General features: G+C 33.8%; 22 protein-coding genes, 1 long non-coding RNA gene and 3 other non-coding genes across 56 annotated transcripts in view; 17 read left to right on the top strand and 9 right to left on the bottom strand.

The window, feature by feature from the left end:
- The window catches only part of LOC110814390 (homeobox-leucine zipper protein ATHB-6-like), a 2,141-nt gene extending 1,205 nt beyond the window's left edge, over positions 1-936 (top strand). Inside the window, exon 3 of the mRNA XM_022041836.2 lies at positions 1-936. This exon is cut by the window's left edge and continues 45 nt beyond it. Coding sequence (XP_021897528.1) covers positions 1-510 — 510 coding nt within the window. The 3' untranslated portion in view covers positions 511-936.
- A 10,470-nt stretch (positions 937-11,406) lies between these two features.
- LOC110814333 (linamarin synthase 1-like) lies at positions 11,407-13,809 on the top strand. Its single transcript, XM_088217121.1, has 2 exons — positions 11,407-11,959; positions 12,677-13,809. The coding sequence occupies exons 1-2, from the start codon at positions 11,479-11,481 to the stop codon at positions 13,600-13,602; spliced, it is 1,407 nt and encodes a 468-aa protein (XP_088073247.1). The 5' UTR covers positions 11,407-11,478; the 3' UTR covers positions 13,603-13,809.
- Positions 13,810-14,968: 1,159 nt separating this feature from the next.
- Positions 14,969-15,475, top strand: LOC110814335 (protein SALT UP-REGULATED GENE A). Its single transcript, XM_022041757.2, has one exon. The coding sequence runs from the start codon at positions 14,969-14,971 to the stop codon at positions 15,473-15,475; it is 507 nt and encodes a 168-aa protein (XP_021897449.2).
- Positions 15,476-16,344: 869 nt separating this feature from the next.
- LOC110814336 (LMBR1-like membrane protein) lies at positions 16,345-23,203 on the bottom strand. 3 transcript variants are annotated; one of them, XM_088217119.1, is made up of 15 exons: positions 22,768-22,887; positions 22,600-22,661; positions 22,413-22,501; positions 21,706-21,864; positions 21,173-21,389; positions 20,708-20,794; positions 20,480-20,619; positions 19,820-19,900; positions 19,677-19,741; positions 19,236-19,411; positions 18,723-18,853; positions 18,518-18,599; positions 17,671-17,884; positions 17,432-17,529; positions 16,345-17,133 (listed from the first exon to the last, which is right to left on the bottom strand). In XM_088217119.1, the coding sequence occupies exons 2-15, from the start codon at positions 22,609-22,611 to the stop codon at positions 16,651-16,653; spliced, it is 2,034 nt and encodes a 677-aa protein (XP_088073245.1). In that variant the 5' UTR covers positions 22,612-22,661; positions 22,768-22,887; the 3' UTR covers positions 16,345-16,650. The 3 variants fall into 3 exon arrangements, with proteins under 3 accessions (XP_088073245.1, XP_088073244.1, XP_088073246.1); XM_088217118.1 differs by lacking the exon at positions 22,600-22,661 and having other exon boundaries at positions 22,868-23,203; XM_088217120.1 differs by lacking the exon at positions 22,600-22,661 and having other exon boundaries at positions 21,706-21,842; positions 22,868-22,899.
- A 6,822-nt stretch (positions 23,204-30,025) lies between these two features.
- LOC110814389 (signal transducer, putative (DUF3550/UPF0682)) lies at positions 30,026-35,507 on the top strand. 2 transcript variants are annotated; one of them, XR_002539649.2, is made up of 9 exons: positions 30,026-30,844; positions 31,819-32,025; positions 32,128-32,370; positions 32,812-32,878; positions 32,962-33,153; positions 33,295-33,390; positions 34,097-34,282; positions 34,370-34,506; positions 34,667-35,507. XR_002539649.2 is itself a non-coding variant. In XM_022041835.2 (9 exons), the coding sequence occupies exons 1-9, from the start codon at positions 30,356-30,358 to the stop codon at positions 34,854-34,856; spliced, it is 1,803 nt and encodes a 600-aa protein (XP_021897527.2). In that variant the 5' UTR covers positions 30,027-30,355; the 3' UTR covers positions 34,857-35,507. The 2 variants fall into 2 exon arrangements, 1 of the variants encoding a protein (XP_021897527.2); XM_022041835.2 differs by having other exon boundaries at positions 30,027-30,844; positions 33,295-33,386.
- A 940-nt stretch (positions 35,508-36,447) lies between these two features.
- On the top strand, positions 36,448-38,134 carry LOC110814421 (histone H3.3). Its single transcript, XM_022041890.2, has 5 exons — positions 36,448-36,605; positions 37,104-37,175; positions 37,300-37,376; positions 37,465-37,555; positions 37,648-38,134. Exons 2-5 carry the CDS (start codon positions 37,104-37,106, stop codon positions 37,816-37,818), a joined length of 411 nt encoding a protein of 136 aa, XP_021897582.1. The 5' UTR covers positions 36,448-36,605; the 3' UTR covers positions 37,819-38,134.
- Positions 38,135-38,277: 143 nt separating this feature from the next.
- Positions 38,278-42,487, top strand: LOC110814309 (Myosin heavy chain-related protein). Of its 4 annotated transcripts, none has more exons than XM_088217116.1 (3): positions 38,278-38,922; positions 40,050-40,113; positions 40,334-42,487. In XM_088217116.1, the coding sequence occupies exon 3, from the start codon at positions 40,346-40,348 to the stop codon at positions 42,290-42,292; it is 1,947 nt and encodes a 648-aa protein (XP_088073242.1). In that variant the 5' UTR covers positions 38,278-38,922; positions 40,050-40,113; positions 40,334-40,345; the 3' UTR covers positions 42,293-42,487. The 4 variants fall into 4 exon arrangements, with proteins under 4 accessions (XP_088073242.1, XP_088073241.1, XP_021897421.1 ...); XM_088217115.1 differs by having other exon boundaries at positions 39,006-40,113; positions 40,328-42,487; XM_022041729.2 differs by having other exon boundaries at positions 38,278-39,883.
- A 1,882-nt stretch (positions 42,488-44,369) lies between these two features.
- GCL1 (GCR2-like 1) lies at positions 44,370-47,514 on the top strand. Its single transcript, XM_022041953.2, has 5 exons — positions 44,370-44,655; positions 44,792-45,012; positions 45,654-45,765; positions 46,504-46,974; positions 47,082-47,514. Exons 1-5 carry the CDS (start codon positions 44,494-44,496, stop codon positions 47,424-47,426), a joined length of 1,311 nt encoding a protein of 436 aa, XP_021897645.1. The 5' UTR covers positions 44,370-44,493; the 3' UTR covers positions 47,427-47,514.
- Positions 47,515-49,665: 2,151 nt separating this feature from the next.
- SNRK2.7 (SNF1-related protein kinase 2.7) lies at positions 49,666-52,580 on the top strand. Its single transcript, XM_022041930.2, has 9 exons — positions 49,666-49,928; positions 50,165-50,239; positions 50,638-50,739; positions 51,160-51,213; positions 51,350-51,442; positions 51,579-51,671; positions 51,821-51,925; positions 52,038-52,136; positions 52,201-52,580. The coding sequence occupies exons 1-9, from the start codon at positions 49,809-49,811 to the stop codon at positions 52,498-52,500; spliced, it is 1,041 nt and encodes a 346-aa protein (XP_021897622.1). The 5' UTR covers positions 49,666-49,808; the 3' UTR covers positions 52,501-52,580.
- A 1,097-nt stretch (positions 52,581-53,677) lies between these two features.
- Positions 53,678-56,490, top strand: EMB3010 (Ribosomal protein S6e). The gene is made up of 6 exons (XM_022041923.2): positions 53,678-53,835; positions 53,944-54,008; positions 55,173-55,230; positions 55,314-55,422; positions 55,578-55,850; positions 56,037-56,490. Exons 1-6 carry the CDS (start codon positions 53,830-53,832, stop codon positions 56,273-56,275), a joined length of 750 nt encoding a protein of 249 aa, XP_021897615.2. The 5' UTR covers positions 53,678-53,829; the 3' UTR covers positions 56,276-56,490.
- Positions 56,491-57,886: 1,396 nt separating this feature from the next.
- Positions 57,887-60,294, bottom strand: LOC110814472 (Peroxidase superfamily protein). The gene is made up of 3 exons (XM_022041954.2): positions 59,943-60,294; positions 59,579-59,770; positions 57,887-58,747 (listed from the first exon to the last, which is right to left on the bottom strand). The coding sequence occupies exons 1-3, from the start codon at positions 60,141-60,143 to the stop codon at positions 58,154-58,156; spliced, it is 987 nt and encodes a 328-aa protein (XP_021897646.1). The 5' UTR covers positions 60,144-60,294; the 3' UTR covers positions 57,887-58,153.
- A 1,799-nt stretch (positions 60,295-62,093) lies between these two features.
- Positions 62,094-72,764, top strand: LOC110814304 (S-adenosyl-L-methionine-dependent methyltransferases superfamily protein). Of its 3 annotated transcripts, none has more exons than XR_002539641.2 (17): positions 62,094-62,430; positions 62,580-62,668; positions 63,641-63,707; positions 63,787-63,902; positions 64,981-65,047; positions 65,153-65,201; positions 65,790-65,875; positions 66,058-66,323; positions 66,412-66,467; positions 67,065-67,150; positions 68,102-68,194; positions 68,601-68,916; positions 69,221-69,771; positions 70,099-70,333; positions 70,791-71,137; positions 71,352-71,445; positions 72,009-72,764. XR_002539641.2 is itself a non-coding variant. In XM_022041723.2 (15 exons), the coding sequence occupies exons 1-15, from the start codon at positions 62,251-62,253 to the stop codon at positions 71,033-71,035; spliced, it is 2,502 nt and encodes an 833-aa protein (XP_021897415.2). In that variant the 5' UTR covers positions 62,094-62,250; the 3' UTR covers positions 71,036-71,291. The 3 variants fall into 3 exon arrangements, 1 of the variants encoding a protein (XP_021897415.2); XR_015818223.1 differs by having other exon boundaries at positions 71,344-71,445; XM_022041723.2 differs by lacking the exons at positions 71,352-71,445; positions 72,009-72,764 and having other exon boundaries at positions 70,791-71,291.
- Positions 72,146-74,574, bottom strand: LOC110814305 (ras-related protein Rab11D). Its single transcript, XM_022041724.2, has 2 exons — positions 74,132-74,574; positions 72,146-72,738 (listed from the first exon to the last, which is right to left on the bottom strand). The coding sequence occupies exons 1-2, from the start codon at positions 74,362-74,364 to the stop codon at positions 72,291-72,293; spliced, it is 681 nt and encodes a 226-aa protein (XP_021897416.1). The 5' UTR covers positions 74,365-74,574; the 3' UTR covers positions 72,146-72,290.
- A 415-nt stretch (positions 74,575-74,989) lies between these two features.
- TRNAI-AAU (transfer RNA isoleucine (anticodon AAU)) lies at positions 74,990-75,063 on the bottom strand. Its single transcript has one exon. It is a non-coding gene; the product is annotated as a tRNA-Ile (tRNA).
- Positions 75,064-75,338: 275 nt separating this feature from the next.
- LOC110814431 (RNA-binding (RRM/RBD/RNP motifs) family protein) lies at positions 75,339-83,969 on the top strand. 3 transcript variants are annotated; one of them, XM_022041906.2, is made up of 7 exons: positions 75,339-75,514; positions 75,636-75,738; positions 76,851-76,921; positions 80,897-81,088; positions 81,522-81,649; positions 81,739-81,790; positions 83,497-83,969. In XM_022041906.2, the coding sequence occupies exons 1-6, from the start codon at positions 75,392-75,394 to the stop codon at positions 81,785-81,787; spliced, it is 666 nt and encodes a 221-aa protein (XP_021897598.1). In that variant the 5' UTR covers positions 75,339-75,391; the 3' UTR covers positions 81,788-81,790; positions 83,497-83,969. The 3 variants fall into 3 exon arrangements, with proteins under 3 accessions (XP_021897598.1, XP_088073226.1, XP_021897597.1); XM_088217100.1 differs by lacking the exon at positions 83,497-83,969 and adding an exon at positions 82,081-82,239; XM_022041905.2 differs by lacking the exon at positions 83,497-83,969 and having other exon boundaries at positions 81,739-82,020.
- On the bottom strand, positions 82,501-86,251 carry DHS1 (3-deoxy-D-arabino-heptulosonate 7-phosphate synthase 1). The gene is made up of 5 exons (XM_022041903.2): positions 85,520-86,251; positions 84,800-85,077; positions 84,333-84,609; positions 83,576-83,821; positions 82,501-83,196 (listed from the first exon to the last, which is right to left on the bottom strand). The coding sequence occupies exons 1-5, from the start codon at positions 86,042-86,044 to the stop codon at positions 82,933-82,935; spliced, it is 1,590 nt and encodes a 529-aa protein (XP_021897595.2). The 5' UTR covers positions 86,045-86,251; the 3' UTR covers positions 82,501-82,932.
- A 3,057-nt stretch (positions 86,252-89,308) lies between these two features.
- LOC110814448 (uncharacterized) lies at positions 89,309-92,663 on the top strand. The gene is made up of 3 exons (XM_022041927.2): positions 89,309-90,273; positions 91,505-91,615; positions 92,159-92,663. The coding sequence occupies exons 1-3, from the start codon at positions 89,626-89,628 to the stop codon at positions 92,336-92,338; spliced, it is 939 nt and encodes a 312-aa protein (XP_021897619.2). The 5' UTR covers positions 89,309-89,625; the 3' UTR covers positions 92,339-92,663.
- A 323-nt stretch (positions 92,664-92,986) lies between these two features.
- LOC110814437 (ATP synthase subunit B) lies at positions 92,987-97,800 on the top strand. 4 transcript variants are annotated; one of them, XR_015818224.1, is made up of 14 exons: positions 92,987-93,303; positions 93,379-93,480; positions 93,553-93,625; positions 93,806-93,903; positions 94,442-94,543; positions 94,718-94,789; positions 94,896-95,005; positions 95,093-95,174; positions 95,353-95,445; positions 95,879-95,943; positions 96,278-96,290; positions 96,383-96,463; positions 97,044-97,172; positions 97,267-97,800. XR_015818224.1 is itself a non-coding variant. In XM_088217104.1 (14 exons), the coding sequence occupies exons 1-14, from the start codon at positions 93,172-93,174 to the stop codon at positions 97,359-97,361; spliced, it is 1,227 nt and encodes a 408-aa protein (XP_088073230.1). In that variant the 5' UTR covers positions 93,001-93,171; the 3' UTR covers positions 97,362-97,800. The 4 variants fall into 4 exon arrangements, 3 of the variants coding, with proteins under 3 accessions (XP_088073230.1, XP_088073231.1, XP_021897606.2); XM_088217104.1 differs by having other exon boundaries at positions 93,001-93,303; positions 97,064-97,172; XM_088217105.1 differs by having other exon boundaries at positions 93,006-93,303; positions 94,902-95,005; positions 97,064-97,172.
- Positions 97,801-100,408: 2,608 nt separating this feature from the next.
- On the bottom strand, positions 100,409-103,408 carry LOC110814426 (F-box protein FBW2-like). Of its 2 annotated transcripts, none has more exons than XM_088217113.1 (4): positions 103,000-103,408; positions 102,828-102,909; positions 101,789-102,113; positions 100,409-101,179 (listed from the first exon to the last, which is right to left on the bottom strand). In XM_088217113.1, exons 3-4 carry the CDS (start codon positions 102,094-102,096, stop codon positions 100,576-100,578), a joined length of 912 nt encoding a protein of 303 aa, XP_088073239.1. In that variant the 5' UTR covers positions 102,097-102,113; positions 102,828-102,909; positions 103,000-103,408; the 3' UTR covers positions 100,409-100,575. The 2 variants fall into 2 exon arrangements, with proteins under 2 accessions (XP_088073239.1, XP_021897589.2); XM_022041897.2 differs by having other exon boundaries at positions 103,039-103,408.
- Positions 103,409-104,323: 915 nt separating this feature from the next.
- Positions 104,324-105,378, top strand: LOC110814311 (uncharacterized). Its single transcript, XR_015818228.1, has 2 exons — positions 104,324-104,853; positions 104,980-105,378. It is a non-coding gene; the product is annotated as an uncharacterized LOC110814311 (transcript).
- Positions 105,379-109,015: 3,637 nt separating this feature from the next.
- Positions 109,016-117,217, bottom strand: LOC110814362 (uncharacterized). Of its 6 annotated transcripts, none has more exons than XR_015818227.1 (5): positions 117,033-117,201; positions 112,766-112,882; positions 110,197-110,261; positions 109,648-109,847; positions 109,016-109,537 (listed from the first exon to the last, which is right to left on the bottom strand). It is a non-coding gene; the product is annotated as an uncharacterized LOC110814362 (long non-coding RNA). The 6 variants fall into 6 exon arrangements; XR_002539644.2 differs by having other exon boundaries at positions 109,016-109,545; positions 117,033-117,200; XR_015818225.1 differs by having other exon boundaries at positions 109,016-109,847; positions 111,080-112,882; positions 117,033-117,217.
- LOC110814361 (sulfite exporter TauE/SafE family protein 3-like) lies at positions 111,258-116,671 on the top strand. The gene is made up of 12 exons (XM_088217103.1): positions 111,258-111,476; positions 111,653-111,812; positions 112,174-112,374; positions 112,690-112,754; positions 112,835-112,874; positions 113,762-113,823; positions 113,939-114,025; positions 114,254-114,304; positions 115,113-115,334; positions 115,894-115,987; positions 116,064-116,204; positions 116,297-116,671. Exons 1-12 carry the CDS (start codon positions 111,258-111,260, stop codon positions 116,377-116,379), a joined length of 1,425 nt encoding a protein of 474 aa, XP_088073229.1. The 3' UTR covers positions 116,380-116,671.
- Positions 117,218-118,975: 1,758 nt separating the features above from the next.
- On the top strand, positions 118,976-125,199 carry CHR1 (chromatin remodeling 1). Of its 4 annotated transcripts, none has more exons than XM_022041789.2 (16): positions 118,976-119,098; positions 119,449-119,536; positions 120,133-120,369; positions 120,473-120,562; positions 120,936-121,282; positions 121,365-121,554; positions 121,679-121,854; positions 122,033-122,102; positions 122,183-122,372; positions 122,722-122,817; positions 122,901-122,995; positions 123,077-123,196; positions 123,686-123,805; positions 123,890-123,988; positions 124,423-124,533; positions 124,622-125,199. In XM_022041789.2, exons 2-16 carry the CDS (start codon positions 119,468-119,470, stop codon positions 124,847-124,849), a joined length of 2,238 nt encoding a protein of 745 aa, XP_021897481.2. In that variant the 5' UTR covers positions 118,976-119,098; positions 119,449-119,467; the 3' UTR covers positions 124,850-125,199. The 4 variants fall into 4 exon arrangements, with proteins under 4 accessions (XP_021897481.2, XP_021897480.2, XP_088073227.1 ...); XM_022041788.2 differs by having other exon boundaries at positions 119,038-119,153; XM_088217101.1 differs by having other exon boundaries at positions 119,059-119,153; positions 119,304-119,536.
- A 185-nt stretch (positions 125,200-125,384) lies between these two features.
- TRNAE-UUC (transfer RNA glutamic acid (anticodon UUC)) lies at positions 125,385-125,456 on the bottom strand. The gene has a single exon. It is a non-coding gene; the product is annotated as a tRNA-Glu (tRNA).
- An 841-nt stretch (positions 125,457-126,297) lies between these two features.
- On the top strand, positions 126,298-128,300 carry LOC110814387 (ADP-ribosylation factor 1-like). Of its 3 annotated transcripts, none has more exons than XM_022041832.2 (6): positions 126,298-126,409; positions 126,513-126,662; positions 126,981-127,051; positions 127,160-127,279; positions 127,380-127,498; positions 127,667-127,757. In XM_022041832.2, exons 2-6 carry the CDS (start codon positions 126,515-126,517, stop codon positions 127,755-127,757), a joined length of 549 nt encoding a protein of 182 aa, XP_021897524.1. In that variant the 5' UTR covers positions 126,298-126,409; positions 126,513-126,514. The 3 variants fall into 3 exon arrangements, with proteins under 3 accessions (XP_021897524.1, XP_021897525.1, XP_021897523.1); XM_022041833.2 differs by adding an exon at positions 127,839-128,300 and having other exon boundaries at positions 126,347-126,662; positions 127,667-127,748; XM_022041831.2 differs by having other exon boundaries at positions 126,352-126,662.
- Positions 128,301-129,397: 1,097 nt separating this feature from the next.
- Positions 129,398-133,702, bottom strand: LOC110814429 (cyclin-D3-2). Of its 7 annotated transcripts, none has more exons than XM_088217108.1 (6): positions 132,978-133,701; positions 132,646-132,847; positions 132,322-132,452; positions 131,989-132,235; positions 130,491-130,554; positions 129,398-129,806 (listed from the first exon to the last, which is right to left on the bottom strand). In XM_088217108.1, exons 1-5 carry the CDS (start codon positions 133,482-133,484, stop codon positions 130,529-130,531), a joined length of 1,113 nt encoding a protein of 370 aa, XP_088073234.1. In that variant the 5' UTR covers positions 133,485-133,701; the 3' UTR covers positions 129,398-129,806; positions 130,491-130,528. The 7 variants fall into 7 exon arrangements, with proteins under 7 accessions (XP_088073234.1, XP_088073235.1, XP_088073237.1 ...); XM_088217109.1 differs by having other exon boundaries at positions 129,398-129,803; XM_088217111.1 differs by having other exon boundaries at positions 130,497-130,554.
- Positions 133,703-136,477: the final 2,775 nt, after the last annotated feature.

The raw sequence follows: 136,477 nt of genomic DNA, 5'->3' as shown, positions 1-136,477 counted from the left end.
AATCTTTCAGTGATCAAAGAAGAAATAATCTTGCCGGAGACTGATAATAACAAAACCCTCGAACCACCTCCACCTTCTTTTTCTCCTCCTTCGCCGCCGGCGTCGCCGCTTCTGCCGTCGGCTCCTCTCGCCACGACGTCAGATGCCACGGAGCTCAACGGAGTTTCCGCCGCCTCGCTTTTTCCCACGGCAGACTTCGGCTCATCCGATAGCGACTCCAGCGCGATACTCAACGAAGAAAACAACAACAACAACAACAACAACAACAACAACAGCCCGAACGTCGCGATTTCCTTATCGGCCGCCGGCGAATTTCACCATGGGCTCTTCATCTCCAACTCCTCTTCCTCGCCAAGCTGCTTCCCTTTTTCCTCCAGAAGCACTTACAACCATACACAGTTCGTTAAAATGGAGGAGCACAACTTCTTCACCGGAGAAGAAGCCTGCAACTTCTTCTCCGACGAGCAAGCGCCGACCCTACAGTGGTACTGCGCTGAACAGTGGAACTGAAACCCGAGATGTCTAACACAGCCTTATCTTCATAAATATATGCAGAACGGTATAGGAACGAGCCGGAGACGATGGGATAATGGGTATCTGAAAACAGAGAATGAAAGCACTCCGAGAAGTCTGTAAAATTGGGATCTGTGAAGTATTTTTGGGATCGCCATGGATAATCACTGTGACCCTGCGAGAGTTGGATACTCAGAAGAAGAAGAAGAAGAACCAAAGAGAGAGAGAGAGAGAGAGAGAATTCACATGGGTGGAAGGTGACGCAGTTGGGATTTCACTGAAGCGTGGGGAAATGATTAGATCGTAATTGGTAATCTGCTGTAAAAAAAAAAAGGAGGAGAAAAAAGAAGCAAGCACAAAAATTCCATGGGAGAGAAAAAAGAAGGTTAATGTAATGGAGCAATAATCATAATCATTTAATTAGCTTTTTTCCTTTTCCTTTTTTTTTTTTTTTTTGGTTTTATCGTGGCAAATTCAATATTTATAAATAAATCAATATAAATAATAATAATAATTTAATCCACCAAAGTAATTGACATAAATTTAATTCTCTACATATACTTAATTTATTCAATTTTATTTCAAAATCATAAATTAAAGATAAAGGACATATGCAATTTTAGTACAAATTTATATTAATTCGTTTTAATAATTAATATTAGTTTTTAATAATTAATTAATGATTAATAACCTCTAATTTATCTTATTATTATTAATTATCTGACAAAATCAATGTCGCAAGTGGGTCGTTTTTTTTTTTTTAATTTTAATTAATTTTTTTACATTTAATTTTCAAAAAAAGATTACGTACAGCGGGTGCACATGGTGACGGTGCATCTTCTGCGACGATCTGACGTGTTCCTTTCTTGTTGATTGTGCGTACGTACTCGGTACTCTGCGCACACATGTTTGCTACCGTACACGTGTACCCCGGTGGGACCCTCTTTTTCGGTGCCAGAGATCAGATCTTTTTTTTTTTTTTAATTTTAATTTCTGAATTTGAGGAACCCGCGTAAATTATTTTTAAAATTAAAATTTAAATGTGTATAATATTATAGATTGCCTTTAAAAAAAAAATTAATTATAAGTGTCTGAAGAATTATTCGATAATCACCTTAATTAAACAAAAAAATTATTATTATTAATGGAAATTGTAAAAGGAAATCTTCGTTGAAGCAGGTAGGCAAAATATCATATAAGGACTCGCACTTTTCACTCAGAGGGAGTAAAAGAGGCTTGGAGGAATGGCACGTGGGGTAATAACAATTCACTTTAAGGTCCCATTAGATACGGTTCGAGTCCACTCGAAGGGACTCCATTGGATCCAACGTACTGACAGGGTGTTCCGCGAAACAGGCGATAAATACTCGATTACTGCCAAAAGCTGTGGTCCCCACTTTTCAAACGTGGGTCCCTCCCCGCCCTTTCTCCATCATCAATTTCTCTTTTACGCAGTGCATTGGCGGATGCATGTGACGTGGGTCCCACTTTCGATGAGTGAAAAAAATATATAAATAAATATATATTTATATATTTTACACGTCACACTCATCAATGTCGCAATCACATAGAAATTTGCAAGCGCGAGGAGGATATGCATGTGTACAGTGGCGAAAACCCCTCTGATTGGTGACAGCTCATCTACTTCCTGGACTCTGAAAATTTTGCACCGCAGGGAATTAAAAAATTAATATCCAATCAGTTTTTGCCACGTGTTCGGAACAGAAATCGAATAATAATTTAAAACTTAATATGTAATTATAGTTTTTTAATAACTTATTTATGGAAAAATATTTATTTTTTTTTTAATCATAATAATAATGATAAAAAATGTTGATAATTTCTTTCTTTTTTAATTATTATTTTCTACTCGTGCTATATAATTTATTTATTTTTTGAAATAATATTTATACCCCCAAATTTACAATTACAGTATTTTTAAGAGAATATAATTTATTTTGTTTATTTTCATAATACTATATAATTATCTGTTTAATTATTTAATTACATATATACGTATGTGCGTGTGGTGTGTTTGTGCGGAATCTCTTTAGTTTTTTGGTTTTTTTATGTTCAGGTGATTCATGTTTATTTATTTTAATCGATGTGGGATTTATTTTATAAAGCAGCTCTAATACCACTAACTTTATTGTATTTTATTGCCATCTAATCTTGATTAATTAATCAATTAGACATCTATATATATATATATACACACACACACCATAATTAATTATAATAAATCTTTTAATTTATTAAATAATTTAATGGGTATTTTCGGGCAGCTAACACTTGGGGTGGCATGCTCCACTTTGTTCACACACACAATACTTTGTTTGGCCTCTTCATATATACAATAATTAACATGGGCATCGCAGTTTTGGTTCCTTCCTTTTTTTGCCTTCCTTTTTTTTTTTAATTTTCTTGTACTATTTTTTATTTTTTATTTTTTATTAAAGTATAATTTATTATAATCGGAAATGAAAATTAATTATAGACAAAAATCTTTACAAAATCCCTTAAATAATGTATTATATATCTTTGACTTAGTACACAAATATATTATAACCACACATTTTACTTTTACAAACTTATATAATGAAAAATTTACACTTACTTAGCAGAATAAACATATATACATACATATATATATATTATGTTATATTTAATAAAATTAGGGTTATAATATATTCAACGTGTTAACCGGAGCTTCTAGATCAAATTGTTGTTTGCTTGTACTCTTCAAATTCCAAGCATTTATACACGTATATAATTTATTCACAATGGTGGTCCATATAAGTTATATATATATATATATTATATTTATATACTGACCTAGCTTTATACACCTACATAACTATAACATATTTTATATGGGTTTATATTAATAAATTCTATATGTATTTTAAATTATATTATTTATATGATTAGAAGATTTGAGTATCTCAATTTTTGATCAATAATTCTAATTTTATATTGAGAGTGAACGAGAAAAAAGGACACGTATAATATTAAAAAATATTTTATATTAATGAGATTTATAATTACTAATTTTATAAATATATACATTAATAGACTTTAATTTAATAATTATTTATATTTTTAATCGTACGAATTTATTTTAATTTTTGAAGTTTGTTTAATACAACAATTTTGTATATTATATTAATTTTTAAAATATTAAAAATACGTATTAGCCTAATATTACAAAAAAATTAAAAATTAGGTTAACTCGTAAGAGGTTAAACTTAATATTATAATTTTATTTATGTTCGTAAGTCTTTTAATTTTTTATTTTAAGATATGAGAGGTTTATCATATCTCGTTTTTTTTTTTAAATAATTAAGATAATATTATTTTATTCATCCGATACTTAATTACTATTCGCCTCATCTAGTCTATTGCATATTCTCGAAGATCAAATACAATAATGATTTATTTTTATTAAAATTTATTAAATATGACCCATTTATGAACGTGGTATTATTGTCGATCCAAAAATTAAAATCTCGGTTCAACTCGAGTTATATATTTTTTGTTAAACAATATTTATTATTGGTCAATTAATAATTTATTTTAAGCATAATATAATATATATTTATTTTTTTTTGGAGTAGAGTAAAAAGGTAAAAGAGGAAAATGAAATGAAGTGGGGAGTGAAATAAATTAGGAAGGTAGATGAACGATAGCGATAGTAATTGAATGAGACGTCGCCGTTTAGGACAAAAACCGCGAGAGTGTCTGGCACACAGTCCCTCCGTCTACTCACAGGCGTTCACAAACTTTTAAGAATTAATTACTTCGACGTTTGACCTCCACGCACCTTTTATTTATTTTCCTATTTTATTTTTTATAGTTATATTTTATTTTCAAGAAATTTTATTTAAATTTAATATTTAATAATTTTAAAATAAACGTTTGAAATCAACATTATAAAATTAAGTTTATAATTATCACACATATTTAAAAAATATATATATCACTATAAATATCTACAAAATTTATTTCAAATTACATAATTTTTATACTTAAAAATTTTAAGTTCGAATTTTACTATATTTTATAATTAAAAAAAATATTAATTTAAATATATGATATCTTATAAATGAAAAATATATAATTATTAGGTTAAACACTAGTTAATACAATTTGTTTAGATTAATTACTAATCAAAACTTTCAATTAATTGTGCAAATATATATATATATGTATGTCTAAGTATGTATATATATATATATATTAACATATCTTCTAAAAAGAACTTTCAAAGATGGTATAGAAGTCAATATCATATTTATAACCCACTTTTTTATTATTTATTTATTTTTTTTTTTAAATTAAAATATAATTTAGGTGAAAATAATGCATTACTTTTTTTTTTTTTTCACCATCATCAACTTAAAATGGTTTGAGGACACATGCAATCCATAATATTATCTTATAATAATTAATTAAGTTAATTATTATTTTAATTAAAGACGGAAAGGAAACAATCGAATGCTGATGCATTATACTTAATTATTAATTTCATCACGATTAAAGTTAATTTCAATCATTAAAATTATATTATACGTAAAAATTAAATACATAATTTTATACTGAATTAACGAGAAATGTAAGCATAAACGTACCTGAATCAATCGCATAAAAATTATTTACATCCGATAATAGAATCTTTCAAATCAATACGCTACTTAGAAACTAATTTTTCTGAATCGCAAATTTGTGATTCGATAACTATAATCGTATTTTACATCAATAAATTTTTATAATTTATATTTCATCCGTTGTAAAATGAAAATATTATAAAAATAATATACGAACATTAAAATTCATACTTAAATTCGATATATTAAGATTAAATATTATTTAATTATATTTGAATATTTTTAAACGAACTAATTCAATTGATAGTTTGATACGGATACTAAAATTCACGTTAACTTAACTTAACGTGTCAGAAAAAATCAAATTTTTATAAGGGTACGTTTTCTTATGTTTTAGAGCATTGTTTAAGATAATCTTGATTAATTAATTAATGTATTAGAAACCCATATATAATATATATATATAATTTGAGTGTCCCATACAATATAATATTATATATGTTATATATATATATGTATATAATTTGAGAGCAGAACCCTTAAATGGCGCTGCAGTTTCGTTTCTTCTTCCCGCAAGGAAGAGACAAGACACATACTATAAACACGAAAGATTTGGCGATGGCATTTGTTATTTTTAGAAAAAATTAATCATCCCAATAAAGAAAATCGCAAGAACACTCATATATACATATAATATATATATATATATATTATATTAATCAACCTAATTATCATTAAGCTACAAACCCACCCAAAACTTTATTTTTAATTTATACCACCATATATAAATACATATATATATATATATATGTGTGTGTGTGCACCATACTAAAATTGTCGGACAAAAAATTTTGACATTTACTGATGAAAATTAAATATTACTCTTAATTATTAGATTAATTAATATAATATAATCTTTTAATACATTATTATATATATTGATTTCATTATAGATAAAAGTTAAGACGTAAATCTTTATAGTCTATACATTATGAGAGCTCGTGATCCCAGGTTTATTCTTTGCTTTTCTTTTTTTTTTTTAAATTTTTAACCTACTACGATTATCATAATTAACAAGTTTACTAGTAATTAATTAACTAATTAATATTGAAACACATAATTAATCATAATTCCACTAATTAACTAAATTATGTCTAAATCATAATTCTAAATATGTGCCAGAAACAAGAACATCTTTTGGATTAATTACAATTATAAGCATTTTTAGTATATAATATATATATATATACATACTTATTTTAAATTTATTACAATTAATCTTTAATTATATTTATTTTCTCTTGATTTTAATTGTATATTCATGGCTTTAAATATATATATATATTTAAAAAAATAAATTTGTGTATGTATGTGTGTGTGTATATATAAATATATATATATATATATATATAAATAAGTTGAGGGTGACAAAAATTGTGTGCGAAGTGGTGGTGGGTGGTAATGGAAATGCGAGGAGCGCGGACACGGAGAGGCCCATTGAATAAGACTGAGCACATTGAATAACAAAGTCTTTTTATTTTTTTATTTCACCGCTGGGTCCCACATCGTAGAAGAACGGCTCTCCCGAGTGGGGCCCACGGTCCCAGTACCCTAGGGCTGTCCAGAGCCACGGGTCCCTTGAAAACAACTCCTGCCAGCACTCCCCCTCTCCTCTCTCCCCTCCCCGCATTTGCACCACCACCGCGTGCTTCTCACCCGAAGGCCAAAAAAAAAAAAAAAATACGAAAACAGCAGTTGACGAGAACGCGAGGGGGGTTTTGAGAAGCGAGTGTTGGAAGAGGCGCGTGAGAACAGGTGAGGAGAGAGAAACACGAGGAGCAGGCGGTCACATGGTTGGTGGTAAGCGGGGCCCACAAGTCCACGTATCGAAGTCACATCAGCCTAAAGAAGTAGAAAATGGAAAAGAAAGACAAACAGTGCACTGGCTTTTCAATCTCCCCAATAGTTTTCTTCTTTCTTGGCTGAAACCCGGAAACTCCTGTTCCATATACACACACACACACATATATATATACATATACATATACATACATACACACGACTCTATTTTATTTCACGGTTAAAAATTATTTTCAACGTCGTATCTTCAGAGTAAAAATTTAAATTTTAACATTTACCTGAAGTAATATTATGTATATGTATATATATAAAAGATAGTTTCAATGACATAATGCAATTATTAAACAATTAATTTTTAGTAATATTGTAATTTAATTATTATTATTATTTTTTTTTTCAAAAAAAGAGGAGGGAGAGGATGGCAAACCCGGGGAAGGGGAGACGGCGCGCGGCCCCTGCATCCTTAGCTCCGGGAGGGAAGGTGGGACCCACTTAAGTCTATCACTGTCTCCCGTCGTCGGCAAATTTTGACTCTTTTGGCCACTTCTCCTCCTTTGGATTAAAAATATCCAACTCCAAGCAAACTTGTAGTCTTACACCAATTCTCCATACTTTTCACTTTAATATTATATATTATATATAATAAAATAAATTAAATTAATAATAAAAGTATATTTATGACGTCATTATGGAGCTATCTCAATCGGGGTGGTAGGGTCCACGTAGTCGGGGGATGCACCGGAAAATTTCCCCCCCCTCTTTTTGTTTTTGGGTAGTTTTGTTTAATTGGGTGTACAGATCCCAAGAGCATCTGAGGTAACCCTAGAATTCCGTGTCAAATGTTTGGTTTATGGGGTTCAACCAAGTCGTGCTGGCTCCTCGGTCCTCGGGATTTGAGCGGCTTGGCTTGAGCCGACGAGCCCTTTTAGCCGTCCACTCTCCCACTCCTATTCCGTCGTCTCACTCTTTAATTAAATAATAATAACATTATATTAATATACATATACTAAAATTTCATAAAATTATACAATATGAAATTTATTTATTTTAAATTATTGAGTTAAAATTTTTTTAATTGGCGATAAATTATAGTTATTTAAGCATATAGAATTACCATATCAATTAATTTGAACATGAATGGAGATCCGTGAGCATGTAATTCATGAAAATTATAAAAAATTTATATTATTTGAAATCAATATTTATTTATAAAATAATCTTTCTTTCTTACAAAGCATATTCTAAAATGATCCGCCCAGTATATATATATATAATTTAATTATTAGATCTTATTAGTATAGTTTGATCAAAGTATTTATTATGGAAGTTGAAGAAACAAATATTGATCCATGAAACGTCACACTGGGGTTTGGCCTAGTGTGACGTTTCTCATCATATTCGATTGTAAGAGAGTGGGTTAAAGATCGAGTTTCTCATCACATTCGAATACGACCCACTTTGTAAAAATATGAACTTGTACAAGTTTCGAACTTAAAATTGAGTTAAATTTTCTTTTTAATTGTATCGTATCTTTTAAATTTTTCTTCAACCCTCTTAGGGAAAAGCACCTGCGCAAGCGGGATGAATAAAGTAGAAGTGAGAATGTCGGCTTAAGAATTGTAAATATTTGTGAAAACTTAATATCTTGAAAACCCAAAAGTTTATTCGCAAAAATTATTTATGAACCTGAGTTAAAGTTTAAAATTATGTTAAAAGACACATCGATGAATAATATGTGAATGTTTTTATACTAATACTTATTGGTTCAGAAGAATCGATGAGACTAAGTTAAATGAAAGGTGGTTATTAATTTAAGAGATTGAGTTAAAGAATGAGTTTCGACCCAACTTATAAAATACGAACTTGTATATACTTCGAACTTAAAACTGAATTAATAGAAAATATGATTAGATCATTCGAGAAGTGAAACTAGTTTAAAGGGAAGGAAGTGCTTCACGGGTGTGCTCCATCCGAACAAAATAGAAGTGAGAATGTCGACTTAAATAACGTAAATATTTGTGAGAATTCAATATCTTAAAAATTCAAAAGTTTATTCACAAAGATTATCTATAAATTTGAGTTAAAATCTAAGATCATGCAAAAAAAGTATATCGATGGATACTATATTCTCATAAAAATGCCGATCCACCTTAACTCAATTAAGTCATTTTATTATATTGAAACAAATATATGTATATGTATATATAGTTATGTATTTATATATGTACCCACATTATGTATAAAGTTTTGCATATATGAGGTCGAATTTTGACAAACCAGAAGCAAACCCAAACCCCACATTGTCTCGATACTAAGGAAATTATTTTTAACTTCAACATATATACCAACAATACATACACCTCATAAAATAATTAAATAAATAAATAATATATTTTTTACCAAATTTAAAGAATAATTTTAATATACAAAAACTAATTTTAGAACATCCTAATATTACTAAATTAATCAAATATTTCATCGTCTTATATTATATTTTATCGAGTTTAAAGAATACATACACACACACACACACACATATATATATATATATATGAAGCAGGAACTTGGAATACTCAACAAAAGGCGAAAGGTCTTTTGCCAAGAGGTCATGGTAGGCCAAAGCATGCCTTTACACCTGTATAAATATACATCTGAGGCATTGCTCAAGTTGGTGAACACACACACACACACACACACATGCACACATGCACACACATATATATATATATACATATTATATAGGTCCCATATCCATGAAAGCTAGCTTCATTTTGTACATAAGATAAGTACATACACACGCACACACACACACACACATATATAGATAGACATATATAGTAAAACCCATATGGAAAATATTAGGCTTGTTTAATTAGGGACATTAATTTTTTTTTTAAAAAATTTATAAAAAATTCACATATCAACTTTCATATATATAAAAATATATATATATATATAATTTAAAATAATTTCCAATAATTTAAATATCAACTTCATAATTTTTCTTTGGGTTGAAGAACAAAAATTGACTGTATGACTAATGGGTGGAACTGGGCTCGAACCCGATGGGCCGGGACTCGCTAGTTGGGTTTACACCCAGTCCATTTGGACCTCTAAGCCTCGTTTTTTTTTTCCTAATTACAATTATTTATTTTATTTAGATAATACAAATAATAATAACAAAAAAAGAATAAATCTGAAATAAATATTTTTAAATTCATTTTTTGGGTTAATCAAATAATTTCGGATAAAAAAGGCAGGATTAATTAATTAATTAATTAATTAATTATATATTTAACGCTAAATCGTATGATTTGAATAATACATAATTATTACTGACTTTTTAATTTATGTTTTATTAATTTAAACAAGCAATAAATTAATTATTAAGTTAGTGCCTACGTGAAGCCATTTGGGTTTTGCTTGTTAAACAGGAAACACAGTTTACGGAACTAATTATAAAATTAATTAATAGGAACGTAATTTATAAGAAAAATATTAATAATTATATAAATATTCTAATTTTAAAAATAAATATTCTAATTTTAAAAATAAATATTTAATAAATTACAATACAATCATGATTTTAATCAAAGTAATTTATATTAATATTTAACTTAAACCCAAAGTTGCATAGAGAGTACATACATACATACATACATACATACATACATACATACATATGTATGTATATATGTATAATATGTCTGAGTTAATTACGCATGATGATGATGATGATCTCTTTGGCATTTTCTTATAAATTAATTAAGAAATGATTGGAATGGCAGAGTATTAATTACTAAAAAAAAAAACTCATAATTATTCTACAATCATCAACGTTGACCCTGAGTTTACAGATAATGAATATTTTTGTGGGACCCACGAGAAATCTAATCTGAACCGTTGGATTGAATTAATCAATTATAAAACATGTGCGTGAAAGGGAGTGCACTTATTAAATTAATTAATTAATGCATTAAGTTTAATTTGCTTGTCATTAGCGGAACATGAACGATCAGAAAAAACATGTTTAGCATAAACTCCATGTAAGCCTCTTGCTTTCGAATTTCATCCAACGTTTACATATATATATATGTATATGTGTATGTATATGTGTATGTATATAATTGATAGCTCTATTACACTCCTTCATTGTCACTGTTTGCTTGCTTGTATAATTATATATTAATATTCTGTTTTATCTAATCTAATTTTTTAATTAATACTTCACTGGTTATGAACTCAAAACCAATTAACAAATTAATTAAACAATTGGAAACATTTTGGCATGTCCCCCGTTTAAATGCCGTCTCCGGGGGAAATGGGAATGTAGCAGTGGCTTACAGATAATCAGCTCCACACAGCTCGCACTCTTCTGCAAGATGTATGTATGTATATATATATATATATGTATATAATTATGTATTATATGCATGTAGAGTATAGAAACTAGTTTCGAAGAAAAAGAAAGTTAAAAAAGAATTTTGTCAACCTTTGGATGGATCAATCTGAAGATGGTGACAAGAAGAGACCACCGCATGCGGTGCTGGTTCCATACAGAGCCCAAGGCCATGTCAACCCCTTCATGCAGCTCGGCAAGCTCCTCCATTCACGTGGCTTTCTCGTGACTCTCGTCTTCGCCGACCTCAACAACAGCTTGCCCATCAACGACGCCGTTTTCGACTCGGCGAAGGACTTGAAAGGTTTCCGGGTCGAGAGACTGCTCGAAGGTTTGCCGCCTGAAAGTCGAGACCCTTTTGGTCGGACTTGTTTGGGACCGTTCATGGAGCTGATGTCGAAGCTGAATGAGGCGGCGCCGGTGAGCTGCATAATTTCCGATTGTATAATGACGTTTGCGATAACGGCGGCTAGGGTTCTGGGGATAAAGCAGGTGCAGTTTTGGATAGCGTCGGCTTGCGGGTTTATGGCTTGTTTGCAGGCGACGGAATTGCAGAGAAGAGGCATAGTTCCATTCAAAGGTAATTCATCTTCTTCCTGGAATTTTTTCCTTTTACAGAAAATGTGTCACTGTAAATTATATTCTACTTCTTTCAAGAAATCTATACACACACACACACATATATATATGTATAAATATATATATGACATCGATCAATTCATAGAATTGTTCTGTTGATTAACATGAAATCTTTAAGTTCAATTTTGTAGTAAACAAGCATAGACTTTTAATTTCTTAATCATTTTAATTACTATACACAAAATATATTTATTGAATAAATAACTTAATTTATACAAATTAAACCAACTTTATTCATAATTCAAAATCCATAATGGTAGATTTATTAGTGTTTATTGCCAATAGAGAAATTATTAGAACCTACTTTAAATTGGCACTTGAATTTAAGATATTATATTTATCAAATTCTTAATCTTACTTGTATTTTTATTTTATGATATTAATTTTCGGACTACATTCACCATGTGTATATTGTAATATATTATATATATTATTTAAAGTCCAAAAACCAAGCTAACTATAGTGAGTTGACTATCCAATCCTAATTGAGTTTTAATTTTGTTCAATTTTCTCGTGACAAAACGTGTTTCGTGTAGTAAATTAATTATACATCATGTGTATATTAAATTATAAACCTTATGATATATGCATATATCTCATATATAATATGATAATAGATGGTACGTAAATTTTGGGGATTGATTATATGTTTGATCAGATCCAAACTTCATGATCGATGGAACCCTTGAAGCACCCGTTGATTGGATACCAGGAATGCCTAATATCCGGCTTAAGGATATGCCAACCTACGTCAGAATTACCGACTCAGACGACGTCGTTTTTAATGGCCTTGGCTCAGAAATAGACAACTGCGTAAACTGCTCCACCGTCGTCATCAACACCTTCGACGACCTCGAAAGCCAAGTCCTTCAAGCTCTCGCCACCAAGTTCTCCAAAATCTTCACCGTCGGCCCACTCCCTCTCCTCCACCGCCACGTGCCGGAACCCCAGTCAGAACTCTACAAGCCCAATCTCACCAAACACGACGCAGACTATCTCCAATGGCTGGACAAACAGGAACCCAACTCAGTCGTATACGTAAACTACGGTACCACAGGGATGGTGACGAAGGACCAAGTGATGGAGTTCGCATGGGGACTGGCGAATAGTAGGTGTTCATTTTTGTGGGTGTTGAGGCCCGGTGTGGTGATGGGCGAATCTGCAATATTGCCGGAAGCTTTCGTGGCGGAGGTTGAAGATAGAGGGTTGATCATCAGCTGGTGTCTGCAAGACCGGGTGTTGATGCACCCTGCAGTCGGCGTTTTCTTGACTCACTGCGGATGGAATTCAATGGTGGAGGCTCTGTGCGGTGGTGTGCCGATGATCTGCTGGCCGTTCATGGCGGAGCAGCCTACGAACTGTAGGTACGCGTGCGGTGAGTGGGAGATTGGGGTAGAGACTGAACGGGGTGTGAAACGACAAGAGATTGAGCGTATTGTGAAGGAAATGATCGGAGGAGAGAAAGGGAAGAAGAGGAGAATGAAAGCTTTGGAGTGGAAGAAGAAAGCGGAAGCTGCAACAGACGTCGGGGGACTGTGTTACGGCAATTTTGATAGATTCATTAAGGAAATTATTGATGCATAATTAATTACGTAATTAATGAGTAATCTTTTAATATTTTATAGTAATTCAGTAATTTTATTAATTACTTTACTAAATTACTGTAAAATATTAAAAAATTTACCCCAAGGAATTATAACTTGTACAAATGTGTATTCTCACTGTTGGGTATGAAATTGTGATTATTAAATGTAATTTGTTTTAATAATGAAGTATTGAAAGAGACTTCTCCTTGCACTCCATTAACGCCTATCTTATCTTACTTTTAATTAATTAATTAATTAATTAATTAAAGATTAAGTGGGCATTTGAGCAGGTTACAATTTGACTGTAAATTTTAAAAATAACTGTTTATTAAAAAATATTTTAGTTAAATACTATTTAATGTAAATAATTATTTAAAATAAATAAAAACATTTTATAATTACTTAAAAAAATTTTAATAATTATAAAATATTTAATTCACTGAAATAAATTTTATATTTTTAAACATAATATTTTTTATTTTTATTTTTTAAAAATAAAGAATTATATAGACTTAGGGGGTAGGGATCTACGTGGATATTGGAAACTAGAAGTATCACCATCAGGTTAATTATTTAATTTAACCTCGCGCTGTTAAAAACTATTTTACTAAAGATAAAATCATTATAAATTATGACCCTCGTGCGGCCACCTTTCTCTCCCACGCGGCTCGAGACTCGTCTCGTTTCACGCGCGACAACAAATTACGAGAAAAATTCTGCCCCCTTGGTACCCGTAACAATTTGCGGAAATGTTAATTCTATTTATTAATTATATATTTTATATAAAATAAGATATTTAAAAAATAATTTATACATTACTTTTGAAGCTATCTTAAATATTTTGGAAAGATTAACACGTAAATATATATTTATTATCCCAAATATGTAAATTCATTATATAACATTATTCTGAATAATAATTACTTATTATAATTTAGTGAATAAATTTGTTTTATGTAACAATTAATGAGTATATGTATACGATAATTTAATTTATATATTTTTGAAACTGTAGAATTTTTTTAATTGATTAGCTCGTAAATGTCTCCGTCCATTTAACCAACCGATCGAGCTTCCGTCACAGGCACTGTCGACAAATTGCGACACAGCACGATCGACTTCCAAGACTTTGCTCTCTTCCACGTGGGTCCCAGAAGGGGGGGGGGGGGTTTGACCAAATCAGGATGTACTCTTTCTAAGTGGCTGTCACAAACAATATCCCGCACGTGGGTCGTCGTTGTAGAGTTTCACGCACGAACAAGGAACCTTCGTGGAAAACGAACCGTTTTTGTCTCACCCAACACTAATCTTTGTTCTTCTTCTATATAAACGAAAACAAGGAAAGCCAAATGAAGAAATAGCAGATGAAGAGGAGTCGATTGATTGGCCTTAACAAAGTTTCAGAAGGAAAAAACATGGGTTGGACTGAGTCGGAATCGGTATGCAAGAAGCACCCAACTCACAAACAGCATCAAGGGGTTTGCCCATCTTGCCTGAGAGAGAGGTTATCTCATCTGTGTGCGAGTTCGCGCAGAGACACCTCCATTGTTGTCGTTCCTTCTTTTTCTTCTTCGCCTTACTATTCCTCTTCCTCTACTGGATCGGGCGGAAGACATAGCAGAAACCCGTCGGTGGGTACCCTCATGTCGTCTTTGATGGTGAGCGGTGGAAATGGGTTGAAGAAGAGCAGATCCATTGCTTTTATGAATCCAAGAAGTGTTGTTGATGAAAATGGGAAGAAGAAGAAGAAGAAGACGACGACGGCGACGACGCAGAACAAGAAAGGGTTTTGGTCAAACTTGCTTGGTTTGAAGGGAAAGGATAAAGGAATTCTCCTTCATTCCAGGAGTATAAGAGAGAGGTTGGCTTAGTTGGGTATGACTGAAACAGCCGTTGATTTTTCTTTTTCGCCTGCTTTGGTTATCATTTTGAAGCTTTTAGGGGTTATAACTATAACTTGTGTAGATACGGTTCTTCTTTTTAGCAAGATTACGATGAATTAAGCTACTAAAATTTAATCTACTTCCTCTTGTTCTCGAAACTCTTCTTTCGAACTTCGGTTCGTGCTGTTAATATCTACTTTAATGGCTTCTTCTGCAACGTGTTCCGTGGATGAAAATCATTGGATATGAAGTGATCAGTTCTAAAAGAAACGCTGACTTTGTAACAATGTTTGACGTGGAATTCAAAGTGCCGTGTTTTATCACCTAACGATTTTGTTGGTAGTAAATAAGACTGAGTTTTGAGGATGTCACATCTCGTGTAATTAACTCAGTCCACGTACATCCCAGCCACGCAAGTACAATTAGGCCGGCGATAGCGATGGGAGTTTGGTAAAGTCCAGCCATGCACGTAGTAATTATAAGTATTAGTTATAATTTAACTATTTTGTTTTATTTATTAATTAACTTTGTAAATTTTTACCAAGTAAAAAATACAGTAGAAATGTATTTACCTATAATTTAACTATTTTTACATCATGTAATAAAAAAGTTTAAAACTGAATTATAATACTTATCCAACTTTAAAAAAGACTAATTTCGTAAGTATTTTACGAAGATTTTGTTTTGAAAGCCGAAGGGCCACATTACCCTCGAGTCATATCAACAGACATATATAACATAAAGTAAAAGACTCGGTGTGACATTCGAGATTGCTAATCAAATCATGGCCACATCCAATAAGCAAAACACGCGAAAACAACATATTCGCGTATACATATTCATTCGAAAAAAGCATATTGATGTAAAATAGTATTGGTATTTCTTCCGTACAGTATAAATCAGTACAAAATTCTCCAATCTGCCGGTAATTCCTTTTTCGTTTCGTATCACAACATGTTTTTCCACTAAAACTTCTATGTTGTCTCGTTCCTTTTGTCACTGATTAAAAGCATGCACAGCTTCAGGATATCATCCGGTTACATTAGGAGACGTACAATGGCCAAATTTTGTCAAAAAAACAGTTCCCTATACATGTGTCCCATTTTCTACAACAGCATCAAACTCATTTTTTCCTATTATCTACCAGGACCTAAACTAATTGTTCATGTACCATTTTCATTCTCGTCATCACTGTAATTCCCATCGCCTACTGAAGGTCGTTTCAACCTATGAAATATCTCATCAAGGGACTCGGATGAGGAATGGTTAGACACAGGTTTACTTTCCTGAATTTGACGAAGGGGAAGAAATTTTTTCGCTTCTACGTTTGCTTTGAAACTTTGAAATTTTGACTTCATTGTTCCCCACGTAGAGGCCAAACGAGAAGATGGTTCACCTGTTATGTTACTGGAGCGAGAGTTGTCAGCATCGAGCAAAGAAACCTTGGCTGAGGTTATGTTCTTCTCCGCTGGTTTTGAATTGGATGCTTGTCTACTCTGTTCTCTCATGGCAGCATATTTGTTACCAATAGATTCTTTGCTTGTTGCATATCTGCGAACCTCTTCTCTCGGTGGTTTTGATGAAACTCCATTTGTGCCATCAGCTTCAACATTATTTGTTGCCCTCATTTCCATGGCACTCTTAACCTGAAAAATTTGCGTTTGAGTTAGAATGTGAATAAGATAACTTAGTTATTTGTTCCTAGTGATGATAAAAATGGACATATAACGAGAAGTGATGACACAAAGAAAGCAACTTCCTTGGCATGCAGTATCCATGAAGATCTCCTCATTCATTGCAAAATCATTTAAATCAATATAAAGAGAAACACCTACAGTTATTATGCATGCATATATGATTTTCTTTATTAAATACTTGTATATGTAAATTGAATTCTTAATTAGGGTATAAAATGTCAGCTTCCATATTTTTATCTTTACATACTGTATTGCTGCCGGACTCGATATCAGCCCCATTAAAATTCCGAGCCAAGGGGACAACATGTTCACCAACATTTTTTCCTTCTTCAAGCCATGATCGCTCTAGAAAATAAACATAAAAGAAAAGAAAAGAACTGTCAAAGAAACTAGAAGATTCAAGAACTGCAATTACTGCATAGACAGCACATTAGCTTAGAGCATAAACTGATAAGAATTGTAAACAGTAATAAGTAATTAAAGAACCTTTTTGCAAAATTATTAATCCTGAAGGATCAAACCCATCTGTATCATCTGCCTCTGTTTGAAATCTGAGCCTCTTCCAGCTTCCAAAGAACCCAATTACGCGATCAAAGAAGTTGCTTGCAACCAACAACGTGTAGATAACCATGATAAGAGGATAGATTCTGTTAAATCCTTTCCCAAAAAATGAAACAGCATCATCAATCTTCCCCATACGCTGCAAGATGAAAAGAACACACCGAAGTAATTATAAAATTTCCAGCAGAAGATAGACAAAAAACAATTTTGTAGCCCAACCCATAAGCTTTAAGATTACAAGGAGAAAACTTAGGGTTAGGAAAAAGATATTGATGAAAGAAAAGTTCAAACTAGAAACTAGACCCATAAATTTCGGCCGCCTGGCAAAATGATAAACTGGAATCAGAGGATAGAAAGTAGAATTGACTTAGACCTATTATCTAGGTCCTTTTTTTTTTCCAAATCTCTAAGCAGGCAACTTAACCACAATTTATCCCATATCAAACTAAGCAAGTAAATCAGAAACCTACATTTTCTGACTTACTATATAGTATACAACAGAAGCATAATTCTCGCATATCACCAAATGCCAAGTGTTTTACTTTTAAGATCAGTGGTCTGCTTTCAGGAAAAGATATCTATCTATCAGGGAAAGAAACTAAAAAGAGAATTTTTACTGCACCTATGTAGCACCTGTATGCATGAGATGATACCTAGAATGTTGACAAATGACGTCAGCTTAGTCATGCCATAAATTTTTTGCCTTAGTCAATGCCTGTTAATCATTTCAGATTCAAATAGGGACCAACTAATATCCTGAAAAAGGAAATACCTTTTCAAATATTGTTCGTCCATCTAGTCTAATGAGATTGAGAAAGTTATAAGAAACTGGAGGTGCGTACCGAGCAACCATCCTGTAAAAATATAGTTGATAGAATTAAGCATTTTTTTTTTTAAATAAAGTGGATAGAATTAAGCATATCATAGGCATTTGAATTTTTTTAAAAGCAAAGACTATGAAGAGGAGGGTAACTCACGAGCATATCATAAGCAAGTTCACTGAGCTTGTCTGCCGTGGAGTTAATGAGTAAAACATTGACATCCCAAGTTTTAACAACGAATAATATGTGCAAATGCACATATACATCAGAGGTAGAAAAGCAAAAGCCTGAAAAGAAATGTTATCCGCAAGAAAGTAAGACAAACAGGGGCAAAGGAAAATGAGCAAGGCATAATGCATTATTTACCACCTGCCTCTGCACTAGTAACAAATATTCTTGCAAGTAGCACTATAACATTGATTAGCATGTTTGAGCTCACAAATCAAGAAAGGAATGGTATTTATCATACCACAATTTAACACTTAATGGAGAGTGGCCACAATGAATATGTGTAACATAGTAAAGCCATAGAATGCAAATGAGAATTTTGCAAAAGAAAAGAATAAATATGAGATTGTATTTTTAAACTCATATTCGATGCTAGTAATTCAGCACTTCATATTTCAGAAATATGAAATAACAAAAGCAAAAGAAAGGACTAAAATTTACCTGCACAAGCACCTCTTCCTTTTTCACCGAGTTTATAAGAATGGAAAAAAGAGAGAGATTAACACCCCTGGGCAGTAGTGTTGCCTCAGCTAAAAGAATTGCAGCAGACATAATACCAACTATGACAGCAAAAACCTTCTTAAGTTGCTTTCTTAGAATGCATCGCCAAATAAATTCTGCAAAGAATCAAATATAAAGAAAACATCAATAACATGTCAGACAATCAGAACAACCAATCCAACCTATTCTACCAATTTCCCCCATAGCACTATTGCAGAAAAAGTTGGTGGTGTTTGCACTGACAACTAGTCAGTTTTATGGGGGTATTTAAGAGTGAATATATCTACCTCCTCAGCGAACACTCTGACAAAATATTTTCCTATATTCCTCGTGGATGCAATAGAATAAATTTTAAATAGGAACGAGGATATGACAAACTACCCATTATATCAAGAAAGGAACCAATTTTGCCAGAACGAGCAGGTCTGAAACTTGAAATATATCTCCTGCAATAGATGCATATAGGTGTTAAAATCAAGAAAAATCTTCGAACATATGGAGAGATTGAAATGAATTGGACAAACCATCCAGTTGAACTGCGGCGCTCATAATTTTTTATTGTATCTTCCAGTTCAAGGGCCTCCAGAACATACGTCATGTACTCGCTGCACAAAATTAACAATAAAACATGTATAATGGAGTTATCCATTGGAAAGTCGCACGATCAAGCAAGTTGGCATTTTCACTTAAACCCTTCAGTGAACACAGGCCTACAAGCTTTTCAATAACAAGAGCCATCCAACGATCAGTCCTGTCTAGAGATTGCTAAAGATTACCAGGGATGAAATTTCACGAGTACCTGATCACTAGAAATAGAACGGCAGTGACACAATTTACAAAAGCAAGTAACATCTAAGTGCGACCTGATCCAGAAGAAGCAAAACAATACAGACCTCTAGGAATACAAGAGATTTTGAGATATTTCCTTTCACCAAAACCCAAAGAATCAATGCAGTTGTGCAAATCCAAGCTAAAGCAAGGTACTTTAACAATCTGGCTGAGAAAAAATATCCTTAGCAATTTCTTCAGCAAACAAACAAAAGATCTTGCTGCTAATGCAATATAGGGATATATTATAGTTCCAAAAGCATGGAGATCGATATGGCAGGTATGAGAACCCAGAGAAGAATTCATGAAAACTTCATCCATTGAGTAATACATTTAATTATTATAACATAATTTACCTTTTGTATCTATAATATTCCTCCCTAGCTATACGAAGATTCCGTCTGAGTGTTGCCATGGATTTTTCATCCGTGTCATAATCCATGTCATTTTCTCCCAATCGACCACCCTGAGGTCTAAAAGAAGGATCTTCTCTAAACTGAAAAGTAGAAAATCATTGTCAAACAATTAAAGAGTTCCATCTTGACTCCAGCTAAGTTTGCCAAGAAAAACAAAAAGATAAATACCATTCGAGCTAACATATCATCAATAACATCCATGTATGGCTTCAATGGGTCACGCTTGGACATCTGATTGGATGTTGCTTGAGCAACCTATGAAATTATCCACTGTTAAGAAAAATCTCCAAATGCTGCAACATTAGTCAAAAGAAAACAAGAATGTCTATTCCTCTTCAAACATTATGCCAAACCACTGGTTTATCAGCAGGAAAATACTTAACCAGGAATTGAACATACAATAGATACATAACCAGGTAAAAAGATAAACGGCCCAATTTTTTTCCAGCATAAACTAAGAGATCAGCATGAAAAATATATGAGCAAAAAATTGATACAACCACAAATATTTGGCGTTTTGGCTTTTCTATCACCATTCAAAATGAATATGGTTTAAACCAAGAAAAAGAAAAGGAAATTGAACTTATAACTTCGTTCATATGCTTTTAAATTTTAATTGAAAAAGATACTCACTACTATAGCATTTGAAAGTTCCTGATGTGAATCATCAAGTTTCACAGCCATTTTGGCAATTTTATGGGAAAGAACTTTTTGTCGTGTGATCAACTCAGCATTTCTCCAAATGCTCTTAGGAATTTCACTCAAGCCAAAACCAAGAAGAAATGCCCCAGTAACAAGCCCAAATGTATTCGAGCAAGCCATGGCCATGCCCATAATACTACGCCCTTTCCTGTCAAGAAAGATATATTCAAGCTAGATAAGATATTTCCAGAGAGAAAGCAACTCCACCATTTCAGAATTCACTTCTTCATGTTGTGAAGCTATACAATTGTAAAAGATAACACAAAGTGACGGACAAATAATTTTTAAACAAAATTAAGTGAAAGCACAAACTTTCAACAAGACATGAGGACTTGGATTTTTTAATAAGCAAATATGAAAATTTGAAAGAATTAAATACAACATATCTCTAGCCATCCACAAGGAATAGGAATAATCTAACTTGATATTCGAGTAAAAACAACTAAAAGAATACAAGAACAAACCAGTCCTTGTGCATCATGATGAGGAGAATGAGTCCAAAGAGGCCAATCGCACCCACAACCAGATAGAAGACTAAGTTAGCATGCACGCTAGTTCTCAATCTTTCTGTTACAGTAAAGTCCCCAGCATCTTCGAAACCCTGAATAAGGGGCACCACAGCCCTGCTTAGAGATGACATAATTTAAGTATATGAGGAAAAATGCATCTATGATTAGCGAAATCAGAAGATTGTATCGCTAACACAGTCAAAAGGGACAAGCAAGATAAAGTTTTGTAATTTGCCACATAAAGACATGCCATCTGCATTTTGCATAAACATGAGAATAGCACAGAGAAAACACAAAGACACAGATGATGATGCTTACTTCTTCAATGGCAATCACACACAAGAACAAAAGAAAAAAAAAAACATGCATGTCAAGGAGACATTTCTTGTCATAAAAATCCTGCCATACAACATAAAGAACCCATAATCCATCAAAAAAAATCTCTCAACTATAGCAACATGAGAGTTTTTATATTCTTTTAGTACTCAGAGTATGTCCATCTAAAGACTAACATTCCAGTTCTATATTTAAGCCAACGAGCCGATCAAGGGACATTAATTGGGCCCCTTATAATGCAAAATTATGGCGCTCACAAACAGAGATCAAACAAGAGAAATATAAAAAAAGGTAAATTATGGCAGCTGAGTTTAACTGAGGCGTACCATGTAAGTAGAAATGTACCCCAATACGACCAGCTCCAGAAGAAAGCAATGCCCCCATTCTCCGGATGATCAGGCGGGTTCGATATTGTCTGCGGATGAAATAAAACATCACAATTGTTAGCGTCTTTACAATACCAAATCAACCAAGAAAAGAAAAATCTCCCGTACAACCAATTCATTTTAATACTTTTCCACTCATAGAAACTCATATTTGTCATCCAGAACACTATATTCCGATCCAAGCAGCTCCTAAACGTCAATATACAACAAAAACTAACCCAAATTAATTGAAACGAGCAATCAATAGATATAAATATTTTTCGAAGTGCACAAATGGATTCGACTGTAATTGCACCTGAAAGATTGACGTTTGCCGCTCCAAAAAACATCACATGTGAATAAAATCAGGAGAAATTCCAATACTAAACTAACCAAAAGAGAAACGAAAAGGTTACCGTCCATATATCGGCAGGGACGAGGATGATGATGGAGAGCGAACAGAACCAGGTGTATCCAACGGTGAATAGGACATAACGAGGCACGTCGGGTCCAGCGAAGTACCTCAACGTGAACAACACCATGCCTAGGGTTAATGGAAGAGAGATCATGTAAAACACCCACATCTTTTCTCTCTAGAAACCCTCCCCTCCTTCTCTCTGTCCAGTGAAAGGCGTTTGCAGAGAGGAGAGAAAATATAGTTCGCAAGGACAGAGAAAGAAGAAGAGGAGATCCAACGCGTCCCCGGAATTGCTTCGCGTTAAAGGTGAAATGCGGTTTCTGTTCGGTTGGTCAATTGCTTGATTTTCAGGGGTAATTTTTGGAATTTAAATAAATAAATATTATTAATCAATAATTAATTTATTAAAAAAACGTTAACCAATATGTTAATTGAAATAAGCAAAATTTAATTAATCTCAAAATTAAGATTATGAAATTTCTAACCCTCTTGCAAAAAAAAATTATTTAGATGATAGGATGGTATAATTGTATTTTTAATTAAATTATTAATTTATTTATATACATTATATAATATATAATAATAAATGATATAAAAAAATATGTAATAAAAAATAAATTATTTATTAATATAATTATATTTATATTTAAATAAATAATTATTATATATAATTAAATTAATATTTTATATTTAATAAATTAAATAATAATTATTTATATTATCATATTAATTTAATTAGTTTTTAATTATCATAACATATATATAATTAATTAAATTAAATAGAAATATAATAAAAAATAAATAGTATGTCTACTAAATACCATTAATTTTGTGGTTTAAAAATTCACTTCAAAATTTGTCAGTCAAATACCATTTATTATCATTGAAAATTAAAACAAAAACGATTTTTTTACGTCTGTAAAATAATATACATTAAAATTTTATCATTTACCATGATCCAAATAAAATAAAAGTTTAGTGGAGAATAACACCTAACATACACATTATCATATATATCATATATATGCACATAATATATATGAATACACATTATCAAATTATCCTATAAGATTTTAATTTTCTATAATTCAATTTATGTAATTACAAAAAACCATGGTGTACATTATAATATTATTAATTAAGTATACCAATTGCCCATTAGCGGAGGATAACACCTAGCATACACATTATCATATATATATCATATATATGCACATAATATATACGAACACACATTATCAAATTATCCTATAAGATTTTAATTTTCTATAATTCAATTTAACTACTATAGTCCACCCTATTTATTTCGTAGCCCAATAATTTTAAGGCCCAATTTTATTTAACCCATCGGGGCACAAAATAGCCCAATTCCAACTTTATTAAATTTTAATTATTTTATGTAATATTTTAATAAATTTTATTTATGTTATTTCGGTTTTGAAATTTGATAGATGTTTATTTACAAATATTAATTAAAAAAATAATAATCGTAGAGCATATAATTTGATTTATACATGAAATTAATTAAGGATTATAATATTATTTTATTACAAATTTGAATAAATTCAATTAAAGAGTTATATATTAAATAATATTATCCCTAGGTAAAATTTTTAGAAAAATTTACCCTAATGTTTACATATTCAAAGGAACAATATTAAATTATTGTGTTAAAACTACTTATAATATATATATATATGTGTATGTATGTATGTATTTATTATGAAAAACTCCAAATTACAAGATATGAAATTGTACTTTGAGGTGGGGAAATTAAAGAAAACAATGAGTCAGAATACCAAAATATTGACATACCAGGATAATGCTCCTCCTCTTGTTGCTTTCACACCATAATTTTCAGTGTCCCCTTTATATATATATACATATATATATATATGTTGTAACTATATTAATTAATATAATATAATTATTATATAATATTTATTTTTTTCAACAAATTTAATAAAAATTAATATAATTTAGTCAATGCATTGATATTTACGTATTAATAAATTAAATTATTAATTTTATTAAAATTAATAATCATCGTCTCGTAATAGGCAAAAAAAAGTAATCAATTTTATATTCACATAGAAATTTAAACTCGTAATTTTTAATAATTTTATTATGTTATTATATATTTAATCCCACGTGTAATATTTAATATTTTATTATTATTTGTAATAATGAAGTATAAATAGTAAAAAAATAAATAAAAATACTTCTTATCAACTGAAATTTTTTTAAAGTTTTGTAATTTTTGTAGTTATGTTTATATACTGTTAGGCATATATATTTTTTCTCTGTGTTCATAACTGATTCATACTTACATGTATGTCTACACACACATATATATATATATATACACACACATACCAACTCAGGACAAATTCTATTTTTCATGGTGGGCAAACAGAGTTCTCCACCAGCCTTTCGACAACACAATACCCTCAAAAATCCATGTCAGTGGCCGAGTTGCCCCAGCTTGGGCCACAAAAAATCCATACAACCCATGTATATAAACATATATAAAACATATATATACACACACACACACGTACATATTATGTGTATCAGAGAATAGAAACTGTCAAATTTGGAGCCTTACCTTTAATTTCTTTACTTCACTCATTTCATCATTACCCACTTTTTTTTTTCTCTCTCTTTTTTATTTTTTAATTATATGTATATCCCAACTCCCTCTCTTCTCTCTTTTATATACCTTTAGAAGATTCTCAAATATACACATATATATATATATATACGTGTGTGTGTGTGTGTATGTATAGCTTTTTTTATGAACTTGCTTATGGTAGCCATTGGATTCTTCTCTTTTAGTTGCTTTATTGTGACATGGCGAAATGGATTTTATGGGAATTTGGGTGCGACCCTTTAAGCTTTATTTAATTTTCACTTTTTGAAAAGTTACGTTTCGAATTCAAGGTGCTTATCTCACCCGCACGTGAATTAACAAAAACTCTTGTGTACTCCGTTTTGTCCCCTAATTTCTTTAGTTCGATATGTTCAATTTTAATCGGTTTATATGTTAAGATACAATTTTTTCTCGTTAAATTACGAGTTTAAATTGGTTTATATTATAGTCGGTAAAAAAAAATAGACAAATTACGATAAATTTATATTAAATTGGGTTTGAATTGAATAATATATAAATCTGAATGTCCAAACAAATGAATAAAAAAATAAAACATATCATAAATTTCGGAGGAAATTTGGGTTTGTTGTTCATAAGAACAAAGTCAGATTTGAATTTGATAAAATACATTTAAAATTCGCAATGTTATTGTTTATATTATTTACATGCAAATACACGTAAGAGATTGAATAGTAATAGTTTATTTTTATCATTATAAATTATTAACATATTTATTTATTTTGAGTTGTATTTTCAATGAAATGAATATCTAAAAATATTTTTCGTATAAATCATATTTATATGAAAAAAATTATATGTTCAGGTTCAATTGATTTATATATTAAGATACAGTATTTATTGTTAAACTATGAGTTTAAATTGGTTTACATTATAATTAGTGGAAAAAAAAAATTGGCACTAAGTTTATAGTAAATTACGTTCGGATTAAATAATATGTAAATCCGACTATCTAAACAAATTAATAAAAAAGTTAAATCTGTCATAAGTTTCGAAACGGAATTATGTTTGCTCTTCATGAGAATGAGTCAGGTTCGAATTTGATAAAATATATTTAAAATCCAACATGTTATCATTTATATTTTTTTACTTGAAAATACTCATAAGAGATTGAATAATAGTAGTTTATTTTATCATTATAAATTATTAATATATTTATTTATTCCGAATCATATTTTCTCACCAATAATAAGATGAATTTTTTCACTATTTCATATACTAAGCGATTTTATTTGGAAAAGAAAATGTTACATACTAATGGATTCAAGTCTATAACCGTAGGTTACAATGCACGGGATCTTGTATCACTTACCAACGAGGTCCTATCGATTAGTATTGCACAAAAAAAATCGATTATAGACACTAATATAATTAGTTATGCCCTTTATAGATAAACTTGGGATTTGCACTCCAAAATAAGATCAGTTTAAGATCATGGGATTATTTTTTATCATATTGTAACGACTTTTGTACAAAATATATTTTGAAGTAACTGCCCTATAAATTCTATATCTATCTATACAAAGAATAAATTATGTAACAAATGAGATTCTTATTTATACATGTGGTACTTTAAATTTGGAACGAGCATGAAAAAATTAACGATATTTTTTTATCTTTTGAGTTATTCTGCTGAATCGGTCGCTCAAGACTTTTGATCTCTACCCGGAGCCGACGAAAAAAATAGAATCACTTCTTATGAATTCGTAAAGAATCAAGCACAAATTATATTTATATGAAAAAAAAATATAACATCACAATTTCCAAACTTTTAAATATATTATATATTTGTATGTACAAATAAAAAATTGTGCAATTAATTAAACTTATAATCTTAATATATATAAATATTTTATCCAAAAAATTAAAAGAAGATAACTTATAGGCTAAGAAATCCAGCAGCTCCCTTTATTACTTTTCAAATCACGAGGTAATTTGTTGAAATTAAAGTTTGACCAATATTCCAAATAGTTTGGTTTGTCAGTGCGGAGCCTGGTATGACTATTTAGGGCGTGTTTGGTGATTGGTATTTTGGGCATTCTATTCCAACTTATGCCTTCCTGAAAGAGGGTCTGATCTACCAAACACCTCCGCAAAAAGTAGGCGATCGGTGCGGTGTACCATCTTCTTTATGCCTAAAGACAAACGCGGCTTTATCTCTTTATGCATGTCGTTTTGTGTTTTATTATTTTCAACTAATCAATAATATTAACGTAATTAGGTTTAATTAAAACTATTATAATACACATTGCAGACGGTGGAGGTGACTGCTTATGTTTTTATCCAGAGTTGTTGAAATGGGTTTTAGAAAAAAAATTACTCTTTCGACAGACCTTCACCTACTCGACCAACTGTAATTATTGGCACCATGATTTTTCCACATGTGTCAAGTTAAATTGTAATTTGAAAATAAAAATTATTATATACACATATATATATATATACTTCTTAAAAAATAATAATTCATTCCATCAATATGTAATATAATAATGTAATATAATAATGCGTTACTGCATTAGGGTTATTTCGGACGGATCCAATTTATTAAAATATCAGAATAAATAGTCAATAGAAATTTACAATATTTTAATGTGTTTAAATTTAAATGTGTCGATAATTATAGACGACAACACTTTATTTATTTACAAAGCGTTCACCTTGACGTTGTCAGAACTCGAAAAAGAATATATAAGGTAATGCGAGGCAAGGGGAATGACACCCTCTTAGTATCACATATGTAATATAATAACGATCAAATACTTCATCACGTAATGTGTCGCTATATTATAATTATTTCGGACTATATTTATTAAAATATCAGAATAAATAGTTGAGAGAAATTTACAATATTCTACGATATGTCTAAATTTAAACGTGTCGATAACGGTAGATAACAACGCTTTCTTTACCCACAAAACGTTCAATTCAACAATGTCAGAATTCGAAAGAGAAAGAAAATATACAAAATAATGCAAGATTTTCCTAAAAGTTAGGAGTATCGTTATAAAAAAATTATTACTACCTCGCTTGCAGAGTCACGAGTAAACACGTCGAAATCACCCACCTATTCCGAACTAAAAAAATTTAATCTAATATACCCGTAAACATATGTCATCGTCTATAATTAAATTATTGATTCCTTGAAATATTTAAGCTAATAATGTGCAAAATTCAAATATTTAATATGAAATATTTGTCACGACCGTTTTGGATTATACGTGTCGTTTTGTATCACGCCCGTCTTCTTCTTAGATTTCGACCTCACATTGTGCCATCGTCAACGGTCAACCCTTTGAATTATAGGTGTGTGTAAATAATAGTTTGTACATATACATATATGTATATATGTATTTTTAACGGTAAAAATATTGTTTAATATAAATTTAAGTTTCTCACACAAATATTTAGGTGATTTATTTTTTGGGTTAAATTCGAAAAATTTAATTTAAAAGTATATTTAACAAAATTATAATTAATTAATCATATATTTCCCCGCTAGCTAAACTAACTTTTCTTTTATATATATATATATATTACATACATTATATTATATGATTATTATACATATGATCCACACACATGATTAAGCACGTCATAATCGTGCACATTTATTAATAGAATTTAATATTTTTTTAAAAAGCAGATAATTGATTAAGGCAGTTGGATGAATTATTGATGAATTATAGAACATCGTGCTACGTGCCAATTAATTAATTTCTTGATGATCACCATATTTTAGTAACGAGTTTTTCACTTTTAATTTAAAAATTTTACATAAAAAATTAGAATTAAAATTTAAAAAAAAAAAGTTCAACCATATCTTACTCTTAAAATAAAAAATAAATAAATTTATTTATACACAAATATATATATATATATGGTGTAAAAAAATATCAATTTTTTTTTTTAAAATGGGCCAAAAAGAATATGTGATATAATGGCGAAGGACCACTTCATAGATCTATACAATTAATATCTAAAGGACGTAATACATTATTATTATTATTTTATATGATTTTATTATAATTTAATTTATGTGATTTTAGCAACTTTCTCCCATATAAATTTAAAAATTTAAAGGTAAAGTTGTGCGGATTAATCTTTTTATTAATTAAATTAATTAGTGTTAACTTAATTTAAATAAAACATAATTAGATTGAATAAGTAATTATCTAAAATATTCGAGAAGTTTCCTTTTTTATTTTTAATTATGAAAAAACATCTCGAAACAGAATGCCTGTGCTCATGGGCGTAGGTTCAAGAGTGACGTATACCTGCACGAAAAGGAAAGTGACGAGTACGGAAAAAAAATATTGCGCCGTTAACCGAATAGATTCCTCACACGTCGAACGAGAAAAGATCAAGAAATCATCCGACGGTCACCGATAAAAGTTAACGTACACCTGGCAGTACACAATAAATCCCCCCCTCCCGCGGGGCCCCCCTATGTCTATGAACCTCCTTGGCTCGAAATTATCCAGTCTATCTTTCTCTCTTCTTTCTTAGTTCCTCCGGATTCCGGCGGCCACTGTAAATTACCCAAAATAAATAAATAAAAACGGAGAGAGCCAAAAATTAGGTGAAGAAAAAGAAAAGAAAAAGGAAAGAAAATAAGAAAGAAAAGAATATTTCGCTGACAACATAAAACTACAGCTCACAGGTCATCGACGCAAAAAGTCCACTTCCCCCTCTCGCTCTCTCTCTCTCTCTCTCTCTCTCTCTCTCACGCTTTGTCTTGCAAGACAACCGTGCGAACATTTCCCGATGAAAACCGGCGATTACCGGCGGTGACACTTTCGCGTTTGCGTTGTGTTCATGGCCGAGAACGACGTCGTATCCCGAACCTTCCAAGCGTTGGTGGAGAGCGCGGACCGGAAGTTCGCCCGAGTTCGTGACCTCGCGCCGTACGGACGAGCTCAGAGCCACTATTTCCACAAAGTATTCAAGGCCTACATGCGCCTCTGGAAGTACCAGCAGGAGAATAGGTCCAAGCTGGTCGAGTCTGGCCTTAACCGCTGGGAAATCGGCGAGATCGCGAGCCGGATCGGCCAGCTCTACTTCGGCCAGTACATGAGGACCAGCGAGGCGCGGTTCCTGGTCGAGGCGTATGTATTTTACGAAGCGATTTTGAATAGGAGGTACTTTGAGGCGGCAAAAGTGAAGGATCTCGGCGTTCGATTCAAGGAGTTGAGATTCTACGCGAGGTTTTTGCTTGTTTCGTTGATTCTGTGCCGTATCGACATGGTTAATGTCTTAACTGAGAAGTTTAGGGCTCTTGTTGATGATAGCAGGGCATCTTTTCGGGTAATTTAATATATGCGTATATATACACACACACTATTTTTGTTCTCTCTTAGTAGGCGTTGTTAATTATTTCGTGTAATCAAGTTGAATTTTAGAGTTATTTTATGTAAGCTGCATTTTGTGTTGTTTTCTCCACGTTCTCCTGTAGGCTCTCTTCAATCACTGAGAGTAGTCATTTCTTCGCTGTTCGATTCATGAAAAATTTGAAGTCTGAGCTTAATTTCGCGGCACGAACATTCGAAGGACCTAATTAAGTTAAATGGCCAAAATAAATATTTGTATTATTTTTGGTTTCTGTTGATTGATGAGAAAACAAAAGTTCGAACTTTGAACTGAAGTGATATTTTAAAGACTCAAAGTTGACTTGAGTGTAATAGGTTAATTTAGTATTTTCCTTGGGAGGGGAAAAGGTTTTTGAACTGGTTCTTCTGTGTCCCTAGTCTGTGTTGGTTGTCGGATTTTTAATTACTGTTGACTAGACAAGGAAAATGGATGTTTGAGCTGAAATTTGTCCAAATCCTTGGCTGGCCCGAAGACAGCTCTTGGATCATATAAGGTGTGAGGTTCATAGATATACAAAAGCAATATAGAACCATTGCCTGATATGTCTTTTCTTTGAAATTATCACAACCTCTTTCTCTTTCCGCTTACCGTAACAGATTTCCTGTTTGTACCTTGAGAATCAGAGAATTTAAAAGCTAGGTTAGAACTTTAAGATTGAAAACTTCCTCTGCCATTTCTCCTAGTTTAATTTAGGAAAAATTGCAACTGAGAAATCCATCATTTTCATAGTATTAGATATACAAGTATATTCAAGAAATTTGAAGGCATTCCACAGGTGCTTACTAGATCCTAAATGATTAATTGGTTATGTCTAAATTCATTATATTCATTTAGTATGTTTTTCGCCTTATAAAAGACAATCGTCAGTCCTACCTAGTTGATAAAGGACGCTTGCCATATTTTCTTCACAGGAAACTAACTTCAAAGAATGGAACCTAGTTGTTCAAGAAATTGTTCGTTTTACAGAAGTTGGTGCATCCATGAAGAATATCAGGCCTTTGCGGTACTCTGCTATGTTTGATTCTCATCCCACGTCTCAACCATATGTAGCTCGACTCCATGCAAAGAAGGTTCTAAAATTTCAAGATGCGCTTTTGACAAGTTATCATCGGAATGAGGTGAATAAAACTCTGTGAATTATTTGAGGCCATTTTGAATTCAGAGAAAATATCTCGTAAAGAGAAAAGAATCGTGAATTGTTAATGTTCTGTTGTTCTCAGGTTAAATTTGCTGAACTCACTTTGGACACATACAGAATGCTACAGTGTTTGGAATGGGAGCCAAGTGGTTCTTTTTACCAGAAGCATCCTGTTGAACCGAAGGAGAATGGTGTTGTGATTGATCATTCTGGAGCTTCTGGGCTAATAGATATAAACTTGGCTGCTGATTTGACTGATCCAACATTACGACCTAATCCTAAGAAAGCTGTCCTCTATCATCCATCTGTCACGCATATACTAGCAGTAAGTTTGAAAGACATCATCTATTGAGTTTGCTGCAGTTGCATGTCATTTACAAATGTCAGCAAGTTACTGCTCCAACCTTAGTGTTGGATTCGCTTATTGCCCTTTTGATGGACACTGGTTTACCTGCTTGCATTTCGGGATTTTCTGGAAATAGGCCAAATATCAATATCATATATATGTATATATATTCCAGAAAGATGCATGTAGTTCTTTCTAATTATTTTCTATGAGGCACTGACTTGTGTCTTTATCTTGCATTTGTAATGCAATGTCCCCTTTTGCTATTGTGTGTTTATGACATCAGCAATATGCTGGTATTTGTGGATTGCAGTTGTCATGCATAGAAAGTTGTCAGCAAAGTATTTGTACTGATCACATTGAGCCAGTTCATTTTGAATTGTAAACTTCGTTGATATGGCAATTGCATAATTTGGGCAGGTTCTTGCAACAATCTGTGAGGAACTCCCACCAGAGAGTGTCATGCTAATATATTTATCTGCGTCAGGTCAGTTTTATTTCTATATCACCTATATTGGGACTTTATCTTACTGTCTTAGATAAATCATGTCAATGTCGGTGACAATGCAGGGAAGGTAGGTCGTGGCAATATCCCTCAGGTGGAAGCCTCTGAAGGATCAAAGAGATCCTCAAGAAGCAAGGAGTCTTCACACATTTCCATGGAACATAATAACTCTGCGCCTCATTCTCACATGAATGGCAAAGTATTTTCCACTGATTACTATGGCGATTACCTATGGTTTGGTTCCAAAGGAAATGGGGGTAGGTATCTTTATTTGATTGAGTGTTATCGGCTCTTTTTGTTGATGGTTTGAGGGTACTAGCATTTTCAGATCATGTATAATTTATTACATTTTCTTATTGTATATTCCAACCTAATCTAGGCTGCTTATGGATCTTTAGGTTTAAATAACCTTTACCCTGGTGATCTGATTCCTTTTACACGAAGACCTCTTTTCCTGATCATTGATAGTGACAACAGCCATGCATTCAAGGCAGGTTTGTCAAAACTTGTGACTTGTCATGAATTTAAGCTTCTTCAGCAGCATCTATTTTCTTGTATTTTACTGCAGTACTAATGAAATCAAATATGAGGGCTTTTTTCAAATGTAGCCGATAGAGCTCTTTTTTCTTTTGGAAAATCTGACACTTTCTTTACAAAATTGAGATACTGATCAGAAGTTTCACCTTGATGATTTATTTCTACTCTTGTCTCTTCTTTTGGCTTCTGCCATGTGATTGATTGTGGGGTTGTTTTCAATTTAAATCATCCTTCTTTGCCAAAAAGAGCAAAAAAATGCTTAAAGCTGGTCATTTTAGAAATGAGAAATGAGGGCCATACCGCATATTGAATACTCCAGGGTGCGTTCCACTTTTTATGCGTTAATCTCTTAAAATATACCAACAGAGCTTGGGGAAGAGAAGCAAACAATTATTAATCAATGGATCCCCCATTATGTGAAGGATTTTTAGACGCTTCTGATGTGTCCTGGGAAAGCTTTAACCGATGCAAGCTATTTTGTTTTGGCAATGAATAGAAAATAAAACTTTAGATTCATGCATGAAATGTTTTCTTGCTAGTTGGTACTGTTTCCAAAATGTCGAGTTCCAAAAAATTCACAACTTTTGGCTACATTTTATGCATCTTGTTTAAACTCTTTTTTTTATCTCTTAAAAGTCTTACACAAGTATGAATGATTTCCAGGTCTTACATGGTGCAGAAAGGGGAGAGACAGCTGCCTTGCTTTTGTCACCCTTGAGGCCAACATTCAAAGGCCACCGATCTGTTATTGATGTAACAGAGAATGGAAGTCAGTTTACCTTTTTCTTAACTGCCCCTCTACAAGCATTCTGCCTGATGGTTGACCTCTCTGTGCATAATATTGATTCAGTAAGTTGAGTTGAAACCCTCTATGAGCTTCCCAATGATTTATTTTATCTCATTTTCTCTTATCTTTTCATGGTCTTCTGAACTCAGGAGGTTTATGAAGATGCCGAGAACATACTTTCTACTGCTTTCTCTGAGTGCGAAGTGATTCTGTGCACATCCAAAACTTTGGATCTGGTTTGGGCTCAAGTGTTATCTGACCCTTTCTTGAGGAGGCTTCTTCTTAGGTCTTTATCATCCATTTCAAGTGTTAAAAACTTTCAATTTGATATTTATCCTATTAAATGTTGAATGCCCATATGTTGATGGCTCATAAGCAAAATGCTTCTAGCAGACTCTTTTAAATGATAAAAATTACATGCTTATATGTTGTATTTTTATTTCCAGATTCATATTCTGCCGGTGTGTGCTTTCTGTCTTCTGTCACTCAGAAGATAGTGACCAGTACCTGCCCATTTGCCTTCCCGATCTTCCCGAGTGTGTGTCTCCCTACTCAGAAGTTATACAGTCTTCTGTTCACCGGCTAGCAAATCACCTGGAAGTTGCTCACTGTTTCCGCTTTAATCACACCGAGTAGGTCCTTACAATGCAGAGGAGAAACCTTGAAAATAGAGGTGTAGCCACCTGATACCAAGCCTTGTGGATTTAATCTAATGGTAACTCTTGGAAATCTACTAGTTGGCTATTCTGGGCACTTCAGGTGAAATCATCTGGTGATGGGGAAGCTTTGGCGCGGTTGTTTATTCTTCTTTTATTGCTCCCATGCAACCTCGCTGATTTTAGGTTGCATGTTGAAACCATATGGTGAGTTGGTGCTCTTTTTAGGTCGATGTTTCATAGTTTGCAGGTGTGTTCTTTTTCTTTTTCTTTTTTGAATTGCACCTTAATTCATAGGCCTCATAGTTGTATAAGTTTTCTCTGTCACGCTTTTTAGATCTCTGTATTCAATTAGTGCTAATTTGTTTAGCTGTAACTTTGTAAAAGAAAATGGGGTAGTCAGGTTGAGATATTCCTGTATTCTTTTCTTTCTTTCTTTTTTTTTTTTTTTTTTTTGTTTTTCTCTTGGCGGTTTGGTTGCGTATACTTGAAGCTTCCTGAAAAGGCAACATGTAAAGGAGTATTAGTAGTAAATCGAGGAATGCTGTTTTAACTAGATGTCCTTTGTTCCCTCCTATTAGTACTTGCTTTTATATTCGTAATATAGGGATTTCATTTGTGTCTGGTGTTATGTGTATGGTGTTTAACCTTTCATTCTCCCTACTCTAATGTTTATAAGGAAATTCCATCGTATCTTCATAATACTGCAGATTGATGATGCATTTTCTGATAAAGCCTTTCGGCGTTATTAATTTGAAATGTGATTCCTTTCTTCCCTTTGAATTTGGTTGCACGAATCAAGTTTCGAATTAAATATGAAATCTTTTTCCATATCGGCTCAAATTCGGTAGCTGTGGAGAAGCAATCGCCGTATGTCAGGTTTTAGAAAGAGAGAAAGTACAATGTCAAAGCTGCTGATGATGGATGCCTCAAATTCAAAATTTTTCAAGTCTGTGTTGGCTCAACGATCAGAAAGCAGCGAAGTAGAATAAAAAAAGTTACAATTGTCTAACGGGCCTTTTTAGTATGTTCTTTGGGCTTTAACCAAGCTTTAGTCGCGACATTAACAGCTCTCTCATTTTATACAAAATCTAATTATGAAGGTGCTATTTCGAAAATTTGGAATATAAAAAATTACATTGTTTATGTACTTTTCCTTGTCAGATGTATATAAATTCACAAACTTTATAGTAAATTACCATGTTATTTTTTTTTAAAGAGACATATTATTAAATAATAATTTTAGAAAGGAAAAAACTAACTTCCGGATGACCCATCGCAATTTCCCATTAATCAAAGGGCTTTAAAGCAAAATTTTCAATCCGCCGCGTTTTGCAAAACCAAATCTTCTTGCTGATCGGGATTTACAAGACCATGAGCATTTAGGCGTAGGGTAATAACGACGGCTCTGGCTTAAAACAAAATGGAGCATGCTTAATGTCAACCAATAGGATGCGAGTATTGTACCCTGACGATCCGTGTCAGCACCTCATAAACCAATCGCAGCCATTAGTCTGCAGCCGAGAAAACACAACTTGTGATATTCGTAACCGTCGGATTTCTTACAGAAGAAACACACGGATAGTCAATGATTACCGTCCGATCCTCATATGTCACCCCAACTTGTCGTCTATAAATATGACTTTACCGCTGGTTCTTCCAAATTTTTATAATCCTTTACCCAGAGCAAGACTTTCAAGAGGGAGAGAGGCGCTAGAAGAAATCAAAGGTATGTCTCTCTCTTGTTTCGTCCCCTTAGGATTTTGTTAATAATTTTCTTTGTGCGTTATGATGTTGATCCTATTTATTTAGACTCTGAATAGGGGTTCGTGATTTTAATTACGAGGGTAATTGATATGATGTATGTATTTGTGATTTTAGGTTTACGGAATTGTTTGGTTGTCTTTGTTATCGTGATTGGGGAATTGAGGAATTTGTTAGGGTTTTTCGGTATACAGATTGTAGGGATCTAAGGTTATCAGAGTTGGGTATTGAAACCCCTGTACCTCTTCCTGTTGTGCAAGAAAGATTAGTATTGCCCTTTATCTACTCATTCTGAAAGGGAAAACTCTAAAACCCGAATCGTCAATCTTAATTTCTTGTCGACCGGACAGGTCATCAACTTTCTACCAGGATTACGCGTAGAAAATTATCGGGTGTCTATAATCGTTAGTATGATTTCTACATTTTTTATAGACGGAATAATGAGTAATTGATGGTCGTGCAGATGGCTCGTACCAAGCAAACTGCTCGGAAATCTACTGGAGGAAAGGCTCCTAGGAAGCAACTTGCTACTAAGGTGATTTCTTTTCCAATTTGGTTTTGTTTACAATTTCCTGTGCTGCTAATTGCTAGTGGAAGTCGTGTTTATATGTTCTAGTCTAATTTTTACTTATATTCTCGTTTTAATATGAAAATACCAGGCTGCACGTAAGTCTGCCCCAACCACTGGTGGAGTCAAGAAGCCGCATCGTTATAGACCTGGAACTGTCGCTCTTCGGTGAGTTCATATCCATTATGCTGGTTTCAGTCTTAATTGTTTTGTTTTAATTTCATTTTTTAAATAATCCTATTGCGATTTTGTACAGTGAAATCCGTAAGTATCAGAAGAGTACCGAGCTTCTGATCAGGAAGCTTCCATTCCAAAGGCTTGTCCGTGAAATTGCCCAGGATTTCAAGGTATGGGATCTTATTTCGCGTATATTTAATTGTAGTGAATAGTGTTACTGGGTTTGTGAATGAATTTTGATTACTCGTGTTTGTTGCTGCAGACTGATCTGCGTTTCCAGAGCCACGCAGTGCTTGCGTTGCAGGAGGCTGCTGAGGCTTACCTCGTGGGTCTTTTTGAGGACACTAACCTTTGTGCCATCCATGCCAAGCGTGTTACAATCATGCCAAAGGACATTCAGCTGGCAAGGAGGATCAGGGGTGAACGTGCTTAGGCAATGGGTGGATAAAGCTCTGATCAAACAGGGTTTCATAATTGAAGAAAGAAAATGGAGGGTGGTGGTGGAAGGTAGGTTTTGTTATTTTGAAGTTGGATCAGGTTAGGTAGATAAGGTTAGGGTTGTAGTTGGTAGGATGGATGTGAGGCCTGGTGTTTTTAATGGGAAATACATTTGGATTTGGTATATTGTTAATGGTGATTTGTGAACTCGGTGTTGCAGTCTAATCTTTTAGCGTAGCCTATTATTCTGATATATGAATTTGTACCTCCTTTAACGCTATACAGTGTTGTAGAATGCGTGTTTTGTTTCATGGAATGCTGTGTTCTTCATCTGATTTTCTGTTTTATATTTGGGAATTGAAAATGGAACTGTGTAAATTTTTAAAGAAGCACTGAGAAATATCCACAATCATTTTTTCCGCCTGGTTCAATTGTGAAACTGGTTTTTGTTATATGCATTTGGGTTCTGAGCTGTTAAAAACTGAGTTTGTAGTGTGCTTACGGCGGTGGGCATTGAAACTGATTAATAAATCTTTTTTTGAAGCACAAAAATAATTTACAGCTTGTAATCACACACTTCTTTCCGTGATGCAAACCAAAAACAGATGTTAAAATACATGGCAGTAGTAAATCAGAAAGTCGCAAGATGATGGTCCTACCGTTTATGAAGTTTGACACCCCATCAGACTCATAAATTTGTACAGGTCTCTCCTGTTTGGTTCATCGACCCAGCGGAATATTTTTGTCCTGTGGGTCAAGAGGACTTGATTGTCGTGAAGTCATGTCTTTTCGCTCGTACTGATGTTCCTGTTTTTCTGTTTCCATCGTCAATACATGCACGTCATTTCTCCTCTGCAACCGAGCTTTTTTATGGCTGCGTCTAATCATGGTGAGGCGTCTTCTCCGCTAACTCACTCTTTGGTCTACTCTCAACTTAACTTCCAACCGTGGTCATCATCAATATCTCCACACTTCTAAACAACCAAAGAGCTTGGAACGCCTCCGTTAAGCAGATCATCATCTACTGTTTGTGGAAATGCCCGACTGGATTACGGCTGCCAAATTGCTCTCTCGAAAGCCTTCACTTTCTTTATCAAAGGTGGGGGATGGGTAACAAATGACTTACTTTCTTCACATTCTGTTTTACTGGCATAGGCCTATATAGATTAGTTCATATTTCAGATATGGTGGCACTTGTCAATAGCTGGCCAGTCCATTGCATTGCTCTCTCAATTCAACGCCCTTGCTTTGTGCAACCTCAACTGCAGCGATTGCATCTTCCACTCCCTCCGCACGGCCGACGGCGCCATTTAAACAGCGCAAAAACCTTTTTCTTTTTTAGAATTAGGCTGCACGAGGAAGATAATATTGTCTTCAAGCTAATTGAAATATAAAATTTGTCATTTTACGTATATAATTTTATGAATTATCAACGACCAATTTATAATTTTTTTACTCGGAGATACTAGTAAAGATATTATCACCAAATTAAATTTTTTCGAGAGTGACTATTTTCTAAACTGTATATTTCATGTCGTCTAGGTTTTGTTATGAGGGAAAATCATAGCAGCACTAAAACTTCTGTGTTTTATTATTTTTTTTATAAAAATATTATTAGCTTCAAACCCAATATCATAACTGGCCAACTTGAATATTTATGCATATTATGAAAACTGCAACAAAACGTCGTCTAGAATCTGATCGTATGACCACCTTAAAGCTAGGTCGTGGAGGAGTTGTTGGCGTTCTGCATCATACCCTTATAGACCAGTCTGCCGGCTAAATATTAGCCAGTAAATATATATATATATATATATTAAATGTATGTAAATTCATAACAAGCGTCAAAATATTGTCAAATCCACATCACGTCTCCCTCTCTGTTGCCCGATTCTAATTTCTAACCATTCAAGCTGTCCAACTTTTCTACGGGATCCCCGTCAACCTCGGATTTTCCCAAAACATAACCAGAAAAAACTGAAGAAACTTAAACACAGAAAGAATCCAAGCAGTCTCTGTCTTCTCCCCTCCCCAACCCCTCACCTACAGAGTATTTTGAGGTCCTGACCTTTCAAAACCACCTTCTGGTTTTGTTGTTTTCTGTTTGTTTGTTTTCCCCTCCTAAATTTCTTTTGCTTATTTAATTATCTTGTCTGTCAATTCTCTGTGCTCCTCCTCTAATGGAAGATGGAGCCATTTTCATGTTTTGATTCTGTGTGTTTCTAGGTTTTTCTCTCCTGATTTATTACAGGCTTTTAAAGATCAGAAAATTCAACCCGGAAAATTCAAGGTACTAAATCAATTTTTTATTAATTTTCTCTCTCATACATAATTGATTATATAACCAATTATATCAACAGACCAGGTCGAAAAAGTAACTAATCTATTATCCATTGATTTCTTATTCTGACTTTATTCTCTATGACAAGAACTGGGTTAATCTAGATGGGATGAATTTTATGTTTTTTCATCTGATAGAAAAAGAATCATTAAGAATTTCAAAGATGCAGAAACAGCAGCAGATGGAGCAGATTGAAGAAGAGTTGATGAAGATGCAGAAGCGGTTGTCAGCTGCAGAGCAAGAAAGAGACAGAGTCATGAGCGAGCTAAGAGACATGAAGAAGATAACCGAGCAGGCCTCCTTGAGGCTTAACGGCGAGAGTATGTCACCAAAGAATTCCATGAAGGTTGCAGATATAGACACGGAGCTCACCAAGATGAAAGGCTCATTGGACACTGCAAGTCAAGAGCTGAAGATTCGAGAACTGAACATTATTTCGTTGAAACTCGAGCTCGAAAAGGCAAAAGAATGGAAGATTAAATTGGTGGAGAAAGAAGCTTTGTTGCAAAAGCTGAAAGATGAATTGGTTGATGTGAAATCATCGGAGGCTCACTCGTTGGTCTTGTTGTCGGAGAGCAAGAAAAGAATCCGAGAGCTCGAGGCTGAGGTAGAGAAAGGGAAAGAATCAGAAACCAAGATGCTAGAATCCTTTGTTTCTCAGACAAAACAGCTTGAGCAGGCCAAGATTTCGCTCGAAGAATCGAAGATCAGTATCGGCTATCTTCTCGAAAAGTTGAGGAGATACGAGGGTTCTTCCGGGGAGAATGTTAATGATCTTAGTGAATTTAAAAGTTGGATTAACAAAAATTATGTGACAAAGGAAGTAGAAGATCTGAAATCTGAGCTTCAATCAGCAAAAATGGATTTGATTCATGCCCAGGAAGCTAACCAAGTTTCTTCTTTGAAAATCAGAGATCTCCTTGGACAAGCGAGCTTACTTCAGAATGAAGTTAAGTCGGCTAACAAGGCTGAAGAAGACAACAAGAAAGCCATGGACGATCTAGCAATGGCGCTGAAAGAAGTCGCAGCAGATTGTGCTCAAGTAAAAGAGAAGCTCACCATAACCGAAGCTGCACTGAAACTTACAGAAGGAGAGGCTGAGGAGCTGCAGGCGGAGCTAAAAAACACTGAAGAAAACTATAAATCTCTGTTACAGGAAGCAAGAAAAGAAGCTGAACGCCATAAGAACACTGCTGATAGATTGAGATTTGAAGCAGAAGAATCACTCCTCGCATGGAATGCGAAAGAAGCTGGCTTCGTCGATTGCATCAAAAGAGCAGAAGAAGAAAAAAATTTTGCATGTGAAGACAAGAACAGGCTTCTTCAGTCACTTGTAACCGCCGAGAATTTGAGCAAGAGAGCGAAGGAAGAAAATTACAAGCTGCGTGATATACTTAAACAGGCAATTAATGAAGCTAACGTTGCCAAAGAAGCTGCTGCCATTGCTAGAGCTGAAAATTCACAACTCAAAGATGCCTTGGCGGACAAGGAAGAAGCACTGCATTTTCTCACCACTGAAAATGAGAATTTGAAAATCAACGAAGCTGCAGCCTACGAAAACATCAAAGAGTTAAAAAGATTGCTCTTCGAAGCAACATTAGCATCGGCAAATGAGGTGAAAACAGAGGAGAAAGAAAATGATAAGAAACTAAGCTACCAGAATTCAATGGAGAAGGAACAAAAAGACAACAAGAAACCAGTGAGTACTACTAATTTCCACTTGAAGGAAATTAAAGTACACAAACCGAGAGACACAGAAGAGAATCCTAAACGCTCTGAAGAAGACGATGATGACGATGATGACGACGAAGATTGTGATTCGGCCATGACTGATCCACTTCGCGGATCCATCTTTGATGTAGCAGCTGAATCACCGGACGCCGTGCCTCTACATTGGAAGAAATCGCGTACTTTGTCAATCGATGACGGAGAGACGATAATTTCAGAGGATTTTGATAATCTTGATGGCGGCCATGGCGACGAAACAGAAGGTGCTGAAGGTGCCAGAAGCTCGAGGAAGAAGAAAGCATTGTTGAGAAGATTTGGAGATCTTCTAAGAAGAAAAAGTTACTACCCCAAAAGTAGTACCGAACCAAAGAGTACTGAACCATCGGAGGCGAGTAATTAATATTATTTTGGTCAATTACTCATTTACATACATACATACATGCATACATACATACATACATACACTACAATTAATTTAATTAATTCTTTAATTTATATTGCTTTAATTTTCTTAGTGAATTGTAATGGATTATGGTGAGCAGTGTAAGTATACCACCCTGCCTTTGGGATATAGTGAATATACATTATTGTGGTATCATATTTTTTTTAAATAATATAATTATTTTATAAAATATATTTGATTAATTTAAATTTTTAGTAAATAATTAATAAAATTATTATAAGATATCTTTATACAAAAATAATTTTTTTATAAAAAAAAAACATAAAAATTATATGAAGAAGCTTACCACCTTACATTTGGATTCTCCCAATCTTTGTATTTCGAGAAAAAAAAAATATATTTAAATATTACACATTTTAGATCAGTAGATCGTGATAAGATCCTCTTTAATGATGTTTAGAATTTCTATAAGAGAGTGTTATAGGTAATGCGGTCCAAAAAAATGATCAAAAATATAATTTGTCAAATAATCTGTACACTGATTTTTTTTTTCTGATAGATATGTTCTATTTTGACAGTTCAATTTTTCATGAGTCAAAATCTTGATAGTCAAAATAAAGTTAGAATTTGTGTTGATCGTGATCACGTTATTGTTAAGAATCTTATTCATGACCTGGATAACGAGAGTACTATCCATCTCCATTGCTTGTATTTCACTTTAACATTGCTTGAATTGTCATGCATTTCGATTCTTAATTATTTAATTAATTAACATAAGGTTAATTTTGATAAGTAATCATCGGTATTTAGGGTTAAGCTAATAATAAATAACAATAATAATATAAAGTTATGAGTTTTGTCTAATGTTTGGCCCGTTTATAACGAAATATCTGACTTTATTTTAAATAGAGTATAAAATTCAGAGTGAGTATAGATCGAAAATCAAAACTCAAAATTATCGGAGTTTGGAGTGAGTACAAATAGAAAATGACCGAAGATGATATAAAGTCAATGATTTACTTACGATACACTCATTTCCAATATACGGTGCACATTATTGTTATATTTGTGATATTTATATTTATTGTTTAGCGACGTATAAATTAGCATCTATCTATAGTACTATACAAAAATTGCTTAATGTCTACCATAAAATACACGTGTTAATGTATTGATCTTAGGATATTACAATATGAATAATTATCGTTTGTTACAATATTCAATTTTACAGATCTTTTTATCATAATCTGTGATTATGATACATGATGTCATTGATAATAATAAAATTTTAATTAAAATTGTTAATCGTAAATAATACTTTAGATAAAATTATTATATTATATCATTATGTAACATAAAAATATCTTTGTAATTATGAAACTTTATTTAAGCTTATATGATGATATAAAAAAAATAACGTAAAAAAAAAAAAAAGTGAATCAACAAACAATCCAAAATTCTTATCTTATTATAATTACGTGGTACATTTCATCAAAAAAATGAAATTATGTGTCTCGAAATATTTTTTACACATTAAAAGATAAAATGATCATTAAAATTAAATTAAACTTCATCAACACTAATAAACTAAAATTTTAATATAATTAAATTAAACATTATAATATAAGAATAATAAATTTATAACATGCTTATAAAATAATAAATTTTATGTAATTATATTTCAGACTAATAATCTTTAATATAAAAATTTTAATTACTATATCATTATATTAGTGGCATTTAACATAATATTATTTACTAAATAGATTCATATTTTTTAATTACAAATACCAAAATAAAATCAAACTCGTACATATTAAATTCCTCTATTTTTATAATTAATCAATTAATAATTAGCAATCGAATAATAAAAATAATAAATACTTCCCGAGAGGTCGCACGTATCGCGATATAATGATATTCGTGCAATCAAGACGGGAACTTGGTATTGTCGTAAACCACGCGGCAGGCTGACAGGATGCCACCTGTCCATCGCTTCTGTTGCACCGCTTTTCCGTGCAGCCAGTTACCTAAACCGAAGATGACACGAATTTCACACACGGGATCACTCGCGCCCTCTTTTTTGTCCTTTTATTCCCAAAACAACTTGTGTATAAATGGCGCGGGTTTCTGGTTTTCTCTCTCAGAGCTAGAAAGTAAAGAAGAGACGAGCAGAGAGGGAGAGTTGGAGAGAGAGAATGTCGCCGGTGGATTTTGCGTCCTCGGAGGAGAGCCGCGAAAAGAGAAACGATGAACGGCTGGATTTGCTTCACATCGACACAATGGATCCAACGGTCACGAGCTCGTGGACTCTCCCTAGAGAAACTTTCCTTAGAGCTGCTCTCTCTCTTAAGGACCAGGTATATATTGGTTTAATCTTGTGAAGAGTGTGTACGTTAAGTCCGCGTCACTCCTCATGGCGTATGTTAGTATGTGTTGCTGCTGGATTATGCAGTAAATTTTGCTCTAATTTGTTCCCTCTGCTCCTCTGAGTAGGTGGTGGAGTTCACATGGAGAAGCATTGGGAAAGGTGGTTGTGGTAGGCCGGGTTCGGGCGTGGATACGGGTGTGGTTGAGGATCCAACTGCCTATTCGGGACTGCTGGGTACGGCCTTCACCTGCTTGAGGTCGTACGAGGTTACAGGTGATCGGAAGGACTTGCTGTTGAGCTCGGATATCGTTGACACGTGTGCTTCAATCGCACGTGCCTCCACCAGGTACGATTCGTCTCTGTTGAGCTGATATTGTTATTGATTCCCTGGCTCCGAAAAGAAATGTAAGGAATAATATTCTGACACGGGGTTGCAACTTCTAACTTTACCTTTAAAAAGATATATAACCAACAATGGAGCATGTTGATCGTAGCTTTCTTTTATTTATATCATTTATTTTAGAATTTAATAATATTTTTACGTTTTTTTTTTAGGAAAAGAGCTTTACGTACCTTACTGGGTTGTAAGTAATTACGGAAACGAGCTTGTAAGCTTTTTGTTTTTGTTCGTAAGTTTAGATAAAAGCTTAGCAATAGTTTTATATCTCATACGACCTTACTGATAACATCTATAAGTTTACATTTCAGATATGTATATGCATATATGTGTTTACATTGTGTGTCTTCTATTTAAAAGAAGTTAGTATTTGGTGAGATTGAGTGTACTGGAGCAAAGGAGCGTTTTTGAGAATTGATGACTTAATACTCAGATAACAGTCGTCATATTTGTTACATGAAGGAAAAAATTGTTTTGTCTTGTCATTAAGGGCCATGCTAGTAGTGTTGATGTACCAGATGAAAGCAAATTTTTCTTGGCCTTCCACAAAATACCATGGAGTCCTAATATCACTTATATTTCCTATACAGGCATGTGACGTTTTTATGTGGTAGAGGAGGAGTTTATGCTCTCGGTGCTGTGGTGGCTAATTACACGGGGGATCATGACAAGCGTGGCTTCTTTCTAAATCTCTTCCTTGAGGTAACTAATTGCAAAGAAGAGTCCTATCTATCTTAGTTTGCATCCTCTTGTTTCTGCTTCCTTGTATCTGTTCCATTAGGAGACAGCATATGGAAGTCTATATAATCTGTGTGCCACAGAAATCGACGAGGTATAAATTAATTGACAAAAAAGCTGTCAACTTTCCTGATATTTCTTGTCATTGTTTTTTTTTTTTTTCTCTTTTCCACTAGCATTTGAATAAGGAAAGGCAAAAAATAAGGAATATATATATAGGTCGGTTATTCTGCTTACCATCATACTATTTTGGAGTAGAATCTAATAGAATAATCACAAAATACCCATTATGAAGTGTCAAGGAATAGAGTCAGATCAATCACTCCCTTTGTTGGTTCCGATACGTCATAATTCATTTCTTAAGATGTTGATGAACTCTATACAAACGCTAGCAGCCTTTCGAATGTGAGATTATCAGTGAGAATCTGTATTGGGAATAGGCATAATGTTAGCAGCATCAGTAGACGCCACAACCAAAAAAGCTCGTCAGTCTCTACAAATCATTGAGTGAATAAAAGTTGTTTGTCCTGTTCTTGCATATGGTTAGGTTCCCCAGATAAAATATCAGTAGTTGCTCTCGGGAATTAAGTTTCACGCTCTGTACCAAGCATACTGCTTGATAAAGAGTGTTAATGTGCTTTATTAAATAGCAATATCTATATCTATTTGGTCATATTACTTAATCCAGCCATGGATATATAGGTAGCAGAAGAGAGAGCACTCCCGGTTGGACCTGAGGAAGGAGGTTTTGGAATGTCATATGATCTTCTCTTTGGTCGAGCAGGGTTTCTATGGGCTGCTTTGTTCATAAACAAGTATCTCGGAGAAGAGACAGTATCAATGGACCTTCTTATGCCAATTGTTGTTGCTGTGCTAGCAGGGGGGAGGGCAGGGGCCTCTAATAACACAGCTTGCCCTCTGATGTACCGATGGCATGGAACGCGATACTGGGGTGCAGCCCACGGTCTGGCTGGAATTTTGCAAGTGCTGCTTCACTTTCCTCTCTCTAAAGAAGATGCGGAGGACGTCAAGGGCACATTAAGGTACATGATGAGTAACAGGTTCCCTCATAGCGGTAATTACCCTTCAAGTGAAGGGAACCCCAGGGACAAGCTAGTGCAATGGTCACACGGGGCAACTAACATGGCCATCACTCTCTCCAAGGCATCTCAGGTTAGTAATTCCAATACCGAGTGCAAAATTACGATTCCACATTATTAGCTTTGTTGATTTTTAGCTTAGTTATCTGGTGTGTTTGATTTATTTTTTCAACAATATAGGTGTTTACAAGTGAGAGGGAATTCCGTGATGCAGCAACAGAAGCAGGGGAAGTAGTATGGAAGAGTGGATTGGTGAAGAAGGTAGGTTTAGCAGATGGTGTGGCCGGGAATGCTTATGCCTTTCTTTCGCTTTACCGGCTGACCGGAGAGAGCATCTATGAAGAGAGAGCAAAAGCATTTTCAAGTTTCTTGTATCACAATGCAACAAAGCTTGTGAATGCGCAGAGTGGATGGCACAGAGCTGAGCTTGTCTACTCTCTTTTCCAGGGACTTGCTGGCATAGCATGCCTCTGGTTTGATCTGTTCTCCCCTGTGAACTCCAGGTTCCCTGGGTATGAACTTTAGGAACTTCTAAAATATCAAAGTGTAAATGCCAGATATTACATATATATGTATATATATATATATAAATATATACCTCACTGAACTTTTACTCTTTCTCTCACTATCTATCAAAGTGACATTAAAATTAAAAATTAACTCGAAATTGAATACAAGTAATTTGAGGAGGAGAAATTATCTTTATTGGGCCTCAAACAGCATATTTATGTTTTATTTTTTCAGCCCATTGAAAATTTTTTTCAATCCAAACATAAAATCACTATTTTATTTAAATGTCATGATTAAATCTTATTAAAAATATTAAATTTGTTATTTTTTTAAATATATTATATATATAAATTATTAGTTCATAATATTTAATTTAATAAAATTAAATTTTATTTTATAACATTATTGTCGGGTGTTTCAAATGAATTAATTTTTTTTTTATATAAAAAAAAAAATCTTAACGAACATAAATGATTGAGGACACGATGTAACGTGTACCTCCTCCCCCCCCCCCCCCCCCCCCGTTGCTCCTTTTCATAAACTTGAAATGACACGTGGGGTGGACACGAGTTAATCCGGACGGCACACAAATTTTATCCACCCAATTGAAAAAAATTTTTGTGACTAATCATAATTTATATGGTTTGTTAATTAGATTAATAAAAATACACTAATCATAATTTAATTTTTTAACGTAAGTGCAAAAAGTGCACCGAATCATGTGTTGAAATGAATGATTGTGTTTCTTCACAAGATAAAATTAAAATTAAAATCAAAATTAAAAAATATGGGATCCATAAATTATTTGGGTGGCCGACATGTAAATTGTCTCTATTGAAGTTCGAATGCACGGAGGAACACACATTTTTACCTTTTGTATGTAGAATTTATTCTTCGTAATCTTCTAAAATTTATTTCATTATTCTTCAAAAAATACACACACACACACACATATATATATGTATAGTCATAAGTAGCATAAACACACACACACACACATATATATATATGTATATAATGTAATCAAATAAAACCAATTACATCATCTTGTGGTGGTCGTTCAATTTGAGCAAGTGGGACACAATGAGTGCCTCCAAAAGTTTCTTGGGTTATCATTCATTTTTATTTCCCACTTTACTTTCATTATTGAATTGTTTTTTTAGTAAATATGATATCGTACTTTAAGGAAAACCAAAACAATAAATTGGCGACCCTCTTAAAATATCATCCTTCGTGTGTATATATACATACACACACACACACATACATACATACATATACATATATATATATATATTAATGAATAGATAAAAATGTTTAATGATGGTGGTTACTAGCCGAACCCATTATTGAATTTGATCAAAATTGTACATTAATTTTTCAAATTTTGAATTAATAAAATTTTGAATTTAAAAATTAATTAAGTTAACAACATTAATCTATGTAATGAGAGGAAGTTTAATTTTATATCATTTAAATTTTAAATTTTATTTAATTACGAATTAATTTTATTAATATATTAATTAATGACTCGTAATATTGGTGTTTAAAATATATTTATTTTATATATTTATATATAATATTAAAAACATTAACGCACAAAGTTAACATTAATAAACTCGAAAAAAAAAAAAAAAAAAAAAAAACCACGGTTTAATTCGGAGAGGGACAGAGACTCTCTATTTATTCTTCCCTTTAGGAAAAGGTGAAAAAGCAGGCCACCCAATGGAGGGTGGGGACCACCGTCAAGTTGGCCACGTTTTCCGTTTCCGCGGTCCACGTCATCTCTTCCGTGCTGCCTTGCGTCACATTTGCATTCCCCTCCGGTGGGATATTTATTACAATTAATTAAAATGATTAATTCAATTTTTAATTAGCTAAATAATTAATTAATTTTTTTTTTAAATTAATAAAAAACATTCGCATTGACTTGAAAATACATTGAAAGTTAAATCAGCTGCATGGAGCGAGTAGGCGATTGTTTGCGTACACGAGAGGATAGAGTAAGTGGACCCACAACTGTACCAAATCAAATAACTGCTGGCAATTCTAACCACTAGTTAACCGCCACGTGTAATTCTTCTACTCGTCTTCCTCCTCCGTTGACGACATTTTGACAGTCTCCGCTACTAGCAGCAGCAGCAGCAGCAGCTAACCCAAGCCCCACAAGTATTCATAAGCCGAAGCTCTGGAGAGAGTGATTCGCAACGCCAAAGGAAAAGATACTCGTTTTCTCAAAGACGACACCGTTTATGTACTCAAAGCTGAGAGAGTAAGAGTTCTAGATCAGAGACCAGAGACTGTTCTCTATATATATACACATACATACACACACACACAGCATATACATAATATATACATATATATATATATAGAGAGAGAGAGAGAGAAGTCGAAATGGAGCGCTATGAGATACTGAAAGATATAGGGTCGGGTAATTTCGGTGTTGCGAAGCTGGTGAGAGATAAATGGAGCGGTGAGCTTTATGCTGTTAAGTATATTGAAAGAGGTCAAAAGGTACTTTGATTTCTTCTTCTTCTTCTTTTTTTTTTTTTCAAGTTATTGTTCAATTCAAATATTTTCAGTGTATATCTGGGTTTTGCTTGTTTTTATCATATTCTTATCTGAATTTTTTTCAATTATTTTTCCAAACCTGAGTTTGGGATTTTGTGTATGATTGATTATTCTTTTCTGGGTATATAATATATATATACATATATGTATGTGTATGTGTATGTGTTGTGGTTTTGCAGATTGACGAGCACGTGCAGAGGGAGATTATGAATCACAGGTCCTTGAAACATCCCAATATAATAAGATTTAAGGAGGTAATTCAAAGTAAATTACATTAATGTTTGTCAACTTTTTTAGAATGAGAATATTTTTATACTCTAAATGGACATGGAATTTGTGCTTTGTAGATGAGATTCCCCAGTTATCTCACTTTCCTGGTTTATGATCCCCATTAATCTACTGTGTTCGTACGTATATATATATATATATATATGTATGTATAATATAAGTGCTCAACTGGACAAGCAAGATATACAGTGCCCAAGATCTATAATTGTAGATTATGAAATCGTAAACTAAATAACAATTACTGTACATAACTATTAAATTCCTACAAAATATTAAAAGATACCGCAGAATTTTGGTAAAATGTTTATGAGTAATTGAAGGAATGAAATATATATGTATGTATGTATGTATGTATATCATGCAGGTGCTGTTAACGCCAACCCATCTGGCCATAGTCATGGAATATGCTGCTGGAGGTGAACTGTTTGAGACAATATGCAATGCTGGTAGATTTAGTGAGGATGAGGTAATTAGAATTAACTTTTTATTGTCACCTTATATATATATGTATATACAACTTTCAAATACATATATGCATACATATATATTAGCATTTTGGAGAAAAAAGTTTGTAAATATTTTGACATCTCAAAGTGTCGGTATATGTAATTTGGAGCCTGTCTACAGTTGACACTGTAAGCATCATGTTTGTCACATGTGAAGTGTGCGTGTATATATATGTACACACACACAAGCAGATATATACGTATGTATATGCTTATGGACAATGAAAAAGTATATATATATATATATATATGCTTCCGTGACGTAATTAAATACATAATAACGCTAGATACATGTATGGTAAAATAATTAATATTCTTTTGATGATAATTTAAGAATTAACCCTTCAAGCTTTTTTCCATCTTCTTTTTCATATTGGCAGGCAAGATATTTCTTTCAGCAATTGATATCAGGAGTCAGTTACTGCCATTCAATGGTATATATAGACATATACATATACATATCTATATGTACACAAAAATATAGATATTATCTCTATTCATCCAGAGCTTATATATATATATATATATTCTTGAGCATATAGCTAAAATGAATTCATTCATCTGTTACAGCAAATCTGCCATAGAGACCTGAAACTAGAAAATACACTTTTAGATGGAAGCTCAGAACCGCGGCTCAAGATCTGCGACTTTGGCTATTCCAAGGCAGTGAAATTTGATTAATTAAGTTGTTAATACTCAGATAATTATAAGTAATTAATTCGATATACAATTTTGAATCTTGATAAATTATAATTAACGTTGGTTCGTTCTTAACTTTTTTTCCTGTGTAAATTTACAGTCGTCGGTGTTGCATTCTCAGCCCAAATCCACCGTAGGAACACCCGCTTACATCGCCCCAGAAGTTCTGTCTCGTAAAGAATATGATGGAAAGGTAGCTTCTTCTCTCCCTCTATATGTATATATAAATGTATACTATTCACATGATTATAGGTAATTCCACGATCAGGATGATCATAACTACGTTTCTTATTATATATCTTAATAGTGGGTATACATATATATGTATATATTTATATATAGATTGCAGATGTTTGGTCTTGTGGGGTAACCTTGTATGTGATGCTGGTTGGAGCTTATCCTTTCGAAGATCCTGAAGATCCAAGAAATTTCAGAAAGACAATTCAGGTTGGTCATCAATTATAATTTAATCAATTGTTTAATTATTTTGACTTTTTTTTTAAAAAAAATATTTGTTTATTTAATTATAAAAAATTAATCCGTAATTGCTCCGTGACAGAGGATTCTTAGTGTCCAATATTCGATTCCGGATTACATTAGGGTTTCCCGAGAATGTAAACATCTCTTATCCCGAATTTTCGTTGCGAATCCTGAAAAGGTAATTAAAATATTTAACTTTTTTTTTTTGAATTAAAAATTTATTGATAATCGATAACTTACAGAGAATAACGATTCCGGAAATTAAAAAGCACCCGTGGTTTTTAAAGAAGTTACCAGTAGAATTCACGGACGAAGATGGAGGTGTAACGAGCTTCGAAGAGAATGGCAACAAAGAGGACGAAAAAGAAGGCCATAGTGTTGAAGATATAGTAGCAATAATTCAAGAAGCGAGGAAGCCCGGAGACGGGATCAGCGAGGTCGGCGGGCGACTTCTAGGAGGAAGCTTGGATCTTGACGACATTGATGCCGATGCAGACATTGAAGACATTGAGACGAGCGGTGATTTCGTATGTGCGTTATAATAACGCTAACGTTGTTGAAATTTCGTTACTGTAAGTTCAGACGTATAATTTTAATAATATTAAATTATTATAATTTCTTATTTTTAAAATTTTAATATTTAACGGTTAGAAATTTTAATGGATATAATTAAATTAAATAAGAAATTGGATGGAAGGATAAGAAATTTGTATTTTTGTTTGTTCATGGCTGCTTTTGAACGATCCTTTTTTTCTTTTAATTTTTCTAATGCTCGTCGTTTGTGTTGAAACTTTTTCCTCTTGTCTGCGTATACAGGAGCATATATATATATATATATACATACATACATACATATATACGTACAAATAATAATTTTAGCTTGAGAAAAAATAAAGAAAATGCAGAATGATTTTTAGGTTCATGAAAAAGAAATAACGTTGAGGTACGATATTATTTATACCATGGAAAATATAAAATGAATTATCAATTTTGAAGCAAACAAAAACATAAATATCAACAATTATTATATCTTCAATGACAATGATATATATATATATATATATAGTCAATTTTTACATATTGATATCAAATGTTGAAATAAACCATATGTAGGTTCAATTTTAGTTACATCGAATCGAAAAAAATTAGTCGAATTTTAAGGTACCGAGTATATAAATTGCTATATGGAAATAAAACGTAAAATTTATTATTAAATAACATATACCCGTAAGTTATATATTTATACGAATCAATATTAAATATTTATCTATTTAGATTTGTCATAATTTTACTCGATTATGTAGGGTTTTATTGCATGCGAGGTAAAAATTTTGTATAAATGTCACGATATGCTTCGAACAAATAAATTTAGTTGAATACATTAATTACGTGCTCTAAAACCATGCTTAAAATATAAATTTATTTTTTTTCATATACGATGTATTGTAACTTTATATTAAAAAAATAAATTTCATAATACATTTTGAATTAAAATTAACAGATAATAATATTATTATTAAAACCCTATAGAATCATAAAATCCAATTTTAGAACATGCAATTGGAACGGCCCATAAGAAAATACAAGTCCAAATTCCATAACCTAATGAAGCTCAAAAAGCCCTTTACGAATCTTCAGCTTCTATGTCAGGCCCATAAGATATCAAAGCCCAGATAACACGTGTACGGTTCTCAGGAATTATTAACACGTAAGAACTGTCTTCCTGTATAACATCCAATTCTTTTTCTCCGTATATAAATAACGCTTCTCTTGTCTTCTAAAACCCTAGTATCCGCTACGGAGGAGTCCCCAGCGAGCCGAACAGGATATCTTTCTCTTCTGGGCCGTAGTGAGAGATTACATCGCAGACAATGAAGGTATTTTGATGGCTTCACTCTGATGTAGTTTTCTCTTTCGCCGACTCTGGAATTCTCTCTAGGTCTGGTAATGTAACCTTTTCTTTTTCGTTGTCTATTTTGTCTCAGTTTAATATCGCAAATCCGACCACCGGGTGCCAGAAGAAGCTCGAAATCGACGATGACCAGAAGCTGTAAGATTCTTTTTTCTATTCTCTTTGATTGTTTTGTGTGTTAAGAGTTGCCAAATCTGTTCGTATTATGTAAGTTTGTAATGCATATAGTGTTAGGCTTGTTTGCAGAGCGCGAATAGGTTTCGAGAAATTCTCATGAACACTGGCCCTCTGGCCCTCTTTATTTAGGGTTTGATTGGATGGTTTTAGGAAATAAAAGCAAACGCGTAACCTTCGGCACTATCATGCTTCATCCCCTTGCCATTTTAGTTACTGAAGAAGAGTTTAATAAAACCATTTGGTTTAACCGGGGGAAGGTGCTAATGGTTATTTGTCTTCCTTTGTGTACTTTACTTCTAAGCATGATTTAGCTATCTGTGGTAGATTATTGGGTCAGAGAACGAGGCAAGTAAAGATATCCTCATTGCACATTATGTGAAATAATCAATGGAGTTACCTTTATTCACTATAAGACAATAAGTCCAACAGCTCTTATAGTCTTATCAAATTACCTTTTGGACCTGCTTCTCCTCTTTACATTACAAGTCTTCAACCCTACCAGGATATCTCCTGTTTTCTATTTAGTTAATGAGGATGAATCTTATTTTATTGTTATTGGGGCTTTCCTCAGTCTGCTACTATTTGATCTAATATTTTCATTGAATATGATGCTTTATGCTTATGACTTTTGCAATTCAATTTAAGTTGCACTTGTGCAGGTTTCAGATGTCTTGTGCTCAATGTCTTTTTTTCCATATAATTCTTGAAAACAGAAAACCCTGATAGACAAAATGCATTGATTGAATTGAGGAAATATTGAACTTGTTATCACGTTTAGTCTGGCTTGATTTCTAATTTCATTGAATAGGAATAGAAATATAATACAATTATGGTACAAATTTGAATTTCGATAGCTGTCTAATTCAATTAGTTGTTTTTGGTTTGAACCAAATGTAATGTCAGGGTATTCCATGGTCAGGAATATGATAGAACATATGTTCTTCCTTGTGATTTAATTTTACGGATTCTTGTTGTGAGGTAGAACTATAATTTTTTTTTGGAAGAATGTGTATGAGTTATAAATTTCACCTAAATATGTGCTCCATCTTTATTTCTATTATCCCAATACTACCCAAGTGGTGGTCTGGAAGGAAAAAGAAGTTTAATTTCAAAATGATTATGCAGTCGGGCATTTTTTGACAAGAGGATCTCACAAGAAGTTAGTGGAGATGCTCTGGGAGAGGTGTGCGTTGACTTTTTTTTTTAACCTTTTATTTCTGGGAAAGGACTGGTTGAATAAAGCTGACACCTTGTTGGGATTGACAGGAATTTAAGGGTTATGTATTCAAGATTATGGGAGGTTGTGACAAGCAGGGCTTTCCCATGAAGCAGGGTGTTCTCACCCCTGGCCGTGTTCGCCTTTTGCTTCACAGAGGTTAGTTTCTATTTTCTTTTATTGGAAGGAATTAACAAATGCATTTCGCATGCTATGGCTTACTCCTCTTCATAGCTGTCACTTGGTGTGTAGTTATTCTTTTTTCAAGATTCTGCAAGATGAGTCTATTTTGTGTGAATTTTTGCTTTGTTCAGGTACCCCTTGCTTCCGGGGATATGGCAGAAGAAATGGTGAGCGCAGGAGGAAGTCTGTTCGTGGATGTATTGTCAGTCCAGATCTCTCTGTTTTGAACTTGGTTATTGTGAAGAAGGGTGAAAATGATCTCCCTGGCCTCACTGACACTGAGAAGCCTAGAATGAGAGGGCCAAAAAGAGCATCAAAGATCCGCAAACTTTTTAACCTCTCAAAGGAGGATGATGTTCGGAAGTATGTCAACACATACCGCAGAACCTTTACAACTAAGTCTGGTGAGTTGCAGAATTCTTTGATATTTCTTTATGGATGGTTAGATTTGTTTTCTCTTGAACACCATGGGTTGTATTAGTGCATCCTGGATAATTTCTAATACGTTTGGCATCCTTACGAGATAGACCTGAAGCAGAATTAAAAATTTTTGAAAGGATATAATAGGATTTTGCTCTCCTAATTGCCAGGTAAGAAGGTGAGCAAAGCTCCTAAAATTCAGAGGCTTGTGACACCATTGACTTTGCAAAGGAAGAGGGCTAGAATTTCAGAGAAGAAGAAGAGAATTGCCAAGGCCAAAGCTGAAGCAGCTGAATATCAGAAGCTCCTGGCCTCTAGGTTGAAAGAGCAGCGTGAACGCCGTAGCGAGAGCTTGGCAAAGAAGAGATCTAGGCTTTCTGCTGCCACCAAGCCATCAAGCACTGCTTAAACTGGATTTCAGCAAGCTGTCGCCTATGATATTAAAATTATAGGTAATTTTGTTTGTTTCTCCAACCCTAGAGATTTCATTTCAATGTTTCTCCATTATGGTTGCCACCATGATTAGACATTTTATATATTAAGAACCAAATTGCTGTAGTACTTTTGAGGTTTTGTTAACCTACTATTTCATTTGACGATGGTAAATTGAAATTCATTTGGTAATGTCTCCATCTTGTTAGTTCTTAGCATTGTGGTGGTATTCAGTTTCTAGAAAGGGATGCATTGTAATATATAGGGTTTATTATAAATAGAGGGTATATATATAAATTTATTAGATGAAAAACCAAAAAAAAAAAAAAAAACCTAAGAACATAAAGAATTAGGAATGAGATTTTTACTCATTATTTCTTAATTTACTTTTGTTAAAATCTATTATTTGATGATACAAAATTCTATTCTTACATAAAATTTATATAAACTTAAAGCTATTTAAATTCTACTAAAATTTATAATTTTGGGTTTTAATTTAATATAAAATTATATATGGTCAAACTTTTGGTCATTTTAATATAATATACATATATTTTTAATTTATTATTTTTTATTCTTATCAAACATGGTATATACAAATATTAAATTTAAAACTTTAATCATATAATAATTTTTTTTTACAAGTTACTGTAGTAAAAAACAAATGTAAGTAGCCAAAAACTGGGCATGTAAAATTTAATTTTAAAATAATAATAAAAATGATCCAAACTGCTCATAGACTCTAGTTGTGTCCTCATTATCAGTGGGCAAACAAAAACAGGCAAGTGTCTCATTCACCTTTTTGGAATTATTACAGTCATGGAGTCACAGACCCCGCTGGTCTTCTCTATTGGCGGCACATCTCCTCTCCAAAAACTCACCTTTCGTCTCTTTCCCAAAAAACTACTGCGTTTCATGGACCACCACCACCACCATCAACCCCTCCAAATGAAAACACGCACACACACTTACTGTTTTATATGTATGATGAAAATGTTTAAATTAGGGTTTGAAGGGGGACTCAAAATCGAAACAGGTAAAAGTATATTGGAGAGTGAGAAAGTAATATTACGAAACGTACATAAAAAAAAATTGCAAGTGAATGGTCGTTTTCATTTCTTCTTCACTTTGTCATCTCTGGGCCTCTAACACTGTGACACTTAATGTTATATCAAACGTCTCTCTTTCTTTTCAGTACACTCGAGTGGATCAAAACAAAAAGGTAAAAAAGACTGGATTGTCACCTTCTCTTTCTGTACTTACTTCCATGGTTGGTTCTTCTTTTGCGTCCCTTTGTTTTCACACTCTCTTCCCCTGTTTTATTTCTTTTTATCATATCTATTATCTTGCATAACTTCGGATTACATCGTATCATGTGTACGAGTTAGAATTGACTAATGTTCCACTTACTTGACTCGGGTCAAGAAAAATCTCTTCATTTGAGTTTGTTTTATCCGATACAACAGTGAATTTTGTTTTCATCCTTACTAAACTTAGAGAGATCATCATATTAAAATGCATGATTTGTGATTCGGCCAAAATACTGAAATCTCCAGTGTTAAAGTGGTCAAAGTCGGAGGAACAAATGTTTATAATAGTGAAAACATCATTCTGTATTTCTCCAAATTCCTGGACACAAGTATTCCACATTATGATAAGATAATGGCAGCAAATTCATGAGTTATATCATTTGAATTTCAATCACCAATCACCAGTACCCATGGGAGAGACTTAATGGATCATATAGCTCATCTTAGCCTTATTCTCTATATGTCGCACTCTTCATTCTCAAATTTTTCTGTCCTGTTTTCTTGCTTAAACTTTTCCTATGACTTGTCTTGTTTCTACTTCATCATCAAGACTCGAGCAATATATCAACAGGCCTGCCATTGACAACCCTGCAGTTGTATCTGATCTCCCCAGGCCGTCCTGATTGCAAGTCACCCATCTTAATCATTCCTTCAACAAAGGCCTTGAAGAACTCATCTTGATCTCTGCTAAAAATCCCGACATACGCTCTTGTATCCGGGAAAGTATAGAGCGTTTCGTCTGAATTAAGGAATCCTCTCCCTGCAACCAAGTCCTTGAAATATTGGTTGTCAAAAACTTGCGGTGTGGCATCAAGATCTCCGGTCACATTCTCATCCCCACCGAGTGGACATAGCCTGTCAAGCTTCTCTCTGTATTTTGGGTCAAGGGCTGGGTCAGGTTTGCCCGAGCCGGATTGATTGTAGAGCCTGAACATGATTGAAAAGCACCTCCCTTGGCCAATGGAGTGTGACCCGGAAAGTGCTACAAGGTCCTTGACAGATAGACTGAATTTATCAAACAAGTTTATGAGAAAAGATGCATTTGCTCTTGGACTTGGCATAATGTCATCTGAGTCTTTCTGGCTTGCAGTTAAGCTATCTTTCCTTCCTAGCTTCACCTCCCAATCTGGTCCTCCACTCTGGTTCAACAACAACCAGAATCCTCACCTTGTTCAGTACATTACAAAAGAAGACCAATTGATTACCAAGCATAAACCCCACCCAGATCATCTACTTTGCAGGAAAAGTACTAAGTACTAATCAGAATTCTGTGTTTCAAGTCTTGTCTATAGCCCTATACAAATCCTTGAATTGAGTTTACCTCATTCACAAGTTGCCACTAACTAATAGGAACAGAGATATTGAACTTTCTTTTTTAGCAGGCTTTGCTATTCACATACTAGCTTCCTTTCAGAAAAACAAATAAAAAATTGCTTGCTAGTGGACAAATCCATTTAAAGCGAAATTGAATTATTCAATAGTAGAAAAAATGGTCACTGCTCTTTCACGCAAGAAGAAAACCCTTTCTGAATACCAGATAAACCCGATACAAGGGCCACAAACCAGTCAAAGTACTAATGTTAAGCCTAGGGACTTGTATAATATAATATACAAGGCGTGCATTTTTTCAATACCCATTATCCTATTCAATCTTTCTTTTCGAAAAATTAAACAGAGAGCAAAAACCAAAGACTGGTATCATTGAGGCAAACAGAATAAGTTCAGGAATCGGCCTGCTCGATAAAGCCTGCATAAAAAGGATACACTTGTCTGAATACCCGGCGTTCATTCCTCAAAGCCAACAAGAGCGTGTCTCAGTGTAAAGTTTGGATGCATATATACATACATAGATATATATATATATATATCTATATATATGAGTGTGTGTGTGTGTGTGTGAATGTTAGCTTAGCTGGGTCAATAAAAAGCTAATGGAGATCGAATTCAGAGGTGTTAATGAACAAATTTACCAGAGCAACGGCGTCTCTGGCCGCCATGATTATGATGTCTGCGCAAGAAACTGTTCCTGGGCAAACCTTCTCCAACGCGTCCTTGAGCTCATCGACGACTTCAAAAGATCTCAGCGAGTTTATATTAGAGAGAGAAAGCTTCTCGCCCACCATTGTTGGCGTATCATCTAGCAGTAGAGACGCATCACAACCCTTCACAAAAAAAAAAAAAAAGAGAGAGAGAACCAGATATCAGCCGGACTGATTTTAACGAGCAAACCGAAAAAGACCCACGAAAACCTTCCCGATAAAAAGTGCGTTAAAATGGAGATACACAGCTAATTTCCCATGGAAAAAAAGAGGGTTCTTTTCTTTTTTCGTTTACATTTACAAAGCAATCATGGAACTGGAAACGCATGACAGATGCAACGCTTCTGGGTTCTCTGATCAGTGCTGTCCTCATGACATCTCTGACAATGGTCTCAGCTTGTGGGCATGAATCTCTGTAAAATCCGGGCTGAAGAACTGCTGGGTCGGCTACGGTGAAAGGAAAGAGGAAGACGAGGAGCAGAGGAAGAGGAAGCATTTTTTTCTTTTTTCTTGCCTTTGCTTCTTTTGGCAGTAGTGGGGTGAAATTTATCCAATTAGAGTATTTTCTTTGTGGGACTTGGCGTATGTATTTATACAATCTGTCTCTTTTCTTTTTCTTCTGTTCATATAATTTATATATTGAATGCAAATTACTTCAATACATACATATACATATACATATACATATATATATATAAATTCATATATGTAAAAAAGGAGGGTGTAAGGGACAAAAACAGGTATTTTGGTTGTGGGGGGAGGAGGCAATTTGTGGAATAAGCAAGTGAGAGGGATGTTTAACTGAAAGAGATAGAGAGAGAGAGAGAGAGCCAGTGGGGTTGTCTTTGTTTAAAATCATGCGTCTACAATTCCCAATTCCCTCTATACATATCTCTATATATACATACACACACACACAATAACATTCATATATTATTTATATAATCAACTTAAACTTAGCATTAGACAGTAATTTGGGTCGGAAAAAGTTACTCATAACTAATAACGCTCTCACTCGATTGTTGTAAAAAGTGTCTCAATTATAAGTAAATATAATTTTACTTATATCTAATACAATTTTCCGAATCTAACAATTACAATTTTTTTTAAAAAAACCCATTTTCGTATCGATTACAAAATTTTAAACGATTCAATACGTCGAATTTAATAGTTAATATATTTGCCATAAATTTGAAATTTCAAATATAAAAATTGTAAGTAAATTACATTATGACATACAAATAAAAAAAATATCTTCGACATTAATTTTGGTCTTGGTGCCACCCAACAAGACCTGTGAGAGTGGAAGGCAACGTAACGTCCATCTTGCTAATATAAAAATACCAAAATACCCTCCGTCACCTCGTTAGCGATGACGGATTTTCGGGGGGTATTTTGGGTAATCTATATAAAAAAAAAGGAGGGGGTGGAAAAATTAGTTAAACTGGGCTTGTCAATTGAGGTGGTCCACTCCCTCCACTTGGTATGTTTTTTAACCCCATTTCTCGATGTCCAACTTGGAGGGGACAAAGATTGAGGCCCCCACAACCCCCCCCCCTTCCACGTCATAAATAATATAATTTAAATTTATATAAACGCCTCAAAAATATAATACATTTATTCCGTTAATAAATTTTATTTATTTTTATATAAAATATAATTATATAATCATTTATGGAGTGATAATTTTTTATTAAATTTATTAATTTTTTTCGAATATTATCATCAACTCATAAATAAATATAAATACTATTTAATTTATTTTATTTAACAAATCTTCTTATTTTTTTTTATTTTTTTTTAAATAAGAATACTTCGATCATTTAAAAGTAAAATATTCCCGATTTATCTTTTTATCATAATATAATTTAAAAAAAAATCAAAAAGGGTATTTATTTATTTATATATTTATTTTATGAGTATTTATTTTGAGAATTGCTTGCTTACGTAGTTGGTATTGATACTTGAAATACCAATATAATATAAATAATAAATGCTCTCTTCTTAATGGGTCAATCCTCGTGTAGATTTCCATAACCAAGTTTAGGATTGGACCATACCATTCTATGGATATCTATATATATATATATATATATCTTATTATAGGCAAAGTTTATTTGACACTAATGCCACCAACCTTGCTTTGTGATGATGAGGTGGAGCTTATAAGTAATGAAATTTTAGCTAAGTAATATGACTAATCAACTAAGGTAATAAAAATCATATAATAAGAAAAAAGATTTAAAAAATATATTTTCAAAAGATTATATTATAATGTAGTCCGGTTAAATCAAGTTATTGATCCGAAATATCGGGGCCCGGCCCAAATTCAACCCGACCCAGAAAAAGAGTTTTTTCTTCGAAATTCAAAAGCGTGGGCTCACGGGCTTTATCCAAAATTCTACAAATTCAAGTCCAGCCCAATTGTTCCACTTTCGAGTTCAGGAAGCAAGTGCAGCGCAAGAGAGAAACGGCGAGAAAGAAGGAAACCCTTTGCATCCTCAACCGTCCCATATCAGGAGCGGGGGGAATCTTCATTGTTGTCTTGTTCTTCGAGCAGGAGAGTAACAGTAAACAGGTTTCTTATTCAAAAGCGGCGGCAAATGGGGAGCAGAGGAAGAAACAGAGGCCGTACTCAGAGAAAGCATTTTAAAGACAAGAGAGATGATGTTTGGAAACGTCCCAAATCTGATCCTTCGCTGGATCCCAATAACCCCGGCACTGATAATCCTGCCTGGCAGCCTTTTGCTGTGCAGAACGCCGCCTTTGATGAGTACTATAAGGTACCATAACTACATGTGTTTGTGTATATTCCTGTACATAAGTATGGTCAGTTGGGTATTCCAGAAGTTTTTGTTCGGGTGGTGGATGCTTTGTTTTGTCGTTGAAGTTCTTATTTTTAACGTGCTTGTATTTTATGTGGGGATGGTAGGCTCAAGGAATAGTAGCGCCGAAAGAGTGGGATGTTTTTCTGGAAATTCTTCGAAAGCCATTGCCTGCAGCTTTCAGGATTAATTCCAGGTATTTTTTTAAAATATTTTTTGGGGATTATTCATATTTTAGACGTAAAAACTAGTGTTTATGGATTTGGCGTGATTAGTGTCTTATGAATTCCGGCCTCCGGGCTGTTAATGAATGGAATTGGAATTATGTTAATGTTAATACTGGAAAAAGTATATAAGGGCAGCCAAATTGAGCTCCAATTTACAGTAGTGAAGGCTTATAATAAAAAATAATGTCGTGGTTGTTTGCATATAATTCTCAGTTAGAGTGGAATACCCAGGAGGGGCCACTCTTGCTCCATCTGTAGGACAGTATTTTATGGTATAATGTTCTAATTGTGTTTGACAAAACTCATGCCATATCCTTTGTACCGTATGTGGTAACCTGAGCGGAAAATCTAGTAATATCATTACCTGGATAGAGCTGAATTATGGAAAAAAAGACAGCGGAACATGATCTCAGCACTCCAAGAACATATATGCATGTATATATCGAAGTAGATTTAGATGATACAAGCTGTAGATATAAGCAGTTGGCAATTATAAGAATTATCTTTCCGTTAATTCAATTGTAATGCTTCTAATGCTTCACTACCACAACTTCTACTTCAAGAAAAAAGAATTACAGTGATGAAGATTAGTACCTGCATTAGGCGACCTATGCTTCTTTATCTTAAACATATGAAAAATGTAAAGCAAAAACTTTTGAGTGGTTGAACTATGCCTGGGAGATCCATTTCATGGTATCCCCTCAATATTTGGCAGTTGTAAGACTTCTGTCTGTGTGTTGCATAGTTCAACCTAAAGACTGTAATCTTTTGTTTAAATTTTATTGTTGAAAGACATGCATTCTGTATGGGGAAGTTAAAAACACATGTGGTCCACGAATAAAGAAAGTCGTCTTCTCTTTTTAATTCTTTTTCTCCATAGAACAACAATGGATAACAGTATTAATATTGTCAATTTTCCTCGTTTTCTCTAATTTATGCAGTAGTCAGTTTTGCTATGACATCCGATGTCAATTAGAAGATGACTTTATGAAATCTCTTCAAGCTGAGGTATGTCTCATGGTTGCAAAGCATTATAATTTGCTTCTAGATTTGGTAGTTATTTGTGACATGAATGTTTCTCTTTCAGGCCATTGAGGGGGGTGAAGTGGAGGCTATTAAGCCATTGCCGTGGTACCCAGAGAAACTTGCTTGGCATTCAAATTTTTCTCGTATGCAGATAAGGAAAAATAGGACCCTTGAGAGGTAGTTCATTAGTTCTATGATGATGTTTTGCTTTTTATTAACTCTAAAGGTTATTGTTTGGGCCAGGATAGATGTTGGCACTTCACTGTTAGTTGCATATTTTCTGAGAAATGCTAGAAATATCTTGGATGCAATGATACCTACGACTTGGCTGTCAATGGATCTTAATTATTCCAGAAAAATGAGTCAGTTTGGCCAAATGCAGATGATTGTCAATGAATGACTATGCAATAACTGTTTGTTAAAAACATATAAAACTGATTGTGAAGGGATCCGGTATTCTAGATAGTAGCTCATCTTTGATGCACGTGAGAGGCAAAATTTAGCGTCTCACAAATCTCTGTTTCTATTTTTCCTTTTTTCCTAGTGTTATTTTAGATAATGCATTTCTTCTGTCTTCTAAGCATTTTTTTTCCTGAAGCTAGAACTAGAAGTTATGGTATGTCAGATGCTTACTTCATATTTATGATTTGTCGCTGAAACCAGAAACTTATTAATCAAATGACTGAAGATCATATATCAATTGTCTTGATGGAATATCAATATGACAGGTTGATAATGTTTCTCATACTCCTGACACCATAAGTCTTTTGCCTTAAGACAATACATCCAGCAGTTATTTAAGATTCTTGTCTCTCTTTTCTTAGACTATATTTTTTGTCTTGATCTGTGGTACCAGGCAAAGGCCCAAATTCCGGTATCAAATTCTCCCATAACTCCCAATAAAATCAAACTTTCTCCTAGATTTTTATATATGTTCTATTCAAGATTATTCTCATTCAGTTCATAAAGGAAGGTATATATCAAAAGTAGAGCCACCTTGCAATAAAAGGATTTTCTCTCATGATGAATACAGAGTTGCCTTGGGTTTAGTTATATTGTTGATTGTTTGTTTAACACTGGCACCTACTAGCAATTGGACATGCAACCTTTTCATTAGGCAGCCACCGTTGGAGTACAGACTCCCTTGATGCCCTGTTTATGTTAATCTTTTTTCTTTCTTTGAAATCTAAAAAGAATAGCAATTATTTCTTATATTTTTGCTGTTAATCCAAGTTGCTGGTCAAACATATGTCAGGTTCCACGAGTTCTTGAAGCTAGAAAACGAAATTGGAAACATAACCAGACAGGAGGCTGTCAGTATGGTGGGATAAGCTGTCCTCTTAGGCTTTACATCTCAGTTTAGATGGTTTTGAATTTTAGTAGGTTTGCTCACTAATTTACTCTACCTTAATAACATTGTTACACAGGTGCCTCCTCTCTTCCTTGATGTACGTCCAGAACATTATGTACTTGACTGTAAGCTCCTCCTATTTGTTTCAACCGCTTTACACTTGCTTTTGTTCCCATAGATGGATGTTTAAGGGGTTGAGTTTGGGCTGGAACTGTGTCTGGGTGGGTTGTGCAGGTAAGTGTATGCTTATCTGCACCTAGACTTTGCTCTATGCTTGTCTCTTTGGGCTGGGAACTATATCTCAATAATTGCCCAGGATATCGAACTTCCGTCCATGCCATGGCCTGAAGCTCAAGTTGAAGCTTGAAGTTTCACCTTGCGCTTGCCCATTCCGTGATTTTAGAATGCAAAATTCACTTCAGGTGTGGCAGGAAAAGGCTGGCCATATTGCTATTTTTCACCTCTGTATATTTGATTTCTAATAGGAAGTCCAGCTGAATAAAGTATGACTGTTCTTAGTTTCCAAATGTGCACTTCTTTTTCTATCAAAGAAATAAAAAGGAGTTCAAACGTGCTCATAGTACAAGTCAGAAAATCTGTCATCAGTTTGAAATCTTATACTTTTTATAATGATTTGACACATAGATAGTCCCCAGCCTAAACCTGTTGCTCGAGATGTAGCAATGGTCATGACTTTCTTTACTTCTGTGCAGTGTGTGCAGCACCTGGTTCAAAGACATTCCAATTGCTCGAGATTATTTACCAATCAATAAAACCAGGATCACTACCTGCTGGAATGGTTTGTTTGCCTCTGTCTATTCCTATTCTTGTCTTCTTTACTTCAGATTTTACTATTTTGTCTTCATTCTTGTATGGTGTAAGTCCTTTGCTTGCAGCCTACCTGATAATTATCTTGCAGTTGTTGTCACGTATTGGTGAATAACTCTTCTTTCTCACATGGAGTTCTTGTATTTTTATTAGGTTGTAGCAAATGATCCTGATGTCCAAAGATGCAATCTTCTCATCCACCAAACTAAAAGAATGTGTACTGCTAACCTGATAGTCACCAATCATGATGGTCAGCAATTCCCTGGCTGCCGCTCAAACAAAAGCATCCCTAACACACGTGAGGAAAAAACTGAACTGAAGTCAAGCATCAACCAACTTCTTTTTGACCGGGTCTTGTGTGATGTCCCTTGCAGTGGAGATGGTACACTACGCAAGGCTCCAGACATCTGGCGAAAATGGTTTAATATCTTCCTAATTACATTCTTTTGTATTAAAATTATTGTTTCACATCACGTTCAAGATGGATATTTTATTTGATTTGTACAGGAATTCAGGAATGGGCAATGGGCTCCATAGCCTACAAGTTCTGATTGCTATGCGAGGTAGGATCGATCTAAGCAAATTGCTTGGGTATTGTTTTTTGTTTCTTAAGGCATATGTTCTTTGCAGCCTTTAGCTTTTCTCTTCTGAGTTTTCTTTAGGATTGACAATCAAACAAGACCAAGCCTGATGTGTGCTCACTGTATGATCAAGTTATGTAGCTTGTAAATATGCATTTGGTGGTGAAGCTTTCTCTTGATTTGGATCAGTCAGCTTGTGGCTAGAAAACCAATAATGGATTTGTTCATGTCACCCTGTTTTAACTTCTGACTCGCAGTTATAGTTGTGAGCATGTGCAACTTTTATCATGAGACTTGTTATGCTGGTGAACTAGTTAGAAATGGTTGGACCATCAACTTTTTTATAAAAAATTATTAAACTGCTGCTTTACGCTATTAAAAAAAGGAGAAATGAAAATGCTCGATGAGAAGGCTTTGGAGGGCTGAACTCATGCTTGTAAATCCTTGGCATTTTTCTCATATTTATTTTTCTATGAGCTGTTCCTCTATTTTGGTGTTTTTGGCCTGAACTTTAATCCTCAAAATGCTTCAAATCCTTCTGCCATACCTTTCTCATTGCTTTTCTATTGCCTGTTTCAGGTTTAGCTTTGCTTAAAGTTGGAGGGAGAATGGTTTACTCAACCTGCTCAATGAATCCAGTTGAGGATGAGGCTGTTGTTGCTGAGGTAATGTTCAACCTTTTTCTTGGGCCTTGTCTGCTACATTAATCTTGGGTCTCAAATTTGTCATAATTGGCTCTTTTTTCTCCTAAAGATTTAGTAAATGAACGATTTTGGTATCCTTCTCATTCTCTGTTGGAAGAAGATTATGACCTATCACAGATTGCATGTTAGAACTGGATCACATTTGAAGAAGAAAAATTAGCAAAATGGTCAAGAAGGATGTAGGAAAATAAAAATGTAAATGCCACAGGAAGTTCTCTGGAGCTACTTAAAAGTTGGAGAATTGAACCCCTTAGCAATATGGTTTGAGTACTGAAGTTGGGGCTGTGTGCTTTATTGGACTAGGAGTATCTTTAATTCCCTTGCAATGTCTTCAAAGTTAGCATTAAGCCCTTAAGAGTGAGAGCCTGCTCCATTTTGTACTTCTATAGTTTGTGCTTCTCTCAAAAGAACTCCCAAACACAACACACAGAAACACAAGAGAGATCTGGATATTGCCCTATCATTTGGCTATTGTACATTTGGGAGACATTACTCTGATGTAACTTCAAGAATATTGCCCCATCATCTGGCTGTTTTACCTTCGGAGTACTGCCCTTATGTGGCTTTCACATAACTTAGGGTTTTACCTGGGTTAAACTGATAAAATTCTTTTGGTTTTAATGTAATTATAAATAGTGGCAGTTTTATATTTAGTGTTAGGTATGCTGCATTGTTATATCTTTGAAGTTTAGCCTTGAGATGAGTTATATTGGGTCATTTCAGCATTATGTTTTATTTCAAAATATAAAATTTCTAGTTTCCTTCTTTCCTGCTCAAGTGCTATGCTTTTTATTTGAGACCAGATACCTCTAGTCATTTGGTTTTGCTGCTCTGTCATGAAACAAGCATTTTACCTTTTTTTGTCAATGTGGAGGGTTGGTGGCCCCTAAATCTGTCTTTTTCTTTCTTCAGATATTGAGGAGATGTGGAGGTTCAGTGGAACTTGTTGATGTCTCTAATGAGCTCCCTGAACTTGTATGCAGACCTGGGCTTAAAAAATGGAAGGTCAGTTGTTACCTTCTCCAGAAACATGTCTCTCTTTCCTGTTTGAAGTTCTGATGTACTAACAACAACAGATATGAGGTTCTAGCTTTAAATGGTTTTGAGTTATGCAATTTTGATATTTAGTTTTTGATATGTTGATACATATTGAGATGAATGTATTCAAATTTCTTGTAGATATTAACAAATAGAGAACAAAGTACCTGAATTCACTGGCTTAGGACTCCAATTTTGAACTCAGAGCACTAATTTCTTAAATTTATTATGGAGCTGTGATATTTTATATGTCACTACTAAAAATCTGATGTTAGTGATTGGATAGGGAAGTCTATTAATTCTTTTCTTTACCATTTGAAGCCTTGAGAGAAATATCTTATTAAGAACCCAACTCATAGCCATTCTCATTCAGGTACGTGACCGGGGTGTCTGGTTAGCTTCCTACAAAGATGTGCCAAAATTCCGGAGGAGTGTGATCCTTCCCAGCATGTTTCCTTCTGGTAGAGGCTTTGACGACCAAAATAATGTTAACCAGAGACATGAGAATGGTGATAATATAAACTCAGAAGATGGATCTAAGCAAGTGGATGTGCCTGTGGCCTCATGCGATGATTTGGTTGAGGAAATTTCCAATTTCCCATTAGAATGTTGTATGAGAATACTGCCTCATGATCAGAACACTGGAGCATTTTTCATAGCAGTCCTTCAAAAGCTTTCATCCTTGCCAGGTAATTTTGGTTTGATAATCATTTTCAACTATCGTAGGCAGCTTATGATACAAATGGGTGCTCTAAGCACTGATGTCATAATAATTATGTTGAACGCATTATTTCAGAAAAAAAAAAATAGTTATGTTAAACGCTGGGTCTCTTCCTGTAATCCTTCATCCCTTGTGCAACTTGCATTGACTTGCCACTAGCTTCTTCTTTGTATGGATTGAGTCAACTGTGTGGTCCATCTACTTTATATCTTTCTGTTCTCATGTCCTTTCGAGCATTTTAAATATTTCTTTTTCATAATATTTTCCTGCAGCAATTCCAGAGAAATCCATCAATAAACAGGGGAAGTTAGACAGCCCAAATAATGAACCACCTGAAAATTTATCAAATCAAGCTTTTGAAGACAACAACTTAGAGATTGATTCAGAAGATGTGCCAGATGGTAAATTATCGGAGGCAGCTTCAGAGGCTGATGCAAGTGATGATAAACCAGAAAAGGCAGCTTTGGAGCCTGGGCAGTGCAATGAATGTGAGGAACACGTTTTAGAACAACCTCAAGCACCCATTAGCACAGAAGTTGATTCTCGAACAGCAGGAACTAAGAGAAAGAAACAAATGCAAGGCAAGTGGAAAGGAGTGGATCCTGTTGTTTTCTTCAAAGATGAAATTATTATGAACAGCATTAAGACCTTTTATGGCATTGATGAGTCCTTTGCACTCAAGGGGCACCTTATCACACGAAACAATGATCCTAACCACGTAAAGAGAATTTACTATGTTTCAAAGTCGGTTAAAGAAGTTCTTGAACTGAATCTTCAGGTGGGGCAGCAACTTAAGATATCTTCGGTCGGTTTGAAAATGTTTGTAAGTATTTTTTTCTCCTATACTGCTTTGTATATCCTTTTTCTGGAGATATAGATGTTACCTCGTCAATTATCTTGGCACAGGATATATTTTACAGGCATGAAAAATAGGATCATGCCTACTTTTGAGCTAGTACAGAAAAACATACTCTATTGCCCGAGTAAGAACATAATTTATAAGGCTGTTATGCATAAACTGATTCTTAGGCAGGATATATTAAATTAAAATGCAGCTTGGAAGAAAAAGCTTTAATTGAGATTTCTTAGGGGCTGAAACCGGAAGCAACTTAATTTTTGTAATTCTTTACTTTTTTTCCCCAATTACCAGGAGCGGCAAACATCAAGAGAAGGAACCTCTGTACCATGTTTGTTTCGCATATCTTCTGAAGGATTGCCTGTTATTCTTCCTTACATCACTAAGCAAATCCTGTATTCATCACCGGTAGACTTCAAGCATCTTCTACAGTATAAAACAATCAAATTTGCAGAATTTGTTGATTCGCAGTTCGGCGAGAAGGCGTCAAACCTGATGATGGGCTGCTGCGTGATTGTTTTGCGTCAAGGTTAGTAGCTATATCTGCTGCCTGTTATGCTATGTTTGATTCAATCCTGCCCAATTTTTTGTTCCAATTTCTGTGTTAGTCCAATTACATATAAGTGAAATATAATTTGTTATGTTTTATCACCCACCAACTTAGGAGGTAGGAATTAAATTTTATCATCAAGAAATTCGAGTTGGACATGTCATAACTCAAAACTATCTAAATTCGAGTTGGACATGTCATAACTCAAAACTATCTTATGTTCTAATTATGCATGTTAAGAATCAAGATTAATGTGTTCTAATTATGCATGTTAGAAATCAAGATTAACTTGCTCTAATTATGCATGTTAAGAGTTAAGGTCGATATAAACAATTAAAATTAAGAATTGACTAGCGATTACATGAAATTTGAAGCAAATGCAGCATAATTATTTGAACAACTAACTTTGCAGTAAGATCTTTCTTCTTCCTGGCAGATAAATCAGGGTCAGATCCCATCAAAGTGGACTCATCAACAATAGCCATTGGCTGTTGGAAGGGAAGGGCCAGCTTAAGTGTCATGGTCACAGCAATCGACTGTCAGGAATTGCTAGAAAGACTTGTAAAACGAATGGAAATGGAAGAGGGCACCTCTGTTCGGGAAAACAATGGAAAAGCAGATGAACTGCAGGATGTGCGTAGTAGTGCGAGTAACGGTGAAGCAGAAAGCATGACCGACTGATGAAATGCTAGCAGGTTTTCATTGCTTTCAGAATCTTCTGTTGTACCCTAAGCAACATTTGCTACTTTCTAGGCATTTCAAGTGATTGATGCAGGAAGTTCGGTAAGCTTATGTCGGTATAATTGTGTTCTTAATTTATTTTTGTGTACTCTAATTACCAGGGATTTCTTCTGTTTCTGACACACGGAGGAAAATGATTTGCCATTGTAGGCAAATGCAATTTTTGATATGAACTGAAATGATTTTGTGGTTTGAATTGGTTTCATATATTTTCTCGTGTCTTACCATATTTTCACCATATTTTCAAGCCCAACAGGCGAAGTCATCGTGTCGGATTGGAGGAGGGGAAAAAAATCAATAACTCAGATATTGATAACTACAAGGACACAAGTTTATATAGCATTTCTAAGGTAAAAATGTTAAATAAAATCGATTTATTGATTTGTGTACTTGGGGAAGGGAATTCAAGCAAGAAAGAATTCCCCAGTAAGGAAAAAATAGCAAATTCCAAGGATTTTCCAGGAAAGAGCTTTTCATTCATATGGTAGCAGGTGGGAGATAAAACAACAGACTTTATTATTGCAATAAATACGTTGAAATACGTAGCCTCCAGGCCACAGCGATTTGTTCAAATATTTATTTATTTTATTGTTTTATGAAACAATTGTCGTCAGTTTTATACATTGAAAAATATTTTTCATATAAGTTTCCTATTTTAAAATTAATTTATTAATTTTTCTTCGAAGAAATTTTAGTTAAGGAAATTTTTTAGAGAGCACTCTCCCACGGTATTTCAGGCAAAAATTTACTATTCCATTAGTTGCTATTATAAAAATGGAATCTGTCGTTGAGATAGAAAAATACTTCTTCCCAGTTGCACTTACCTGTTTTGATAATCTTCATATGCTTGAAAATGATACTTGATATGGAAAACTGCCAAATGGCTGCTAATTGAATTAATATATGGGTTTAGGCTAAAGTCTCCTGATTTTAGCTGATTGAAGAAAATGAGATCATGCAACATAAGATTCAAGACATCCGAGGACGTCAAAAGTGCTGTAACTCAAACGTCAACTCATTTTCTTCACGGGCTTTGTACTGTCGCAAACATGCAATAATCCAGCAGCTCATGCATTGCACACCGAGACTAAATTCAAAATATACAACCAAATACATCAGACCTCAAAAGAATTTCCTATTGCCAATGTCAACCCAGAATACAACACATCACATTCTGAATCAATGTCCAAGCAAATCAAGATGCTCTACAGCACATATTCCTCTTTTCTGGGATTACTTGTGCAGGGCCTGGAATAACAATCTTCTTGCCGGCCAGAGAAGCAGGGTTCCCGTTGCCTTGATTATCACCAGCACTAAGGTTCTTCTTGTTCACAATGTTGAAGATCTCCGATAACACAGTTAAGAAGGCAGTCTCAACATTAGTTGCTTCCAGAGCTGATGTCTCCAAGAAAAATAATCCTTCCTTCTCAGCAAATTCTTTGGCATCTTCAGTGGGGACTGCCCGCTGATCCTCAAGATCGGTCTTGTTCCCAATCAAGATGATCACAATGTTCTTATCTGCATGGCTACGTAACTCTTCCAGCCACCGAGGTATGTGGTCAAAGGTTTGCCGCTTGGTGATGTCATAAACCAACATTGCCCCAACAGCACCTCTGTAATATGCACTTGTAACAGCTCTGTATCTGATCAATGTTAAAACAAAGGAAAATCATCAATTACTAACAAAAAGTTGGTATTTGATATCCATTTAGCATTGTTATGGATCATATACTAATCCTCATATTACAAAATAGACCCACAGAATCAGGAGCGAGCACATAGCAAATTATTTTAATTTACCTGCTTTGTACATCAAACAAAATACATGAAGAAGGGAGCAACCCCAAATTCCGAGCATCTTAGACCAATGTGAACACACTCCACTTGACAACATACAAGCTATAAAAATTCAGAAATTTGTGTTTGCAACATACAACAACAGTGTGCAAAGGAACCTCCCATAATGCATTAAACAGATGTAGATAATGTGCAAGGGAGCTCAAAGTTCAATTGCATCCAATAGATTTCAATCATGCCAAAAGATTCTCATCATACAAGTAATACTGCTGCTACCAAATAAAGACACAGTAACCAGAAGGTGAGCTTTCGGAAGGAAATATGGAGATAGACCGCAAGATAATGGAGATAATACTAATTTGGATTATAACAGGACTTTAGGATGATAATCAACACGATGTTCAACAAGTTGCAATGCCAAACCAACTCTAATTTCTATTGTATATATATGCATCAACCTGAAACACAGTGGCAGTTTAATCTTTCAAAATTTGTACAATTGAATAGCCTTAGAAAGTAGAAACACAAACGAATAAAACTCTTCTTTCTCCAGACAAAGAGAATATGGGAGCAACTTAATCCTCCTTGTCTGCTTTTGCTTCATTTTTTTTTCCTATCTGCTAAAACTAAGCGCACCACATCGACTGCATTTCTTTTCATTTTAAAGCACAAATAGAAGTGAAAAGTGATACTCGTATTCAATCCACTAAAATTCCACGTTTGAAAAAAATGGAAAGAGAAAAAGTGAAACAGGAAATAAGAACAACTTTTCAACCATTTGAACAATAATAAATGTGCATAGAACCAAAAACTCTTTTTCAAAAAATCAAATCTCCAACATTGAATACAGATCCCCTCGAATCAAGATCAACTCGTACAAGAATCCACGATATACACCGAACCGGACATCAAACACACAGAACACTGTAAGGAAAAGCGAGACGATGAGAGTTGACAACTAAGCTGATCTGTGTGGATTTATGATAACTAGTTGATAACACATAATCATACAGAATTATGATAACTAGTTGATAACGCATAATCATATAGAATTTCGCCACAATCAATATTTAATAGTATTTCGACATGGCAAAAAAAACTAATGAAATTATTACCAGCTCAAGTTCAAGTTCAGAACAGAGTATCATACACAGCGTTCACAAAACAATGAAATCCAACAAAAAGACGAGCAAAAAATTCAGTAATCGTCAGAACGGGAGGGAATGTGAAATCGAGTACCGTTCTTGGCCAGCTGTGTCCCAGATCTGAGCCTTAACGCTCTTGTGCTGGATGACTATGGTGCGAGTCTGGAACTCAACTCCGATTGTGGCTTTGGAGTCCAAGCTGAACTCGTTCCTAGCAAACCGAGCCAGAATCTGAGACTTGCCTACCGCCGAGTCACCGATTAGCACCACCTTAAAGACGTAATCTATCTTTTGCGATGCATCTCCATATCCTCCTCCACTTGACATTTCCTTCCTTCTTCGTTACTTCCCCAACTGTAAAGTCACTCGAACACTCTTCTCTAGACGTAGAGCTAAAACTCCACCTCGATTCCCTTCTCAGTATATAAATCAAGTCAGGCAGATCTCAGTATGATTACGATAGCCTTCTCTGCTGAGACTGGAAGATGAGTTGTGTTTCTGTGTAAATGCGTAGCCGCGTGATAATTATTCACGGAAAAATGTCAATTATATGAAGGTTAGAGACATCTAGTGCGGGCAATCTTATCAAATGGTACGAACTCTTTCAACTACAGTATGACACGTGGCTTTCTGATAGTGATACCGGTGACGTGGTCGAATTTCAGTGGCGAAAGTTTCTTTAGCGAAAATGTTTGTTGCAGGAAATAACGTACTTTAAGATATTAATAAATAAGAAGAAAATGAGGAGATTTTACAGTGATCTCGGTGTCAGTGGGCAGGAGAGGCGTGCGAGCGACCCGGCGAGTTGCCTTTGTTAAAGTACCAGTCTGCGAGTACGACGAGAACGTTAGTGATACTACCGAGGGAATTTTTCATTTTTACAAGGGTAAAGTAGAAATTAGCAGTTTTATTACATTCGCGTTAGTTAAAAAAAAAAAAAAAGACAAAAATATGGCCCATGCAGGTCTCGAACCTGCGACCTTCGCGTTATTAGCACGACGCTCTAACCAACTGAGCTAATAGGCCATTTGCCATTAGTTTTCTTAAATAAACATAATACTAATTACTTCCAAAAGAACTTTTAAGATTTATTCTGAAATATCTCGCAATGCCAAAATTCTGAATTTGTTAATAATACTTATGTATAGATTGTAAAATTAACAATGGCTGGAAAAGAGCCGAGACGACAGCGTTTTGTCTCTTGTTACTGTTTTTGGGCCTTTCGAATTTTTTCTCCGTTCATCTGCCGCTTTGCTGCGGGCCACCAACATGGCAACTATATATTAAGTTGGGAAGCCTGATGAGCCTTTATAGAATAGAAGTGGACGGGTAAAGGAAAGGGGAGAGACCAAACATGGAGGAAGAGGAGCATGAGGTGTACGGAGGAGAAATCCCTGACGTAGGAGAGATGGAAGGCGATATGGAAGCTCATCACGGCGACGTCGATATGTCTGCCGCAGACGAAGATGCCGTCAAGGTCCATCCTTTGCTCGTGTTTTATATCGATTCAAAACCCTAACTATGCAATGGGTCAGTGTCTTAGCAGATGTGCTACACATTGGGTCTGCTTGTGTGTGTGATTTGAATGACAATTGCAGGAGCTAGATGAGATGAAAAAGCGCTTAAAGGAGATGGAGGAGGAGGCTGCTGCTCTTCGTGAAATGCAGGCTAAGGTCGAGAAGGAGATGGGCGCTGTTCAAGGTTTTTTGTTTTTCTTTTCTGGAATTTATGTTCCTCCTAAATATAGTTTTATTTGATTGGTGCCTATAGTCTTGATCTATTGTTGAGTATGTCAGTAATTTGTGTTTGGTTTCTGGGCTTTCAATTTGGCAAAAACACGCGTTTTCTATTCTATTATTGTTATGTTGGTTCAGTCGATGGAACTGTTTGCTTACTTGAATTGCATTTAACTATCAATACTTTACCTGCGTTTTTTCTTGAGATTGATCTTCTTGTTTTGAGTGCTAGGGTCCTATGAGATACTAGTAATTGGCTCTGAGCTTAATTTGAAAATTTATCTTTCACTAAATTGCATATTCACTGAATTGTAGAGTGCAGGATGGTTCTTGGTTTTGCGTGCATTTACACTAAATTATTATTTTTATATGTTGTTTGTTATAGTGAATGAGTGATGTAAATTTCCACGAGGTTGCTTCCCAAAATAGTAGGAGCAAATGTATTCCTTATAATACTGAACCTTCTTGTTTCCTTGCTTCTTGGGTATGGATTATGCTACTTCTTTTTCATTGTGTACAGATTATGCTACTTTTTTTCAATAGAGAATGAATTGTTCGTTGCAAGATGAAGGGGGTATACTCGTATACAATTTTTTCATATTAAACTGATTACAAGATTAAGATGTACTAGGTCTGACAACTCTTCACCATCAGTTAGAGCATGACGTTTAACAAATGCTCACCCTGAAAGATTACACTTTCATTTCAAAAGCCCTCCAATTTTGTTTCCCCCAGGTTAGCCTAAAACCAGAAAGTGGAACTGAAACTATCACCCTCTATTGACCTTAACCACTTCTATCCTCACCCAGGCCAAAGCTCATCAACAACTGACTCAGCTACTGTTCAGTTTATATTCATTAATGCTAAGATGCAACCACTTTTACTATTCTTATCTGTGAATGAATAATATGTATTTGTTTGATGCTTTTGTTAATTGCTTATCATGTATTGTTCTGGATTCCCTTCCTTCATTCAAATGCATTATTGCTGTTGAAAATCTTTTTCCGTTTTACTGCTGTTGAAGTTACTTTTCATTCGAGTAATTGCTTCACTTTTTTTCTGTGATCATGTATGCAGACCCCGCAAGCGCAGCAGCTAATCAGGCAAGCAAGGAGGAGGCAGATCAACGATCAGTTTTTGTTGGAAATGTGAGAAATCAAATTTTGCCCACTCTTATTCTTTCTCATTACAATCAGAAAACAAGGTTTACTTGAGTGGAATTCCAACTCATTTTGGTTTTAAAAGACTGCGTTTATAGTCTTGTTGTATGTATTAGGTTCATTAATTTGTATGCATTTGGCTGTTATGGATAATATTATAGTCTCTTAGTGAGAATAAGTGGTGTCAAGTGGGTGGACAAGTGTATTGGGGAGAATAAGTTAGTATATGTTATCTGTATAATGATGTGTTAAGTACGGACATATGTTTTGCAGAGAATAAGTTTAGATAAAGACAAGGGGGTAGTTAACTCTATAAATAACTTCTAGGTAAATATTCATTCTCTTGTATAAATAGATGATGTCTTTTCTTGCAAATATTTAGGTAAGAATAAACTTATGAAAAAATGTTGAATACTTTCTTACTCTAGTATCATTAGGTTCTCTCTTAACGATCGCATAGTTTAACAAAATTCCATAACGAGATCCATAAATCAGGACCATAATATTGGCTTTCAAATTGTTACATATAGCTTGGTAAGCTAGCAATTAACAGTTCATTATATTCAAATTATGTAGATATTGGAAGATGTGCCAGAGTATTTAGATTTTTGGGTGTTGCTGGCTCTAATATTCTTTTTTTCTTTTGTGTCAATCACATGGTCAATGAACTTGTGAATAATGAAAAACAAAATTCCTAATTTCATTTACATGATTGACTTGATGATATTTGTGGCAAGAGTACTTAATGCTATCCTTGTCCAAATAAAAAGAACTTAGAAAAAGCTTTTGGCATGTGAAATAAGATCAGTTTGACCTCCCACTAAGATCTCTATGGAGTCTTGTAACACCGTAAAATTAGAGTAAATATTAAATTTTTTTTTAGATAAAAGAGTAGAAAAATATATTAGAGTAGGCACCAAGGGGAGGTCACCCATGTACAAAAGATTTACAAATCTAAAAGTATATCTATAATGAAACCAAAATCATCGAGGTTACAAAGGTGATGTCCCAAAAATGTGAAACCAGGATGCCCTGTTATTCCTGGAACCTCTTGTGCTAGGAGATGCTCGAACACTCACATTAGAATCGTGAATTTCTACTAGCTAGCAGGGAAACTAGAAAAGCTTCTTTATGCAACTTCCATCACACGCAGAAGGTTATAAGCACTTCAGTCGGCAACTAAACCAATGAAGCCATGAATGTTGGTCTCTGTGGTAGACTTTCATATATAGCATTTTTATGTCTATATCCATTTTACACTGGCATTCTTATACTGGTAAAATATTGGTCTCTGTGGTAGACTTTCATATATAGCATTTTTATGTCTATACCATTCTTGACTGGCATTCTTATACTGGTAAAATATTGATCTTTGTGGTAGATTTTTCATATTTTTTATTTTGGGAAAAAAATTATTTATATAATTTTATACTGGCATTCTTTTAAATTTTGAATGTTGATTAATTTTATCTAATTTAAAAAAGAAATAGTTTATGGCTTTTAGTGTTATAAGCTATGCCGTTCACAATGTAGCTTAACAACATTTTTGAACATTAGGATTTTAGTAGCTCTATCCCATAGCTGTGTTGTTGCTCATACTTAAGAGAGTTGGTTTCTTGGGCAAAGAATCATGTCAGTATCAACATTTGCTGAAGGGCCATTAGTATTTGAGATAATGTTTGCAAAATTTTCTAGTTGGGTTCTGTTACAATTAGAAACTTTGTGCACATTAATTTCCTTTTTATTTTGCTTTCTTCTTTGTGGGTACTTCCCAGCTTTAAAATCATGGTTTGACTTAATGTCGCACTATGGTCGCAGGGTTGTGCTTATCTCTCAAGTTCCCTGCATATTAGCGCTGGAATATTCACACTGTATTTTGTGGTTTGAGGTCAATGCTGTTGTAGTTTTGCATGGGCTTACATTCTATTTATATTTCAGTTTTGAAAAGAACTTGCAAAAAAAAAAAAGAAAAAAAAAAGCAAATGACAGAAAGGTGAAAGATGAGCAAAAAAGAGGAAAGGATTGATGAAATGTTTTTGAAAAAGAAAAAGGGAAAAAAGAACACCAAAAAGAGAAAAAGAAAAGAAAGGAAAGGAACTGAAAGAATACTTTGAAACAATGGAATATTGAAAAAGAAACAGTGTAAATGAGTTATAAAGAGAATCTTGTGTTAAAAGGAACATGGCATGCAATTTGCCTCAACTTCTGCATGCAAAAGGAGAAATATAGTCTATTTGAGGAGTTGCTTCCAGTGCCTCAAGGCTTCCAGTGAAAGGTGCAGAGCCTCGTTTCTGTTGGCAGTGGATGTTGGAATCTCAGAAAACCTGGTCATATGGCATATTTGGTGAGAGGCATGAGCTTGTTGCTTCCTTGTGGCCTTAAATGTTTTTTTTAAAATAACCTTGTGGCCTTAAATGTTTTTCCTGCTAATTGGTTTCAAAAGAATAAAATCATGTTGCTATCAAGTATCAATTTTTCTTAAACGAATTTGGTCTTTATTTAATTTTCTTTTTTGTAGTGTTTTAATGGAGCACACCTTATGTTCATGCTCTCATAGTAAAGCTTATACTTTTAAGGAGTCGCACACAATTATTCATCTTCCTTTCTGGACTTCTTTCTATATGTACCACTTTGCAGGATCGATTGTCAAAGTTAACTGTCTGGATGAACATAACAAATTTTTCTCTTCAGTTTAATTTCTTTTGGCAATTAAAAACATGCGTGTCTGTCTGGTAAAATTTTATAATCCCATTTTGCATTCATGTTTCTACTAGGGTATAAAGTTACTTCACTTCTGATCATTTCTCTAAATTCAGAATTTGTTCTGGGCAGAAATTTTTTTTTGACTTGGCAGTGAACAGTTTGTAATGTAGGATTTGGTTGCCTTGTATCAGACTTTCAGAAGAAATAAGTTTTGATCTTATCTTGAAACTTATGCCACTAGTTTGTATTTGAATGGAAAAAAAATGCCTTTCACTCATTACACCGTAATATTATTGTGGTCATGTTTTCAGTTTTAGCAACTGTGTTAAGTTAGGCTCCAGCTGGTAAATTTAAAACTTTCCTAGTTTTTCTTTCTCAAATTTAGGTATTTCTACATAAAAATGTCCTAGATGAAACTGAAAACAATGATATGAAAACAGGTGTGAAAATGTGGCATGAGATTGAAAGGACAAAGTGTTTTCCATTTTTTGATAAAACTTTTTCTCTATATTCGAGTATCTATTAAAATCTTAATGAAATGAATGATGTTGAGATGGTATAAATGAAATTTTTTTACTGGCAACAAAAGTAGGATTCACTAGTTTAGCTCATAAAGTTTGGCAATTTTAACAACAGAAGACTACTAGGTTCTCAATAATGCTTGATTCCATATCTTTTTTTTGAGAGAGAATTCACCGCATGTTTTTTTGCATTGCATTTTGTCCTCTTCTATTTTGTTCTGCTTTACTCTCTTTTGTATGTTTCTCTTGGGCTAGGGCTTCTTAGCTGAGACTTTCATAATCAATAGCTGAATGAAACAGTTGGTCGGCAATCTGTATTCTGAGATAGAGTAGCAGGGTTGTGGCTCCTTCCTTTTGTCTTTAAAGTCATTTTGTTTCTGAAAAAAGGGATGTGAAATGGTGCATAGTTGATGGAGACCAACATAGTGCACTGCAAGTAGTCTGAGGAGTTTCTGTAACACAAGGAATATATAACCATGCTGATGGTCATAACAAAAAAGAAATATATTTTGAAAAAAAAATCAAAACATTATGGAAGCTCTAGAGTGTCCAACTAGTGTAATTAAGGCTGACTGCAGTTTATGTCAAGGAATTGTAGTGTCACCTTTCTTCACTAATATGAGTCTAGAGGTTTTGTTGTGAAAACCAAATTTCAAATTAGTGCCTTCACAAGTAATATCACTGGTCTGGATTACTCACATTTTTGTCTTGCGAACTTTATTTGAATTTGGTTGCGAAGGTTGATTATGCATGTACTCCAGAAGAAGTGCAGCAGCATTTTCAGTCCTGTGGTACTGTCAACAGAGTTACTATTCTGACAGACAAGTATGGCCAACCAAAGGGTTTTGCCTACGTGGAGTTCCTTGAAGTTGAAGCTGTTCAAGAGGCTCTTGTACTGAACGAATCAGAATTACATGGCCGTCAACTGAAGGTAGCTGGATTTTTTTTATTAAGATTAAGTTTATGTTCGGAATAAATTTAATTTTGTTTGGGATTAATTTCTAAATCTAAACTTATTTCAATAAAAAGATACATAATTTCTTTCTAAAATTAAAAAAATGACATAAATAAAATTTTACATGAAATTAGAACAATGCATTCCAAATTTTATTAAGATTAATAGAATTTGGAATTCATTGTTTAAATTCAATTTGGATTTCCACGAGTGTAATTTTTATCCTCTTGTAGTGAAATTTATATTTTCATGTAAGTATCAATTCAGATAAGAATTCCACAAGATTTATGAATTTATTTCAAATATAGCCTTAGAAAGTTCGGAAATGTACATGACAACTGGCAAGCATCCTCGAGATAGTTTTAATTCCCATTTGTGTTTACTTTTTCTGTGGTATTGTAATCCACAGGTTTTGCCCAAAAGGACCAATGTCCCTGGGATGAAGCAGTACAGGCCTAGGCGATTCAACCCTTACATGGGTTCTCGGTTCAGGAGGCCATATATACCTCCTTACTTCTACTCCCCCTACGGATATGGGTAAGCATCGTCTAGTTTTTCACTTGTGCTGTTTTGATTGTGAGCTTCTGGACTTACGTTTGGCATCCTTTGCTATTTTCTCTCTGCAGAAAAATTCCTCGGTTCAGGAGGCCCATGCGTTACATGCCCTATTACTAGGAGGTTACTACTACGCAGACCTTAAAATATTTATGCATGTTTACATCCTCTTCTAACTTAAACCTGTCAAAGAACGTTTTTAGGTTTCTTGAGCACGCAGAACATGCACTTCATCTACTAAGCACTTTACCTAGTTCAATTATTGTCATTTAGATTATATGGATGTTAGGCTCTATGTTCTTGATGTTTCTTTTATCTCATATGCTCATGCAACTTATGCCGTCTTTGGTTCATCTTTCATACAATCACCAGTCAATTTTAATTCCGATTCTCATATTAGTTTTAATATGCAGAATTGGACCAGAAGTTATTGTGTCTGAACTATCACAAATTCATTCTTCACCTTGAAAGTTAGGATTAAAATTTTTTTGTTTAAAGAATTCGTAATCTAGTGATGATAATTTAGATATAGCAAATTGTACTTCGATGACATATATTAATTATTTTAGATATATTGTGTGGAAATTAGGTTAGAATTCTGAAAAAAAAAGGAATTATATGGAAATTCTACAAAGAATAGGTGCGAATTGGTGGCTATTTCTCTAAAATATTATTTGACGTTGTGAAACGTTGGGTTAGAAGACTTGCAATTTGTATATCAATTAGCACGGCAAAAGAATGCATTATAAACTTTTAGTTGATTAACAAAGTAGATGTTTCATACTTAATTTAAACAGTAAAGATTGAGATTTATATTAAAAAAAACTCTAATATAAAAACATTTAAGTAGAAAAATTTATAGGCTGTTGATTGTCAAAATCTTACAGATGATATGAGACATTAAAAACCTACCAATTTGCCAATGTCGTTCACAATAAATATATTGTGCGGAATCTTTGGAAAAAAAAAGATAGACAGAATCCTATAATGTTGGATCCTGTAGCTTCTCAAAGGAGAAACACACAGCATCAGCCAAATACACAATAAAAAGAATTAATCTTTTACTATTATAATAGTATCTGGTGGGATAAAGCTATTTGGAATAAGGTAATTCAGCAATTCTCAGCAAAAATCCGATTTTTCTCAGAAGCTTCTTTCCCCTGTGGCTGCAACATGGTGTTCAGTTGATGAATCCTCGATCAACTTCACCAATCCAATCTAGAAATCCCAAAGCAACCTATCCAATCTAGAAATCCCAAAGCAACCTACGAGCTCAGAGAAAGCAGACGCCGAGTTCCAATTCTTCTCCTTCTAAGCCGCTCAGCAACAATGAAAGCCAGTTCAAGAGACTGAGAAGCATTCAGTCTCGGGTCACAATGTGTGTGATAACGTGAGGTAAGATCATCGAAGGTAACCGTCCGAGATCCTCCAATGCACTCTGTAACATTTTGGCCCGTCATCTCTAGATGGACGCCTCCAGGATGGCTGCCTTCTTGCTCATGAACGTCAAAGAATGCTCGCACTTCAGCCTACAACAAATACAATAATATCACCAAAGTGAGAAAATAGTTTCAGATGCACTTTGATGAAGGTAGTGGTGATACTGCAAAGCTTTTGTAAATGCATTTCCTACAACCTATAAGTTTACCCCTCTGTTCATAGAATTCTATATGGGTTTAGAGACTACCAATTCCTCCTCAAGATGTTCATAGAGGAGCCACTGTTTCTTTTTTGAGAACTGATTCTATAAAGACTACATTTTCTTAATTAAAAAAGGATAACAAAGATTGAGATCTAATACTGTTCCCATTTCTCTGTGGTTTTTCCAGAGGCTCCATCGTTCCATCAAGGACAAAATTTTGTGACATATTTGATGCTTAGTCAAATGAAGGTGGAAAGTAGTCATACCAGAATTGCATCAAAAGCGCGCGTTTTGAGTCCACAAGGTGCCTTAATGGTGTTTCCATGCATTGGATCACAAACCCAGGTCACGATTTGCCCTGCCCTGCAAACTGCCCTGATCAAGTGAGGAAGCTTGACTCTCATGTTCTCAGCACCCATTCTTACGATAACTGTTATTCTTCCTGGCTTGTTATGAGGATTGAGGATTTCAATAAGCTTCACTAGCTCATTTGGATCCATTTTGTTGCTAACCTGCATCACAAGTTTCACTTTTAGCCACTTCAATTTTTTTTTGCCAAAACAACATTTAGTATAGTTCATAAGTTACAAATTCTCATATTGATGATATTGATACATTTGTTGAGGAAAACTCCAGTCTAATAAAAGTACATTTGAATAACCCTACTCCAGTTAAACATAAATATCAACCCCCTGGAATTTTCTTTCTTTTTTGAATTAGAAACATTTCCAAGAAAGTAAAGCTATAGAATAAAACATCTAAAACCAACTCATGAAATGTAGTTCGAGATTAAGTTAGAAGATTGTCTCTACAATCTAGTAAAAGTAATGCCAATAAAGCACATAAACCACATAGTATTACTAGTATGCAACATATTTTTTTTCCAAACATAGAAGATTTATGTTCATTATAACCCTTGGTACTGGAATGATATTAATGGAACCAAAAACAGTCACCCTTCCCAGAGAGATATCAGCCAATATTCCAAATAATAACTTTATAACAAGACAATGATCCAAATACCTTGATGCCAAGAGGATTGGCAATGCCTCTCAGAAATTCCACATGAGCACCATCCAGCTGGCGGGTACGCTCACCACACCAAAGCATGTGAGCAGAGCAATCATAGTATAGGCCAGATGTTGAATCCAGCCTAGTGAGTGCTTGCTCATAAGGCAAAAGCAAACACTCATGGGATGTCCAGAAATCTGTGGTTGTCATGATTGGGTGTTCAACAGTGAGTCCTGCAGCAGCCATGAATCCTAAGGCCTCATCAACACGGTTAGCTAATTCATGGTACCTGTCAAACAAAAGCCAAATGAAACACAAGTTAGAAATTGGTTGGTCCAGCTCAACTCTTCATAGATTCATTCCTCATAGGCAGCATCCAAAAAAGTATCTCATGCAAAAGAACGCCAACTTCTAATATATAGAATCGCATACAAACTCTCTTAAGCTCAGGAAGATAAAAAAAAATCAACATTGCTTACCTGTCTCCTTGTTCGCTGTGCTCTGCAAAATCAAGATTCCACTGTGTAACTCTTTGCATTGCGGCATAGCCTCCTGTGGCAAACGCTCTGAGAAGGTTCAGAGTAGCTGCCGATTGGCTATATGCCCTAATCATCCTATGTGGGTCTGGAATTCTTGACTTCTCATCAAATGCATCACCGTTGATATTGTCCCCTTTGTAACTGGGAAGCTTCACTCCATCCTTCTCCTCAAATGGGTCTGATCTAGGCTTTGCAAATTGGCCAGCCATTCTTCCCACCTAAAGTCCATATCCAGAACTAACTTATTTGCAATTCCATTTCATATATAACTGAAAGAGATACACTCAAAGTAAAAATAAACTATAACTTTTGTTACATAAAACAAAAATATCTCAAATTTTTAAAAAATAATTGTTGTGATTGGTTAGTAAAACTCAACCCCTCCCAATCCCCAGTTTGTAAGATTGAATAAACGAGAGGAAAGATGAGAGTATAAAGATTTCGATAGCAATTCCTCCTTTCCACTCTAGTTTACTCTCTTGACAACATTCCAAACAAAATTAATTCACAAATATTCTAACGTTACACTTTTTTTTTTTTAACTCTTAAAATAAATCTAAGAAAGCCCCACTAGATAAAATTAATCAATACCCATCATTCAAAATCATCTAAAAATCAATTTTTTTTTTCCAGGGGGCAAAACCCAAAATTTGATCTAACCTTGATGATGGGCATTTGGCCTCCAAACATGAGCACAACGCTCATCTGCAACATCACCCTGAAAGTGTCCCTAATATTATTGGCACTGAATTCCTTGAAACTCTCAGCACAATCACCTCCCTGAAGCAAGAAAGCATTTCCCGTAGCCGCCTCTGCTAATTTCTCCTCCAAGCTCCTTGCCTCCCCAGCAAACACGATAGGAGGAAACGCCTCAATCGTCTTCAGCACTGACTCGAGGTCATTCGCATCCGGGTACTCCGGCAATTGCAATGCGTTCTTTGATTTCCAGCTATCTAACGTCCATTTTTCTTTCTCTTGCGAAACGGGTGGGGTCAATTCCTTCGCCGCAACAGATTTCTTCGCGACCTCGGCCGCGTGGACTGCTTTGATCGGGCGCCGAGATCTTGGTCTATTGTTTTGGTTGGTGGGGTAGAGAGAGAAAGATGGTTGGTGGCGCGGCTGGGAGAGGGAGTTGCTCAAGAGAGATCTAGAGGAAATAGATGAGGCGTTATTAGCAAGTGCCATTGTTGAAACAGGAGCTTTCTTTGTCCTCTTCTTCTTTGATTTTCCCTCTCTCTGTCTGCGTTTTCTCTTGGAAGAAATTTAAGAGAGAGAAGGCTTGGTGGCTCCTGAGGGAAGAACAGAAATGGTGGGAAGGGTTTTATAAAGGAGGTTTAAGATAGAGAGAGCCAGAGGGTTGGTGTGGTGGTGTCCTTTCAACAGTCAAAGGGGGAGACAGAGAGAGGGAGACAAATAGTGGAGGTGGTAGTTAGGGAAAGAGAAATGGGGGGGTATTTTAGTAAATACCCCATCAAGTAGGTCACCTTTTGGGAATATTCCTGACTGCTGAGGGTATTTTCGACCATTTAATCTACATATTTTAATATTTTTTTATAGTAAATTAAGGATATGTTAATTTGATTTGTACACGTAATCATTTAAATATTTTATTAAGCATTTTTAAGGCTACCACCCACCAAACGTTATCTCCACAATTCGCTACCTAACCAAAATTGGTGGTTGGAAATCATAGGGTTTTAATTAGCGTTACACGTTATATGTAATTAATATAATATATATACTTCTAAGTTAACATAAAGTTTACTATTTTATGTATATATTACGGGTATGTGTAATTAGTACATAATATTTGATTTAATATAATTATTTATTTATTTTATTAGTAGATTAGCATAATTAATAAGATTAAATTAAATTTTGTAAATTTATTACATTTTTACGTAAAATAAATATTTATAATAATTAAAATTTTTTAATTAAAATAATTACAATAAATTAAAAATGTTAAATAACATTTTCATTTAAAAAAATGATTAATTGTAATATTTTTTATATTATTATTCTACTTAAACTATCATGTCATATATAATATAATTAAATATCAAGTGATTTATTTAACTAAATTATTTACATTAATATATTGATATAATTATGATGATTAAATTATAGTGAATTTATTCTTTTTTTTAATAAAATAAATATTTTATAATAATTAAATTCTTTTAATTATAACAATCATACATTCGGACCTACCCTTTTAATATTTTTAAATAATTTATTTACAGTAATTATAATTATTAAATTTTAATTAAATTGAATAATCTAATCAATTCAATTGTGAATACGATATATTATAAATGTACCAAATTAATGTAAAAGTCACTTAAATTCAATAAAAACGGTAAACAAAATCATATTTAATCATTTTAAATTTTATTTTATTTATACTAAAGTTCATAATGATAAACGATTGAAATATTTATTATATGTGTGTATATATACATATATATACATGCATATTTTTAACTTGATACTTCAATGAATCGATTATTTGTCGGGTTAATAAATTAATGAATCGGTGTTTTAATCAGTTTTATCAATGAATTAAAAATTAATATTATGTTTCGAAATATGATATTTGATTAATTCATGTATCTTATTTTTCTTATAATATACATGGTTTACTAATTGGACTAAGCTTTTGGTATGTATCAATTTTAGTTTGACTTTTGACTATAATGCTATATACAACATGTGTGTGTGTGTGTGTGTTGAGAGGGTAGGTATATGTCATATTGTAGTAATATATTACATATATACATATACCTTTTGAGGCAGCAAAATAACCAAATCAGCCCTACCTGCCAATTTGGTTGTTGGCTAAGAATAATTTTCTCTTACAACCTAATGATATACAATACATATATGTAGATATATGTGTTAATGTTTCACCAAACAAAAGTCAAGCTTTAAAATGTAAGTATTTTATGATAAATTTGGACTGAATCGATTTTACGAATTATTCAATCCAAACTCGATTTTGTTATTTTATTATTTAAAATAAATATAATTATTCGTAAAGAGTTGATTATGAACAAATTTTAAAATATAAAACTTAAAAATATATTTTATTTTTTGATTTGCTCATATGGATCGTAATATATATTTTTTATTTTCAATGATATTTTGACAGAAATAATTAATAATATTAAATTATATTTTTAATTAATTATCTAATAATAAGAGTCATCACCTTAAATCGACTTATCAACAACTATAGGGTATAACAACTGGGACCATCCGGAGAGGGGACCAAATGTTTGAGAGAGGATATAGAAGGCTAAAGTCCCTTCGAATTTCTGCAACTTTACCTTGAGAATGTTGTTAAATACCTATCGACAAAGACTAGACTAATCGAGCGTGGGATGGGTATGGATCCAGCATGTGTTCTTCGAATGTGAGAAGGCGAAGAGGTGTTGGGGGTTAATGGGACTTTATATTCAAATAGAACATCACCAAGATAGTGGTAAATAGTTTGAGCAACTTAACAAGACAAAGCCTGGGTCCGAAGTAGAGGAATCTATGTGTCTATGGATTGAGAAGAATGAACTATTGTAGAAAAGTAAGGCATTTACTTATCAAACCAGTGAATCTAACAAAAATTTTTTTTGGCAGAGTGGAAATAGGTACAAGATATTAGTGAAAGGGGTGATCCACACCCAAGGCAGAGGAATATGGAATAGAGAAGATGGCTGCCCCAGATCTGGGCTAATGGAAGTGTAATGTTGACAAGATGATTTTTGATGCAGATGAGGGGACATGATATGGTGCAGTGGTTACCGATTCCACGGGTCAAGTTAGCTAGTATTTTTTAGTTCTCTCTAATTCTCGTTCACTATTTTTCACTGAATTAATCGATTATCGCAGTACCCTTCAATATATTGTCTTATATATCTGAAGACTGAAAAGTGTGGAAGTCGACACTCAGTTAGTGATGAAAGCACTGTTATCCAAAAAAAAGACCAATTAGAATTTAAGAACATTGTTAAAAACTGTAAAATGTTATTGGTCCAGCGACCAGAAATCACCGTCACTTAAGTCTGCCGAATTTTTTTTTTAAAAAATAGATGTATTATTTTTATTATAATTTAATTTTTAATATTTTAAGTTTATTTTAATTATTTTATTTTTATCTAAAAAACTAAAATAATTATCTCACATTTAGATATTTTTTAAAATAATTTAAAAGAGTAATTATGAATAATTAATTAAATTAATAGATTGGTAAATTATTAATAATATTAAATATATTTTATTATTAATTTAATTAACTGGCAAAAATTATTTTATTGAGTTATTTTTTTTAAGTATTCAAATATGATTTATTAAGACATGAAAAAAATTCAAAATTAAAAATAAAATTATAATAAATATCAAATTTTATAAATTAATTAATAATTTTTACAATTAGACCGAGGGCCCAAAACAACAACGACGAACTGTAATTTGCTTGAGAAAGAGAACATCGGATGGTTTGCGCAATGTTCCCCGCTTTCTTCCGTCGCCGCGCACTTTTGTCTTCCTTACTAGCGCCAAATCTAACGTGCGCTGATAAACTACCCAAGGCGCCAAATTAGCCATCGAAGTCATCGCCGCCCGTGCCTGTCTCACACTCAGAAATCCGTAACCAGGAAGAACCCAAAGTTTCTAACAACAGGCTCTCCCTCAGAATCCAAATCTAACAAAAAACTGTAGTATAGTGAATATACAGAGTAAAACGCAGCCGATACGCATACGAAACGACAATGTTGCTCCCTTCTCAACACTTCTTCACAAGCTCACCGACACGCAGCAACCTCTACTTCACCACCACAAGCCCCTCTTTCAAGAGCCCTAATCTCCCTCTTTCAATCACCGCCCGCCACTTCTCCATATCAATGTTTCATATTTTGGAACATAACCCCCTAACCTCCCCCAATTCCAGAGTTCACCCCTCTCCTCTCAAAGCATACGAATTCCACTCCTCTAGTGCTTCAACTACTCAGTCGAATAACAATTTCGATTATCTCGATTTTGATAGCTTTCTCTCTTTCATTGAGTTGCTGTGCATCATTCCTTCGGCAGTTATTTCAGTAGGGTTCGTGGTGAATTACGTGATTTTCGGGTCGAGAAATGCTGTCTTGGGTGAAATAGGGAAGAGGGTTATGGCGTGCGGGGCTTTAGGGTTAGTGGCTGGTGTCGTAATCGGGGCGTGGATGAGGAGGCGCCAATGGAGGAGGATTTGCAAGGAATCAGCGAGGGGAGAGAGGTTGAATTTGATCGAGAGGATTGAGAAATTGGAAGAGGACTTGAAGAGCTCCGCGACCATTATTCGGGTCTTATCCAGGCAGCTCGAGAAACTGGGTATTCGGTTCCGGGTCACGAGAAAGGCTCTGAAACAGCCTATTGATGAGGTAATGCTGCAAAGTTCTGTTTCCTTTCAACGATGGTTTTTGTTGGTAACGATTTCAGTTTGGAAGGAGATAACGAGGGAGAATAATAGTTTTAGTAGAATGAAATAGGGTATTATTTTCCCAATTGATGACTCATCTCACATTCTTCCTAGCGATAGAAGTGAATATGTGAAATGGGAAGTTGGGATCAAATCAGAGTGAATCTATGAAATGGAAAGAGTGAAAGGTGGATGCTTTACCTGTACATTTGAATGCTAAATTCAGCACCAGTTAAAAAATGTAGTAGGCTGAAAATTTTAAGATAATGCAGAGAGTTAAGAATGCGGATAGTAACAAGCCAAGGTGGGAAAGAAGAAAATGAGTTAAAGTTTTGGGGGCATTTTCATTAGTTTCTTTTAGATTATGGAGTAGAGATTCAAAGAGCAAATATTTTAATATATCGTATGCTATCTCTGTGGCTTTTGATGCAAATGTAGTTACTGCACTGCCTGTTTTTTGCTATGAGGTGTTGAGGCTTCTAACTTTTGATTTGCTTGTAACTTGCATTAAAAGTAAAATATTTTAGCCTGATAGGTGTCTCTTACTCTTATTTCCTAGTCTCTAAGTTTCCTTGGTACATACTAGATGAGCTCAAGAAGGTAGTTCATTCTATTATTGAGACTGAACCTCTGTTCTTTCCCACCCTCTACAACTGTAGTGTCCAGTTTTTGACATAAGGGAAAAGTCTTGGGCCATTCTCATTCACGATTCTAGATAAAGGGTATGTTGGGCATGCTTTGGTTTAAATACCCAGGAGCCATTATCTGTCGAATTCCGTTACATGGACACACAAACACACACATATAGATATATATATATATATATATACATACACCTATATATATTGCAAATGTATATGTATATATATTGATGGGATAGGTGGGAAGTCTTCATCTGTTAGTTTTACTTGGGGTATTCCTTTTTACTTGACTGATAGGTTAGTTCCTCCAGAAAAAAAACTGAAGATGTTAGCCTTAATATGGGAGCATTGACCTAATTTTGCGGAGACTTATTTTTTTAAGAGGAAAGTTGTAGAGCAGGATTGATGGTACCGAAGACAAATAGATGACTAGGGATTGTTGTCTTGTTAATGGGGATCGAAGGTATGCAAGTTGAATATCTGTACACTGATTTGTTTTGCAAAATGTTTATTGAATTAGCTTAAATCGTTACAGTCTATTCATTTCTGAAGACTGCAGCTTTGGCTCAAAAGAACTCTGAGGCCACGCGTGCATTAGCAGCACAAGAGGACATTCTAGAGAAAGAGCTTGGTGAAATTCAGAAGGTTTTGCTGGCAATGCAGGTATTTTGATTAACTATTTGATGTGTTTGTTTGGTTATTTAAACTGGGAGGTCAGATCTATTTGACATATATTGTGGATTGTTCTCTGCTAGAGATTTAGAGTAGGTTTCTACTTACTCTAGAAACTTGTGTCAGCTCAAAGATGATAGATTTCCACTTGAAGTGCATATATATAACCCTTATGTTGAGACACAGTGTAGATTGACACCTTAGTCTCATTTGAATTTAAACCAGAGCTCTGCGTTCTGAGCAAACCCATATATAGAGGGTGACAAAAATCTGAAAATTCCATTGTTTATGCTGAATTTGGAAGAATGCTCAACAAGTTTCTTTCCAGAACTATGTTAGCAGTGAGGCATCAAGCAGTGGTTCTGGACACTCTTTGAAAAAGCTTTCACAAAACTGATTCGGATTTATTTTCACCATGTATTTGCCAAAGCTGTGATTTCTCAACCAAAATCTGATTAAGACCCTAACATTTCCATTGCTGGAGCTCCCATGCTGTTAATTTGACTTAAACTTCCTGTATTGAGTGTTTTGCAGGAGCAACAACAAAAACAGCTTGAGCTAATACTTGCAATTGGAAAAACTGGGAAGTTATGGGAAACCAAGCAAGCACCAATTGAGCAAGATACAATTGAAACAGGCACCTCGACCAAGGAGGTTAAACAAATGGACTACCCAGCTCAATCAGCCAGCACAAGCAAGGGAACCAAACAATGATAAGAGTGTAGGATTTTTGAACCAGAAGCAATTCACAAATAAATTCTAATATGTTGTTCACAGCATGCTGTCACTTCTCTCGATCCTTGCTCCACCAGGGAATCCGGTTAGCTTTTCTGGATGCCAATGTACCTATGTCCTGAAGCTTCCTATTTTCAGCTAGAGCAGAAGTTCCAGGTTTATTGAGTCTGCAACAGAAGTGGAAATAAATGATAGAATTTTATTCCTGGATGAGCATAGCATTGTATTGACAGTAAAACTAACCTCCTTGTTCTTGTGTTGTAATTCTCCAAAAGTCAAATGTACCATAGCAGGTTTCATTTTATTTCCATCTTTTATTGGTGGCTGGTAATATTTTTTAGAGAATAAGTTTGGTTTAAATTTTTAATTTTATAAGATATAAATAAGGATTCAACATAAATGGAATAAAAATTTGTGTAAATTCAAGTTAAATTTTTTGTTACTTGTTTATAAATTAATAATTACACAATTATTAATTTATAGGCTAAAAATAAGTAATAAAGAATATTATATAAGTTCATTTTATCTTTAAATTAGTGAAATTTGTTGGAAATTATATAAACAATGATCACCCAGAATAAGAAGTCTGTTACAGAAAGTTTGATGCTAAAGATCTTGGATGTGCAATGCAAAAGTACAGAGATTTATGAATAATGAAACAAAGTGAAAAGGAAAACCCAAAACGCTGTCGCATTGGGATAGAATAGACACTCTTAAACCCCAGGGGTTTGTTTCAGAGACGATTGAATGATTCATTACACAGTACACGCAGAGAAGACAAAGTGAAGGAGAAAAGAGAAAAAGAGAGAGAAATGGAAGAACTAAGGAAGCTGGAACAAGTGCAGAAGATATTATCCCTCATGCAATCTTGTAGTTTGCTCTCTTCTTCCACCTCTTCCAACAACGACCAAAGTCGCTTCATTGCTAATCTAATCCTCCTCATGGTAATCAAATCCTTGATGAATTTGCTTATTTGTCTACTCGTCACTCTCACATTCTCATCTGATTAATCTTCATAGTCAAGCCGGATTTCAATCGAATTCAATATTTTCAAGGTACAACCTTCCGGCGAACTTGATATGGTCAAGAAGCTCTCTTTGGTTTCCGAGTATCTACCGAAAGTGAGAAGTTTTCTTCTTCGTGTGGATCCAATTTAACATTTGATTTTCGCTGCTAATTCGTTGCTTTAGCAGATATCAGTTGAGTTCCTTGAGGAGGCATCAACATGGCTTGGTCCAGAACATGGATCACAGAACAAGAATACAGGTTGTTTGGCTTGAATCTGTTGTCTTTGAAGGTTTCTTTTTTTGGAGTTTCAAATTTTTTATTGATTATAGCATTGGATTATCTTCCCTTGTAATTCTTATGTATAAAATCTTAAATCATTATCAACCTTGATTCTTTCCCCGTCTATCATATTGGATTTATGTTTAATGCACTTCTCAGATCTGATGGGCCATAGTTCATCGGCACCTAATCATGAAGATGTAGCAATGGTGGGGTTGGATGCCATGCAAAGGGCAAATTCTACTCTTGAAGATTTTGTAAGCTTTAACTTCTCTCTTATTGTAAAGTACGTATAAAATGCTAGGCAGTGGTTACAAGTATGGACCAATTAAATTTCGAATGTTGGTCGTGATAACAGTTGATTCAAGGTCAGATAACAATACAAAATCCAGACTACGAATTTCAACCTTCTTGTTTTAGTTAACTTAAATTCTGAGGCAAGGTTTGCACCCTTTTGGTGCTTGTGGATGACTCTTACCATGCTATTTTTTTTCCACAAACAAAAAAATTTCTGAAGGCAAACAATGAACAAGGCAACTATTTTTTTTTCAATTATATTCTCAGTAGTAGGTGGGAACATATTGCTATCCCATTTAGGGGTTTGTTTGGTCAGAATTACGGATTTGGAAGGGAAACTGCATGGATATGGAAATTGAATGAAAACTACCAGTGTTTAAAGGGAAAGCAAAACTGTTAGCTCCACAGACATGTATGCTTGAATACCTGTTTGCAAACAATGTGTTATGTATATTCAATGATTTTGGCCTGACATTGACTGTGCTACGAATGAAACAGTGCAGATCTTATTTTATGTTTCACGGAATGGATATAAACAATCCACATTCAATATTCAAATATTTGCCTGTGCTTTCATTCACCGAAAGTTACATTTATCAGGTAACATTCTAACAAGATGTCATGCCTGGTTATTTTTCATTTGATTCTAGAAACATTCTGTAAATTTTCATTAGTTCTGTGCATCTTCGATGCTAACATTATCTATGGATCTTTTAAACTATACAATTTACTACAGTGTTATTCTGGTAAACAATCTTAATTTTGTTGCTGCAGCTGGATAGTTTGAATGAGAAGATGATGCGTGTAAGAGCCAGCCATGATGTTTTAGAAAGAGAGCATGAAATGGTACTGCTAAGAACTTTGGGCGAACTTGGTAATAAAAATTCTCTGACTTGTCAAAATTTCAGTTGGCAGCTAATATATATATATATATATATATATTTCTCTCGAGGTGCAGGAAACAAATCAGAGCTGGATTGCTAAGTTCATGGCTTCATTCGAAACTAGTCCATTCCAACCACTCGAAGTTTTGCTTAAATGTTATGGCCTTTTAACTGAGAGGTAAATGTTGTAAAGGCTTCCATTTTTGTTTTCAGAAGGAGAACAAGGAGGTGATGACTGATTTCTATATTTGTTCAATGGGTTAAGGATTGTACAAGAGCTTAAGTCTGGGGAAGAATACTGGGCACTAGAAAGAAAGCTTTGCAGTGCACTAGTGAGCAAACAGGAGGTATTTGTCTTAGTTGTTGTGTAAATTATCTTTTATCTATTAATTTTCATCCATCATTTAGTGTTTTTTTTTTTAAATAATCTTCATCAGCTATTGTTCTGTCAGAGTCATATATTTTACTGTTAACATGGATAATTTCTTTCTTTATTCATGTTTTCTTCAAGATTTTGTTGCCTAGATCTGTTTTGAAGATGTGATGAGGGCAATTCGCTTGAAGTCCTTTGATTATCGGGTGCTGAATCTTCTTTTATTCCAGTTGAGAGGAGAAGAGGTGATTGTCCCTTGAGGCCTTTTCTTTTTATTGGTTTCATACACTTATTATCATCTCTCTTGCAAGATTTTTATCACATTCTTTCTTTCCAGCTTTTTAATTAACAGTCTCCTTGTTTCAACAAATAGTTTCTCGGTTTTTGATGGTCCTTAACAGCATGAATATGTGACTCAACTTCTGTCACAATCATCATTATAGCATATTTTTGGAAAGATTTTGCAAATTTATTCTACTTTCTTTTCCTCTAAAGAAAATCCTTCAGTAGTGTTAAGAAAGTGAAACGACCGTAGATCAAATTCTTGCTATTTCACATTACAAAGAATGCTAGTTGTGTTGTAATCCTGATTTAACTAATTATATTCTGTTAAATATTTCAGAATAAATAGCCGTATTCTATTAAGCTAATTGAATCTTCTTTGAAGCTCTTGTGAAGGTGAATGACTTGCATATGGAATTTTTATCAATCTCAGAATTCCTGGTAGAGGTCTCTGATGATCTGTAAGTACTACTTTTTAAGTTTTTCAAATTATTTATTTTAATTAGAGATGAACTTAAGCTGTTATAAAAGGTACACCTATTTGCTTTGAAATGAATAAGGAAATATATGGTTATATGCCATTACCAGAGGATAGGGTTCTGGTTGAGCATCCGAAACATGCAGCCTGAAGACTTCCAAGGACCTGACCAGATTCACTTAGATACTTTTGGACTACTGTTTATTTGTTACATTATCTTGGGATAATTAATCCCACTAATTTTTAATTTCTATAATTCATGATGCGAGCATGAAGTCAGATTTAGCCACCTCCAAGTTTTCATGATAATTTTGCAGATTTGATTACGAGGTAAGTTCATTAATATAATCTTTTCACTTCTTACTATTTCATCACATTTCGTTCGTCCATATCTTGTCAAAGCTTATGCTTTTTCTATGTAGGATGATGTGTTAGAGAATAATTTCAACATTTTACGCATGTTTGTCAAAATATTTGGGCCATCAACGGCTCCAGCCATGCTGGTTAGTATACTCTAGCAGTCAGCTTAGTTATTATTGATAGAATCATATTGGTATTAAGGGACGAGTCAATTGCTCCATTAGTACATTGATGAAATTCTGAATTTTGTTAAGTCTTCATTCTATATATTGTTTGAGTTCGTTCATTTGAAAACAAGTCGTGAGGATCATAAGATGGAACAAGATCCGTAGTTCTACATGTAGATACTGCTGTTGATTACTTGTGTTAGATGCATATGCAATAAATGGATGGAGTATACCTATTTACTAGAATCTTCACTTGCTTAGAGGGTTAATTATGTTGCATAGGGAATTGCTACGATGCCTCGAAGCATGGTGCCTCTACGCAGAGAGGAATTAGAATCTATTAATTAATTTACACTGTTTTATCTTTTGATGGTTAAGATTTTATATTTTAGTATAAAAGTTATGGAGTTGGAGGCACTATGCCTTCAGACATTTTATTAATACTATTATATAAATACATTTAATTATTCACCATTGAATAAGAAGAGGAATATTTTAAGAAATTTAGAGTTAGCCATCTTTCGAATTCTGATATTTGAGAAATATCAATTGCTAGGGAAAATTGTTTTCTTTCAGGCTAAGTATATAACTGAGGCGGAAGACAAATATGACAGTCTGATGAAAACCTTGGAACCCCAGCTGTCCTTAAAATATCAAAGGAGATGTGAAGAAGCCACCAAAGAAGGTAATTTTCTCAAATTCAAGCTAAACAACCGCAATGCTTCTGATATTCTCAAATATTTTGCGATGTGATTAATATGTACCTCGTGAAATTCTAGGTGGGAAGATGTCTGGACATCCTCTTGGGACATGGAATATACCACCTGTAATTGTAGATGAGGAATTTTACCGATCCAACTTGTTAAGCAATTAGTGAATCTCCGTGCCCTCGTGTTGAAACTTTTGGTTCGAATATATTTACACCTAGGATCTCACTTGATTGCAGCATGGCAAACGGAGTCTTTAATGTTACACGTCTCGTTACTCTGGAGCAATAGGTTTCACTACCAATTATGCCATGTCCGAGATTGAGATCTATGCTTGAATATTAGATAGCTCCGGAATCAAACAGTTCAAAATGATTTAGTTATTATTTAGAGTTCTTTTCTCTTGCTCGCAGACAATTTGCCAGTGAAATTGAATTCTCTTGGATACTACTCTACGGGATATTCGTTGTACTCATGAGAACTTGTAATGCAACGCTTAACTGCATTCTACACTAATTTAGTACTGGATAACTGTGATTATACATATTCTTCTACTGTTATTGAGTAAATTACATCTCAATAAGCTCTTTTTCTTTTTCGCTTCAATACCTGTAGGCTCTTTGTACCAACTTAGTGATTGTCATTTATGAGTTCCTCATTTTACATAATACTGTTACTTTTTCAGAAACCATTTCTAAGTTTTTATTTATAAAAGGTTAGATATAGAAGTTTAAGGATAAACAAGAAGGCCAAAATATTATTAAAACAAGAGCCAAAAACAATTAATGTTTTACGTAAAGTAGGAAACGGAGAATTCTTTAAATCGAATAACGACCGTAACGGATGTCGGCTCAATCCGAAGGAAATTATGCGGAAGCATTGCAGAATTATTATGAAGCTATGCGACTAGAAATTGATCCCTATGATCGAAGCTATATACTCTATAATATAGGCCTTATCCACACAAGTAACGGAGAACATACGAAAGCTTTAGAATATTATTTTCGGGCATTAGAACGAAACCCGTTCTTACCCCAAACTTTTAATAATATGGCTGTGATCTGTCATTACGTGCGATTAAGGAACTTTTCCTCTCCCCAGTCATTTCGGATTAAGAAGATGTGAAAGCGCCTTTCTCTCTATAAGAACAGTGCGTTCCGAGGTGTGAAGTGGGAGAGAAGGGATTTCATAATTGGGGATTTGAATAAGACAGACCTTTTCATTTTTTTTTTTCTTTTCATATTGAAAAAGTAATAAGAATGAGAGGTGTTAAGCTTATTATCCTGGCGTCGAGCTATTTTTTCGCAGGACCTCCCCTACAGTATCGTCACCGCAGTGGAATTTTAGACCAAGCTTCTGATAAACTTTGATTTTTGGCTAGCCCAACACTAACTCTTCGACATATTTCTTGCTGGAAGTATCGAAGGAAAAAAATTCAAAACTATAAAGTGTTTATAATATGAATTTTTCCATTAAATTTGTAAGTTCGCATCTTGAAATCTATGTTTTGATAAACTTGTTATAGTAATGCTAATTCAGCCTAGATTTTATTATTTCCCAATTAACCATCTCTGCTCATGGATTTTGACAAAGCAAAAAATAAGCAGATTGGCTAGAAAACAGAAACAAAGAAGGAGAAAAAAGTGAAACAGCATTTGCTCGAGTGCAATTTAGTAATTGCAAGAGAGGTCCCAGGAAGAGAAGAGATTGGTCTGAACGGTGCAGAATTATTCCTGCATATCAATATCTAAGGTTCTTTTTGGTTTCTGGAATTGTGACAATTAGGACAGCTGGTGCCCTAACGTATAACACTGTCTATTTATCTACATCATATCTATATACATATCTGTGTATATATGCCTTATAAGATATGGGCATCTCTTCTTTTTCTGGTGGAAGCATAAAGAAGCCAAGAAAGCAAAGCCACAAGCTCAACCAGTCAGTGTGGATAGCAGATGGTGAGTCAAAAATCTCATGAATTCCATTCTTGAGAATCTCTCTGTGTCTTTGCTTCTCATTCAAGTAAAATGATTATGAAAATTTGGGGTTTTCTTTAATCACCTTTTTTCTTTATTTTTTCAGCTAATTTTTAATATTTTGATCAACTGCGTCGGTTGGTGCTCGGATTTTCTGAAATTTTTTAACAATCGGAATGAATTATCTCCGAACAATTAGGTACAGAATTTTATTCTCATGCTAAATAAATACAATGTTTGGCATTAAAAAAAAAAAATCATTTTTAGAAATTATTTGAAAAAACTTGCTTTTAAATTTGTACTGCAAATGATGAAAATATTTCAAAAGTATAACAAAAATTAAATTATTGAAAAAAAGATCAAATAAAAATGAAAATAGTTGTGTTTCACAAAATAAATGCATGTCCAATAAACCAACAAAGATGTACACATATATATATATATATATGTATACCCATTTCACAAAACATGTATTATTACCCAATTAAATTTACACACTTCCCATGAAAATTTAGTACCAAAAGACCCATCAAATTCCATAAAGATTGGAATTTGATGATCTTGTCTTCATGAACTTTTAGGGCAGCAAAGACTCAGAAAGGCTGAAATGCATAGTTAGCAAGTTAGAATGAAAGAAGAAATGGAGTCCCAATTATATTAGTTTTGTGTTAAGATAATTCTTACTACGGTATGATAATAAAATAATTAAAGAATTAATTTCTTGTTTTAAATAATAATAAAGAAATGCACAAACAAATGGGAAAAAAAAAAATCAGAACTTTTACCTAAAAAGTAAAATCAAAACAATGCATAAAAAGGAATAACACAAGGCGTGATTCTTTTTAATCCTTACAATGACTTTTGTGTTTATATAGCATTAATAAAGAGCATAAAGTATGGAAAGAAGTCAAAAAAGGCAAGTAGTAATCAGCCATTTGTGTCATTATCTGGTCTTACTTTCCTAATCCTAATAGGATGAAAAAGTCTCCAAAAGACATCAATTAGAACAATCTTTAGCAACCCATTTGGATTCTATAATTGTTGTAATTAGCTTCACAATTCATTTTTGAGTTCAGAAACTCCTATTGCACAAAAACTCGAGTTCAGAAACTCTCACTGCACAAAAACTTTACACACTCTTAGTTGATAGCAAGTCTGTCACGCCTGCAATCTATTATTCAAACTTCTGTTCTATCAATCTTCATAGAGCAATCTTGGAAAAGCTTTACTTGCACTGATTACATAAAAGCAACCTTAAATAAAACCATTAGGTTTTCACATATAATAGAAACCTCGGTTAAGCAGCAGTCATAGAGGCTGTTCTAATATCTAGGACAAGATGATTGACAAGACCTCTCAACCACAGGTCAGAACTCTATTGAACACTGAAACAAACAAACAGAACTCAAGGAGAAACAGGCCAATCAAAAGCATCTCTGTAGAAATCAAAAACATCGTAGAACCTCATTTCTACATCCTCCATTCCTTGGTAATCTTCCCAATCCTCAAAAGACATCTCATGTTCAGAACTGGAGTAATCTGAAAAATAATCCCAGCCGTTCATCACACAACAACCTACAACAAGCGGTCCAATAACCTTCAGCTGTGTGAATTTCTTGACGTATTTGTCATCAAGCTTTACATTCCAACACCCTCGCACGTCTAAGAACTCAAGCTCTGGGCAGTTTGTGAGTATCTTGAGCACGGATTCTGTGCTGATGAGCAGGTAAGCCATCTCAAGGTGCTTGAGCTTGGGCATTGTAGATGCAATTGCAAGAGCCTCGTCATCTTGTGATAGCTTGTCAATTACTTCTAACGGGTGCATGGCTCTTCGCAACCAAGTAAGATGTCTGCAGTTTTTGCCAATTGCTTCAAGAGCCGGGGCTCCAATGTTTTTGCAGTAGCTTAGATCCAAGAAACTTATGCTAGAGAGTCTCCCTGCAACCTTTTCCACTATGGAATTGCTTATTTCACTTTTTGGCAGCTTTAAAGACCGAAGATGTTTAGCACTTGCAACACAAAGAAGAATGAGTAAACAGTAATAACTCAGTCCGTCAAAATGCATGTGGCCGATAAACAGAAAAGCAGGATGGTTTTTCGGAGAATCCTAATGAGACATCAAAATCCATAAGATTGCATTTGCTTGATTCCTATTCAATTTCTAGTCCTAATTTTGCTTATGACTCTCTGTACGCACAATTAGAATATAATTTTGTTGTGTTTACGTAACAATAACCTTGCAGTAAAATTTTAATGGCAGTCATTCAATTCCTACCATAAAAAATCCAAGGTAGAGGCATACTAACTCAGGCACAACAAATTATTTTATAACTATGCATATCATCGCTAACATAACAATTAAAACTAAGAATTCGCTGGAAAATGATCCAAACACAACATCACGGTTTGATAACTGAAAAGGGTATGAATTTAGGGCTCCTTCAAGGAGACCAATCTCTTTCTTTCGGTCCATATATAGTACCAAAGATCAAGAATTTAAAAAGAATACACTAATCACATTTATAGCATGGAAATTAGTATAGAATTCATTTGCATCATCCAAGAAAGAAAAACAGACTGCAATATGATTATAATGATGTTCATAATGCTATACTTACTGGTCTGCAATGAAGGAGAAACTCTGATCACTAGGAAGACCAGTGACACAGAGCTTGTGGAGAGAGCCAGAGCTTCTCGTAATCAGCATATGAAGCAGACGATCAAGAGTCTCAGGCTGGCAGTTTTGGCTCCATTGCTCAATATCTATGTCCTGCCAGCAGTAGGGACCTCTTACTGTTTTTCCCCAAGATTTGCAGACCCTTGGAATTACGGTGAGTATCTCTTTAAGTGACAGGTTCTTGAAAATAAGCCCAAGTGCATCAGGAATCAGCTCATCCCATTGTCTGAACTCACAAACCTCCCCCATGTGTTCTTCCTTCCTTCCTGCAAAAGAAAGCTAAAGCTTACACCAAAAATAAAAAAATAAAGAAAATTTATACATGGTAAATGGAGTTTTTTTCTTAAGGGATTTATAGCTAGGAATCTACCAAATTCTTTAATTGCTAAGAATATTATATAAATAATAAATTTGGTTATTTTCTATTAGCTTAAGCTTTTGATTTAACTGATCCTAAGTGATTATTTACAATATAATGTAATAATAAATTGAGTCATTTCTTCTCTCTTAAACATTCCAAGAAATTCGATTTTAACTTTATTCTTTCAAAAGATCAACATCAAAGGCATGAGCAGCATTGTATAGAATATCATCAAATGCAGTAAAGAATTAGTATCATATGTGCTATTAGGACAAACTCAATTCTGGGTATATATATATGACAACTGTCCATCAAAGGCAAAGACCAATTTTAGAACACCTTAATCAAGTAGAAAAAGAAATGGAAGAAGCCATATAAATTAACAAAACTAGAATTTCAGAACAACCAAGGTAAACCTCAACTCTTCAGTGCAGGAAAATGAAGGAAAATCAAGCACTCAATAACCCAATCTCCAGAAACCAACTAAACACAAATGCATAAAGGTAAAAGAACCAAAGACTCCAAAACTTAAGATGAAACCATCAAAATCAACCACACAGAATTGAAAATAGCTCAAGGAAGAAATTATGGAGTCGTAGAGATGAAAAAAACAACTTACAGAGGGATGAAGATTTCAAATTCAATCACCCAAATCCCATAAATTCCCGCGAACGATTACCACCATCATCAATACACATTATCTGTATTAAAAAGAAGTAAACAAAATTAACCAAGCAAAAACAAAATAAAATAAGATACCACTGAAGGCTTCAGTAGCAGAATAGCCGTACAAGAAAGTAAAGAATCAGGAAGATGAAAAAGATGATTACCAGCCGATGGGTTTCCTTGGATCCACAAGGAAACACAACTTCCTTATCGTCCCCAAAAAAAAAAAGGAAACAGAGATTTAAAAAAAAAAAAAGAAGTGGAGAGAAAGAGAAACGACAAGAAAGAAGAGGGAGGTTTAGTGTCAGGTCGAAAACAGGAGAAAGAAGAAAGAGAAGCAAACAAAAGTAGAGGAAGGACAGAGACAGAAACGTGAAAGAGAAGTAAATAACATGAATTCAAGACACCGAGGAGGAGAGATGACTATTACAGCGATTATTATTATATATTAATGTTAGGAGTTCAGATCTCACTCCAAGTCTCCCATGGCAGCTCTTTTTGGGAAACTACAACACTCTACCGAGTACTTACTGATACAAATCTTAACGAAGAGCAAGTCTTACGCTGCGTTCAATCTTGGGCCTGAGTTGATCTGAGTCAAAAGCTTGGACTTGAGTCCAGGCCCCTCCCATATTGAGCCTAACACATTAGAATGTACCTCTTGTCTCGGGCCTGACTCAGTACCGGCCTAATAGAAGCTTAGAGTCCATTTCTCGAATCGTGACTCAGTATTTTCAAAGGAATAGCAGTCGTGTGTGTGTATATTTTAATAATTTAGATTTAATTAATGTAAATAGTATTTTTTTCACATTAAGTTGAATATATCTTTAAAATTACTTGAAAATAAATTTAATTTTCATAAGTCTAATAAACTTTAACTTTTAAAATTAAAAAATAAAATATATATACTATTTAAATATATATACTATTTTATATACTATTTAAATTTGCTCCCAAATATTACCTTAAATAATAAAATCTAGCATTTTAAGTTTAAGTTCTAAAAAATTAATTTTTTTAAAAAAAAATTTAATTATTAAAGAATATTTATTTTCCTCTAACATAGCATAATTTACTTAAACGAAATTTATAAAGTAATAAACTTTACGTTTTTTTTTTGGAATTCGAGTTCTTGATATTTAAGTAGGTCGTAATATTTTAACCACTATACTACAGTATTGACGGTTAATGCAGTGGTATCAAAAACTAGTCATGGAACTTTCGTATATAATTTTTCTAATGAAAAATATTAACTTAGAAAAGGAAAAAATTGAATTACCTAATTTTATAAGCATGGTTCTTGGGAAGAAAATATTACAAAGCTAATGGAGTCTTTAGTTTTTTGAAATTATGACAGAGAAGTTTATTTTTGCAAATGTGAAGGTTAATTGTTTTTCCCCCAAATAAAAGTATAGGGCTTCACGGTCAATTACCAGATCGTGGATTCTCTCAATTTGTTTCCTACACTGACTTGTTCCTTTCACTCGTCTGAGCTCTGCACCACATCTGCTTCTCTCACTCCCTCTCTCTTCACTCATTGACACACAGAGACAAACACCCACCACTGCAAAACCACCATTTATGACTCAATATCTTCTGCTATCACACTCTTGACGATCACACAGCAACTCGGCCAAGAATATAAATCAAAGAAAAATATTCAAACCGGTTTCCCTCTTTTCATTTTTCTTTTCTAGCTTTTTTCCTCTCTCGTGTCTTTCTTACCTCTAATAGCTAGTATTCTACCTGTACAATTTGGGATTTCGTTCATTTTTTTTTTCTCAGGTTTCTTCATTAATGGCTTCATCTGGTCTTCACTCGGCCACATATTCATGAGTCTGGAACTCATTATGAATTCACTCAACTCGGTGCTCTCTATTTACACAAAAACTATCACATTCTCCATCATTCTTCTCCTTCTCTCTCCTGTACTCGGTTCCCTTACCCATGATCATCTTCAGCCCCCTCCCTCTCCTCGTGTAAGCATTTCTATCTCTCTCTTACCCATGATGTGTGTGTATGTAGGGTACATAAAAAGGTATGCATGTGAGATGCGTGCATTATATAATGGAGTTAATGCATCTGGGTTTTTTTCTTGCTTATAGGAATTGTTGATCGAGGATAAGACCAGGCTTGGATCGACTCCGCCGAGTTGCCACAACAAGTGTAATGGATGTCACCCGTGCATGGCCGTCCAAGTGCCTTCTAATCTACCGAGTGAAAACCGAGTTGAAGCAGCGGGTTCGAACAGAAAAACAATGAACAAGGCCATGCAGTTCCTCGACCAGCCATCAGTGGCCTCTGCAGATAGAAGTAGTAATAATAAGTACTCCAATTACAAGCCTCTGGGTTGGAAATGTCGCTGCGGTGATCACTTCTACAACCCATAAACAGGGAATATACATATATATATATATAGACTTACCGGTGGGTTCTGCTGATTATTATTATTAGGCTGCAAATTATTTTTTATTTGTTATAATAATAAATCTTTTACTAGGCCCTTTTTTTTTTCCCCAGTTTTTAAACTTCTTTCTTGTTCTTGTTCTTCAACTTTTGTCTGCTAATAGCAGGTTTCTTTAGGGATTCTTTGGAGAAAAGATATGTATATCTTGTACAGATATTGCTAATAGACCCCTTGAGTTTCTTTAAGCACCCCCTTTTTCATATGATACTTTGATTACTTACGAAGTGTGATTAACTACGGGTTCAACTCAAGATTCCGATTACTTTTTTTCTCTCCCTGAAGTATCTAATAGCTTAGAAGTCAGATTTATAAGTGGTTCAACATATACAATCCCTTTAAAGTTTAACATTTAGAGAAAAAAAAAAAGGAGAAGCTATTTTTCAACATGACATGCATTAAAAAGTTAACAAGGCTGATAATCAGATCATATCAAGTAAATAACGTGAACAAATCTTGAAATTAGAGTACAGCATAAACAGATTTATTGTTTTTCAAAGTGAACAGAGATTCTTGTGCAATAAACATTCAATAACAGAATAAACTTAGTTGATATGGTAAAAGAACAAGACTTAGAAGTGTAAGAAAAATTTAATGATGCACACATGTATCATGTTTTATAAATAATTAATTGAATTAATGTTTTTATAGACTAAATATTATAATCTTTCTTTAAATAACAGGCCTAGTTATTATATTTAAATGAAAATCACTATGATTATTTTAGAATCACTTTTTTTTTTTTTTTGTTACCCTTCTTTTATCTTCTTGGGATTTACATGGCCCATGTTACCAATTATCTGCCTCATATCTTCAGTGTACCATTACACAATCCTCTCTCAAAATTGACCAAACTGCCTCAATAATATCTTTTGTACATTAAAAAAGCACAGTGAAAAGAGTACCCTGCTGAAAACCAATTAATTCACAACCATAATAGAGTCAATGAGCTGCTTTCATCATCAGAATCAAAAGAAATGAAAAGAGAATCACAACAAAAGAAAAATTAGAAAGCAAACAGTTACAGACAATCATGTAAATGCAGTAAAAGGCCTAGCCTATCCACACAACAAGACAACAAAATTTTCACTGCGAGTATATCCACTCTAAGGAGAAGCTTACTTTCTTTTGATGAAGAAGAAGCTTGGCTTTTGTGTTGGCAGTTAGTGATCTCACAGACCATAACTATGGGTGAAAAAGTGAAAACCAGCAGAGCTAAATATTTAACTACAAGAGCTTAATCTAATCCAATACTAAACTTGAAAGTGTCTCGATGTTCGGTTCAAGATATTAACATACTAAAGTTCAATCGAGTCATGTGAGCTCGGCTTTGAGCTTGTGCAAGCACCAAATCAAGTCCAAACCTAAACTAAGCGAATCAAGAGCAATAGACATGCATTGACTTTATGTGATTCTATCACGGTAATACACTTAAGGTGGAGATAAACTAAAAATTACAAAACTTTGAAAATAACATGTGCTTCTTTCTCTCCAAGTCAAACCCAATACAATTAAATATCACAAAGTAACCTAGTTGTTAGCTGAGCTCTACACAATATATATATATATATATGTAACACTATAAACTGTTGCCATTAAAATGCTTAAAATAGATCCTAGCATATTCTGAAAAATCCACCCCCTTATTCCCGAAACCGTACTCATAATTGCAACATGAGCAATTGACAAGCTTGAACTTGACTCCTACATGATTACATATAAAATTGAAATACTGTATTTTAAATTCTATTAGTTTCAATAAAATTCTAAAATATACTACTTCAATTTCATTTTACAAGTTATTAAAAATATTATTTTTGTCATCTGTATAAAAAATTTGCATTCTCCTATGATTGGAATCAGCAAAGATTCTTAAATAAATTTAAAAATAAAAAGAAAAAGTTGAAATTCACTTCCGACTTAATAAATATTGTAAATTAGTATTTTAGTCAGGTTCTTGCGGTGACAGTCGATAGAGAAAGCACGACTCTGACTTGTCGCTTTTATCTTCACAAAATTCTCTTTCCCCTCGGTGCCATTCATTACGCACGACTCAACAAGAGCAAGCGTGACTTGCGAGCCATGAATTTACCAGTGGAAAATATAAAATGCTTTGTTAAAATGAAAGCTCTTATTATTTTAATGGTTTTTTAGTAAAATGAAATAAAAATATAGAAATAACATCTTTATTAATTTTATATTTCATTAATAATTTAATATTTTCAAAGTAAAAAAAATGAAAATTATTTAGTGCTAATAACTTATATTTATTATAAACTAAATATTTTTACTTAGCAATCATATTAAACATACTAAATAGAATAATTAAACTAAAATAAATTTAAAGAAACATATTTAATATTATTTAAATAATTATAGTAATTATTTTTTATTATTATGTAATTTTTTAATATTTTAAAATCTATTATTATACTTTATAACAATTACTCAAGCTGAACATTATTAAGCAAACCTAAAATACAGACTCAACAATTTGCCTACCAACGTTCTGATTTCTTTATTGTATATTTGATTCAATTTTCATTCAATTATCAGTAAATTTTTGTTTTGAAGCATTATGCATTAGAACACAATTTGTTATTGTCAGATACTCAGAATCTTAATTTAAATTTCCTGTACTAACGTAAGATGAATTATGAATGAATTATCATGAGCAAAGGACGGAGATAACTCAAATATTATATATCATAAAAAAATGTTCGAAAAACAGATCAAATAAATCAAATCAGTTTCTAATCTATACATTTTTCGTGGATTTAGTTTTTGTTATTGATTCAACTGTAGAAGTATAAGAAACTAATTTCATCAAATGTGAAGATAGGGATGGTAATGATGATAATCACCTGGAGAGTGAGTGAGTAGTGGCCGGACAGTATGCCCTAGAGTTCGTAGGGAAAAAAACAAAACAGCTTTCTCCGGTGGTTTCTCGAATCTGAACAGAGTGTTATTGCTGGATGCTGTTGTTAGAGATTCCAGCTTTTCGGTTTTCGCACCTTAACCTCACGGCTATTGTTCTGAAAACCGTCCTCGTTGCCGCTCCATTTTTTCGGAGATTGCGGAGCTCAAGAAACGCCAGAGTAAAACGCTTCTTCGCGCAATTTGGCATGTGAAATGGAGGATGAACTTGGTTAGACTGTGCGAGAGAGCAGAACTAGACCCAGCGCCAAATTTACCCGCCATGAATAGTGGCGTTTGTAGTGCTGGTGAAAAGGGAAATTTGAAAGCCGTTTGAAATTCGGCCGAAGAGAAAGGGGGGGGGGGGGGGGGAAATTCGACAGTAATGGGCCTCTATTTGGGCTCAAAGACGCTAAATTTTTCACGAGAGAGGGGCTTTTGGGCAATTTCTCAAAATTATATTTTTCGTTCGTCAGGTTTAATTAACGAATTTATTACAAATTCTCTGCGGGTTGAATGGTTAGATTTAATTAATAAATTATTACAATCCATCTCTTGGCCAGACGATTAGTATCTCCCTCTTAACGAATTTATAACGAGTTTATTTCAAATTAATTATTTTTAATTGAATTTTGATTTCCAAATTTCGTATGCTGTACCAATAACTTTGGTATGATGAGAACTCTGAGTATTTTGCAAAGAAAATAGTCTTTTAAAAAATAAAATTATTTTTGTGCGAATAAAATATAGCTAGGCGAATGTACAAGTTCTGAAACCATGGATTCTCTAGTATTGACTTAATTAGTGAAAACATGTATAGACACGAAAACATACATACACACGTACAAATACGAAGCATCAGTTAATAAGATTTAGAAAGATACCGTAATGGGTTTTGTTTGGGATTTTTTGCATGAGCCAAGAGCCATGAAGCTTCATAATTTTCTTTCCATATCTAGGAAGCTTCCTGGAATCTTCCAAACTTGTTCCAAAACTAGAGACGATAGTTCTTGGAAACTTCCATGAAAGTCCCTTTGTTTTTGTTTCTTACTGCTTGATCTTGTGGGCAGAATATGGTTTGTGTGCTAAGCCGGTCAGCCCTCTTGCCAAAAAAACATCAATAGCATCAAAGTTACGCTTTCCCGGTTTTCCTTTCAACAAAAGTACTGTCCGGTAGAATCGCGTTTGCCATAGCCACAAAAGTACTGTCCGCTAAAGTTACGTTAATGCTTTGGCAATGTCCGGCTGACAACTAAAAGACTGCATTAGAATGACACTGAAACCTGAAGAGCTTGCAGCCACAGATAATATTAATACCAAAAAGAATTAGTTTGTGCAATGCCATTTAATGTATATCTACACTAGGTACTGTGTGAGAAAACTATATGTTTACCATAGCCACAAATATGGAAATAAAGAGTTGAAATATTCCGTGCAGGTAGGTTCATGTCCCTTTGCTGCTCGAGAGCTGTGATTAAAAGACAGTTGACCGCTGTGAGCTGTGACTATGGGCCTCGGGAAGAAAACCCCCGAGAGCCCTCAAATTGACGAGCTTTTTTCGTAGCAGTTCAATAGCTTCCAAGAGATTACCTGCTGCAGTGAAAATGAGAGTGCAGACAAATAAGGCAGTGAGTTCGAAATCCAATCCTAAAATATAAGAGCAGTAATAGGCAAACGTTTAGAATTTGCAAGAAATGAAGTTCAAAAACTTACAAACTAACATTCTGCAGCCAAAAGTATTTTTAAAAGAGCAGTCAAAAGAGTAACAGAAAAGCAAATAATTACATATAGCCATCCTTGTCTGTATGAGCAAACTGAAAATCGTTTTTTTTTTCTAATGGTTAAAACTTATACAGAGAATCTAGAGCCATAGACAATATAACAGTTTATACAGGATTCAAACTAAACTTTTTAGTTCAAATTTTCAAATCGAATGACAAACCATGAAATGGGAGAGTAGATTTTACATAATCCCCCCCCCATGCAGCTCTCTTCCCTGCATTCAACCTGTAAAGCACATCACAGAGTATCAATAACAATGTTTTGATTCTCGACAACCTTCATGAACACCCATTCATAAACATGATAACCGGAAATTTAGATGTCTCCTTTCCTCCATTATAGCAGTTAGAATATAAGATAAAAATGATTAGTTTAACCCATTTCTATAAACTTAAAGTTTTCAAACAATTGATGATTTGGTTCCATTATTTCACACTATATTATCAAACCTAAAGCCTGAAACCAGAACATTGGAATTTCAGGCTCTCTTGTTATTGTCCATTGTTCCTTAAGCCTCTAAGATAATTGATCAGATATTCAACTCCATTACTTCACACCAGCAAAATGGGCTCCTAATGGGTGGGGAGAGTTGACTGTGGTAAACAAGCATATTTGGAGCCTTCAAACAAGCAACATATTAATTTTTAACAAAAATATTCTAAGAATTAAATGTACTAATTTAGGAGCTCTGTCCCGTGCAATCCGATCTGTGCACAGTTAAATGGGTCAATGGCTATTCCAATCAATACTATTGCTTCCCATGATATTGCTTCCAATGATAGGGAGCTGTTGCTAGAATACAACTTGCTTCCAGTACCTTTCCTCCTGTTATATGTAATAGTTGATTTCATTACCAATTTTTTTTTCTTAAAAAAATAAAAACTGTAAATAGATTCCTCAGGGATTTTTCTTTTTTACTTTTATTTGAAAACAAGTGGTCCATATCAGAGGACCAGAAAGATGAAGAGTGTTTGAGAGGGAGAGAGGGAGAGAGAGAGAGAGAGAGAGAGAGAGAGAGAAAGGGAAGTTATAAATGTACTTACTTAGCAGGTAGTAAATGAAGCACTCTCCAACTCTTCATATTTTCTTCCTTCTGCATGCTACCGCACTTATACAAGATAACCACACTAGAGAAGTCCAGATTCCAGAAGGGTATCACACTAGAGATTACGATAGCTCATAAATTATTTTTTCCGCTCGATATATTCAAACACCAGTCACATGGCTCAAATTAAGGTGAACCAGAAAGCATTAACAAATGCAACATGGCTGGTGATTCTTGGTCTGCTTATGGTGACTAACCTGGGCACTGCAGAGCGATTACTGAAATATAAAAATCCACCAAATTATGTAGAGGAACATACAAGGCAAGGACTTTTAGACAGAGTATCCAATTTCTTATGGCAACCTGGAAAGTCTTCTTATGAGCCTGTTTGGCCGGTAAGATATATTTTTTCTCTTGCATTCATGTTCCAAAGCTTCAGTCTTTGTTGGGTATCCAGCAAGAGGAAGATCTTTTCTTTCTTTCTTTCTTTCATTAATAACTTCTTTGTATGGGTTACTTGACCTTTTCCTATGTGTAATTTATACTTCCGGGACCTCAACTGTTTAAACAGGAGATGAAGCTTGGTTGGAAAATAATCGTAGGATCAATAGTTGGATTCTTTGGCGCAGCATTGGGAAGTGTTGGGGGGGTTGGAGGGGGTGGAATTTTTGTCCCGATGCTCACTTTGATCATCGGCTTTGACCCCAAGTCTTCTACAGCCATTTCTAAATGTCAGTACTATACCTTCTTCTTATAACTTTAAGCATATCAGCGGATACTTTTTTAATGAACATAAACAGTTAAAAGGGCATTTTTCTAAATTAACTACATCATAGAAACGCTAGCTTTCTACTAGAATGTAAGCCCTCTCCCCAGCATGAATTAATTTTCTTATCCTTCATTAGGGAGAAAGTAGAAACATACTTCAAACATACATGAGGGGGTAGTTTGGCCAAGCACAATCTTTAATTTATTAGAGCTTGATGCATTTAGCCTGATGCACATAGATATATCTGAAATTTCTAAAATCTTTTAATATTTTATTAATTAGTAAACATAAAACTGAAGTAATTTATTATCTTATGGCTGCAGGTATGATCATGGGTGCTGCAGGATCAACAGTATACTACAACCTGAGACTTAGGCACCCAACATTAGACATGCCCCTCATTGATTATGACCTGGCATTGCTCTTCCAACCCATGCTCATGTTAGGAATCAGCATAGGAGTTGCCTTCAATATTATATTTGCTGACTGGATGGTCACAGTTCTTCTTATTATCCTCTTCATTGGTAATAACCAGAATTTTCATGCTAGTATAGGCTTCCAACCAAGGATTTCATATTTCTTTCTTCATGCTGAAGTGATAAACAAGTAGCGGTTTGCTACTCTAAAACAGCTTATGAGCAAGACTTTGGATCTTGTGGGGATAGATTAAGTGTAATCTAGAAAGAAAATTAAAAAGGGAAAAGTAGTGACATCACTTCTTAAGAAAACTACCAAGACATGCATGAATGCTACATGTAGTCATACTAGCATGAATATATAAATATATACATTGATAGACAGATACATATATGCATAATATGCAAAATTTTTGCTGGCAGGAACATCAACTAAAGCTTTGTTCAAAGGAGTAGATACATGGAAGAAAGAGACAATAATGAAGAAGGTAGAACTTACCACTTCTTTCAGATTTCATATCTTTTCTTTGTTGTTTGACTTACTAATGACATCCTTCTTGAACTCCAGGAAGCAAAGAGGCAGATGGAATCAGAGCCAAAACCAGGTGGTGAGTATCTGATTGTAATCTCCAAGGCAAATGAAGTCATTTTATAGCAAAAAGATTTAAGTTGAATTTGATTCAAAATTTAAATATACAGAATGTGAATGAGAACAAAATATAAATGGGACAAAGATTTTAGAGAAAATAGTAATCTAATTCTAAGTCAATTCAATATTCAATATACATCATTCTAGAATTGAAATATGAATAGAATTAGTTTAACAATGCATAAAAAGTGTAAACTATAAGTGGATTTTGCGTATCAGACATTTAAAATTTTAGGAATAGCACGAGAATATAATAGGCTTAGCAAAAAAACAGCTACTATAATTTAATAGCAGGAAATAAATAACTGGAAGGCAAATAAATTTGTGATTTAGGCCTGCCTTCTATATTTCTAGTAAATTAATCTTTCCTACATCTAAGATTTATGCTCATGAAGAGAGAGTAGCTTTCTTAAATCTTTTAATTCGGTCACGTGAGACTAGAATATCACCTGAAATATCCAATAGGGAATTGAAATACATTTTTTAACATTTGTCAACTAAACCAATTGATTAGATACCATTTAGAAAGGAGTTAGTGGAACAACATCATATACAGGAGTAAGGCTGTGGTAGAAAGATATTTTAACAATCCCAAAAATTAATGAAAATAAATATTTTACAAGCATCTTGCTATAGATTGATCAATGAAACAACAACTTGATCAGCTTTGATGCATGTAAATCATATTAAATAAAATGATAAGCTAGTGCCAACAATTTCATTATTCAACTAGAGCTATGCTCCCGAACAGTCGGGGAAATGAAAAGTTATGAGACCTCTTTTTGAACTTTTATTCTAATAATTTTATGCATTAAAGACTGATGGTTTTAACATCCTGAACTGCAGATGGAGCTGCACATGATTATAAACCTCTACCAAGTGGTCCTGCTTCAATTCCAGATGATGAGGTCAGTCCAAGAATTTGCTGGTTTCTCCATTGTTCCTCTTTCAATAATTAATCACCCAAATATTGTTTTCTTGTTTCTGCTATTGATTTAGTACCCACCATCATCATTTTTCCAGGTTCCATTGCTACAAAACATTTACTGGAAAGAGTTGGCATTGCTCATTTATGTTTGGTTGGGATTTCTTGTTGTTCAAATTCTTAAGGTAAGCTAATACACTCCATAGGTCTCCCACCAAAAGTAACAACAGCAATATCTAACCTGCAAATTCCTTAAGACTATCTGAAATAACAGTGATAAAGTAAATTGTTATCCTTTGCTACTTTTACCTGGCATAAAAGTAGGCAGAAATTTCCATCCTATTTTCAGTTTGATAATGAGCACGAAGTTGCCTCATCGTTTACTAAGACAATCTATTGCAACCTCAATGCAGGAATATGTTGAGACCTGCTCCGTCACATACTGGATTTTAAGCTCCTTGCAGGTAGAATCAGAAAGTTCAACTACAAATATTTCTTTCTCATGATTACTTTATAATAATCACAACGAAAAAAAAGTATGAAAAAACCTAGTCAAAATTTCTAAGTCAGATGACTTCCAAATTTATTAAATCCAGATTAGTTAGGAGAAAATTGATTCTGCCAGCAACAAAATGAACACTGCATCCTACGAAAGATTTACATGTATGTTTATACACAAAGCATTCTCCTGTAAGTATTGGCAGGAAGCAGCGGAGATAAAATTAATTGATAAGAGACGAATTTGCTAAACCACAGAAACCAGCAGATAGTTTCATTTCTTAGGGGGGTTCTAAGAGGTTGTTTTTAGCAGAAGGTTTTCATTTCCATTTCTTTGTTAGACACTCACGCAATAATCATACTATATATTGTTAATCCGCCACCATTAATCAATCCAAGGGTGCTTAACTGATAAGATTTTTCTAAAATAAATTTTAGCTACTGCTAGTTTGCTAGTATTGCTTTTGCTCACAGGTAATCAAAATAGAAAGAGAGATTAGTTTGGGTAAATCTATAAAGGGTATAAACTCCAATCAGCAACAAATAGTAATCTAGCCAAAGCAACCAACAAAGACATAAGCCTTTAAAATTCTCAACTGGCAATAATGTCGTGCATAGCCAGCATGTGCAGGTACTCCATTATCTATAACATTAACATGGCTACCTTCTGCTTATAGAGCTTACATACTTCCAATGGTGGTATTGAAAAATGTTTTCAGTTTCACCATTTCCCAAAAGAATGAAATTGGCGTATCTGATAATTTCATTGTACAGGTACCAATTGCAGCATCTGTTACAATCTTTGAAGCCATAAGCTTATGCAAGGGGACGAAAGTGATAGCATCCAGGGGAAAGGAAATTACAAATTGGAAGATGCATATGATTTTCCTCTACTGTTGTTGTGGAATAGTAGCTGGTATGGTTGGTGGACTGCTTGGACTAGGCGGCGGCTTCATCCTAGGACCTCTTTTTCTCGAATTAGGGATACCTCCTCAGGTATAGTTGAAAAAATTATTCAAGCATCTGTTAGTTTTTCGGCCTCTCAGGAAAATCAGAGACTACGAAGTGTTTATTTTCACCGCAGTGCATTTAGTTTCACAAAGATAATAAACTAATTTCTGAATTGAAAGTAATATAGTACCGCTGACTAGAAAATCTTTTCACATCAAGACATATGTTATGATAGTTAGAACAGAGATCACCAATAGAAAAATAAATGCCAATATGAGACAAGGCCATCCGATAGAAATATTCCTCAGTAATTTTTCGTAAGTGATTCGTGGAGGATATTAAAAATGTTTTCCTGCTCCAAAACCTACCAAGTTATCACATGGAAGCTCAACATGAGGCAATTAGGAATAAATTGAAGTGACTCACTCTCTAAATCCAATTCAATCCTAGTACAAAAGCAGAAGAAACCAAAAAGAGATTAGTTGAGCGCATGAAAATAGGCCATGACATATGAAGTACCAATACACCTAGGCCCATACAGCATTTAACATTTCGATACCAACTGAAACAAAATCCACTTTATAAAATTTACATGCTCTCACAGGTAGCCAGTGCAACATCAACTTTTTCAATGGCATTCTCAGCTTCAATGTCAGTTGTACAATACTACCTCCTCAATCGTTTTCCAGTCTCATATGGTAGGTACCAGTGACACTTTGATTATAGTCTGCCACTAGTCAGACTTGCAATCCTAATTTCTACATTTTACTGCAGCTACCTATTTCACCTTAATAGCCACCATTGCTGCCTTCACCGGTCAGCATATCATCAGAAAAATTATTGCAATCATCGGAAGGACATCAATTATCATTTTCATACTGGCTTTGACCATCTTTGTTAGTGCTATCAGTTTAGGTGCGGGGCTCTCTTGCTTTCTGATTCAGATAAAATGTTCAAATTTTCAGAAGACAGTAGAATATGCTAAACTATTTTTCTGTATGTTGCAGGTGGAGTGGGTATAGCTGACATGGTGGAGAAGCTGATGAATGAAGAGTACATGGGATTCGAAAACCTCTGCATCCGGTCTTAACAATGTTGGGCATGGCATTGTCTTGCAATTTCTTGCCAGAGCTACCATGTGCGCTACATTCAGCTGCGAAAGAACCTATTCGTTGATCATTTTCAACTGAATGTCGTGGGTTACATAAGTTTTTGGGCATTAAATTATTGTATTTCTCCATGCTGAAGCTTCTTCAGCAAATATTCAAAAAGTTGTTTTTGTTTTGTGTCATTTTCTCCATGATTAATTATGTAAGAAAATTATTCGGTCGAATAATAGAAGATATTTCAAAAACTCGGAGCTCTATGTTCCTTCTATTCTACTTTCAGTTGCATTGAATCAGAAAACCGGTTCTACTGTATGTGACTTTTGGGAGGAAATCCATCAGGACAGAATAACTATTAATCCTAACACATTGCCGCGAGAGAAGAGCTTGAATGTGGGAGCCGAAATAAGAAGGGCTTGAGTGTGCTTTCCTTCGAGAGAATAACTATTAATCCTAAGAATCAAACACCTCGCCGATCTAAAACCAACATATAGCAATCGAAATCTAACGTGCTAACCCTAACATACATGCATTTGATGATTTTATAGAGATTGTGCAAGTTCGTTGAATTGTAAGTCAACGAGAATATCCATCTATTCACGAAAAACTTCACCGTCAATACTTGATAATCAGTTACCTCTAAAGAGTAAAATCTTCTTCTCCTCCGAACCGCATTAACCCTTCAAAACGTCAATGCTCTAGATTCTTGCCGAGAATGCCAAAAACCTCCATATGAAAGTTCAAGAACTTGAGCAGGGAGTGATGGTATAGAAAATTTGCTTTTCAATCAACATAATTTAAGCAAACTGAGAAATTTTAAATAATGAAATATTTCTGTATAAATAGTAATTAATTAATATATGGTATTTCACTTCCAATCTTATGATATCTAAATAAATTTGAGATGAATTTTAAAAATTACTGAATTAGTGCTATTTGACAATTTGATAATTTTTTTCTCATAATACCATCATAAAAATATGTTTAATTTTCGATATACTTTTGTAAACAAAAATTTTATTTTTATATAAGTAATAATTATTTATTTTATTAAATATAAAAAATTAATTTAATTATATAAAATAATTATTTATTTAAATATAAATTTAATTATATTTTTATATAATTTTTTAAAATTATAAATTTTTTATACACTATTTATTAATATATATAATAAAACATAAATAAATTAATAATTTGACTGAAAATATAATCAAATCATTCAAATAAAACAACTATCGTTTAAATACATTAATACACAATCATTTAAATATAAAAAATTTTTATCATTATCATTTTATATTATTGTTGTTCAATCACTGTCATTGTCATACATTAATTATTCGTCACTAAAATTTATCGAAACAGAATGTTAGGATAATACAAAATTTATTACTTAACATGTTACCAAACAAAGTTTGTAATTTTATTTTTAAAATAAACTAAAATAGCAAGTGATAATACAATAATTCATCATATAATTTAAATTAACATATATTAATACACAAATATTAAATATGAAAAAATTTTATCATTCACATTTTATATTATTGTCGTACATTCATTATTTGTCACTAAAATTTATCGAAACATAATGTTAGGGTAATACAAAATTTGTTACTTAACATGTTATCAAACAAATTTTGTAATTTTATTTTTAAAATAAACTAAAATAGTAAGGGATAATATAATAATTCATTATGTCATTTAAATAAAATAACTGTCGTTAACATACATTAATACATAATTATTTAAATATGAAAAAATTTTATCATTCTCATTTTATATTATTATCGTTCGATCACTGTCATTGTCATACATTAATTATTTGTCACTAAAATTTATCGAAACAGAATGTTAGGGTAATACAAAATTTGTTACATAACATGTTACCAAACAAATTTTGTAATTTTATTTTTAAAATAAACTAAAATAGTAATGAATAATACAATAATTCATCATATCATTCAAATAAAATAACTATCGTTAACATACATTAGTACATAATAATTTAAATATGAAAAATTTTTATCATTTTTATTTTATATTATTATCGTTCGATCATTGTAATTGTCGTACATTAATTATTCGTCACTAAAATTTATCGTAACAAAATGTTATGATCATAAAAAATTTGTTATTTAACATGTTACAAAACAAATTTTGTAATTTTATTTTTAAAATAAATTAAAATAATAAGGGATAATACAATAATTCATTACAATTTTTTTTTTAAATTTGTTGAAATAAACAAGTAAAGCTTAAATAAAACTGCAAAAATACTAAAAATAATTAAGATTATTTAGCAGAGTTAATGATTTGTATTATTTTATTGAACTTCATCTCTAATAATTTGTTTAGTGAATAATTATAATTATATTCCTTTTAAAAAATAATTAAAAGAAGAAAAAATTTTGAAACATTAAATTTAACTTGTTAATTTATTTAATATATTAATTTATGTAGAAGAGACATTCCTCTGTACTTTATTTTAATACGCACCATAACTATTATATTTATTAAGCATGCTGCACTGTTGAAAGAATCAGACAAAGCATGTTTCTGAGGTCTCAACTCCCAGAACCCTAAGGCTGTTCCATATCGTAAATAAAAGCATCTTCCAGGGGCAAATTTACAGAGTCGTTTTCCCGCCTAAACTCCCCGACCAGCCCCATTAATTAATAAATATCGAAAACTCAAAAGGTACTTTTTAGGTCCAATTCACCATTCGTGCTCTGTCTCAGTTCAATCTCCGGCGGTATTTTCTCTGCAGTGTCAACGGCGGTTCATATATTTGTTATTTTATTCATTTGTTGATAACTTTCTTTTCTACCGTACGTATGATTTCTGCTTCGATGTACACCGTTCATTTACTTCCTTTGTCGTCTCCTTTTTGAATACTTGTTAGGTTTTCGGAACTCGCATATCTACGGTGTCGAGATCGAAACCCTAGAATTCGCTTTGGAAAATCTCAGTTTTATTTACCTTAGTTTGCGTTTGACTTTTTTTTTTTTTTTTATCTAATGTAATGTTGTTTTGATTCGTTGTTATAGGATTAACTGCGACTTGGACATGGGCGTTGACGACACGGCGAAGAACGATGTCTCCGCAGAGTCCCCGACTTCGGTCCTCGAAGATGAGGTTGATTTCGTTGGTGTTGTTTTGAAAATGTTATTTCGCTTCTGTGTGGTTGGTTCCTGGAACTGGAAGAATAAGAGAAATGGAAGGAAACCGTTTGAAAATTGGTTTAGAAATTTGTAATAAGGGAAGAAAAAAGAGAAAATATTTCTTTGAATGCTTCCGTTTTCAGGTGTCCAGCTTTATTGTAGTATATTTTATTATTTAATGAATCTATTGTGTGTCCTCCTCGAGTCCGAGAACTCGGTGAATACTCGCACGTTATCTGTTTTAATATCAATGTGAATGCATTTTGTTTTTGTTATTTTCGTTCATGTTCCGTTATTTATCTATCTTGTTCGCTGTTGCTTATAGAAGTTTCAGTTGAGTGTTTGTGCATTTTATTACAACATCGCGCATGTTCCATGTTCTTCTTTGGTTGCTGGAGTTACAGTCTTTCTGTGGGTGCGCACACGATTCATACGTGCTTACACTTGCTTGATGGTTTATTTTATGTGGAGCGTTAAATAATTGGCTATTTTTTTTGGCTAAGAAATAGTATTTTTTTTCTTGGAAGCATCTCATTTGTCGTATTAATTGGATGTCCTTTTGATGTGAAGGAAGAAATCCTTCTGGATGCCAAAATTGGAGATTCTTCACTTATATCAGAAGCCATGGCCGAAGAGGAGGAAAAGCTTCTCAAAGTTCGGGAGGAAGAAGAAAAGGTAGATGAAGAGAAGAAACCGGAGGAGGTTCCTCACTTGGACGACATCCAATACACCAGATTGGATGAGCTGTTAACACAGACGCAGATGTATTCTGAATTTTTGCTGGAAAAAATGGAGGACATCACAATTGTAGTTTCTGACAAACCTTAATGTTTCTAATAATCATGTGTGTATATATATACGTACTCTTTTATCTTTGATTTATTTATTCTATATATTTGTGCACTGCCAGAACGGAGTTGAGCAAAATAACCAAACTGTGGAGACAAAGAGAGGCCGTGGCCGGGGATCAAAAAGAAAAGCAACTGTCACATACAATAATGTAATATCTTGAGTGGTTCTATCACCACAATTGACATTGTAATTATTTTTATTTTTTGAAAAGACTTTAGATCTGGTAATTGTGTTAGTTATTGTTGATTCTCATTGTTGGTTGTCATCTGACTATTTGAAGGATATTATCTACTTTGATTGTCTACTTTCTGTGTTGTAGTTTTTCTTTCCCACTTCTACATTTGTGAACTTATCATGATTTTTTGTGGATTGCCTTTGTGTGAAGTGTGTAACCTTGAGCTCTCAATAAGTCTGCATCTTAGAGGATTTTTCTTTTTTCTGTAACTAAATTATGGTTAATTATAGCATTAGGATTTTAATCATTTGTATGATCTCTGATCATTTTTATAATGATGTTTCAGAGGAAGGCCAGGAGGGCAGTTGAAGCAATGATTACAAGATCCAAGGAAGGTGAAAAAACTGATGATGTGAGCCTGACAGAGGAAGAAAAAATTGAGGAGCAGCAGATGGAACTTGTGCCCCTGTTGACTGGAGGAAAGTTGAAGTCTTATCAACTCAAAGGCGTGAAGTGGTTAATATCATTATGGCAAAATGGTCTTAACGGAATCCTAGCAGACCAAATGGGTCTTGGAAAGACAATTCAAACAATTGGCTTCCTTGCACATTTAAAAGGGAATGGGATGGATGGTCCTTATCTAGTTATTGCTCCTCTGTCTACACTCTCAAATTGGGTAAACGAGATTTCAAGGTAAATCTATACTTTTAATATTCAGGTATATGCACGAATCAACCTTTCCCTGCAATTTAATACCCCTTCTTTATTTAAATAGGTTTGTTCCCTCTATGAATGCTATTATCTATCATGGAAACAAGAAAGAGAGGGATGAGATAAGAAGGAAGCATATGCCCAAAACCATTGGTCCCAAGTTCCCCGTAATTATTACTTCTTACGAGGTTGCCATGAATGATGCCAGAAAATTTTTGCAGCATTACACCTGGAAATATGTTGTGGTTGACGAGGTGAATGTTCGGATAAGCTACTTTTCAGTTCCTTCAAGTTAGTTGTGGTAAAGGATGGTTATGTTTTGCAATGTTTTCTTATGCGTGTACTATCTTAATTGTGATTTTTTTTTTCTCCCTGAAGGGTCACAGGTTGAAGAACTCCAAATGCAAACTGCTGAGAGAACTAAAATATCTACGTATGGAAAACAAGCTTTTATTGACAGGGACACCTTTGCAAAACAATCTGGCAGAGCTTTGGTCATTGTTGAATTTTCTGTTGCCTGATATTTTTGCATCTCATGAAGAATTTGAATCATGGTCTGTGTGCTCTGTCATTTCCCTTTTATTTATACCTGAATGTTTGCACTATTGCTCTAATGTTCTCCCAGCTGGACATTTTCTATTAAATTCAGTGATTGAACTTGTAATAAGTCTATCTAGACTTATCCCATCCACTCTTTGAAGTTTTCAGTGAATAACATTATTTTATATTCAGGTTTGACCTGTCTGGAAAATATGCTAATGAAGCAATAAAGGAAGAAATGGAAGAAAAGAGAAGGGCTCAAGTATGCATGAATAGTTACGAGCCTGTGTTTGTTGGATTCTTTTCTTTTTGTGGCATTAACTGATAATTGGGTTTCTTCAGGTGGTAGCTAAACTTCATGCTATATTGCGTCCATTTCTCCTACGAAGATTGAAGACAGATGTTGAGCAGATGCTACCTGGAAAAAAGGAGATTATCTTATATGCTACTTTGACCGATCATCAGAAAAACTTCCAGGATCATTTAGTCAATAAGACATTGGAAAAGTATTTGGTAGAGAATGTTTCAGTAGGTATTTATTCACTACAACTCTCTTGAACTGTGGATCATTTAGTCAATAAGACATTGGAAAAGTATTTGGTAGAGAATCTTTCAATAGGTATTTATTCACTATAACTCTCTTGAGCTGCGAGAAGACGTAAAGTAGGTAGCCTATTCTCCAATATCTTTTTACAGGTGTAAATAGAAATGGACTCATTCTTTCCATGCTTTACCTCATCTTTCTGGCTGTAATTTGAGATGGAGTGTAATTTTATCACCACGTGAATTTAGGAGAAGCTATATAGATTTCAATTTTTTCTGTTATTTTTCCTGTGCATTATATTCTTCAGTCATTTGTTCTAATTTCATATTTCCTGCAGGATATTGTATGAAAGGAACACTTAACAACCTAATGATACAACTTAGGAAGAATTGCAACCATCCGGATCTTTTGGAGTCAGCTTTTGACAGCTCAAGTATCTCATGCATTTGGTAAATTGCTTAGTGAATGTGTGCTTCTAATGTTTCTACTGAGCCATTATATGTTCTTACTTGGCAGCATTCTATCCACCAGTTGAGCAAATAGTTGAACAGTGTGGTAAATTTCGCTTGCTTGACAGACTGCTGATTAAGTTGTTTGAGCGCAAGCACAAAGTATGTTGTACAAATTGTTAAATTGTCTTTCTTTCCTGTGGCATAAGAATTGGCTGCTTACAGCATTATATTTATAAACAGGTTCTGATTTTTTCCCAATGGACCAAGGTGTTGGATATAATGGATTACTATTTTAGTGAAAAGGGATTTGAAGTTTGCAGAATTGATGGTGGGGTAAAATTAGATGAAAGGAAAAGACAGGTTCGTGTTAGCTCCCTAAGTCTTTTGAGATAATGAAACTATGGAACTGTTCATAATTTCTGAAAATATTCAGCTTTTGAGGTAGGCTTTGTGCATGCCCCTTTTTGTCCTTTAGCAATTGGAAGGTTTTGGTTACATGGTTTAGAAATCAATTGGACAACAAAGCAAATCAGAGAAAACTATTAATCATTCTGATGTTTAATGTTTTGCATATTAATCATATCCCTGCCATATGGCAGATTGTTCCTTGGCAATTTGTTCACTTGTTTGTTTGTTGGATGCCACTGTTGGCATAATCATCTTCATTTTTGTTGAAAATCACTGAGTTAGAGATGGAGTTTTTTTGAGCAAGACATTTTCTGGTTATTTTGATGAATGTGGGTTTCTTTTTCCTCCCTTTCCTGTATCCTAGTACTGCTTACTGGTTGTGTAGTCGGTCCTGAAGCTTCATGGACTACATTTTTATTTGGCTTTTTTTTCTGAAAACAGATCCAAGAATTTAACAATGAGAACAGTAACTACAGGATATTTCTTCTTAGCACTAGGGCTGGGGGGTTGGGTATTAACCTCACTGCTGCTGATACATGTATACTTTATGACAGCGACTGGGTATTTGCTTAATCCCTTCACCTTTGAGTTCCTTTGTCTCTCAAATTCTAAATATCTTCATTAATACTGTCATGTGTATTCCAGAATCCTCAAATGGATTTGCAGGCCATGGATAGATGCCATAGGATTGGCCAAACAAAGCCTGTCCATGTCTACAGGCTTGCAACAGCTCAGTCAGTTGAGGTATTAAGGGTGCCTATTGCTCTATCTGTTGAAACTTTTTGGGCTGTTTTTTAAGCTTAATCTTACTTTTAAACAATTTATCTTTGATGATATATTTGTAATTGCTTATTTCAAATTTTTTCAATTGAAAAACAAAGTTAGCTGTTTTGGAAACAATTACATGGTTGTTTTTTCAAAGCAACAAAATTTATTTTAAGGGATATTTACGTACTTTGAAGAGGGCACTTACCCAATATAATAACTACTTTTGATAACAGCAACTTTAATCAATAACAATTAAAAGCCTATACCTTTTTAGAAAAGAAATATTTCTTCACAGTAGTTCCAATCTAAGCCTGTACCTTTTTTTTTTTTTTTTAAATTTTTCTGGCTCTTGAAAGTTATTTGCTGTTTAGGAATGGAATAGAATTTAATATATAAATTTAAGTTAACAGGGACGCATTTTGAAGAGGGCATTTAGTAAGTTGAAGCTTGAACATGTGGTGATTGGTAAGGGACAGTTTCACCAAGAACGGACCAAGTCTACAATGAATCCCATGGTGGAGGTAATGATCTCTTATTCTATTTGGTGTGCACAGCTGCTATTTTACTTGTCTTCACTTTTTATTTAATCTTTGGTTCCTAAAATTTCAGGAAGAGGATTTACTGGCATTGCTCCGAGATGTAGAAACCGAAGAGGACAAACTGATACAGACGGATATTAGTGACGAAGATTTGGATAGGATTCTTGATCGTAGTGACTTGATTACTGACAAAGAGAAATCCGAAACTACTGGCCATTCGGTTCCCCTCAAAGGACCTGGTTGGGAGGTGGTGATACCAACAGCAAGCGGAGGCATGCTTTCAACCCTCAATAGCTAGTTGGTTCAGTTGGTCGGTAATCTTTATAAACCCTTCAGATGTTAATTTTTCTCATCAAGGCTGTTTTAGGTGGTGATACCAATTGCAAGTCGCGGCCATATTTTCCATAGAAAGAACCCTAGTAGTCGGTTAGTACTTCAGTAGGATGGAATGGATTTGGTGGGGTTGCGGACAATGGTCTTGCTTTTGGGATTTTGTGGTAAATTTGGTTTTGTTTAGTTGGTCTTGATGGGATACAGCTTATTCTTGGGGAAACAAGGTTAATTTTTGTAAATTTTCGTTTTACGGGTTAAATTCAAATGATCTACCTTCTTGAGATGAATGGAATTGTAATGAGTTTTTTTTATCAAGTTAATCTTTGCAACCAAGTGAAAAATGATTATATAATTTTTATAGACTCCTATTGATAGATTTAATACATACTATATATAGGCTTCGTATATGGTTATTGACAATACACAAGGTATCTCGACGGCCATATAATATTTAGTCATATCTTTAGTCTGTGATGGTAAAAATTTAAAAAGATGTAAAGTTCCGTTGCCGGGAATCGAACCCGGGTCTCCTGGGTGAAAGCCAGATATCCTAACCGCTGGACGACAACGGATTGATGATTAGCTGTTAATCATCAATCATTTTAAAGTAAGTAATCTTAACATAAATATGAGGTAGTTTTTTTTTACTGTTTATAGTTCTCTAAACATAAAAACAGTTTAAATTATTATGCATATTATATTAAAAATATGAATTTTAAAATTTAAAAACATTTTCATACAATAGAGGAAGCCTTTTCTTTTTTTGTTTCATTTTTAGATTTTGAAAAATAAAATTTTGTATTGTATTAGAGGTAACTGAAACTATTGAGGGACAAAGTAGTTTAGGGGAGCGCAGGAATGATCATCATCTGCTGGAAAGAGTGTTGAGAAGAGGATAGCGGAGGTGATCCACCAACCTCATCCCCAAGAAAACCATGACCGCAGTGGTGGTGTCTTGGCTGGACCTGCAGCAGCTATGGAACCACCCTTCAATCTGCCATGGATGCCATCTCTGAGTAATGAATGATACATAGGTTATTTAATTATAAGACCAAATAAAAAATCTTAAAGAAGTCCAACATTTTTATACCATTTTTTTTTTCAATTAATCTTTATATTTTGAATTCAAGAACTGAAACTTTATAAATCAAATTCTGATTCGGCTCTTTAAAATCGTTCCGGAAAACATTTAGTCCGAATATTATTCCTAATCTTTTCTAAAGAATAATTCACTGCTAAAAATTCGAAAAGATAAACCATCCATTGTGCAAAAAATTGGGACCCTCACTGCTCAATTTGGCATTCCAGGCGTCACACAGTTTCAAAATTCAATGACCACCGCCCGAACTAAAAACAAAGTTATGGAGATCGTCCTTTATTCTTTTCTATCTTCATCAGAATCCTATTCTCTCTTTACTCCATCCCTTAAAGAATATGTAAAGTAATCTTCATCATAAGTTGCTCCAAGGTTTTTCTGGTTTGTTTTTATAAGTATAATAACTGGGGAATAGAATACTTTAAGTGGGTAAGATTGTTTCTTTCTTGTTTTGTTTTGGGTTTTGGTTTTTCTCTTGTTTTGTGTTTGGAATTTTGTCCATATTTTTTGGGTATTGAATTGGTGGTGACAGAAATGGGTGTAGCTATATCCAGACTGGTGAGAATTTTTTTTGCAAAGAAAGAAATGAGAATTCTAATGGTGGGTCTTGATGCTGCTGGCAAAACAACAATCCTTTACAAGCTCAAACTTGGAGAGATTGTTACCACCATTCCCACCATCGGTATACATGCATACATATACGTGTACTGCAGTTAATTTTACACCATGATCCTTGATCTTGTGTACTTTTAATCAATCATGACAGTAATCATCTCTATGTTCTAAAGTTATAACTAGTGATTGACCCACTTGACATCGTCAAAAGTGAAACACCATTCAATTTTTTATCTTTCATCTTAAATATTTTTACAGTTTAGATTTAGTTTGCAGGGTTTGGCTCGTAGTTAACAAGTTATAATATACAGAAAATTATTGAGTAGGAATAACACCTGTTGTATTTAACTTTAGATGCTGATTAACCAAAATTTCTGTTGAGTAGGATTTAATGTGGAGACTGTGGAGTATAAAAATGTTAGCTTTACTGTGTGGGATGTAGGAGGCCAAGATAAGGTAAATCATATATGATATTTCTGTGTTCAATCATCAAAGTTTTGATTTACTTGTAGCCCAAGCTAACCATCAAAATTTAACATGTTCTATGACTTTGTAATTATATAGATTAGACCACTGTGGAGACATTACTTTTACAATACACAAGGTTTAATCTTTGTGGTGGACAGCAACGATAGAGAAAGAATCTTAGAAGCTAAAGACGAGCTCCATCGGATGCTCGGAGAGGTGAGTATTGTTCAAATGGTTTCATCTTTTTCCGATTGATTGAACTATTTTAATCTTTATAAAAAATTACTAATAATTTTTAAACTACTTGTTTTTGAAGGATGAACTTCGTGATGCAACGCTTCTTGTCTTCGCTAACAAACAAGATTTACCAAATGCAATGACCGTTTCGGAAATCACCGATAAACTTGGCCTCCACTCACTCCGCCAACGTCGTTGGTAAGAAAATAAAAGATTAGTACTTTAACTTAAATTAGTTTCGTGTTGATTGATTTATATAACGGTAATTGATTATGGACGGAACCCAGATATTATATGTTCTTCCTGAGATGTTTCGATCAAGTTTATTTTTTTGAACTTATGAAACCTTGGAATTGATTTGTACAGGTACATTCAGGCTACGTGTGCTTCCTCCGGCCAAGGACTCTATGAAGGCCTTGATTGGCTCTCTAGCAATATCTCCAGCAAGGTAAGATAAGCTTAGTAAAAAAAAAATTTACCAATAGTAACATATAATCATAAACTAATGTAAAAATCTCTGTCTCTTCTTTGTTTGCAGGCTTAATCTCCAGTCAGCACCAAATACCCATCTCTATATGAATCCAAAAAACTTACCTAATGAGTAAAAACTTCCACCATCACTAAAATGAAGCATATATATTAATGTGCTTGATAAATTTTCAGTAAATACGATCATCAGTTACTGTAATTTTTCCATGTGAGGTACCTACGTATACAAACATGGAACACATATGGTGTGTACTAGCTATATATAAAATCAAAAGTACTAGTGTGACTAACTTTAAAAGGTTTGTGTACTATTCCACAGCATTGGTACTGAGGAAGCAGTTTGATTTTCTTGGTGCGAGAAATGGAACCCTAGGCGAATTCCCATGAGGCTTTCTTAGTCACAGAAAATATATGCTGAAAGATTTTTTGTGTTTGTGTTGGAGGAAAATTATAGTCCATTGTACTTGGGTTACAGTCTTGATGAGACAAGAAAATTCAATACCTTAACTTACCAACACTGTTTGATACATACATATATATTTATATGTATAAAGTTAAAGCTGCAGAAAAAGGATTTATGTGTGTGTATATATAAAGAAAATAAATATTTAAAAGGAAAGAAAAATGAAAAATCATCAATTTAGGTTTTGCTGTTAGGTAAGGTTGTTGTTGACAAAATAATGTAGGAGTTAAACCACTGCATACCCTTTTGGTTAGATTGGGAAGTTCTTACATTTCTTGGTCTTCTCTGGTTAAGAAAATGTGCATGCCTTGTCGTTTAACAGACTAGCATACATTATACATATATATATATATATATATATTAAATTTACGAAAGAAATTATTAGGTCAGAGAATAATTGATTAGAAAACGTTGAAATGATGTAAAATGTGAAGTGTAATGTAGAAGGAGATAAGATTGGAAGAATGTTGACTTAATAATTATTAGGGTTAGAGATGTTAGAGCAGCAGCTGGGAGCTGTACATGAAGAAGATGAGTTTAACCCAGAGAAAAAAAGAAAAAATGGGAGGTGTTTGCTTTTGACATATTGTTTGAATTTGGTAAAATGGGTATCTGCAACTGATATATAAATATCGTTTGTCTGGTAACTTGTACCTAGAAGAAAATATTGTAAGGTGAGAGCTGGCATCTTTATTTGAGGTCAATCACTGGTTCAGTCAAATTCCAGCTAAGAGAATTCTTGGGGATGGGATTAATTTCAAAGGGTATCCCTAATTCTGCAGGGTACATCTTTCATGGGGTCCTACAGTTTTACAGGTCTCTTTTTCAGCCAAGCCAATTTTGCTGTACGACATATCAGAGAGAGCTGATTTTTTGGACAATTTTCTTAGAGTTTTCAGACACGATACACAACCAAATGAACAGGAAACTTCCTGTGTGATTTCTTGCAACAGATTCTTTTATAAATTTTTCATAAAAATTATAAGAATTTATTCCAAATGAAACTAAAAAAATACATTTGAAATCCAACAGTGCAACTATAATCTTACATGAATTTGGTGTGGAATATAATAAAACACTTAATTTTGTTTTTATACTGAAAGTTTATATACATACATAGTGAAATTTCTTCTGGGGCTACTCTGTTTTTCACTGGATATGAAAGCAGAGAATCATAAGAACCAGATATCACAGATATATTCCAATTTCATCCTTTGAATAAGAAAACAATTAAAAAAAGCAGTAAACCCTGTTTTGACCATTTCTTCCAAACTAATTCAAAACAAACCTTTTCCTTAGCTGTTCTCCTCAACAATTTCTTTGATCTGTTCTCTCACATGTGTACCATACAAAATTTTCACGTTACATTACATACATACATATATATATATATATATTATATACATATATACACACCACCTTTAACCTGTTGTGCAGTTTTGTCTTCAAACTCAACCACCCCACCTCTCCTTCTCTTCTTTCCCTAGCTCATCTCCCCTCCAGACCAAGGACAAAACAACTCATGCTTCTTCGTCGTCTGGTCCTGATTTTCTGCTGCATACATAAAATATATACGTATATATTATGTACAGATTCTTATGTAATAAGAAAGATTTTGACCTAAACAAATTGAGGATGTGGGTTGATGGTTTTCACTAGTATTGTCACTTAGTTGATTGTTAGAAAGCAAGAAATAGTTCTGATTTGATTTATTTTCTATTCTATTGTTAACTAATTTATAATTTTTCTATTCAAAATAGTTTTATTATTATGTAATTAAAATGTATTTACACTGAAAATTATGAAGGGTGAGGAGAAGGTAACTCTGTTTATGCTTTGATGTATTTTTTCAAACTTACTATTTGCAAAATAGGTTAAAAACTCCTGTATTGAAAAACCTTATTTATAAGAGCAATAATGACACATACCTAAGTGTAGAATTAGAATTTATTATTTGATCTAATAAAAGTCTGATGCATCCATCTGCCTCTGAATCTGGCTTTCAATAGACCTTCCTAACAACCATTATAGCAGGGGAAGAACAAAAACCCTAAACGACTGATGACCAATTTGTTAATAATTTTTCTGGGGGTGAAAATCTTTGATTATTCCACTCCTTTAATGACCTAAAAGGACAATAATATGTTTCGAGATTGAAATGAAACTATTTTAAAGAACCTCTGGTGAGTTAGGAAACCAGCAAAAGTCCTAAATCATTTATAACTAGGATTCAATTACCATTACTTGGTGAATTATTATTGAGGGGTCCCATTGCCTTAGCTGTTCCATTGAAATCTCCTCTCTGTATTTTCAAACACATGAGAATTGATTCAGGAAGACATGCCAATCCATCTCATATTTATAGGAATAAGACCAAGAAAGAGGACCACAACATACATCTCCTATAGTAAATCTATACTCTATGCATTTTGTTATTTATCTTTTCTTCATTGTGAAGAAGTGTATCTTTTTTATAATCGAACTAATTCTAGTGAGTAATGTGAATCTTACTGTTGAGTTCAATTTTACACAGTTTTTTACTGTTTACAACAAGATGTAGCAATACTTTTGGTATGAGCTTAAAATGGTACAAGTAATAAACCAAAGGATCCCTATCTCATTCAATCAACTTCATGTTTCAAATGCCTAAAAACTGAGGACCAAAATGAAAACATATTTCCTCTTGTCCTTTCTTACTGATTAAATATTAATATTATGTTTATGTATATGAAGGTGCTTGTTAAAAATGGAACTATATTCCCAAACCTACACTGTTTGCAGAGAGTGATCCAACAATCAAAGTCATACACAAAAACATGACTATATCAACTATTCAATACCATGTACATAAGATCCTGTACCTATTTGGTTTTCTATTTAAACCAGATCATCGAACATCCATATCCAGGTACATACTAGAATCACAAATCAAGAGTGATATATACAGATAGAATGCTTGTAACGTATCAAAAATGACAGAAATTCTAGATCACCATTTGTAGAAGGCCAGAAGACATCGAAAATTGTATTGGCAAATGACATAAAAACAAAGTTATTAAGGCAGAAAAAACATTTGCCGATAGCATATGAGCTGTATAAATTACTAGAGATGTGCCATGGCCTCAGGAATAACAGAAATCCATACGTTAAATCACAAGGGTGAATCTTTGATTCTTGATGGCAGAAGAAAGATACCTAATAGCCTAAATTTTAAATCTAGGGTCCAGTTTGTCATTCACCTGTGATCCGTCAAAACTCTTCAAATTCACAATTTGTTCATTCTAGAGAAACAACCATATGGTCACCATCCATACTTGTATTGTTACCAAAGATGACAATATCAGTAGGCAAAGAATTAACTGTAATGCTTGCAAACCATGTTTATCTTGTATAGGTCTATTCACGTCAGCACAAATACATGTAGCATAAGATTAACTGTACTCTAGGAGAGACCAAAAGAAAGTAACATCGTTTCTTTTGCATTCTCAAACTCCCACCTCACCAGAATTGTAGAGGTGCTTAGTGGATTCTCCAATTTCCATCTGTGTCTGATTCAATTTAACAACTTTGGACAGGAAAGGCAAAAGTAATCATGCAACACAAAATGATTGAATCTTAATAACCATTCTGCCGATAGTAATATGTAAGAGATGGATCATAATATAACAGGTTCAATACTAGATACTTGGACAAAGGGAAGATTAATGAGGACTACTAAGCACATCCACAAACATACGATTGAGAGAAGGCAATCGCATCTGCTGTTCTTGTAATCTTCTCCTCTTGAACAGAGGCTCAGGTGATGATGACACAGAAGTTGCCACAGCCCATGAGTCGTTCGAGCTATCAGAGCTGAAGGATGCTTCCGTGACACCAAGAGGGCTGGCAGGTAATAACAGATGCTTGTGTTTGTGGCTTTGGCTATGGTTGCCATGGCTGCCAGACACTTCTAGGACCAGATTGTAACACTCGTTTATTTTGTCCTGTACAAAGACGTAGCTTCCTTTAAAATTCCAAAACCAATTATAACAAAAGTGAAACGGAAACAGTGTCAGTAATTAGACCAAACCTCAGGGACTTGGAGTACAGCCATGAGCTGATTTCGGTATTCCACTTGATTACTTGACCCAACTTCTCTAATGGCATATACCATTGTAGCAGCAGCAAGGGTGGAGGGAAGAAAACACATAGATCTTGCATCTGGGATCCATGTACAAGTCAAGAATGACGAATTTTAGAACAAAAACGAAATTGGATAATTTAAATGAACATTTTCGTTTCATCAAAATGCAGAGAATAGAAGATATCTCAACTCATTCATAAGCTGAAAAGGAGAAGCTTTGGATTATAGTCATTTATAAGCCATAAAGGAAAGGGTTTTTGGATTATTTACCAGCAATTACGGAGAGAAGCAAACGCTCACACCTCCACATAAATTCCCAATGCAAGTGGGTTTTCAATCCAAACCTCCTAATAATATGATCAAAGAATGAAATTGGGGTAACCGGATTCATCCTCCATTGGAGAGTAGACAGGACCAAAAGCTCCATTCTCTGAATAGTCTTTGCCTCAAAGACATATTTGGATTCCTCCACCTAAGCGCCACAGCAAAAACAAAAGGAAGGCACCACATTTGATTAACTCGGGAAACGAAGTCCAAGAAACAAATAAAATGACAGGCATTTTAACAAACACCCAGACTGCAATTTTGTATATCATACATACTTGAAGGTCTAACAGGAGTGGCACTTGGGTCTCTTCCACTTTCGCAGCCAAAGACAAACAAGCCACAGCAACAAGCTGACCCATCCATGGCTTGTCCCTTTGGAATCTCAAGCTTGAAATGAACCTATCGAAGAAGTTCACAGCAAGAACAGCAGTCAAAGCAGTGAACCCATAATGTGCTTTTACCCTAAAAATCCAATCGACCGCTTCTTTACGCGCTGAGACCAGAAACCCATCTGAGATTAGATTGCGGAAACAGAGATGAATCTCTTTTTCTTTAGATATTAACGACAGTAACTCATCATCCTCCCATAAAAAGTCATGGTCAACCAAAACGAAAGGCAAAAATGACTCCTTTTTCGCAGTTTCATCACATTTTTCACTCAAATCATCTGAATCAGCAAACCTTACTAGATCGTCCTCAAAACCCTCTTCCTCGCAATAAAGCCCGTCGAGAACCAGACCCGGGCTTTGTACCTGCTGAGCATCTTCTTCGTGCAGAGCCATCCTCCTCGGAGAAGAAGAACAAGAGATTTGGATCCTCTGCTCATTATATCATCAAAGCACCGATTCCCAACCTCATCGGGCCCATGTCCAATCCCTTCACCTCCTCTCTCTGGACCCTGGTGCGAGCAGGAGAGAGAAAAGCGGAAACGGAAGTGTGGGTGCGAGAGAGAGAGAGAGAGAGAGAGAGAGAGAGAGAGAGAGAGAGAGGGGGACGGACACTGGGAGCAAGCGAAGGGTTTTTATCTGAGAAACCCTTCACGCTTGTCTTTTTTCCTAATAATTTTTTTAATTTTTTATTTCTCTTTTTCTTTTGTTAATATCCGGAAAAGGTTTTTTCGGCTGTTTGGCGCGCGAGAAAATTGATGTAACAGCACGCGAGTGACTCACCGAGAAAACCAAAATCCTATTATTTTTTCCCACGAAAATAACAACACGATAATACTTATCGCCCCTCGGACTTTTTTTTTTTCTCAGATCAATTAGTACAGTTCTACGACACTTCGGCGCCACTCTCTCGTTCGATCTGTACTACACGCTCCAAAATCTGAGCAATTCAGAGTCGCATGCCGAAGGTTTCTGAGACTGCGATTGAAACGTGAAAACACGCGCTTCGTGTCCGTAGTGAAGAAACTCTCGATCGGAATAAAAGCGTTGACCGCTTAAAAACGGGGAATTGTCATGTTTGGGAAGCAGAGATATCTTCTTTAAAAATCAAATTTATACAATAAAATAATATTTATTTCGGTTTAAACAATTCGGAGCAACTGATAACAACACCGGCGGTGTCGTAGTTTTCATGACAGAGTACACGTGGACAAATCAAAAGTGTGATACTGTCAACAGGATGACAGGCAGTGTTTTTTGCTTTTATAGATTCTGTGGTCCAACCTATAAAGTCTTATTTTGATTATATTTGCACTCTTATCTTAAATTTTTTGGTAATAATTATTTAATTATGCACGTAATACCAGCCTTCTTACTTAGCCAATTATTACTTTTTTTTTTTATTGCACTCAACATAATTATGTTTATAATAAATAAGCTTCGTAAAAATACACCAATAATTTATTTATAAAGTTATAGTTTTGATTTTATTATTATTATTAAGAGAGACAAGAAGTTGAGAGGAAGTAGAGAAGGGACAGGTCGTGTTAAGTTGGTTGCAATGGAACGAGGAAGGAAAGTTGGCATTGGAAACAAACGAGGAAGTCGAAGAGCAAAAGACTTCTGTCTCCCCTGCCTGTCTTTTCTTGGTTTCCTCTGCCTTTTTTTCTTTTGTTTTTATTTGTATTTGCTTGTTTCCTAATTTAATCAAATTTTCATTAACAAAATTTAGAATAATCACATTATTCACTATACGTTATATTTTTTTTTATAAAAAAATCCAACCCGTAAATTTTTATAAACACTTATGAATAAATTATTTATTTTCCAAATCAATTATTATAAATCAATCACCTTTACTTTATAATATACATACAATATTATAAACTATACATTATTAATAAATTTTAAAATTATAACATTTGACCAAAGTGCAATAAATTTTTGAAAAAACTAATAAATTATCACGTATCTGATAAATTTATAATTTAAATTTACATATTCTTAAAAATTATCAAGAAAAATGTGAATGTTGATATTTCAATTATAGTTATGAATCTTTTGTTTCACGATATTTACGTATTTATTAATAAATTATGTTATTATTTATATAAATATATATTTAAAATATATTATAATTTTTAATAATTATCAATATACAATAGTTACAAAATAGTACTCATATACTCAAATGTACAATAACATATTTAATGACAAAATATTTAAAAATAAATAAGTTTAAAACTTATAATTAATTAATAAACGATAAGAACAAATACGAAATATTTTTAAATTTATACTATAAATATACAATAATATGAATTTTGTCTATAAATTTTGGTAGACACCCTTGTACACACGGATTATAAATTGACCTATTAATTACTTATTATGTAATATTATAATATTTCAAATAGTTATATGCATATATTATACAAAAGTATTGTAGCAAACTAATTACTTGAAGAGTTAAATAAGATTTTGAACATATATATATATAATTTTTATTCAATAATTAATAATTATAATATTTTATTTTATTTAATACATACGAAGTTATTTTATTATTAGTGTTGCAATTATCATTATTAATAATAAATATTAGTCTACGTGCATAATAAAACTATATAAACATGTATAATAGCTGTATTAATTAATTAAATTAAAATTAATTAACTTAATAAGAAAAAAAAAACAAGTAAATTATTAATTTATACGAACATCTAATTATATATAAGAAGCTTTGCCTTTACCCACGAGGATAATAATTCATCAAGTACACGATAGGACATTAATCATGTAAGGTACAATACCATCTTCATAGATTAAATAATAAAAAAAAAAAGATAATAAATAATAAATTATTTAAATAAATTATTAATTATTTAATTTCCAATTTTAACCCGTTGACATTAATTACGGTCAGTAAAAAAAAAATTTAATAATGACGGTAATAATTATGTTAAAAGAGCTTCTAAGTGTAATGATGATCGGACGATCCATGTCGTGCCAGCACATTGATATTGACCTTGAATTATTACCATTTTTCTATTTAATTTCAAATATTTAGATCACGAAAGTTATAGTGCAATTATAGTGGAGAGACCCAAAATAAAATAGGTCGAGACTATATAATTATATTAAAAATTAATGAAAAAATTTTGTAATTTAACACGAATATAAATGGATTTGTGTTGAAAAAAATTAAATATAAATTATAAGAATTTAATAATGTATTGTTATAATTTCATGCAAGCTTTTATATGGGTGATTAAATAAAATGTAAATTTATATACAAACTTTATTACAAATTTGAATATATCATAGTTGGTAAGTGTATTTTGAGTATTTTTATCTGAATTTTGTTGATACAATTTGAGGATTGACCA

Source organism: Carica papaya, chromosome 4 (genome assembly GCF_054855325.1).
Source record: "Carica papaya isolate Zhongbai chromosome 4, ASM5485532v1, whole genome shotgun sequence".
NCBI lineage: Eukaryota > Viridiplantae > Streptophyta > Magnoliopsida > Brassicales > Caricaceae > Carica > Carica papaya.
The sequence above is the reverse complement of the archived record's forward strand: the minus strand, read 5'-3'. Positions and strand labels throughout refer to the sequence as shown.

Bases quoted from the DNA above. Each gene is read 5' to 3' on its own strand.
- LOC110814361 (XM_088217103.1), top strand. From the start codon at position 111,258: ATGGCTCAAATTAAGGTGAACCAGAAAGCATTAACAAATGCAACATGG. The intron at 111,477-111,652 runs GTAAGATATATT...CTGTTTAAACAG, and splicing joins CTTATGAGCCTGTTTGGCCG to GAGATGAAGCTTGGTTGGAA. The intron at 114,305-115,112 runs GTAGAATCAGAA...TTCATTGTACAG, and splicing joins GGATTTTAAGCTCCTTGCAG to GTACCAATTGCAGCATCTGT.
- SNRK2.7 (XM_022041930.2), top strand. From the start codon at position 49,809: ATGGAGCGCTATGAGATACTGAAAGATATAGGGTCGGGTAATTTCGGT. The intron at 51,443-51,578 runs GCAGTGAAATTT...GTAAATTTACAG, and splicing joins GCGACTTTGGCTATTCCAAG to TCGTCGGTGTTGCATTCTCA. The intron at 51,926-52,037 runs GTTGGTCATCAA...GCTCCGTGACAG, and splicing joins ATTTCAGAAAGACAATTCAG to AGGATTCTTAGTGTCCAATA.
- LOC110814387 (XM_022041832.2), top strand. From the start codon at position 126,515: ATGGGTGTAGCTATATCCAGACTGGTGAGAATTTTTTTTGCAAAGAAA. The intron at 127,280-127,379 runs GTGAGTATTGTT...TTGTTTTTGAAG, and splicing joins TCCATCGGATGCTCGGAGAG to GATGAACTTCGTGATGCAAC. The intron at 127,499-127,666 runs GTAAGAAAATAA...TGATTTGTACAG, and splicing joins TCACTCCGCCAACGTCGTTG to GTACATTCAGGCTACGTGTG.
- CHR1 (XM_022041789.2), top strand. From the start codon at position 119,468: ATGGGCGTTGACGACACGGCGAAGAACGATGTCTCCGCAGAGTCCCCG. The intron at 119,537-120,132 runs GTTGATTTCGTT...TTTGATGTGAAG, and splicing joins CTTCGGTCCTCGAAGATGAG to GAAGAAATCCTTCTGGATGC. The intron at 122,373-122,721 runs GTATTTATTCAC...TATTTCCTGCAG, and splicing joins GGTAGAGAATGTTTCAGTAG to GATATTGTATGAAAGGAACA.
- LOC110814437 (XM_088217104.1), top strand. From the start codon at position 93,172: ATGGAAGAACTAAGGAAGCTGGAACAAGTGCAGAAGATATTATCCCTC. The intron at 95,006-95,092 runs GTAAATGTTGTA...CAATGGGTTAAG, and splicing joins TATGGCCTTTTAACTGAGAG to GATTGTACAAGAGCTTAAGT. The intron at 97,173-97,266 runs GTAATTTTCTCA...GTGAAATTCTAG, and splicing joins TGAAGAAGCCACCAAAGAAG to GTGGGAAGATGTCTGGACAT.
- LOC110814472 (XM_022041954.2), bottom strand. From the start codon at position 60,143: ATGCTTCCTCTTCCTCTGCTCCTCGTCTTCCTCTTTCCTTTCACCGTA. The intron at 59,771-59,942 runs GTAAACGAAAAA...TTTTTTGTGAAG, and splicing joins TCCATGATTGCTTTGTAAAT to GGTTGTGATGCGTCTCTACT. The intron at 58,748-59,578 runs GTAAATTTGTTC...TTGTTGAACCAG, and splicing joins CCAGAGACGCCGTTGCTCTG to AGTGGAGGACCAGATTGGGA.
- LOC110814429 (XM_088217106.1), bottom strand. From the start codon at position 133,484: ATGGCTCTGCACGAAGAAGATGCTCAGCAGGTACAAAGCCCGGGTCTG. The intron at 132,848-132,977 runs GTATGTATGATA...TGTGGCGCTTAG, and splicing joins CACTCCTGTTAGACCTTCAA to GTGGAGGAATCCAAATATGT. The intron at 132,236-132,321 runs GTTTGGTCTAAT...GTCTTTGTACAG, and splicing joins CTGTACTCCAAGTCCCTGAG to GACAAAATAAACGAGTGTTA.
- EMB3010 (XM_022041923.2), top strand. The intron at 55,423-55,577 runs GTTAGTTTCTAT...TGCTTTGTTCAG, and splicing joins TCGCCTTTTGCTTCACAGAG to GTACCCCTTGCTTCCGGGGA. The intron at 55,851-56,036 runs GTGAGTTGCAGA...CCTAATTGCCAG, and splicing joins AACCTTTACAACTAAGTCTG to GTAAGAAGGTGAGCAAAGCT.
- LOC110814304 (XM_022041723.2), top strand. From the start codon at position 62,251: ATGGGGAGCAGAGGAAGAAACAGAGGCCGTACTCAGAGAAAGCATTTT. The intron at 62,669-63,640 runs GTATTTTTTTAA...TAATTTATGCAG, and splicing joins GCTTTCAGGATTAATTCCAG to TAGTCAGTTTTGCTATGACA. The intron at 66,324-66,411 runs GTTTAATATCTT...TGATTTGTACAG, and splicing joins CCAGACATCTGGCGAAAATG to GAATTCAGGAATGGGCAATG.
- LOC110814333 (XM_088217121.1), top strand. From the start codon at position 11,479: ATGGATCAATCTGAAGATGGTGACAAGAAGAGACCACCGCATGCGGTG. The intron at 11,960-12,676 runs GTAATTCATCTT...ATGTTTGATCAG, and splicing joins AGGCATAGTTCCATTCAAAG to ATCCAAACTTCATGATCGAT.
- LOC110814421 (XM_022041890.2), top strand. From the start codon at position 37,104: ATGGCTCGTACCAAGCAAACTGCTCGGAAATCTACTGGAGGAAAGGCT. The intron at 37,176-37,299 runs GTGATTTCTTTT...TGAAAATACCAG, and splicing joins GGAAGCAACTTGCTACTAAG to GCTGCACGTAAGTCTGCCCC. The intron at 37,556-37,647 runs GTATGGGATCTT...TTGTTGCTGCAG, and splicing joins AAATTGCCCAGGATTTCAAG to ACTGATCTGCGTTTCCAGAG.
- LOC110814431 (XM_022041906.2), top strand. From the start codon at position 75,392: ATGGAGGAAGAGGAGCATGAGGTGTACGGAGGAGAAATCCCTGACGTA. The intron at 76,922-80,896 runs GTGAGAAATCAA...TTGGTTGCGAAG, and splicing joins GATCAGTTTTTGTTGGAAAT to GTTGATTATGCATGTACTCC. The intron at 81,650-81,738 runs GTAAGCATCGTC...TTCTCTCTGCAG, and splicing joins TACTCCCCCTACGGATATGG to AAAAATTCCTCGGTTCAGGA.
- LOC110814448 (XM_022041927.2), top strand. From the start codon at position 89,626: ATGTTGCTCCCTTCTCAACACTTCTTCACAAGCTCACCGACACGCAGC. The intron at 90,274-91,504 runs GTAATGCTGCAA...TCATTTCTGAAG, and splicing joins TGAAACAGCCTATTGATGAG to ACTGCAGCTTTGGCTCAAAA. The intron at 91,616-92,158 runs GTATTTTGATTA...AGTGTTTTGCAG, and splicing joins AGGTTTTGCTGGCAATGCAG to GAGCAACAACAAAAACAGCT.
- LOC110814336 (XM_088217118.1), bottom strand. From the start codon at position 23,035: ATGTGGGTGTTTTACATGATCTCTCTTCCATTAACCCTAGGCATGGTG. The intron at 20,795-21,172 runs GTGAGTATCTTT...ATAATTTCATAG, and splicing joins AACTTTCAAATGCTATAGTA to GTTGCTCAAGCAACATCCAA. The intron at 19,901-20,479 runs GTAAATTATGTT...AATTTTGTGCAG, and splicing joins GAATATTATAGATACAAAAG to CGAGTACATGACGTATGTTC.
- GCL1 (XM_022041953.2), top strand. From the start codon at position 44,494: ATGTCGCCGGTGGATTTTGCGTCCTCGGAGGAGAGCCGCGAAAAGAGA. The intron at 45,766-46,503 runs GTAACTAATTGC...ATGGATATATAG, and splicing joins TTCTAAATCTCTTCCTTGAG to GTAGCAGAAGAGAGAGCACT. The intron at 46,975-47,081 runs GTTAGTAATTCC...TCAACAATATAG, and splicing joins CTCTCTCCAAGGCATCTCAG to GTGTTTACAAGTGAGAGGGA.
- LOC110814335 (XM_022041757.2), top strand. From the start codon at position 14,969: ATGAAGAGGAGTCGATTGATTGGCCTTAACAAAGTTTCAGAAGGAAAA.
- LOC110814426 (XM_088217113.1), bottom strand. From the start codon at position 102,096: ATGGGGGAGGTTTGTGAGTTCAGACAATGGGATGAGCTGATTCCTGAT. The intron at 101,180-101,788 runs GTAAGTATAGCA...TTGTGTTGCAAG, and splicing joins TTCTCCTTCATTGCAGACCA to TGCTAAACATCTTCGGTCTT.
- LOC110814309 (XM_088217115.1), top strand. From the start codon at position 40,328: ATGCAGAAACAGCAGCAGATGGAGCAGATTGAAGAAGAGTTGATGAAG.
- DHS1 (XM_022041903.2), bottom strand. From the start codon at position 86,044: ATGGCACTTGCTAATAACGCCTCATCTATTTCCTCTAGATCTCTCTTG. The intron at 84,610-84,799 runs GTAAGCAATGTT...TTTGTTTGACAG, and splicing joins CACAGCGAACAAGGAGACAG to GTACCATGAATTAGCTAACC. The intron at 83,197-83,575 runs GTATGACTACTT...TATTTGTTGTAG, and splicing joins GCGCTTTTGATGCAATTCTG to GCTGAAGTGCGAGCATTCTT.
- LOC110814389 (XM_022041835.2), top strand. From the start codon at position 30,356: ATGGCCGAGAACGACGTCGTATCCCGAACCTTCCAAGCGTTGGTGGAG. The intron at 33,154-33,294 runs GTAGGTATCTTT...ATGGATCTTTAG, and splicing joins TGGTTCCAAAGGAAATGGGG to GTTTAAATAACCTTTACCCT. The intron at 34,507-34,666 runs GTCTTTATCATC...TTTTATTTCCAG, and splicing joins TTGAGGAGGCTTCTTCTTAG to ATTCATATTCTGCCGGTGTG.
- LOC110814305 (XM_022041724.2), bottom strand. From the start codon at position 74,364: ATGTCAAGTGGAGGAGGATATGGAGATGCATCGCAAAAGATAGATTAC. The intron at 72,739-74,131 runs GTACTCGATTTC...AACATTGATCAG, and splicing joins GACACAGCTGGCCAAGAACG to ATACAGAGCTGTTACAAGTG.